The 141,717-nt window shown below is 54.6% G+C and overlaps 1 protein-coding gene and 1 long non-coding RNA gene across 2 annotated transcripts; both read left to right on the top strand.

The window, feature by feature from the left end:
- The first annotated feature begins 41,890 nt into the window (after window positions 1-41,890).
- Window positions 41,891-45,345, top strand: LOC148217978 (uncharacterized). Its single transcript, XR_015800600.1, has 6 exons — window positions 41,891-42,009; window positions 44,028-44,066; window positions 44,178-44,204; window positions 44,923-44,958; window positions 45,075-45,110; window positions 45,280-45,345. It is a non-coding gene; the product is annotated as an uncharacterized LOC148217978 (long non-coding RNA).
- A 104-nt stretch (window positions 45,346-45,449) lies between these two features.
- LOC148217977 (uncharacterized) lies at window positions 45,450-120,440 on the top strand. Its single transcript, XM_088158023.1, has 7 exons — window positions 45,450-45,482; window positions 63,257-63,680; window positions 65,242-65,250; window positions 85,946-86,100; window positions 86,185-86,441; window positions 113,083-113,091; window positions 119,936-120,440. Exons 1-7 carry the CDS (start codon window positions 45,450-45,452, stop codon window positions 120,438-120,440), a joined length of 1,392 nt encoding a protein of 463 aa, XP_088014149.1.
- The last annotated feature ends 21,277 nt before the right edge of the window (window positions 120,441-141,717 follow it).

Here is a 141,717-nt window from a genome sequence, read left to right as displayed (position 1 = left end):
CACAATAGAGTATCCTGTAAATCGTTTCCCTTCTACCACCTTGGAGGACCCATCAATGAGCACATTCTCTCCCTCAGGCCAGGGAATATCTCGTAAATCTTCCCTAGCCCTTGTCTGGAGGTCTATAACTGGATACAATCATGGATTTCTTCCTGGCCCCCCCTTTTCTCTAGGGCCATGTAAATAAGAGGCTGGATTAAAATCTTCTCCACTTTTAAATTCTAAATCCTCCTGTTCCATTAAACAAGATTCATACTGTAATAATCGAGCACTCGTCATCCACTTAGAGGCTCTCTCAGTTAACAAAGCTTTAATCTGATGTGGGACTTTAACAATGAGATCCCCTCCCCTTGTCAGCTTTCGGGCCTCAGCCACCATCAGAGCTGTGGCTGCACAGTTCTGCAGACAATGGGGCCAGCCTCTGGCCACCGGGTCTAACAACTTAGAAAAACAGGCACCAGGCCTCCGTGTTCCCCCATGCTCTTGCACCAAAATTCCTTTAGCATGACCCTATTTGACATCCACATATAGTAGAATTTTTTTTTTCTGCATCTGGAAGAGCTAAGACTGGGGCATTAACCAATTTGTCCCTGGGGCTGCCCATACTTCCTAATTTATTTCAGCATAAGCCTTCTCAGACATTTTACACAAAGATACCACAGTTTCGGACTCCGTGTCACTTTTTTACAATGCTAATTTGCATTCCCATTCTAGCCATCAAATCTCTTCCCAGTAAATTACAATCACAATTAGGAACAAACAAGAATTCATGCAGTTCAAATCTGTCCCCCACATCTATTAACAGTGGTTGAATAAAATGCACTCGCTCATCCTTCCTGCTTACTCCTTGAATAACCAAGGATCTTTTTGACAATTTCCCCCCCTTAGGTATAAAATTTAAGGTGGACCGAGACGCCCCCGTGTCTACCAAAAAACACACCTCCTCTCGATCCGGACCCACCTTAAAAGTTATCAAGGGCTCCTGAGTGATGGGTCTTTGGTATAATAGGAGCCCCTGACACCCCTAACAATCCGTTTCCATTATCCTCTGGACTTCCTCCTCCTGAGGGTCCAGTTGTTTTTGCGGACACTCGTTCTTCCAATGCCCTTCTGCCCTGCAGAGAGCACACTGGTTCTTCCCCAGCCGCTGTTTGGGTCGGCTGTCCCCTGCCGAGGAGGGAATCCCTCTGCCCCTTCCTTGTGGCCGACCCCGTCCCCTCTGTCCCTGGGGACCCCTTGGACCCTGCGGTTTATTCCTCCGGGGCTGCACAAACTCTGCCATCATCCTTGCTTTAGCTTTTGCCTTTTCCTCATCCCTTCTTACATATATCTGCTGTGTTTTTCTAACCAATTCCTCTAGAGGCTTATTTTGCCACTTTTCATCCTTTTGTACTCCTTTCCTTATATCAGGCCAGGCCTTAGTAACAAATTGCACCTTAAGCAATGTGTTGAAGGCTGGGCCTTCAGGATCCATTCCCCCGTGCTTCCTCAAGGCATCCCTAATCCTCTCCAACCAATGAGGGCTTTCCTGTTTCTCCTGTTCTAACGACAGAGCCTTAGCTATGTTGTTAGTTCTGGGAGCCGCTGACTTGATTGCCCTGATCAAATAAGCACGGCAATCACGGTGAGCCAGACTGGCCTGGTTATTTGGGTCCCACTGGGGGTCTGCCTGGGGGATGGCATCACCCACCGTAGGTGCATTGGGTCCAGCCCCCCCTGCTGCTTGTGGGTGTTCATCCTCCCACAGCTGCCGAGCTTTCTGCAAAATCATTCGTTTCTCTGATGACTCAAACAAAATTCCCAAAAGAAAATCCCAATCCTTCCATGTATAATCCGCATTTCCCAAATATTTCTCTATCTTTTCCCCCACCCCTATGGCAACATATAAATATTTTTTTTTTAACCCTCTTATATTCTGGGTAGTGAGTGGTACAATTACAAACCCAAATCCTCCCCCTTGACCCCCCAAAGGAACTTGACAGAGTGGCATCTGGTGTACCCCTGTCTCTTGGGGGGCTTCTGATGCCCTAAACTGAGTTCCTCTTCTAGTTCTGGGGGGTGATACAACATGCTGCTCCCCTCCCCCTACACCATTATCCTTCTCAGGTGAGGCTGCAGGAATAACATTTTCCTGATCCCCTTGCTCTGAAAGTTGAGGATACAGACGACCTGCAGCTGGCCCTGGGTCAGCTGGCAACACTGGAGGACAAGACGGGGGAAGGAGCTGAAAAACATCCCAATCCTCACCACTTTCCTCTTCCTCCTCTTTTTTCTTAACATATACATTTCTCTTGTTTCTTGTCTGACCCATATTAATCCACATTCCCTTTCAATCCATCCTTTCCAATTCTCCTCTAGATACCTTCACAAAATTCAACACAAATGAATTTTATCTGTTCCATAAGGTGGCCATATAAGTCCCCTTGCCAACTTATACTCTGGCCACACAAAATAACAATATTTTACCATTATTTCCATAGTTACTTCTGGGTGAATATACAATCTCTCCCAAGACCTCAGCATTCACCCCAAGGGACTCTCCGGGTATATTATGGGATCGTCATCCCTTTTTCCAGGGCCCCTTCCCGGCTTCACCTTTCCAACCCTCTCTGGGTGCCCCGTTTTACCTGTGCTACCCTCCATGGATGCCCTCTCAGGTTCACCTGTCCTACCCTCCATGGGTGCCCTCCCAGGGTTGCTCCCCGAAGATCCCATTTTACTCACCGGTGAGATTTTCAGTGGTCCTTCCCTGCGGACTCTTCACGGACCCCCCTGGTCCGCCACTCGTCTGTCTCCTGGACAGTCTCGGGAACCCAATGGATCGCCCGGTACCGGCCGGCACCAAGGGGAGCTGATCACCCAAACTGGGTGAGGCGCCTTCAGCTCCACTCGCTGCCCCGGACGGTGGAAAGATCCCGGACGAGCCCCCAAAATTGTCAGGAAAATTAATCCACAAACACCAGAGGTTTATGTCCAAAAAGGAGACAGAGGAGTCCTTTTTGCTTTATTCGAATAAAGGGAGAGGCCATGGCACATTCCCCTGGGATCTCTCCAATTTTTGGAGGACGCAGCCTCCTTTTTATCCTATTTTCCCGGCCGCATTTCCCTCTCTCTTTCCCCATTGGCTGAGGTACTTGAGAGGCACAGACTTCTCGGAACGCCTGATACCTGAAATTCCCCTCTAATGTATAACCCTCCCTTTTCCTTTTTATTTTTTATATAATTCATAGTTTCCCCTCCCCCCTTGCTTCTTTCATCTTTTGATATCCAATTTGATTTATCAGCAGCCTTACAGTTTGTTTGTAAAGGCAAATATCTCTTTCCATTCATCAATCAGTGGAATCCATCCCATTGTTTCTTTTATCTCTCAGTGCTTAACCTTATCTACAGGCAGATCCAGAGCTCATTTGTAAAGACAAATTCAACATTCCTCTCAGCCCAGAGGAGAATCTAGCACAAAATATTCTCCCTGTGTACTGCACGACAAAAAATATTCAGGGGAAAATACAGTGGCATCTGAGGCTTGTGGAACTCCCAGAATACTGAGCCTGCAGAGGAGGCAAACAGCCCTGGCAGTGCCTGAGGGGACTTCTCCTCACAGACTCCTCTCAAAGTGTGTCACTTCAGCAGGGGAAGGCTTTCAAACCTTTGCCTGTCCTTCCTCCTGTGCTAAAATTTAAGGCTCCTCCTGAGAAAATACCGACCTACAAATAGTTCTCCATTCCTCAACAAAGCTACTCAGGTGCTCAACTTAAGAAAGAGCAAAACAAAAGGTATTCAGTAATTTCCCATCAAGGCCTATTTGCAGAGAAACCCCATCATATGGGACCGAATATTTATTAACACCAGTTCACTCAAAAGAAACCCAACCCTGTATTAAGCAGCGTTTTAAACGAACTTGATTTTTTTTTCCTCACATATTAACTGGACTGGTTTGTTCCTTTTTTGTCCTAGAGAGAATATTAGAACGATTTGCTCTTGACAGGACTCCTTGGGTGGCCCCCAGCCCTGGCTCCTCACCACGCCTTGCCTGGGCTGTTAACGCAGCCTGTCAGCACCACCTGACTTTGGCAGCCTGTTCAGACCTCGGGCACGGCTGGTGCCACGATTCCCTCTGGTGCCACGGTCCCCTCTGGTGCCACGGTCCCCTCTGGCTCCTGGCGTGTCCCTGCTGCTGGAGGAGCCCTGCTCGTGCTGCTGCCTGCGTTCAACAACGCCGGTCCTACTGCCCAGCCAAAGAGAGACCAAAATCACTGCTTTGGGCAGCTCGTTTGAACGAGTTGAACACTTACTCATCTCTAACACAGACCCCTTAACACCCACATACCAATACCGGGAAGTCACCTCATCTACAGAGCTGAGGAGCCTGAGAGAACAGAAGGTCGACATTCAAGCACATTGGGGTTTTTAATTTAGTGGAAGCGCTCACTCGTTCACAAGCCTTACTTGTCAAACTGAATTGTGCCATGCAATTGTCTTGCTTGTGTCAGAGAGAAACCAGAGAGAAATTAGCTAAGAAATAAGAACCACACTTGGGGCTCGGGCTTGGCAGACCAAGGGAGCAGGGCGGCACCTGCCCGCTTTGCCCGAGTCCCTGCTCCTGCCGGACAAAGGCGGACGCGGCTCCGTGCGGGGCGAGCCGGGCGCTCCGTGCCGGGGCCGGGGCCGAGCGCTCGGGCGGGCGGCGCTCAGGATGCTCGGGCAGCGCCGCGGGCCGGGCGGGCGCGATGGAGCCGCCTGAGGGCTGGGACCCCTCCGGGCGGCCGGCCCGGCGCACGCAGTGGCTGCTCAGCGCCCTCGCCCACCGCTACGGGCTGGAGCGCGGCGTGGAGAACGAGATGGTCGTGCTGGCCAGCGGCCCGGAGCAGTCCCTGCAGGAGATCTTCCAGCAGCGGGACTGCGCCGGGCCGGGCCGCATCCCCGGCGAGGAGTCCCGCACGCTGTGCCGGGCGCTGGCGCCGGAGGAGGCGACGGAGCCCGAGGAGTGCGCGGGGCTGTGGGACGGGCTCTGGGCCGAGCTCACCTTCCGCCAGCTCCACGCGCGGCTCTGCGGCCACTTCAGCACCGCGGCTGCCGCTGGGCCGGGAGGGCGAGCACATCGAGAGCCACATCCGCCCGCGCAGCCCCCGCCGAGCCCGAGCGGCGGCCGCCGGGGCCCTGCTCCCGAGAGCGCTGCGAGGAGATGGTGGCGCTGGAGCGGGCCGAGGAGCGCATGGCCGAGCTGCAGCAGAAGAAGGGCAGCCTGCGGCAGCTGCTGGAGGACGTGCGGGCCGCCCTGCAGAGCAGCGATGCGCGGTGCCCGGCGCTGCGGCTGAGTCCGGGCCGGCTTCTGCACCGCGCTCCCGGCGGCGCCTCGGGTGGCCCCGAGCGCTTCAGGAGAGATGCTGCTCTCGGAAAGTCAGTGTTTAGAACCCCTCCACCTCCGCACTGAGACCGAAGTTGCTCGTTCATCCTCGGCATTAACTTTCTAGCAAAGTTTAGTTACAAGGGAGGCTTTTAGGAGAAATGTATGGCATCGGTGTGCCATTAAATATGTTTGTGATGAGCACTGTTCAAAGTGTAGGGGAGTTCAGCTTAACAAACCCACGTGTACAATGCTGCTGCTGCTTCTCCTGCACGTGCAGCCAGGATGTGCTGATAGCAGATGCTGGGTATGCACTGCTGCAGGGCTTTTCCTGAAGTAAGAAAGAACTTTGGGATTCTTCCCTGCACAAGCACGTGCCTCAGTCATAAGTGCCTCAGAAATATCAGAAGTGTGTCTTCTTCAGAGTGTGGTCACAAGGGTTCAGAGTTGGAGCCAGTTCTGCGGGCAGGCTGATGAATACTCTGGGGCTCCTCTGCAGAGCCCCATTCATTCTGGGGCTGCTTTCTGCTGGTTCTGCTGGACTGGCTCGAGTGAAACACACACCCAATTAACAGCAGTTAAATTACTCTGGCATGAAACAGTGGGGAACAGGCAGAGCAGTGAAGGGCAGCATGGACCAGTTGTTCTGGCAGGTCTGACGAGGTCTGGTTTGATACAGCACTCACAGAACTCTGCTCCACTTGCAGTAGATGACTGTTCCTCTTCACAATATCCAGCAAGGCAGGTCAAAGACACTTTTACCATTTTCATCTTCAAAAGGGAGAGGAAATCAGCAGCAAACATGAAGTAACCAGTCAGAGCTCCTGGGCAGAAACAAAAGAACAAAGAGTGATGGAAAAAAACAGGTGGAGCAGTGATCCTTATCTCTGTGGGAGATATCCTCTGCTAATGGGCCATCTGGTAAAACCAGGTGGGGCAGTGTTCTTTATCTTTCCCACAACCCATCCTTCCTCCAGGAAGATATCTTCTGTTAATGGGCCATTGAGTCCCACTGCATGACTGATAAAATTCCATCATCCCATTGGGAGATGCTCCAGCCAGGGGGAGGAGCCAAGCCTTTCCTACCTAGATAAAATCTGAGCTTTGGAACACCAAGGCAGCCCTTAGCCACTGGTTTCCAGAGGACAAGAGCTACCAGACCTTTCTACAGCATCACTACTACAACAAGACCACTTCATCGGGACTGCTACCACCACCCTAACTAGCGGGGTGTCAGGTTGTATTCTGATTCTGTCAGTTGTTTTCTTTTGTACTATTGCATGGATTTTTTTCCTCTTATCTTTTTTCCTATAAAATTGTATTTCGGCCTGATTCTCTCACAGGTTTTCCTTTCAAGCGAGCACAATTTTGGAGGGGATTTTGGCTGAAGCTTGATATTTGGGGTGTTTTTGATCCGTGTCTTAAAGTCTGGAGGATTTTGGGTGGGAATCTTGGCGTTTGGGAGATTATTACAGACACAAGATGCTCAATAACTTCCAGAGATGAACTTGGGCAAGGAGGAACACCCAGTTTATGGAGCTCTCTTCTTGTTATTTCCCCCTAAACCCGGATTTTTCATTCCTCAGGTGTGCGCAGATGGAGGAGGCAGAAAAGCCCCAGAGATCTCTCAGGAGGAGGGGCTGCAAACCCAGCCCAGGGAGCTGCGAGGAGGAAAGACCCTCCCTGAGCCGGGAAGGCGGCCGGAGATCCAGGCAGAGCTCAGAGCTGGTGGAGAAGCCTCCTGGAGGGGAGAAGCCCCACAGGTGCTTGGAATGTGGGAAGGGTTTCAGCTACAGGTCCCAGCTGATCCAGCACCGGAGGATCCACACTGGGGAGAAGCCCTACGAGTGTGGGGAATGTGGGAAGAGTTTCAACTACAGCACCAGCCTGATCTGGCACCAGGTGATCCACACAGGGGAACGGCCCTACACCTGCTTGGAATGTGGGAAGAGCTTTGGGTGGATCTCTGCCCTGAGAAGGCACCAGCGCATCCACACTGGAGAGAGGCCCTACGAGTGTCCCAAGTGTGGGAAGAGGTTTCAGACCAGCTCCAATCTCCTCCTACATGAGCGGATTCACACAGAGGAGAGGCCCTTCCGCTGCCCCGACTGCAGGAAGGGATTCAATCGCAACGACACCCTCATCAGGCACCGGCGCATCCACACTGGGGAGAGGCCCTACGAGTGTCCTGAGTGTGGGAAGAGCTTCTCACAGAGCTCTCACTTGACCCAACACCAACGTAGTCTCCACTAAGGGAAGCCCTGTGAGTGTCCCGAGTGTGGGAAGAGCTTCGTGCTCTGCTCCAGCTCCATCCCCCATGGGAGGATCGGTGTTGGATGATCCAAAGAAACCCAAAAACACAAAAACCAAACAAAAACAAACAAACAAAACAAAACCAAAAAACCCAAAAAAACAAAAAAAAAACAAACAAAAAGCAAATAATCCACACACACACACACAAAAAAAAAAACCAAAAAAAACCAAACCCACCAAAATAGTGATACACATAGAAACAATATAAAAGCACCGAAATCAAACAAAAAGAAAAGTCAAATGCGAAATAAAGAAAGGAGAAAAGTCATGAACTAACATTTCTCTCTTTTTAAACTATGGAGAAAAAACTCTTGTTTCCTTTAAAACATGTAAAAATATTTTAATATTTTGAAGTGAGTATGACTGTTCTAACTGTACTTATAAACAAAAGCATTAATATTAAAGCAAACAAATGTTAAAATTGCAGTAATCTCCTAGGTTTAAATAATAAGAAAACCCCTGCTGTCCCCCCCAATAAAACAAAAAGGAAAAAACTCTATTCTCAAAAATAAATTAAGCTTTTGTTTAAAATGTTATAATCCTTAAAGTGTGCCTCATAAATTAATATAGTCCTTAATAAAAGTTATGAGAAAAACTATTAGCCTGAATAAAGGCTTTTTAGATAGTAATCAGATTTCCATTCTCCTGGGAAGCTAATCACTGTAACATCAAAACAAGAAGAATCCGTTTTCTTGTGAAGAAATCTCCATAGACTGAAAAATGTCTCCACTTTCACGTAAATTAGTAAAAAACTATTTTAAAGATGGTAAACTAACTGAGTTGTTTTTGTACGTGTTTAGTGTTAAAAAAAATGTATGGAAGAAAAAAAAGTAGTCTCAAGTTTTATTCTAAGGGATTTTTCTTATCATTTCTAGTAATAAAATTTATCGTTATACCATTTAAAGTAAAGCCTGCTTTTTGTCTTCCTCCTAATCCTATCTCACAAAAAAAAATTCAAATTAATAAACCAAAACTACTACATTTAACCTCAGTGATTCCAGGATTTTGATTTCCTCTTGTCCAAGGGTGTCTTCTGCAGCCAAATGGTGATGGACTGGGGCAAAGACCAAGATTTTGCAGACAGTTGGGGGGAAACTCCTCCAAAAAATGTTCTTCCCTCCCTCCCAAGCACGTTAATCCTCAGCTCGCAGAGACATGGAAATAGTTTTCTTTTGGCCTGGATTTGATTTTCATTTCTCTTCATCCCTTTAAAACATCCAACACTGGGGTAAAAATAAAGACACTGAACTGAGACATGGGTGGGGACATGGGGGGACAATGACATGGGGGACACAGACCTGGAGAGTGACATGGGGACACATGGACATGGAAGGGGACGTGGCCATTCGTGGGGACATGGGGGGACACGGGCGTGGATGGAGATGTGGGGGACAGTGACAGGGATGGAAACATGGTGGGGACACAGCCATGGGTGAGGACATGGTGGGACATGGGCAGTGACATGTGGGGACACGGCCACGGCCGGTGCCATGGGGGGAACTTGCAGGGGCTGTGGGGGATGCTGGCTTGGAGGGAGTTGAGGGTTCCTGGCAGGGACTTGGGGCTCGCTGAGGCCTTTGGGGACCCCAGGCCGAGCGGCTCCGGCTGCGCTGGGAGACCCTGGCGGAGGTTCTGGGGCAGCTGCTCAAGGACCCCCTGCCCTGGAGCCCCAGCCGGGCATTGGGCTCCTGGAAGGGAATGAACGTCCTTGGCCCCAGCACGACAGATTTCTTATTTCTTGCAGGTGCAAATGGTTCTCTTACCAGAATAGCTTGTTGTGTTAATTGTTTTCATGCTTAAGATTGTTTTCACCTGGGAACAAGCAAGTTACTTAGCTGCACATAGAAGAAGTGACAGGCTAGCTATTAATTTAGCAGAGAGCAAGACCTGATTTTATGAGACCTTTCTTTTATAATTTATAATACCTGACTGCAACATCTCACCCTTTTTCATTAATTCAAAGAAGGCTCATATGTTCTGATGATAAAATAGCTCTCTCTTGTGAGGGTGTTATCTCATTAAGGTTATCACTGGTTATCTGTTAGATATGGGATAAGATACACAAAAGACAGATTACAATCAACAAAACTTAGCAAATTCTATCATGTAATTGACCCAGGGTTTCACAGCATGAGAAAACAAAAGAATAATGTCCAGTGTGTCCTAGGGAAATGGAAATAAATGACCATTGTTTTAAAGTCCAAATAGTCCATTAGCTGGAAATGTTGATCTTTTTACACTATGGAATGAGCTCTTGGATCCTGGAACAGGGAATAACTGAGGAAGGTTAGTAGGAATGCTATACCATGATGTTGACACAAGGCTTTTGTTGGCAATTTGCCTGTAAATTTCCAGACACAGCCATGTCTTGGAACTCCTACTTCTGGTTTTGTTCTGGCCACGAAGGCTGCATGGTGATTAGGTTCTTTTTCTTCTCACTGGGCCTCATTTTCTTGGAAGCAACTGATGTTTGGCTGAATGAACAGGTGACTACTTTGAAGTTGTTGATGATAAAAACACGTGCATACCTTCTCCTTAAGTTAATGACTTAATTAGTCTTTGTAAATTCAATTAATGAGGTTTACCTAAAAATATTTTCTTTTTTTTTTAATAAATATTGCATTATTCATATTTCCTTAGGTGTTCATTTCCCCTTCTTTGTTTTAAAAACAGCATGCGTGACTCTTGCCATGAACATGAAGGGAACATCAAAACAAAACAATATATATAGTAAAACCAGACACTTACAGCAATCGGGAATAATTCAGATACAACAATATAAAACATTTCTGATAACAGATATAATTAGTAACACATGTGAAATTACAGGATTACCAATCACTACAACATTGTACCATCATCCCAGCGTCTGCAACAGCTGATAAGCCTCAAATCAGTGAAGAAGTGGATAATCATCACCGGAAAATGATTCGGGACGAAATGAACGCACAGCCACCTGTGGCTGCAGTGCAGAGGCAGCTCCCAAGTCGGGCAGCAGACGGCGGGGGGGAAGCTCCGGGCCCCGCGGGGAGAACGGGAGCCTGAGCCGGCGGCGCTGAGCAGCGGGGGCTGCAGCCACCCGAAAGGAGGGTGGGAAAGCGCCACAGCGGGGAACGGGGGGGCTGTGCTACCCCCTGAGCCGGGGCCTGAATCCTTAAAAACCGGAATAATCACGGACAAAGGCACTGTAACTAATTAAAGTTACAAAGTGGTGTGTTTATTCACCGGCACGGGAGTCACCTCCCAAAGGCGTGACCGCCCCGAACAAGGTTCTTTGCCCTCTATTTATTGCCCAAGATCTTACATACAATACATGTGCATAACCCCAGCACCTCCCATCCCCACCCCATATTAAAATGAGCCCATTCGTCCTTCACGTGTGCGCAGTTCTTCTCTTGAATTGGGTCGGTGGTCTCGAAATGGGTCAGTGGTCTCAAAGGATGAAGTCAGGAGAGTCTTCATCAGGTCTCTGTGACCCCCTGGAACAATCCAAGGCCTTGTGCTTTGTGATTAACAGTTTATTATTTTATGTTCTTCTATACATAAATTCATAATAGCAGATAATTATACCAATTAGCTCTAGCCTAAGCATCTAGTAATTATTAACTTAGCATTTACCTACCTAACTTACATCTTGGTCATGGAAACTACTTTTACCCTTAGCAAAAATCTTAACTTTTTAAAACCATGATTCACCCCTTTCTGTCTCTCTCTCTTTAATTCTCCTTCTATCACAAAACTGAGTTGTTGGCCCTCAATAAAGTGTAATATTTTTTGAGCAAACTGATTTGTCCTTCTGTTGTTGTCTTTTGTAACTCTGAGATCAAAACGAATCATCACGACTCCCGCCTCGATTAACCGCCGATTGGGACACCTTCCCGGCCCTCCCGCTCACCCGAGAGCTCCGCGCCCCCAGCCCGGGGGGCTCCCGGGGGCACCAGTAGGGCCCCAGCTGCCCCACACGCCCCATGGCCAGGGTCTGACACCCCCCCTCCCCAAATTCTCCTGGCGGGGGGCGCTGGGGGCGGGGCGCGGGTGGAGTCCAGGTGAGGAGCTCTGGGCGCTCTGGGACTGCCTGAGGGAATCATCAGCGCCGCGCGCTCTGATTGGCTCAATTATTTTGGTGCCTTCTCTAATTGGCTGAGGAGATACCGGTAGTTGAGAGAAGTAACGGGAGAGATCCCACCCCAAGCACCTGCATGGGAACAACAGACCCAGCCTGGGCACAGCAACGGAATTTATTACAACCAAATCACAGCAGCACAAGGAGAAGTGAAAGAAATATCTCCAAACAACTCCCCCACCCAATGGGGATAACCAGGACCACGGATCACCAGGGTTCTGCCCAACTGGGGATCATCCAACACCCATCGTCCCATGGGAGATGGAGCTGGAGCAGAGCATGAAGCTCTTCCCACGCTCGGGACACTCACAGGGCTTCCCTTAGTGGAGCCTCCGTTGGTGTCGGGTCAAGGCTGAGCTGTGTGAGAAGCTCTTCCCACACTCAGGACACTCGTAGGGCCTCTCCCCAGTGTGGATGCGCCGGTGCCTGATGAGGGTGGAGTTGACATTGAATCCCTTCCCGCAGTCGGGGCAGCGGAAGGGCCTCTCCTCTGTGTGAATCCGCTCATGCATGAGGAGATTGGAGCTGGTCTGAAACCTCTTCCCACACTTGGGACACTCGTAGGGCCTCTCCCCGGTGTGGATGCGCTGGTGGTTTCTCAGGGCAGAGCTCCATCCAAAGCTCATCCCACATTCCAAGCAGGTGTAGGGCCGTTCCCCAGTGTGGATCACCTGGTGCCACATCAGGTGAGAGATCCTTGTGAAGCCCTTCCCACATTTCCCACACTCGTAGGGCTTCTCCCCAGTGTGCATCCTCTGGTGCCGCATCAGATCAGAGCTCCACCTGAAATTCTTCCCACATTCCAAGCACTTGTGGGGCTTCTCCCCTCCAGGAGGTTTCTCCACCAGCTCTGAGCTCTGCCTGGATCTCCGGCCGCCATCCCGGCTCAGGGAGGGTCTTTCCTCCTCGCAGCTCCCTGGGCTGGGTTTGCAGCCCCTCCTCGTGAGAGATCTCCGGGGCTTTTCTGCCTCCTCCATCCCCGCACACCTGAGGAATGAAAATTCCTGGTTTAGGGGGAAATAACAAGAAGACAGCTCCATAAACTGGGTGTTCCTCCTTGCCCAAGTTCATCTCTGGAAGTCATTGAGGATCTTATGTCTGTAATAACCTCCCAAACACCAAGATTCCCACCCAAAATCCTCAAAACATTAAAACACGGATTAAAAACTCCCCAAATATAAATATTCAGCCAAAATCCACTCCAAAATTGTGCTGGGTTGAAAGCAAAACTAGTGAGAGACTCCAAGTCACAAATACAACTTTTAGGAAAAAAAGATTAGAGAAATAAAATACATGCAAAGAAAACAACTGACAGAATCAGAATACAACCTGACACCCCGCTAGTTAGGGTGGTGGTAGCAGTCCCGATGAAGTGGTCTTGTTGTAGTAGTGATGCTGTAGAAAGGTCTGGTAGCTCTTGTCCTCTGGAAACCAGTGGCTAAGGGCTGCCTTGGTGTTCCAAAGCTCAGATTTTATCTAGGTAGGAAAGGCTTGGCTCCTCCCCCTGTCTGGAGCATCTCCCAATGGGATGATGGAATTTTATCAGTCATGCAGTGGGACTCAATGGCCCATTAGCAGAGGATATCTCCCACACAGATAAGGATCACTGCTCTACCTGTTTTTTCCTATACTCTTTGTTCTATTGTTTCTTCCCGGGATATCTGACTGGTTACTTCATGTTTGCTGCTGATTTCCTCTCCCTTTTGCAGATGAAAATGGTAAAAGTGTCTTTGACCTGCCTTGCTGGATATTGTGAAGAGAAACAGTCATCTACTGCAAGTGGAAGTGTCACAGGTGGAGCAGAGTTCTGTGAGTGCTGTATCAAACCAGACCTCGTCAGACCTGCCAGAACAACTGGTCCATGCTGCCCTTCACTGCTCTGCCTGCTCCACACAGCGCCGGGCGCTGCCTGAGCCCAGCACCCCCCGGCAATTGCAGGCCCGGCAGTGGCCCCCGGCCCCCAGGAGGCTGCGGGACGCCCCGGCCGCTGCCCGGCCCCGTGGAGCTGCCGGCCCTGCCCGCCGGGGGGGCCGCGTTTGGACACTGCGGCAGGACAGGCACCGGCTCTGGGATACGGGCTGGCCACGGCAGCCACAGCACAAGGAGCAGCAGGACAAAGGAACAGCTGGGAAATGGGCATTGGACGTGCAAGCATCCAGATTAGCTTTTAAGCATTTTCCTTGGGTCACTGCAGAAAGGAATGATTGAGCAGAAAGCTCAGCAGCTGTCAGAGGATGAGCACCCCCAGGCACTGAGGGGGCTGCAGGAGGGGCAGAAGAAGCCCCTGGAGCAGTTGGTCACAAAGACACAGCAGGGGAATGCAAGAAGGGATGAGGAAAAGGCCAAGGGGAAGGCAAAGGCCATGGCAGAGTTTCTACAGCCCCTGAGGGATGAACCCCAGGGCCAAAGGGGCTGTGTTTTTCCAGGGAAAATCGAAAAGACATGAACGGTCCTTCTGCAGGGATGCACGGAAGTACCAGCCTTATTGGGGCAAGCCTTGCAGAAAATATCACAAGAATTTACCCCACTCCCAGGGACTGGGTTAATGCAGGATGTGGATGACTTGCTGCAATCAGGAGGACAGGAAGTGGCAGAAGAAGTCTTGGTGAAATGGCTGAATGTTCAGGCTAAAAAGCATCTTTGAGTATTTGAAAAAAAAGGAGCAAGTGGAGAAATGCTAAATATTTGGGACATATTTTGACTGAAGGTTTGCAGTGTAATGACCTAGAGAGGGTCTGGAGAATCTCAGAAGTGATCCAGGACTGAAAAGGAGGTGTAAGAATTCTGAGCTTTAATAAGAAATTTCAGGACCTGGATTGAGGATTTTTTCTTCTACCCATAGCATTGTATCACTTTCTAAACCCCAATAGCCTCAATGTTGTGGTATGGACAGAAGAAAAGGAAGAAAATTTGAGAAAATGAAAAATAAAATGATTAGTGCCCCACCTATGGCTCTTCCCGACTGAGAAAATAAATTTATATCCGAGGTGTATTATTAGTACATATTACTGACTTTTTGAAAATATTAAAATGAATGGTCTATGTTGGAAAACTTTGCTGCATGAAGAGTTTAGTTTAGCTTTGCTATTTACAGAACTTATAAATAATAGTGATAAATATATTTTTTTGGACTACAACATTTTGATGCAAAAAGCTTTTGTTCATGTAACTAACTCAGAGAATGGGAAAAAAGATAATCAGGAAGTTCTTCACATTCCTGGATTATGGAACACCAAAACCCCAGGGAAGGAAAAAATAGTGATTTACAGGTTGGAGGGGAATGATTCAGAATAATGCATGAAGGTCTATGAATATGCAACATGTTGCTGCATTTAGGAAGTGTTTTCTGAGTCAGTGTGTGCCCTTGGCTGAAGGCCAAGCATCCGGCCATTATAACCTTTGGCCAGAGCCAGGGCAGATATTCAATTATCTCCCTTGGAATTGATCTTTGCAATTCCTTACCCTGGGAATTCTCCACCTAGTGCGGGCTGGAGATAAGGGATGTATATTTCAAGCAGTCTGTGGCCAGAATCCTGTCTCTTGTGAAATCTCTGCCACAGGAAGCTGGGCTGGCACAGAGCCTGCCTTGGCACTTTGCTGTTCACAGCATCCACCCAGGACTCTGCCTCTCAATTACACTCACACACTGGGCTGACTGCGATTCCATTGCTGGAAAGTATACCAAATTTAAAAATTTTTTATATTCCATGTTACTAGTCAGGCTCTGTTTGCCTTTCTCTCAGGAAAGAAATTTTAAAAGGTTTTTTTTAAGGGATGTTGCACCACTCAACAGAGATGAGTTTAACATCTCAACAGACTGGGAATAGCCCAAAAGATATCCACAAACATAAACAGCAATAAAACATCAAGGAAACATCAGCAAACATCAAGGAACACCCACCCCAGACACTGCCCCGGCATAGATGGAGACACCTGGTCTGGAAAACAGAAGGAAATCCAGGAGTGAGAACTAATTAACATCACAAGAGCAGAAATCCGTGTCTGCTAAGAAACAAAATACTAAGAGCTACACAATTTGGAAGCAATCAACATTAAACCAATTTATTTCTATGGGTATAGACTGTAAAATTTTAGGAAAAATCTAACAAAATTCACATCTCACTGAACGATTTTCTCTGCACATCCGGGCTATGTGTGGATGAAATGATTTCTGCTGCTCACCCTGACCACAATGAAGTAATGCCTTGACTCTCTAACACTAAAGATATTGTTGGGAGAGATTTTGTTTTCCTGCAGTTTCAGTGACAAGATTACACCATGAGAAAAATTCTGCAGAACAATCCTACTTTTATATTGTCAGTTAGGTTTGGACTAGAGGTGTGAGAATCAATTTTTACTCCTAGGAGAAGAACTAGAAAAAACTTGATTGCATTGGAATATTTTGTACATATCTGTGGGCGGCTCTTAATGATGGCAGAATTTCGGAATGGGTTTTTCGATGCTCACCTTTAGGTTGCATTTTGAAAAACTAGAAGAGTATTAATGATGAGGCTTTAACACATAAACAGCTAATATAAAATCGTTTAAAAAAAAGAGAAAAGAAAATGCAGATTGTGGGGGTGCACCTGTGCATCACCTAAGGGCTGCTCTGTAACAGAAGCATCGGTTCCAGGCAGAGCCAGGACAGGAGCTTTAGAAATGCAAATTAACACTGCTAGGACAATGTGTGCACAATGAACCAGGATGATCTTCATGCCAGGGGGAGGAATTGGGCTGATTCTCTCTGCCCCTCACCCCAAGCTCTGCCTGCTTGCACAGATGGAATTTGCACAACTAAAGGCAGAGCCCATAGTGAGGATATCTGACTGCAACAGAAATTGGTTAAGCTGCAAAGGGAAACAGCAAACGGAGAATGTTGGGAAAGCTTTACTAAAAAAAGTGGGGGGGAATCATCCCTCTCCTCACTCCAACCTGTGCTGTCACTGTCCAGGTTATAAAGGGTGTATCAGAGCAGTGTTTGCTTGCCCAGAGAAATCAGTTTGGAATCCAAGTATTTGATGATTTAATTAGAAAAAAGTGGTCAATGGATTGTTCCCCGGCTGGAGGGAGCAACCAAAAAAAGGGAAAAAGATGAAGAGACACCAGAACAAATCCTACAACACCATCGAGTAGCCCTTGGAAACCCTAACGAATTCATATCAAGATATAGAGAATCCATCCATAATTTGAGTGGCATAATTAGGTTAAAAACTGTCCTTGAAATAAAAACAAACCAGACAACTCCACCTCCTGACGTTCCTACCGACCAATCCACTGACATTAGGAACGAGATATTTCACCATGGCATGGGATCAGATTATCTCTTAAAAGAAGGAGGCGGAGTTTGTGGAAAATTAAATCATTCAAATTGCTGTTTGCAAATAGATGATAACCAAAAAGTGGTGAAACAGATAACAAAGGAAATAAGAAATTAGCTCATGTACCAGTCCAAACAGGGAAAGGATGGGAATGGGACACTTTTCCGTGGTTCCTTGGCAGACCATGGCTTAAACGAATGCTGCTCCTCCTCTGACGTGCTGCAGCATCCCTCAGGTTTTTACCATGAACGACTCCTTGCGCCAAATATGATGCAGGAAAAGAGATTGAGTCAATGGAAAATAAAAGTTTGTAAGCGCTGTTCTTGAGAAAATGGGAAAAGGAGGAATTGAAAGCAGTAAGATTAATATCGTAGTGGGGGTGCATATTAAGAAGGACATGCACTAGGCGGATCGGGAAGTCTGAACCTTCCAATTACCTCAGCCAGTGGGGACGGAGATGCAGACGGGAAAATGAGGATAAAAAGGAGGCGGCGCTTTAGAGACCGCATGGCAAATGCCGCATGGCCTCTCTCTTTGTTCACCAATAAAGTCACTTTTACAGGACTCCTCTGTCTCCTTTGGGCATACAAACCTCTGGCCACGGGAATTTTCCCGCACAGCCCCGAGCACAGGGCAGACACCTCTGTGCCACCCACAGCAACCGGGACGAGCCAGCGCTGCTCCGGCACCGGCTCCTGCCGAGGCCCCAGCGGGAAGGAGACCGCGGGCAGCCGCTCCCGCAGCGCCCTCAGCCCAGCGCCAACACGGGCCGGCACCGGCACAACCAACCCGCCAGAGCCCCCTGCCGCCCCCTCGGCCCGCAGCGAGCCCCGAGCCCCCGCACAACCCAGCGCGGCTCCCACCTGCGCTGGGGCCGCCTCCGAGCTCCGCCGCCGCCTCCCCGGGCTCCGGCCGCTGCCGCCGCTGCCGGGCCCGCACAGACGCTGCCACAATGGCGCCTTTGCTGCTCTGCCCAATCAGCGCGCGACAACCAGGAGTGACATTGGCACAATCAGCCAATGGCAGCGAGGGCCGGGCTCTGCACACGGCCCAGCCTCGGCCCGCGCTCTCAGGGCCCCCCGGGCTGTGGGAGGGCAAAGGCGGAGATGAGGAACAGCCCTGGAACGGGCCCGGGCCCGAGCCGCCATTGGCCTGAAAATACAAACAAAGTTCTCCGCAGCTCCCGGCACGCCTTTCCCAGCCCTGCGTGTTCGCTGGCTCCGGCTCAGCGGGAAGCCCTGGAACCTCATTTCTCCTACCCCCTAATTAGGAGCATCAGTGCATGGCTTTGATTTCCCGCACAAAAAGGGAAATCTGCTCCAAAGCCCTGTGGATGAGTGGGAGAGGGGAGAGATTTCTGGCAGAAAACTCCAAAAACTCGGAGCATGAGAAGTAAATGAAGACCCTTCAATCCAGCTTTCCACACGCCTCCCTCCTTCCAGCTGCACCTCCTACCTCGGCAGTGCAGGGTGGGAGAAACGACGCTCACTTTGTAAAATTATAAAGGTTTATTAAACCTTAGCAAAAAAAAAATACACCAAAAGACTGAATTAGGAGAAAAATCAGCGCTGGTAGCACAGGACTAAAGCAGCAGACCCGGGTGTGATTTGGGGGCCCAGCAGGGTCCCCGAGCCGCCCCCGCCCCCCCGATCTCGGCCAACGGGTGCGAGCGGCGCGGCCCCGCTGCTGAGCACTGACCCCGCCCCGGGGGCCGCCGGGACCCTCCCGAAAAAACCCGCACCTGCACCCCCCCTTCAGTCCCTCCGATCTTCCCAGTCCTGGGGGAAAAGGGGGAAAGGGGAGGATCTGGGGCGGGATCACCCGGAGACCCCCGGGGTGAGGAGCAGGAGCGGGGGGGGGGGGGGGGTTGGGCTCGCGCTGAGTGGGGGGTCCCGCGTGAGGATTTCGGGGGGGTTCGCTCGAGGAATTTTGGGGGTCCTCGTGCGAAGGATCCTCGTGCAAAGGGCTCCTCTCGTGCCACCGTCTCCTCGTGTCACCCAGACCAGTTTGGGGAGCTCTTTGTGTCACCCAGAGGAATTTGGGGGCTACTCGTGTCACTGAGAGGAATTTGGGGGCTACTCGTGTCACTGAGAGGAATTTGGGGGCCCCTCGTGTCATTGAGAGCCCTGCGAGTGTCACCAAGAGCTCCTCGAGTGCCACCAGCAGGAACGAGGGGTCTTCTCGTATCACCGAGAGCCCTGCGAGTGACACTGAGAGCCCTGTGTCACCAAGAGCCCCTCAAGTGCCCCCAGCTCCTTCTGCCACCAGGAGCCCCTGGAGTGCCACCAGCTCCTCGTATCACCGAGAGCCCCTCGTGCCACCAGGACCTCGTGCCAGAGAATTTGGGCAGAGTCTCTGTGCCACCCGGAGCCCCTGAGTGTCACCAGCCCCGTGCCAGGGTCCCCAGTGTCACCGGGGTCTCTCTCTGTGTCATACACCAGGAACCGACCCCCGCTCCGAGCACCAGGACCCCCGAATTTAACCGTCCTCGTGCACCGGGACCCCCTCAGGACCCTCGAGTTTCCTCTCTCCCCTCCTCGTGCATCGGCATCACCGGATCGCCCCCCCCTTTCCCGAGGAATCGCCGGAGACCCCCTCCATCAATCACCGGGCACCGGGACCACCAGAGGACCTCCCCCATCAATCAGCACCGTCACCGTGCACCGGGACTCCCCCCTCCCCCCATCGAGCAGTGACACCCCCTCATCGTGCACCGGGACCGCCGGACCCCCCCTCAAACATCGCCAGCCTCGGGCACCGAGATCACCGGAGACCCCTCCATGAGTCACCGGGACCCCCCCGTCATGCACCAGGACCACCGGAGACCTCCCCAGGAATCACCGGACACCCCCTCACGAATCACCGGACACCGGGACGCCCCCTCGGGCACCGGGACTGGACCCCCCCCTCGTGTACCGACCACCCTCCGGTGCACAGGGCCCGGACCCCCCTTTGTGCCCCCCCTGCCCATCCCGGGGATTCCGCCCCTCCCCTTTGACTTCCCCCGGGAACAGGAGCGGGAATGGGGGGGGGCCGTGCGCTGGGGGGGCACCGGGGTGTCCCCAGCACCGGGGGGAGTCCCTTGGGACTTATCCCCCCCTCCTCCGGTTATCACCAGGGACCCCCCCTAATTTACCGGGGCTCCCCCTATTCACTGCCTCCCCTTCACCGACTGCCCCAAAGCGCTGGGACCCCCCCCCTCACTCACCGCCCCTCCCCATCCATGGGACCCCCCCCACTCACCGCTCCCCCCCCCCGTCACCAGGACCCCACAATCCATGGGACTCCCCCCACACTCATCAAGGCTCTCCCCAAATCCATGGGACCCCTCCCTCCCCCCCACTCACCACCCCCTTCTCAGCACTCCCCGGGCCCTCCCCATTGATCGAACGCCCCCATGGCCCCCCCAGCCCCTCGCCCTCGCATTGGGCCCCCCCGGGGCCGAGGCAGAGCCCTCCCTGAGGGACACCCCTCATCCCCGGCCTGCAGCCGCCCATGGAGCCGCTGACCACAACTCCCTGCCTGCGTCCATCCGGCCAATTCCTCTGGCCCCGCACAGCCCAGCCTGCAAAGCCAGGCCTGGCACTGTGGTGTTCGGGGGTTCTGTCCTGGGCCACTGGGCCTCACAGGGCTCTGGGCACAGCAGCGGTGTCACACACTGAAATGTTATGGGGAATGGCTTAAACGCTGCCAGGAAGGAGATTTGCACATTATGGCTGAACTGAATAAAGAGGCTGAGACCACCCCAGCCCAGCCCTCCTTCACCTGACTGCAGCTTTGGCCTGGGACTTGAGCGGCCTAACAGCACCTGAGGTACCATCAAGGTGACACCATTGATCAATTGCCTCTGGTCTAGGGACAAGGACACAAAACTGAGGCAGGAGAATGTATCCAAAGAAAGCCAAAGCCAGCAGCTGTCCTGAAAATCAGCTTGGGCCAGGCTGGGGCTGGGGGAGGCCGTAGCCCACAGGCTCATCTGCTGAGGCCACGTTTGCACACACTGCCCACAGCCAGCCAGGGAGGAGGAGAGTTCTGGGGCTGTGGGGGAACCTCTGCCCACAGGCACTGAACACCCATCCTCCCTCACACAAACTGGCTTCGCTGGAAAATCCCCAGCCCGGGAAGGCCACATCCACGGCACATTGCCGTGAGGGGCAGCTGAGGAGGTGCCAGAATCCATCCAAGAGCCCCAAAGCGCTGCCCAGACTCACTGCTGAGGCCTTGCAGCAGAGCACTGCTCCTGATGCAAAGGGATGCAGCAGAGCCAGAGGCTGCTGCCAGAGCCTGTGTCAGACTTGTCCCTGCCAGGGGAGGAACCTGGGCCTTCCCACCTGCCCCAAGTGTGTATGGACCCCCTGAACTCCGTGTTTGTGGGGGACCCTGAGCACCAAGAAGACAGAGATGTAGAGCATCCACAGGACACTACTGGGATCCATCTCCAAGAGGTCTGTAGATGCTCTCCATCAGAGAGCAGAATTCCATTGGGATCCACAGAGTGGTGCGGTGCTACATATAAACTATGTACATGGCCTGTCTTGTTCTAACTGAAAAATGTAAGCAATATTCTTAACTCTAACTCTATTATGTCTGAAGCCAGGTTCTTGGAGCCTCGGAGGAAACACTAGCATGTCTTTCAACCTTCACTAGAACATGTAGTACTTCTCTGGCGTCTAAGACCTTTTACTCACTAAAAGCACTTAAAACATATTCCATTTACTTACTTATTGTTCCCTCGTGCTACAACCTAAACCTTCACCTCTGCTTTATGTGTGAGAGGCTTAACACATTTCAGTCCATCTCAAGACTTCAATTCAATCCCTGCACTCTGATTTCTCTCTGAAGGATTCAGAGAAACTCTTGACTTAATGACTCCAATACATCCCCACATTGATTTTAGAGGAGTCGTGTGTCCCACACCCAGCCCCGCTGTCATTCTGCCCAAGCACAGCTGCTCCAGTGTTCCCAATAAAGCTTCCCAGTTCACCCGGTCCCGTTTATTGGGGGGCGGGACTGGGGAGGGACCTGGGGGGACCCCACTCCTTACAAACAGAAAATCCTGGATTTGGGTGAAACACTGGCTTGGGGTGTGCTTTCTTTTCCTCCTCCCTTTTGTCAACGTCTGCTGTTTTCTGTCTCTCTGTGAATGCTAATTTTTGCTGTACACTTTCCCTCAGATAATTGAACTGCTTACCATATCAAATGTAACAGTTGTTCTTCACCCAAATTTAACACGAGCAGGTGCTACTTCTCTTTCAGGTAAAGATCAGAGCTTGAATGCAGTGATTTCCAAGTGAATAAATTACCTTTCCCTCTTTCAGTCTGAAATGAGCTACTGCCACCTGCACTTGCCCTTCCCTTCCTCTCCTGAACCACCGAACAGCCCCACTGGGATGGCAGGAGCTGGGCCTGGGAACTGCTGCCTTTGGAGTTGCATCTCCTCCTCCCGTGGCCGCTGCTCAGAGCCCAGAAGTGCTCTGAGAACTTGAAGTTCTGGCAGCTGGGTTAGAGCCTACATGGGAGGAGGAGAAGGTTCACCAGAGCCCTTCTCCTGCCGTGCCAGCTCCAGGGCAAGGAGTGCAATGGAAGCCAGCCAATGTCCAAACCCCATCTGCTCTGCCAGTTCCTGTGGGAATGAGCTGCTGCAGAGGGGAAGATTTGGGTGGGAATGTGGTTCTCTAAGAAGGCCATAACTAAATGCTTGCATGGGGGTTTTGGCTTCTGGAGCAGTGGGGTAAGGCTGTTGTTGGTTCCTACCCCTCCATGCCATGATGATGTAAGGGGTGAGGGATGCCATGTGTGCTGTGAACTGGCAGTGATCCTCAAGAAATCCTTCTAATCCTCTCCTTCGAGCTAGTCAAGCTCCTGGAAATGACAGGACAGAAAAAAAAAAAAAAGGTGCTCAGTTTTGTGCCCTTCTTCCCTTGTGGGTTGAGGGACAGGAGGCAGAGGTCCAGCTTGGTCTCTCTCTGACCTTTCCTTTGAGACAACACTGTCTGCTCCCACCACAAAGGCACAGAGGGTGCTCTTTGCCCCCACCAGTGGGAAGTGGCTCTGCTGACCCCACTAAGAGTGCTGGAAGATGAGTCTGTGAACTAAACAGTTGAATATTGCCTAGAGGGGGGTAGCAGGCAGTAGATGTGCCACCATTCTCTTTCCAGGACCCCACTGGGAGTACTTGAACTATCGACGATGAGAGAGAGACGGGGATGCTGAATGGTGATCAAAATCCAATTTTTACTGAGCACTACATGTGCTTATATACCATTTACAGGAAGGCTGGTAATATTTTACTGCAATCACAGACAAACCTTACATAGACAAACTCTCACATAGACAAACTTTACATTTGGACTTAGTAAAATCTTATTTCCCATAACCCAGACTTGATCCAGTCCTCTTGCAGTCAGGTCTCTGTTTGCTCTTGCCAGGCATCCTCGTTGTCAGGCTGCATTTGCTGATTAAATCTGCAGTACTATCAGTCTCATTTGCATTACCCATATCCACACCTCCCCCGTTTCTTTTAACTAAAAATACACTCTTAAGCGATTTGTCGATTAAATTCTTAACACACTGTAAAATACAAGGAATAACTACTACAATGCATAATATGATGCCTAATACATACAAACCTATTTTCACTAAATTCCTGACCCAGCCAGTGAGTCCCCAGTGCCCTAAGAGCCAGTTCAGCCAGTCGTACCCATTATCTACCCGAAGTTTATTGACACCTTCTTTCAGGGCTTGAATGCTGGCATAGATGGGCTGGGAGTGGTCAGAAAGGTTAAGGCAACACATCCCATCGAATTCCTCAGGCACAGGCGGCGGCGGAGCTCGGAGGCGGCCCCAGCGCAGGTGGGAGCCGCGCTCGGTTGTGCGGGGGCTCGGGGCTCGCTGCGGGCCGAGGGGGCGGCAGGGGGCTCTGGCGGGTTGGTTGTGCCGGTGCCGGCCCGTGTTGGCGCTGGGCTGAGGGCGCTGCGGGAGCGGCTGCCCGCGGTCTCCTTCCCGCTGGGGCCTCGGCAGGAGCCGGTGCCGGAGCAGCGCTGGCTCGTCCCGGTTGCTGTGGGTGGCACAGAGGTGTCTGCCCTGTGCCCGGGGCTGTGCGGGAAAATTCCCGTGGCCAGAGGTTTGTGTGCCCAAAGGAGACAGAGGAGTCCTGTAAAAGTGACTTTATTGGTGAACAAAGAGAGAGGCCATGCGGCATTTGCCATGCGGTCTCTAAAATGCAGCCTCCTTTTTATCCTCATTTTCCAGGCTGCGTCTCCCTCTCCCTTTCCCCACTGGCTGAGATACTTGGAAGGTTCAGAATTCCCGATCCACCTACTCCATGTCCCTCTTAATATTCACCCCTACTACAATATTAATCTTACTGCTTTCAATCCTTCCTTTTCTCATATTCTCAAGAATTGCCTTTACTAACTTTCAATTTCCATTGACTCAATTTCTTTTCCCGCATCCTCTTTGGCGCAAGGTGTCGTGCATGGTAAAAGCTGAGAGTTGCTGCAGCACGTCAGAGGAGGAGCAGCATTCGTTTAAACCATGGTCTGCCAGGGAACCACGAAAATTTGTCCCATTCCCATCCTTTCTCCGGAATACGAGATATTTTCATATTTCCTTTGTTATCTGTTTAACCACTTTTCGGTTATCATCTGTTTGCAAACAGCCGTTTGCGTCATTTAATTTTCCACAAACTCCTCCTTCTTCTGTAAGTAGATAATCTGATTCCATCCCGTGGTGAAATGTCTCGTTCCTCATTTCAGCGGCTTGGTCAGCAGGAAGGTCAGGAGCTGGAGCTGTCTGCTTGGTTATTATTTCAAGGATACTTTTTAACCTAATTATGCCACTCAAATTATGGATGGGTTTTCTGTGTCCTGATATGAATTCGTTAGGGATCCCAGGGGCTGGTCCATGGTGTTGTAGCATTTGTTCTGGTGGCCGTTCATCTTTTTCCCTTTTTTGGGTGCTCCCTCCTGCCACGGCTGCATCAATTGAACACTTTTATCTTATGAAATGATAAAATGTTTGGATTCTCAAGTGATTTCTCTGGACTAGCAAAAACACCTCATTGCTTTGGGGAGAGGGATGATTCCCCCCACACACACACTTTTTTTCATGAAATTTGCTCAATATTCTCCGTTTGCTGTTTCCCTTTGCAGCTTAACCAGTTTCTGTTGCAGTCAGATATCCTCACTATGGGCTCTGCCTTTAGTTGTGCAAATTCCATCTGTGCAAGCAGGCAGAGCTGGGGGTGAGGGGCAGATGGACTCAGGGAAATTCCTCCCCCTGGCAAGAAGGCCCTTGGGCATTGTCCACACTTCTCCAGAGCAATGTTAATTTGCATTTCTAAAACTCCTCTCCTGGCTGCCTGGAACTAGGATTTTCTTACGGAGCAGACTTTAGGTGATTCACACGTCCACCCTCACAATCTGCTTTATTTTTCTTTTCAATTTTTTTTAACGATTTTTTATTAACAGTTTATGCGTTAAAGCCTCACCATTAATACTCTTCTAGGTTTGCAAAATGCGACTTAAAGGTGAGCTTCTAAAGATCCATTCCGAAATTCTGCCGTCAGTAAGAGCCACCACAAATATATAGAAAAATATTCCAATGCAATCAAGTCTTTTCTGCCTCTTCTCCTAGGAGTAAAAATTGCTTGTCACACCCCTGGCCCAAACCTAACTGACAATCTAAAAGTAGGATTATTATGAAAAATTTTTCTCATGGTGTAATCTTGTCACTGAAACTGCAGGGACAATAAAAATCTCTCCAACAATATCTTTAGTGTTAGAGAGTTAAGGCAGTAGTTGATTCTGGTCAGGATGTGCAACAGAAGTAATTTCATCCACACATAGCCCGGGTGTGCAGAGAAAATCATTCCATGACATGAGAGTTTTACTAGATTTTCCCTTAACTTTTTACTGTCCGAACCCATTGAAATCCATTGGTTTAGTGTTCATTGCTTTAAAGTTGTGTAGTTCTTAGTGTTTGGTTTCCTATTGCAAATGGATTTCTCCTCTTTTGATGTTAATTAGATCCACATTCCTGGATTTCCTTCTCAGTCTTTTCCAGACCAGGTGTCTCCATCTGGGCCAGGGTCAGTGTCTGGGGTGGGTGTTCCTTGATGTTTGCTGATGTTTCCTTGATGTTTTGTTGAATGTTGTTATCTTTGTGGGAATCTTTTGGGCTATTCCCAGTCTGTTGAGATGTTAAACTCATCTCTCTTGAGTGGTGCCACATCCCTTAAAAAAACCTTTTAAAATTTCTTTCCTGAGAGAAAGGCAAGCCTGACTAGTAAAATGGAATATAAAAAAACATTAAATTTGGTATACTTTCCAGCAATGGAATCGCAGGTAGTCCAGTGTGTGAGTGTAATTGAGAGGCAGAGTCCTGGGTGGATGTTGTGAACAGCAAAGTGCCAAGGCAGGCTCTGTGCCAGCCCAGCTTCCTGTGGCAGAGATTTCACAAGAGACAGGATTCTGGCCACAGCCTGCTTGAAATATACATCCCTTATCTCCAGCCCGCCCTAGGGGGAGAATTCCCAGGGTAAGAAATTGCAAAGATCAGTTCCAAGGGAGATAATTGAATATCTGCCCTGGCTCTGGCCAAAGGTTATAATGGCCGGATGCTTGGCCTTCAGCCAAGGGCACACACTGACTCAGAAAACACTTCCTAAATGCAGCAACATGTTGCATATTCATAGCCCTTCATGCATTATTCAGAATCATTCTCCCCAACCTGTAAATGATTATTTTTTCCCTCCTTGGGGTTCTGGTGTCTCAGAGTCCAAGAATGTGAAGAATTTCCTGATTATCTTTTTTACCATTCTCTGAGTTAGTTACATGAAGAAAAGCTTTTTACATCAAAATTTTCTAGTCCAAAAACTATATTTATCACTATTATTTATAAGTTCTGTAAATAGCAAAGCTAAAAGAAACTGTGTTCATGCAGCAAAGTTTTCCAACATAGAGCATTCATTTTAATATTTTCAAACAGCCAATAATATAATATGTACTTACAACACACCTACGATTCAAATTTATTTTCTGAGTCGGGAAGAGCCATAGCTGGGGCACCAATCATTTTGTTATTGTTCATTTTCTCAGGTTTTCTTCCTTTCGTCCTGCCATACCACAGCCTTGAGGCTATTGGGGTTTAGAAAGAGATACAATGTTATGGGTAGAAGAAAGAATCCTCAATCCAGGTCCTGCAAATTCCTATTAATGCTCAGAATTCTTGCACTTCCTTTTCAGTCCTGTTTGACTTCTGAGCTTCTCCCTACCCTCTCTGGGTCAATACACCAAAAATCTTCAGCCAAAATATGTCCCAAATATTTTTCCTTTTTCTCCACCATTTCCTCGTTTTTTTTTTCAAATACTCAAAGATGCTTTTTAGCCGGAACATTCAGCCATTTCACAGAGGCTTCTTCTACCACTTCTTGTCCTCCTGACTGCAGCAAGTCATCCACATCCTGCATTAACCCAATTCCCTGGGTGTGGGGTAAATTCTTGTGATATTTTCTGCAAGGCTTGCCCCAATAAGGCTGGTGCTTCCGTGCATCCCTGCAGAAGGACCGTCCATGTCTTTTCCATTTTCCCTTTTACCTCTTGTTCCCACTCAAAGGCAAAATAGAGTTTACCACCCTGTGTGAGTGGGCATCCCCAGAAAGCATCTTTGCCATCAATTCCTGAATGGTGTCAGTGTGAGGAGGGCACCTGGTTGAAGATGGTGTAAGGATGTGAGAGCCCCTGGGTGCTGGGGCCCCCTTGGGCCCTGGGGTTCATCCCTCAGGGGCTGTAGAAACTCTGCCATGGCCTTTGCCTTCCCCTTGGCCTTTTCCTCCTCCCTTCTTGCATTCCCCTGCTGTGCCTTTGTGACCAAGTGCTCCAGGGGCTTCTTCTGCCCCTCCTGCAGCCCCCTCAGTGCCTGGGGGTGCTCATCCTCTGACAGCTGCTGAGCTTTCTGCTAAATCATTCCTTTCTGCAGTGACCCAAGGAAAATGCTTAAAAGCTGATCTCGATGCTTGCACGTCCAATGCCCATTTCCCAGCTGTTCCTTCGTGCTGCTCCTTGTGCTGTGGCTGCCGTGGCCAGCCCGTATCCCAGAGCCGGTGCCTGTCCTGCCGCAGTGTCCAAACGCGGCCCCCCCGGCGGGCAGGGCCGGCAGCTCCACGGGGCCGGGCAGCGGCCGGGGCGTCCCGCAGCCTCCTGGGGGCCGGGGGCCACTGCCGGGCCTGCAATTGCCGGGGGGTGCTGGGCTCAGGCAGCGCCCGGCGCTGAGCCCCGGCTGCCCCACAGCCCCGGCCCGGCCCCGCAGCTCCCCACAGGCCCCCAGCCCGTGCTCCCGGTGCCGCCCCTCTGCGCCCGCTCCTGCCGCTGCCCAGCACAGAGAAACCCCCTGCAATCCTGACCTCCTTGTGTGCCTGTCCTGGCAACCGGGGATACAAAGGATCTGCAGCAGCTGGCAACTTTTGAGGACAGGAGCCTGGTGAAAAACATCCCCATCCTCAGTATTTTCCTCTTCCTCCTCTTTTTCATCACCCTTTTTCTTCCCACATAGATTGCTCCTGCTTCTTCTTTCCTGAACCATATTCCTGCGCACTGCCCTTCACCCAATCCCTTCCCAGCACACCAACACCATCCATCCCCTGTTGTCTAAATCCCTTCTGGACTTCCCTTATTGCCCCCCTGGGTGTCCATATCCTTGATTACCTCTGTGAGAATGTGCAAACTCCCTCAAGATGCTCCCAAGGGACCCTTCAGAGATATTTTGGGATCATCATTCCTTTTTCCGGGAGCCCTTCCTGGCTTTTCCTTTCTACCCTCCATGGGTGCCCTGCCATGTTTAGTCCCCGAAGATCCCACTGTAGTCCCTGCTGAGATTTTCAGTGCTCTCTGGCTGCCGACTCTTCCCAGCCCCCCTGATCTGTCACTCGTCTGTCTCCTGGCCCCAGCGCCCCCCGGCAGGGGAATTTGGGGAGGTGGGAGGGGGGGAGCGCCAAGGCCGGGCCCCCCCGCGCTGTGGTGGCGGCAGCGGCTGCAGTGGGGAGCGAGTGCGGGCGGGAGCGGCCGAGAGCCCAGCGCTGCCCCAGCCCGAGCTGCCCCAGCTCCATCGCTGCCCCTGCGCTGGGATGCTGTGGGTTTGGGGGGAAGAGGGAGCCGGCAGTGGGTGCTGGGCCTGGGGGCAGCAGGAGAAGGGAAGGAGAAGCAGGGTTGAAGAACCAAATGGTCAAACGATGCATATGGGAGGAGAAGGTGGGATTGTGCAGGAAGTAGAGGAATAATAGAAGGAAAAGAAATGTGAGGGAGAGCAGGAACACAGGAGGAGCAGGAGGAGTGGAAACGGGAAGTAGCACAAGATTCCAAACCTCCCTATATCTACAGCGTCCCTCCAGTCCCAGGGCTTTGGTTCCCCCCCCAACATTCAGCAGGTGACCAGAGAGGAGAATCCACGATTTTCAGAGGGGTGAACCTTGTTGTTTCTGAGCTTTATTGGGCAAAGACGTGGTGCTTTGTTTTTTTGCTGGGCCAGAATCTTTATATTTTGCAGGGGGTTTTGTCTGAATCTTGCTTTTTTGGGAGTTTTTGATCTGTGTCTTGATATTTGGAGGATTTTTGCGATTAATCTTGGTGTTTGGGAGGTCCTTACAAACACAGGATGCCTAGTGTCTTCCTCAGCTGCACATCGGTTGGAAGAACCTCTAGCTCAAGGCAGTCCCCTCTTGTTTTTTCCCCAAACCAGGATTCTTCATTCCCATGGGGTGGGCAGATGGCGGAGGAGGAAAATTTCCTGGGATCCCTCAGGAGGAGGGGCTGCAAACCCAGCCTAGTGAGCTGTGAGGAGGAAAGACCCTCCCTGAGCCGGGAAGGCGGCCGGAGATCCAGGCAGAGCTCAGAGCTGGTGGAGAAGTCTCCTGGAAAGCAGAAGCCCCACAAGTGCTTGGAATGTGGGAAGGGTTTCAGCTACAGCTCCCATCTGATCCAGCACCAGATGATCCACACGGGGGAAAAGCCCTATGAGTGTGAGGAATGTGGGAAGGGATTCAGAGACAGCTTCCATCTGATCCGGCACCAGATGATCCACACTGGGGAAAAGCCCTACGAGTGTGGGGAATGTGGGAAGAGCTTCAGAGACATCTCTGGTCTAATGCAGCACCAGGTGATCCACACAGGAGAACGGCCCTACACCTGCTTGGAATGTGGGAAGAGCTTTGGACACATCTCCAACCTGAGAAAACACCAGCGCATCCACACTGGGGAGAGGCTCTACAAGTGTCCCAAGTGTGGGAAGAGGTTTCAGACCAGCTCCAATCTCCTTGTACATGAGCGGATTCACACAGAGGAGAGGCCCTTCCGCTGCCCCGACTGCGGGAAGGGCTTCAGGCACAATTCCCATCTCCTGAGGCACCGGCGCATCCACACTGGGGAGAGGCCCTACGAGTGTCCTGAGTGTGGGAAGAGCTTCTCCAGGAATTCAGCCTTGACCCGACACCAACGGAGTCACCACTAAGGGAAGCCCTGTGAGTGCCCCGAGTGTGGGAAGAGCTTCGTGCTCTGCTCCAGCTCCATCCCCCATGGGAGGATCGGTGTTGGATGATCCCCAGTGACCCCCGTTGGGCAGAGCCCTGGTGATCCGTGGTCCTGGTGATCCCTGTTGGGAAGACACCTGGCTGGGGGGGCTGTCTCCCTGGATGAATGCAGGGACAGGAACGTCCATTGGGATGGAAACCAACATTGGGAATTCCTTGGGAAGAGTGAATTTGTTGATGTTCAACCCCAGAAAATCTTCTGTTTTCAGTCCTAAATTCTGGTGGCTTCAAGGAATACTGAATGGTCTTGGTGGTCTTTTCCATCCTCAGAGATTCCAGGATTTTGATTTTGATTTTTGTGTTTTTGATTGTCCAAGGGTGTTTTCCACAGCAAAATGGTGATGAACTGGGGCAAAGACCAAGATTTTGGAGACAGTGGGGTGGAAACACCTCCAAAAGTATTCTTCCCTCACTCCTTCCCTGTTGTATTCTCAGCCAGCATGGACACAGAAGTCCTTTTATTTTGGGCTGGATTTGCTTTTCATTTCTCTTCATCCCTTTAAAACATCCAACCTTGGGATAAAAATAAAGACACTGAACTGAGACTTGGGTAGGGAGAAAGACATGGTAGTACACAGACATGGAGAGTGACATGGGGACACATGGACATGGACAGTGATGTGGCCATTCGTGGGGACATGGGGGGACACAGGCATGGATGGAGATGTGGGGGACAGTGACAGGGATGGAAACATGGTGGGGACACAGCCATGGGTGAGGACATGGTGGGACATGGCCAGTGACATGTGGGGACACGGCCACGGCCGGTGCCATGGGGGGAACTTGCAGGGGCTGTGGGGGATGCTGGCTTGGAGGGAGTTGAGGGTTCCTGGCAGGGACTTGGGGCTCGCTGAGGCCTTTGGGGACCCCAGGCCGAGCGGCTCCGGCTGCGCTGGGAGACCCTGGCGGAGGTTCTGGGGCAGCTGCTCAAGGACCCCCTGCCCTGGAGCCCCAGCCGGGCATTGGGCTCCTGGAAGGGAATGAACGTCCTTGTCCCCAGCAGGGAAATCCCAGCACCCCCAGGGTGTCAAGGGCAGCTGAGAGGCCACAACAGGGAGTGGAAAGCCAGACAGAGCTGTCCTCCTCCAAAACTTCACTCCAAAAATCCTGTAACTCAGGGACTCCTCTCAGGAAAAAGCTGCCACGAGGTGCCTGAATTGAGAGAAGGGAGGGATGGGACCCCCAGAGGTAGCAGGAGGGGCCTGGAACCCCCAAAACCCGGCATGTGTGGGGATTGGGATGGATGATGGGGAAGTAGTGGAAGAGCAAAAAGGGGTCTGAGACCCCCCAAGGGTGACAGATGACATCAGGTGATTCCCCCAACCTGTCCCCCTAATTCAGACCCTGCCGCAACCCATCAGTGTCACAGAGGCATCGAGAGTGACGGACACATGGGGGTTAAAGGAGGTGACAGTGACAGGGGTGTTCCCGCAGTAGCTGTGATAGGAACACTGGGATGTGAAAGGGAAAACAAGGCGGGGGGGGGGGGGGAGTGGGGCTGCTGGCAGTGCCGTGTGTGGTGGTGTCAGTGCCAAGGGTGCGGTGACAGTGCCAGAGGTGTGGTGGCACTGCCAGGGATGTGGTGGTGACTGTGTCACGGGTACGGTGACACTGCCAGTGGTGTGGTGACAGTGCCAGGGGTGTGGTGACAGTTCCAGGGCTGTGGTGACAGTTCCAGGGGTGTTCCTCTGGGCAGGGCTGGGGCCGAGGGTTGGATGAGGTTGGGCTGAGGGCAGAAGATGGAGATGGGGGAAGAGGGGAACAGAGGGACGTGGCAGGGGGGAGACAGGGAAGAGATCGAGGTGGCAGAGCCATGGTGGAGGGGACAGCAGAGGGGACATGGAGATGAGACAGTGGGGGCAGGGACAAGAGAGGACCCAGACATGGAGTTGGGGACATGGAGAGGACATGGACATGGTGGTGGGGTCATGGGGATGGGGATGGTAGCCAGGAGGAGATGGTCAAGGAGATCTGGAGATTGTGGAGGTGACCTGGACATGGTGGTGGCACATTTGGAGGGGACAGGGAGGAGCTGGAGGAGACAGGAAGATGGAACTGGGGACAGAGATGAGCAGTGAAATGTGGAGAGGTGTTGGGGACATGGGGAGGACATGAGGGGGGATATGGAGATGTTCAAGGTGAACAGGATGTGGTGGTGGGACATGAGGAGGGGACAGGGAGATGGTAGTGGGGGCATGGAGATGGTCAAGAGCACCTGGAGATGGTCGAAGGGACACAGGAAGTGAGAGAGTGGGGACAGGGAAGAGCTGGAGGTGACCTTGGACCGTGAAGGTGACCATGGAGGTGACCCATGGGCAGAGGGCAGGGTTCAGGTGGGACATCAGCTCATGGGAACAGGGGGATTGGGAATGCTGGGACAGGGGCTGTGGGGACATGGTGTGAGCAGTGTCAGGGTGATGGTGTCAAGGGTGTGGGTGATGAAGATGAAGGTGATGATGAAGATGGGGCTGTTGGTGTTGTGGTGATGATGATGGAGGTTGATGGTATTGGGAGATGATGATGGCAGTGTGGGTGATGAAGATGAAGATGATAATGTTGCAGAGGATAAGGCTGATGATGTGGGTGGTTGTGGTGATGAAGATGATGGTGATGGTGATGATGAAGGCCACCCCTGCTCCTTATTGAGGGCATTTCACATCTCGATGGGGACCAGCACTGGCAGCGCCATCGGCTCTGGAGCCTCAAAGATGTCACAGTCCAGAGCCTCAAAGACCTCGCTGTGCTCTGGGAGCTGCATGAAGTGGGGCTGGAGGGGGTCACCAGGGGGTCACTGGGCTGGAACACTTAGGGGACACCTTGGGGACACCCAGGCAGGACTCCTGGGGGCTGGGGAGGCTCCACTGGTGTTGGGACTAAGGAGCAGCAGTTGCCCATCCCAAACACTGTCCCCACAGGGGGATTTTGCCAAGAGACAAGCACAGAATGGAGCTCCCTAAGGTAAGATCCAGGTGGGACAATTGTCCTCAGGCCATCTTGGACCTTGGGGGAGGTAAACAAAGCTGGGGGATCAGAATGGACCCTGGTGGTGGACAAGGAAATCCAACCCAGCACTGGTGCTGGAATCAGCTGTGACTGGGTCAAAGGGAATTCCAGAGGGGCAGATGGTGACCACTGACCCATGGCCACCACCAAGCCCAGAAACCTCCGGCTGAACAGAAGAGTCAGCCTGAGCCTGGAATCATCAGCACCCAAGGCCAGGGAATCGTTAAACCAATGGCATTAGAGAGGGGTGTAGCCCATGAGCACTGATTCCTGAGTTTGCTAAAATGGATAAACAGGGAGAAGTTCAGAATGACCTCAGGACCCTCCACCACCCAAAAGCTCCAGGGGAAGAAGGACCAACAGGACACTGCTGGATCCATGGGTGGTGCTGACCTTCTGATTGATCTCTCTCCCTCCCTCCTCCCTCTCTTCCTGCCCTTCCTCCTTTCTCTCCCTGGCATTTCATTGTTCAGTCAATTCCAGACTATTGACTTTGGTCCCATTTGCCCCTGAATTTGGGCAGAGGCACCTCAAGGATGGGATCTGAACAGCCCAAGATTCTTCAAGTGACCTTAACCCCCTCATTGCCAAGAGCCATGAAGCCACGAGTGCTGATCCTTGGCCAGGGAAGCTCTGTCACTCCCAGACGGAGCAGAGGAGCCAGGGCTCCAGGCTCCTGGCCATGATCCTCTCCTGCCCCGAGCCCAGCCTGTGCTCCCTGGGGATGGGGCTCCCAGAGCCCTGGGCAGAACCTGTTTCCCTCTGTGCCCCAAACCCTGGGGGCTCCAGAGGCTGCTCTGGGTGCCCCTCGTCCCTCCCAGCTCCAGGGGGACATTCCAGGGTGTCCCAGCCTGCCCTGCCCAGGGCACAGAGTGGTGGGGGGGAGACAGAGACCCCTGGGAGCCCCCGGAGTCACTCTGGTCATGGTGGGGGAGGGACTGGAGACTCGCAGGGTTGAGCAAGGGCCACAGAACACACAGGGACAGGAACATGGACATGGGAACACACATGGAGATAACACACAGAGACACAGGAACACACAGGGATGTAGGAACACACACATGGACAGGGGAACACACGCACAGACATGAGAACAGGCACACGTGCATACACAGAGTTGTTTTGCTGAAGGGGTTTATTGATTATTCCAGGGACATTCCCAGGGGATCAGGGGGATTATCCAGAGATGATCATCTCCTCATGCTGCTGGAGGGGGACAGGCCCTGGGTCCAATCACCAGTTCCAGACCTGAAAGGCAGAGCCCAAGTCGTGACACCCGTGTCCACTGGGACACGAGAGGGACCTTGTTCCCACCCCTCTCTTTGCAGGGACCTGCAGCAGGAGAAGGGATTTGGAGCCCCGGATACACCTGGGACTGGACTTGGCTCCTGACATCCATGGGGCTCCCAGAGCCCCTCACCCTGGAATATCCCAAACCCTCCCAGAGCCCTTGCTGCTCCCACAGGGACACTGGGTGTCCCCAGAGCCCCCCAGTGCAAGGAAAGCCTTGGGGACAGCTCTGTCCACCGAACCCCAGCACATGGATCAGGGACAGCCCCCTCCATATCCCTCTGACTTTCCCAAGCTCTGCCCACCCCAGAGGGCTCAGGGATCTGCCCTGGTCCCCGAGGATCTTTTGTGGGGCTGGAATCCCCCAAGATTTCTCACCAGGGCATCCAGAGGGGCAGCCGGGCATCACTCCCGCAGAAGCTCCACCTGCTCAGCCACGAGGGGCTGGGGAGAAAGGGGGGGTTAGAGCCACACTGGGGGATACTGGGGCTGGTTGGGAGATACTGGGGCAGGCTGGGGTGTACTGGGGCACAGTGGGGTGTTCCGGGGTGCACTGGGGGGTGATGACTAGGAGAGGGGAAGCTCTGGGCACAGCAGGACTGCGGGTACCCACCTCAGACCTCTTCACTCGTTGGACGCCGTTCTTCTTCTGCAGAGAGATGGGGAGATGTCACTGGTCACTGGGGTGTCCCCAGTCCCAGCAAGGCACGGGGGGACCCAACTGGCCCCCAGTTCCCACACTGGTGCCCCAATTCCACGACTTACCACAATGCATCCACCTGCAGCTCCTCCTATGACTACCTGCAGATGGAGAGCAAAGGTTTAGTCTGGAATGGCCCCTGTGGGAATTCAAGAGTCACAGGTGTCCCCACGCCCCGTGGCTGTCCCCAGTCTGAGTGGGAAAATCCCTTCTGCTCCCCCCAGTCCCACTCCAGGCAGTTTCACCCAATCCCTGTTCCTGCAGGGACCACGGTGGGGATGGAGACGAGGAGAGCGAGGGGAACTTGGGGCCTCCAAGGAGGAGGGGATGGAGTGGGATGTGAGGGCCCAAAGACACTGAACTGGGGGGAGTTTGGGGCCCCTCGGGATGGGGCTGGGGGAGTTGAAGGGATGGGAATGGGGGAATGCAGGTGGGGAGACAGGAATTCCAGTGGGGGACATGGGGGCTGAAGTGGGAGGTGGGTGGGGACAGGGGAAAGCAGGGGCAGAGGACCAAAATTGTTGGGTTTGGGAGGGGCTTTGGGAGTCCAGGAGGGGGATTTGGGGATACTGTCATGGAGAATGAGAAAGGGAAGGGAGTGGAGGGAAAGAGGAGAGGAAGTGGACTGGGCATGGGGATCTTTGGGGTGCCTGGGGTGCACTGAGATGGGTGGGAATACAATGGGGACCCTGGGGAAGGGGCAGCCTTGGGAAGCTCTGGGATGTACAGGCACGCACTGGGTGCACTGGGATGGCCTGGAGGGTCATGGCCATGAGAGGGGAGGCTCTGGTTCAGCAGAAGAATTCAGGATACTCACATCGCCTACAGCAATGGCACCACCTCGCTGTGGAGAGAGCATGAGATGTCACTGGGGTGTCCCCAGTCCTAGTAAAGATTGGGGGTGACCAAAGTTCCCCCCAGTTCCCACACTGGTGAACCCAGCTCCAGGACTTACCCCAGCACATAGAGCTCCACCACTGCCATCAAAGGTGGCCTGGGCAAGGAGAGCAAAAGGTTGGTCAGGATTGGCCCTTGAGGGGCTGGGGGGACACAGGAGTCCCCAGCCCCCCACCTCCCACCCATGGCTGTCCTCTGCTCTGAGCACGGGGTGCCAGGGGATTTGGGAACATCACTGCAGGGTGAAAGGCAATGAACTGAGGGCAAAGATTCCCCCTGGGAATCATCTGGGGGCTTGAGGGGACCAGGGGCAGAGGGGGAGGCATTTCCCAGTTTGTGCCAGCTCAGCCTGGCTTGGGACTGGAACAGTTCATCCCAGTTTGGCCGAGTTCAGCCTAGTCTGTACTTAAATGAGTTTGGACCTCTTGGTCCCACTTCAGCCTAGTTTGGGACTGGTCTTTGTTCTTGTGTGGGCAACAGAGGAGATGCTGGGGAGATGCCCGAGGGGATCAAGAGGATGGGATGGGAATGGATGGGATGGGATGGGATGGGATGGGATGGGATGGGATGGGGAGGCCCAAAAGGACGGGATTTGGGGATAGCAGCACAGGAAAGCTCTGGGGCCCTCGCAGGGAGGAGCCGGGTCCGAGCATCCGTGGGGAAGCCGGGCTCTGGCAGCGGGAGTTGAATTGCGGCAAGGGGAAGGACAGAGGCAATGGTGGCGAGGAGAAAGCGGCACGGCCCGGGGCCGGGGAGCCCGGCGGAGCCCCTGCATTGGGAAGAGCCCTCAGACCTGAGCCCAGCCCGTGGCTTTGGAGCCTCACCTCGCTCTGTGCCGGGAGGCACAGCAGGATGGAGAAGAGCAGGGCCACGCTGAGCACAGCCACCTTCATCTTCCTCTCGCACTGGGCAGCGCTGGCTGAGGCTGCAGCAGGGCAGGAGCACCTTTATCCCTGCCGGGACTCCTCCCTGCGCCCTCCCTGACAGCCCCCAGGCCAAAGCCCGGCTTGGCACAGCCCCCAGCCCTGGCCACAAGCCCAGCCCTGGCACAGAGTCCATCCCGCCTGTGGCACGGATCCAGCCCCGCTCCCCGCATCCCTGCAGCTTCCTGCACGGGGCAGCTGCCCCTGGAGGGGACCGGGCACCCGGGGGGCCGAGGGGGGCAGGCAGGGATCCAAAGGCAGCTGGGGACCCTGTGGGGACACCCCCACTCCAACACAATCCATCCTCCAACAGCCCCCAGCCCCACACCCCCCATCTCCCGGGACCCCTCCCCTCGCAGAGCGTTCCTTGCAGGACACCCCGGAGCTGAGCCCAGCCCCAAACCTGGAGTGTCAGAGCAGGATTGTCCCTGTTCCCACTGCAGCCCCTGGGCTCATTGGGGTGCACTGACCCCTCTTCCTGGGGCAGCAGCACCCCGGGATCAGGGAGAAGGGGCAGGGGGAGCACAGCGGGGTCAGGGGCCATGGCAGCAGCTGGGGGACCGGGATCTCCAGTCCCTGCAGGTGCCCTGGGGAGCACTGGGCAATGGTGGCACTGGGACACCGGGGCTGGCCTTGTGGCAGTGCTGGGGTGGTGGCAGTGCCCGGCTCCAGCCCATTCCTGTCCCTGCAGCCCCAGACTGCTCCAGGCCCCCAGGGGAAGATCCCCGGGCAGAGCCCCTGGCACAGCCACGGCCACCGTGTCCTGCTGGATCAGCCCAAGCCCGCTGTGCTGAGCTGGCCCAGCCATCGGCTCCCAGGGGCTCTGTGCCCAGCAGGGCTGTGGCTCCAGACCGGGCTGGCACTGGGACACAGCTCCCGCAGCTCCCCTGGCCCCAGGGATGGCCCTGCCCTGTCCTGCCCTGCTCCCAGCGCTGGCCCTGAGCTGGGGCTGACCTTCCCAGCCCAGGGTCCTGCGCTGCTGTCCCAGCTCAGAGGCCCCTGTCAGGGTCACCCCGAGGACACAGATCAGTGACAGTCCCTGCCAGGGCTGCCACGAGCTGCCAGTGCCTCCATTCTCCACTGACATTCCGTGACATTTCCAGGACATGTTCCCTCCTCACGGGACACTGACCTCACAGAAGGGACCTGTTGTGGCACAGGTCAGAAAATCCTTCAGGCACCTGACTTGACTGTTTGCATTGGATTTTCCTGCAGAGCCAGCAGTGACCTGGAAGATTTTCCTTTTGCCTGTTGATGCTTTGTGCCTCCTTTGTTGGAGAATTGAGGAGCATTGATCCTGGAGGGGCACAATGGATGTGAAGCTGCTCAGGAGATGAATTTCCAGCCCCTGGACACCTAAGGGGCCATTCCAGATGACCCCAGCAGGTTGATGGGCTCCTTTTTCCAGATCAGCACTTCAGGGCTCAGGGCTGACTGTGTCTACCAGTACCAAATTCATGGAAAACACCAAGCTGTGTGGCACTGTGGATCTGCTGCTGGGCAGGAGGCTCTGCAGAAGGATCTGGGCAGGCTGGATCGATGGGCTGAGGCCAAAATGTGAGGGTCAATAAGGCCAAGTGTGGGGTCCCACACTGGGGTCACAACAACCCCATGGAATGCTCCAGGCTGGGGCAGACAGGCTGGAAAACTGGAAAAGGTCCTGGGAGTGCTGGTGGCAGTGTGTGAACATGAGCACAGGTGTGCCCAGGTGGGCAGAGGCAAAGGGCACCTGCGCTGTCCCAGCCATGGGGCAGCAGCAGGACCAGGGCAGTGACAATCCCTGTGCTGGCACTGCTGGGGACCCTTGAGGGCTGGGTCCAGGGCTGGCTCCTCATGGCCACAGAGACATTGAGGGGCTGGAGCGTGTCCAGGGGAGGGAACGGAGCTGTGGAAGGTGCTGGAGCACCAGAAGTGTCTGATGGAGCCGGGGGGGCTCAGCCTGGAGAAAAGGAGGCTCAGAGGGAACCTTCTCACTCTGCACAACTCCCTGACAGGAGGGGACTGCCAGGTGAGGGTCGGGCTCTGCTCCCAGGGAACAGGGACAGGGTGGGAGGAAACAGCCTGCAGCTGTGCCAGCTGGACATCAGGAGGAATTCCTTCATGGAAAGGGTGGTCAGGCCTTGAAAGGGGCTGCCAGGGGAGGTGATGGAGTCCCCATCCCAGAGGTGTCCAAGGAAAGCCTGCAAGTGGCACTCAGGGCTCTGGTGGGGATTGGTCACAGGGTGGCTTTGGTGGTCTTGGAGGGCTCTTCCAGCCACAGTGATCCTAGGATTCTGGGATTGTCCTGGAGAAATGCTTTTTGGCTTTTTTCCCATTCCAAGTTCTCTACTCGAGCTTCCAGTCTCCAGGGAGGTTCCCCATCTCACTTCCTTGTGTCCAACCCCCTGATCCACAGACAGAACCATGGGGTGACCCACGGGCTGTGGCACCAGCACCACTCCCTTGAGCAGAAATTCTTCATAGCTGAGACAGTAGGAGCAGGAAAAACATCCTTCCTTAAAAGCTGGAATAACTGTTGGGACATTTTCTCCACAGCTGAGACACATCCCAAGGGAGGCAGGGCCATGCCCAGTTCCTGGAGCTGGGTGGCCTGTCCAGCTCATTGTCCCCACGCTCTTGGTGAACAACATCAGTCAGTTCACTTTGCACAAACTCTCTCTGCATGGACAGCACGTACAGGATTCCATCCAGGTGTTGGGATGGCTGCTTGTTCTCCAGGTTCCTGTAAATTGCCTCCCCCACAGGTGATTCCCTCAGATCCTGGGTACCTCCCTCATCAGGGGCTCACAAGATCTTGCTCAAAGAGATTCCTGTCCTTCCCAGTGAGCAGGAGCTGCTTCTGGAGGCTGAGGATTGCTGCCCCATTCCCAACCCCACTGTCAATGCCCATATCCCCAGCAAGGAATCCCCTCGAATTCCTAACTCTTGGCCCCGGTATCTGGCATTGGAGTAACCAGCTGATGGTTTGCTCTCCCAGAGAGTGGCTGAAATCTTTTTGCATCTCTCCCAAGTCAGTCTCTGTTTCCATGGATCCTTCCTGGCTCCAGGGCAGCCAGGGCAGCCAAGGGCCATGATCTGGTGTTTGTGTGTCTGGAGATCCAGGGCTGCCCTGTTCCCCTCCCTGGATGTGGAGCAGGGGCAGGATGGGCCCAGCTGTGTCACACAGAGCTGGTGCTGGGGTTCCTTCCCTTGGCTTGAACCTCAGGACACTCCCTCCCTCCTGAACTCGCTCAGGTTGAAGTCTCAGACTGTTGGAGGTGACAACCTTCAGAGGGACCTGCCTGTGTTTGCCCACCTTGTCAGCCACGACTGCACTGCTTTGGGACGGGGCAAATCCCTGGGGGTCTCCCTAAAGAGTTGGTGAACCTTAGGAAAACCTGGGAAGCTCTTCTTGGGAAGCACCACCAGGAGGATTGTAGCTTCACAAGGATGTTCAGGACACTGAGGAATTGTTGGAATCAGGGAGAGCACACCTATGACAGAGGCACAGGTGGGGCAGGTGCTATTCTTGTGTGTCCTCTGCTGAAAACATCTTGGAGGACAAAAGGCAAAAAAAGTGAAATTGGGAATTGTCTCCATCCCCAAAGCAGAGGGATGGCCCAGCACAGAGCTCCAATGCCTGACAAAGATCAAGGCCAGGATTTTACAGCACTACCCAGAAAGCCCCCACAGAGCACAGTGACTGCAGCCCAAACCCACCTGTCAGGATTCCAGCAGGGACAGGAGCATGGCACAGCTGGGAAACTGATGGGGAGACCTGGAAAGGCATTGCTATGGCCAGCAACTGCTCACCAGCCAGTTATCCCAGCCAAACCAGTACAACAGCACTGAGACCCCCTGTTCCTGTCCTGTGTCCCCGCCTCTCCCCCACACCACAGCTACTGAGGGAGTCTGGCAAGTGGAGGGCTCTGGGAAATTTGGAAAGGAGATGTAAATATGGGGAGAACAGGCTCCTCTTTTATCCCCTGTGACCACCACAACACCTCCCTGTGGTCCCAGCCTCGGGAGAATGGCCAGGCCAGAAACTGATTTGAAACCTGACTGTGGAAGAAATCCCAAGGACAGGATGACAGGAAAATCAGAAATTTCCCAGGGTGCTCACAGTCCTGCCCAGGGAGAGGAAGGAACCAGTCCAGGACAGATCAGCTGCACCTCAGACCCCCTGATCACTTCTCTAACCCATCTCTCCATCATACACCAAAATGGGAAGTTGGGAATTTTCCATGTTCTAGTGAGCTGCTGATACGGAAACAGGAACACGTAGGTGCAGAGTTCATGAACCCACAGCTGGGAACATCTGGAATGGCCCCTTAGGTGTCCAGGGACTGGAAATGTCCCTGGGCCCCTCCAGGATCAACACTCCTCAACTCTCCAACAAAGGAGGCACAAAGCATCAACAGGCAAAAGGAAAATCTTCCAGGTCACTGCTGGCTCTGCAGGAAAATCCAATGCAAACAGTCAAGTCAGGTGCCTGAAGGATTTTCTGACCTGTGCCACAACAGGTCCCTTCTGTGAGGTCAGTGTCCCGTGAGGAGGGAACATGTCCTGGAAATGTCACGGAATGTCAGTGGAGAATGGAGGCACTGGCAGCTCGTGGCAGCCCTGGCAGGGACTGTCACTGATCTGTGTCCTCGGGGTGACCCTGACAGGGGCCTCTGAGCTGGGACAGCAGCGCAGGACCCTGGGCTGGGAAGGTCAGCCCCAGCTCAGGGCCAGCGCTGGGAGCAGGGCAGGACAGGGCAGGGCCATCCCTGGGGCCAGGGGAGCTGCGGGAGCTGTGTCCCAGTGCCAGCCCGGTCTGGAGCCACAGCCCTGCTGGGCACAGAGCCCCTGGGAGCCGATGGCTGGGCCAGCTCAGCACAGCGGGCTTGGGCTGATCCAGCAGGACACAGTGGCCGTGGCTGTGCCAGGGGCTCTGCCCGGGGATCTTCCCCTGGGGGCCTGGAGCAGTCTGGGGCTGCAGGGACAGGAATGGGCTGGAGCCGGGCACTGCCACCACCCCAGCACTGCCACAAGGCCAGCCCCGGTGTCCCAGTGCCACCATTGCCCAGTGCTCCCCAGGGCACCTGCAGGGACTGGAGATCCCGGTCCCCCAGCTGCTGCTATGGCCCCTGACCCCGCTGTGCTCCCCCTGCCCCTTCTCCCTGATCCCGGGGTGCTGCTGCCCCAGGAAGAGGGGTCAGTGCAGCCCCAATGAGCCCAGGGGCTGCAGTGGGAACAGGGACAATCCTGCTCTGACACTCCAGGTTTGGGGCTGGGCTCAGCTCCGGGGTGTCCTGCAAGGAACGCTCTGGGAGGGGAGGGGTCCCGGGAGATGGGGGGTGTGGGGCTGGGGGCTGTTGGAGGATGGATTGTGTTGGAGTGGGGGTGTCCCCACAGGGTCCCCAGCTGCCTTTGGATCCCTGCCTGCCCCCCTCGGCCCCCCGGGTGCCCGGTCCCCTCCAGGGGCAGCTGCCCCGTGCAGGAAGCTGCAGGGATGCGGGGAGCGGGGCTGGATCCGTGCCACAGGCGGGATGGACTCTGTGCCAGGGCTGGGCTTGTGGCCAGGGCTGGGGGCTGTGCCAAGCCGGGCTTTGGCCTGGGGGCTGTCAGGGAGGGCGCAGGGAGGAGTCCCGGCAGGGATAAAGGTGCTCCTGCCCTGCTGCAGCCTCAGCCAGCGCTGCCCAGTGCGAGAGGAAGATGAAGGTGGCTGTGCTCAGCGTGGCCCTGCTCTTCTCCATCCTGCTGTGCCTCCCGGCACAGAGCGAGGTGAGGCTCCAAAGCCACGGGCTGGGCTCAGGTCTGAGGGCTCTTCCCAATGCAGGGGCTCCGCCGGGCTCCCCGGCCCCGGGCCGTGCCGCTTTCTCCTCGCCACCATTGCCTCTGTCCTTCCCCTTGCCGCAATTCAACTCCCGCTGCCAGAGCCCGGCTTCCCCACGGATGCTCGGACCCGGCTCCTCCCTGCGAGGGCCCCAGAGCTTTCTTGTGCTGCTATCCCCAAATTCCGTCCTTTTGGGCCTCCCCATCCCATCCCATCCCATCCCATCCCATCCCATCCCATCCCATCCCATCCCATCCCATCCCATCCCATCCATTCCCATTCCAATCCCATCCCATCCCATCCCATCCTCTTGATCCCCTCGGGCATCTCCCCAGCATCTCCTCTGTTGCCCACACAAGAACAAAGGCCAATCCCAAACTAGGCTGAAGTGGGACCAAGAGGTCCAAACCCATTTAAGTACAGACTAGGCTGAACTCGGCCAAACTGGGATGAACTGTTCCAGTCCCAAGCCAGGCTGAGCTGGCACAAACTGGGAAATGCCTCCCCCTCTGCCCCTGGTCCCCTCAAACCCCCAGATGATTCCCAGGGTCTTCTTTCCAATCTTTGCCCTCAGTTCATTGCCTTCCACCCTGCAGTGATGTTCCCAAATCCCCTGGCACCCCCTGCTCAGAGCAGAGGACAGCCATGGGTGGGAGGTGGGGGGCTGGGGACTCCTGTGTCCCCCCAGCCCCTCAAGGGCCAATCCTGACCAACCTTTTGCTCTCCTTGCCCAGGCCACCTCTGATGGCAGTGGTGGAGCTCTATGTGCTGGGGTAAGTCCTGGAGCTGGGTTCACCATTGTGGGAATTGGGGGGAAGTTTGGTCACCCCCAATCTTTACTAGGACTGGGGACACCCCAGTGACATCTCATGCTCTCTCCACAGCGAGTTGGTGGCATTGCTTTTGGCAAGGTGAGTACCCCGAGTTCTTCTGCTGAACCAGGCCCTCCCCTCTCATGGCCATGACCCTCCAGGCCATCCCAGTGCACCCCAGTGCGTGCCTGTACATCCCAGAGCTTCCCAAGGCTGCCCCTTCCCCAGGGTCCCCATTGTATTCCCACCCATCTCAGTGCACCCCAGGCACCCCAAAGATCCCCATGCCCAGTCCACTTCCTCTCCTCTTTCCCTCCACTCCCTTCCCTTTCTCATTCTCCATGACAGTATCCCCAAATCCCCCTCCTGGACTCCCAAAGCCCCTCCCAAACCCAACAATTTTGGTCCTCTGCACCTGCTTTCCCCTCCCCCCACCCACCTCCCACTTCAGCCCCCATGTCCCCCCACTGGAATTCCTGCCTCCCCACCTGCATTCCCCCATTCCCATCCCTTCAGCACCCCCAGCCCCATCCCCTGGGTCCCCAAGTTCCCCCAGTTCAGTGTCTTTGGGGCCCTCACATCCCACTCCATCCCCTCCTCCTTGGAGGTCCCAAGTTCCCCTCGCTCTCCTCGTCTCCATCCCCACCGTGGTCCCTGCAGGAACAGGGATCGGGTGAAACTGCCTGGAGTGGGACTGCGGGGAGCAGAAGGGATTTTCCCCCTCAGATTGGGGGCAGCCACAGGGCGTGGGGACACCTGTGACCCGCTGAGTCCCACAGGGGCCATTCCAGACTAAACCTTTGCTCTCCATCTGCAGGTAGTCATAGGAGGAGCTGCAGGTGGATGCATTGTGGTAAGTCCTGGAATTGGGGCACCAGTGTGGGAACTGGGGGCCAGTTGGGTCCCCCCGTGCCCTGCTGGGACTGGGGACACCCCAGTGACCAGTGACATCTCCCCATCTCTCTGCAGAAGAAGAACGGCGTCCAACGAGTGAAGAGGTCTGAGGTGGGTACCCGCAGTTCTGTTGGGCCCAGAGCTTCCCCTGTCCTGGTCATCACCCCCCAGTGCACCCCAGCACACCCCACTGTGCCCCAGTACACCCCAGCCTGCCCCAGTATCTCCCAACCAGCCCCAGTATCCCCCAGTGTGGCTCTAACCCCCCCTTTCTCCCCAGCCCCTCGTGGCTGAGCAGGTGGAGCTTCTGCGGGAGTGATGCCCGGCTGCCCCTCTGGATGCCCTGGTGAGAAATCTTGGGGGTTCTCCAGCCCCACAAAAGATCCTCGGGGACCAGGGCAGAGCCTTGAGCCCTGTGGGGTGGGCAGAGCTTGGGAAAGTCATAGGGACATGGAGGGGGCCGTCCCTGATCCATATGCTGGGGTTCGGTGGACAGAGCTGTCCCCAAGGCTTTCCTTGCACTGGGGGGCTCTAGGGACATCCAGTGTCCCTGTGGGAGCAGCAAGGGCTCTGGGAGGTTTTGGGATATTCCAGGGTGAGGGGCTCTGGGAGCCCCATGGATGTCAGGAGCCAAGTCCAGTCCCAGGTGTATCCGGGGCTCCAAATCCCTTCTCCTGCTGCAGGTCCCTGCAAAGAGAGGGGTGGGAACAAGGTCCCTCCCGTGTCCCAGTGGACACGGGTGTCACGACTTGGGCTTTGCCTTTCAGGTCTGGAACTGGTGATGACACCCAGGGCCTGTCCCCCTCCAGCAGCATGAGGAGATGATCATCTCTGGATAATCCCCCTGATCCCCTGGGAGCCCTGGGAATTTCCCTGGAATAATCAATAAACCCCTTCAGCAAAACAACTCTGTGTATGCACGTGTGCCTGTTCTCATGTCTGTGCGTGTGTTCCCCTGTCCATGTGTGTGTTCCTACATCCCTGTGTGTTCCTGTGTCTCTGTGTGTTATCTCCATGTGTGTTCCCATGTCCGTGTTCCGTGTCCCTGTGTGTTCTGTGGCCCTTGTTCAACCCTGCGAGTCTCCAGTCCCTCCCCCACCATGACCAGAGTGACTCCAGGGGCTCCCAGGGGTCACTGTCTCCCCCCCCCACCACTGTGTGCCCTGGGCAGGGCAGGCTGGGACACCCTGGAATGTCCCCCTGGAGCTGGGAGGGACGAGGGGCACCCAGAGCAGCCTCTGGAGCCCCCAGGGTTTGGGGCACAGAGGGAAACAGGTTCTGCCCAGGGCTCTGGGAGCCCCATCCCCAGGGAGCACAGGCTGGGCTCGGGGCAGGAGAAGATCATGGCCAGGAGCCTGGAGCCCTGGCTCCTCTGCTCCGTCTGGGAGTGACAGAGCTTCCCTGGCCAAGGATCAGCACTCGTGGCTTCATGGCTCTTGGCAATGAGGGGGTTAAGGTCACTTGAAGAATCTTGGGCTGTTCAGATCCCATCCTTGAGGTGCCTCTGCCCAAATTCAGGGGCAAATGGGACCAAAGTCAATAGTCTGGAATTTACTGAACAATAAAATGCCAGGGAGAGAAAGGAGGAAGGGCAGGAAGAGAGGGAGAAGGGAAGGAGAGAGATCAATCAGAAGGTCAGCACCACCCATGGATCCAGCAGTGTCCTGTTGGTCCTTCTTCCCCTGGAGCTTTTGGGTGGTGGGGGGTCCTGAGGTCATTCTGAACTTCTCCCTGTTTATCCATTTTAGCAAACTCAGGAATCAGTGCTCATGGGCTACACCCCTCTCTAATGCCATTGGTTTAACGATTCCCTGGCCTTGGGTGCTGATGATTCCAGGCTCAGGCTGACTCTTCTGTTCAGCTGGAGGTTTCTGGGCTTGGTGGTGGCCATGGATCAGTGGTCACCATCTGCCCCTCTGGAATTCCCTTTGACCCAGTCACAGCTGATTCCAGCACCAGTGCTGGGTTGGATTTCCTTGTCCACCACCAGGGTCCATTCTGATCCCCCAGCTTTGTTTACCTCCCCCAAGGTCCAAGATGGCCTGAGGACAATTGTCCCACCTGGATCTTACCTTAGGGAGCTCCATTCTGTGCTTGTCTCTTGGCAAAATCCCCCTGTGGGGACAGTGTTTGGGATGGGCAACTGCTGCTCCTTAGTCCCAACACCAGTGGAGCCTCCCCAGCCCCCAGGAGTCCTGCCTGGGTGTCCCCAAGGTGTCCCCTAAGTGTTCCAGCCCAGTGACCCCCTGGTGACCCCCTCCAGCCCCACTTCATGCAGCTCCCAGAGCACAGCGAGGTCTTTGAGGCTCTGGACTGTGACATCTTTGAGGCTCCAGAGCCGATGGCGCTGCCAGTGCTGGTCCCCATCGAGATGTGAAATGCCCTCAATAAGGAGCAGGGGTGGCCTTCATCATCACCATCATCTTCATCACCACAACCACCCACATCATCAGCCTTATCCCCTGCAACATCATCATCTTCATCTTCATCACCCACACTGCCATCATCATCTCCCAATACCATCAACCTCCATCATCATCACCACAACACCAACAGCCCCATCTTCATCATCACCTTCATCTTCATCACCCACACCCTTGACACCATCACCTGACACTGCTCACACCATGTCCCCACAGCCCCCTGTCCCAGCATTCCCAATCCCCCTATTCCCATGGGCCCATGTCCCACCTGAACCCTGCCCTCTGCTCATGGGTCACCTCCATGGTCACCTTCACGGTCCAAGGTCACCTCCAGCTCTTCCCTGTCCCCACTCTCCCACTTCCTGTGTACCTTCGACCATCTCCAGGTGCTCTTGACCATCTCCATGCCCCCACTACCATCTCCCTGTCCCCTCCTCATGTTCCACCACCACATCCTGTTCACCTTGAACATCTCCATATCCCCCCTCATGTTCTCCCCATGTCCCCACCACCTCTCCACATTTCACTGCCCATTTCTGCATCTCAAATTCTGTATTCTTTTCTCTTCCACCTCCTCCCTGTCCCCTCCACATGTGCCACCACCATGTCCAGGTCACCTCCACGATCTCCAGGTCTCCTTGACCATCTCCTCCTGGCTACCATCCCCATCCCCATGACCCCACCACCATGTCCATGTCCTCTCCATGTCCCCAACTCCATGTCTGGGTCCTCTCTTGTCTCTGCCCCCACTGTCATCTCCATGTCCCCTCTGCTGTCCCCTCCACCATGGCTCGCCCACCTCGATCTCTTCCCTGTCTCCCCCTCGCAATGTCCCTCTGTTCCCTTTTCCCTCATCTCCATCTTCTGCCCTCAGCCCAACCTCGTCCAACCCCTCAGCCCCAGCCCCGCCCAGAGGAACACCCCTGGCACTGTCACCACACCCCTAGCACTGTCACCACACCCCTGGCACTGTCACCACACCCCTGGCACTGTCATCACACCCCTGGCACTGTCACCCCACACCCCTGGCACTGTCACCACCCCCTCTCCCTCGCCCCCGCCTTGTTTTCCCTTTCACATCCCAGTGTTCCCTCTCACAGCTACTGCGGGAACACCCCTGTCACTGTCACCTCCTGTCACCTCCATGTGTCCATCACCCTCGATGCCTCAGTAGCCCCCCCCATGTGACACTGATGGGATGTGGCAGGGTCTGAATTAGGGGGGGCAGGTTGGAGGAATCATCTGATGTCATCTGGTGTCACCCCAAGTGCCCCCCCCATCCGTGGGGCGCTACTCAAGTGTCCCCAATGCCCTCGCCACGCTCATTTGCTGTCAATAAAGGGAATTTCCCCTCCCCATCCCAAACCGCCTGCGGGTTTTTTGGGGGGTGGGGACCCCCAGGGCAGCCAATCACGGCCCAGGGTGGGGCATTGGGGCGAGGCGGGCCACGCCCCCCCAGGTAAGAACCCCCGAGCCCCAATTCGGGCTTCAGTCGCCTCCAACCCTGGACAGGTCAGTGGGGCGCCCCTCCCCCACCTGGGAGTCTCGGGAAGGGGAGGGGGGAGGGGTGGGTGATGTGGCCACTCCGGACCGGACTTTGGACCCCCCTGAGCTGGGGGGAAGGGGCAGGAGGGGGGAGAGGGACCCACATTTTGGGTGCCTATGGAGGGGCGGGACCCACATTTGATCTCCTTCCTGGACTCCCAGATCCATCCCAGGACCCCAATAACTCCCAACATCCCCCCTGCACCCAAAAATATTTTCCAAAATCCCCTTAGGACCCAAATATCCCCTCCAAGACTCTCCTAGGACCCTCAACCTCCCCCCAGGAGCCGCCCAAAATCCCCTTCCCAGGACGCAATAACCTCCCGACAAGCCCTTCCCAGGACCCCAATATCTCTTCAAGGACCCTCCTGGGACCCTCAACCCCTGCAGCAACCCCTCAACATTCCCCAAATCCTGCAAAGACCAACCCAAATTTCCCCCTCAACGCCTCAAAACCCCTCCAAACCCCCTCAACGCCCAAATATCTCCCTGAAAATCCTTCCTGGATCCCAATACCCTCTCACGGACCTTCTTAGGACGCCAACAACCCATCCCCAAGACCCCAAATCCTTCCCCACGACCCCAAATCCCTCTCCATGACCCCAAATCCCTCCCCAAGATCCCAAATCCCTCCCCACGACCCCAAATCCCCCTCCCGCAGCCCCCAAGCAGCGCCTCTGTCTCTCTGCCCAGGCTCCCCCGGACCATGTCCCGCTCGCCCCGGGCCCGCTCGCCGCCCCCCGCCCGGGGCTGGGCCCCCCCGCCCCCCCCGCACCGCCTGCGCTCCCTGGCGCGCTCCTGGCTGGACGAGGACGCGCCCTGGCCGGACGCGGCGGTGGCGACCGTGGGGGACAGCGCGACCCGAGCGCAGCTGCTCAGCAAGGCCGGGGGGCACTCGGGGGGTGTCCTGGCCGGGGCCCCCTTGGCCGAGGCCGTTTTCGGGGTGTCGGGGTGCCGGGTCACCTGGAGGGTGCCCGAGGGGGCGGCGCTGCCCCCCGGGCGGGTGTTGGTGGCCGAGGTGGAGGGTCCGGCCGCGGGGGTGCTGGCAGCGGAGAGGGTCGCCCTCAATATTTTGGGGCGCTGCAGCGGGGTGGCCTCGATGGCCGCGAGGGCTGTGGGGGTGGCCCGGGCCCAGGGCTGGGCGGGGGTCGTGGGGGGCACCCGAAAAACCACGCCCGGGTTCCGCTTGGCAGAGAAATACGCGCGGGGGTGGGGGGCGCTGACCCCCACCGGGCAGGTTTGGGGGGACTCCTCCTCCTCAAGGACAATCACCGAGCGCTGGCGGCGGCAGCGGGGGGGCTCGAGCAGGTGGGGACGCCGAACTTGGGGGGACAATTGGGAGGGGGCTTGAATTGGGGGGTTCTGGGTGTGGGGGGACTCCAGAATTTGGGCGGTAATGGCGGCAGGATCCCTGGATTTTGGGGAAACTCGGAGACTGGAGGAGCAGCACCCCAGTTTGGGGGGGAGATTGGAGGGGTAACCCTTGAATTGGTGGGTTCTGGGTTGTAGGCGTGACATCCCCAATTCTGGGGGTGTGGGGAATATGAGGTTTGGAGGTAATGGGGGGTTTTGGTGGAGGGGGTTCGCTTTGGGGGGAGTGATAGCTTGGGGTACCCCGAATTTCGAGGGTGGTGGGGAAGCACCAATATTTAAAGGGGGTACCAATTTTGGGACAGACTCTTGGGCTGGGGTATTCTGGGCGTGGACTAATGTGGGAGGACCCGTGAATTGGGGGGGCATGGGTGCGGGGGGGTCCCAATTTGGGAGGGAAACTGGGGGGTCACCCCTGAATTTGGGGAAGATCATGCGTTGAGTAACTCTGAATTTTGGTGTTTGTAGTTGGGAGAAGCCCAGCTTTGGTGGCAGCAGACAACCTTGAATTGGGGGACTCTGGGGGAGAGGACCCAAATTTGGGGATCAATGTGGGGGGGAGGGCAGTGGGGGGGGGCCCAATTTTAAGGGAATGACTGTGGGGGAGCCCCCATTTTACCCTGTCACCTACTGGGGCGTCACTCTGGGGTTCTCCCTGACCCCCCTCTTCCCCAGATGATTTTGGGGGTGCGCCGGGCCGGGGGCTTCACCCGCCGGTTGGGGGTCGAGTGCTCGAGTGCGGACGAGGCGCTGGCGGCTGCTGGGGCTGGGGCTGACATCGTCCTGCTGGACAACCTGAGCCCCCAGGTGAGCCCCCAAATCGGAGGGAGCCAATAGTGGTGGTACCCCAAGTGTGGGCTGGACCCCAAAAATGGGGGTTTGGATTCTAAAAATGGGGATAAATGCCAAAAATGGGCACAGATTTCTGAAAAAAGGTGGGTAATGCCATAGGTTTGACCTCTGCCCCCACCAGGTGAGCTTCCAAAATCTGGCAAGGGCCCCCAAGAATGGGAGGACCCTCCAGGTGTGAGCCTCGACCCCAAAAATGGGGGTCAAGACCTTTTAAAAAGAGAGGCTGACCAGTGAAATGGGTTGAACCAAAAAAAGTGGGGGTAACCACATAGATCCTGGCTCTGTTATCCCCAGCTAAGCCCCCAAAATCGAGGAGAGTGGCAAAAATGGGGGACATCCCAGGGTAAGGCTACACCAGTAAAATGGGAATCTGCTGCAAATGTGGGGCAGCCCCAAAGATACGAGGGGGAATCCCAGTTTCGGGGGAGTCAGAGGGTTGGATAATCCCAGTTCGGGAGGTTTTGGGTGAAGGGACCCTTAACTTGGGGAGTTTAGGTGGGGGGATTGTAATTTGGGGGTCAGGGGTGGGCAAATGCCTGGATTGGAGGCGTTGGATAGGAGGTCACAATTTTGGGGGGTTCTGGGTGGGGGGACAGCCATTTGGATTGGAGAGCCCAAATTTGGGGTTGTTCTGGAGGTCAGTGGTGGGTGGTGCAGTTGGGCAGATGTTGGATGGGAATCTATTTTTATTGAGTTTTTATTGGGTTTAATCAGGATAACCCTTGATTTGGAGGGGTTGGGGGTGGACACCCCAATTTTGGAGCTCAGTGGGTGGAGTGATCCCTGAATTGGGGGTTTCTTGTGGGGAGGCCCACAGTGGGCAGATTTGGGCCACTTTGGGGGGGATTCTGCACTGTGTAGCATCCAGTATACATCCCTATGTCCAGTGTACCCCCAAATTTTGGGGAGGGGGTGCTCCCTGCTAACAGGGTGTCCCCCCAGGAGCTGCACTCGGCTGCGGCGCAGGTCAAGGCTGCACATCCCGGAGTGACGGTGGAGGCCAGCGGGGGCATCGTTTTGGAGACCCTCCCCCAGTTTTTGGGGCCCCACATCGACGTGGTGTCCATGGGGTGTCTGACCCACAGTGCCCCCGCCCTGGACTTTGTGCTGCGGGTGCTGGAACCCTAAAATCCATCCCCCTGACCCTGAAAACCCAGCCTAGGACCCCAAAAATCCATCCTAGGACCCTAAAAACCTACTCTGGATCCCCAAAACTCAACCTGAGATGCCCAAATCCATCCTGGGGAGGGTGAAACCCACTGTGAAACTCCAAAATCCACCCTGGGAATCCTCTAACCCCAAAGGCCTTCCACTAAGGGGTCTGTGAAATCTGGCGCTGGGACCCACAAAATCCATCTTGCACCCCAAAATCTATCTTGGAACTGCCTAAATCAACCCTGGGACCCCAAAATTCCACCCTGAGACCCTCCAGAACCCACGCTCGGACCCCCAAATCGCCCCGGAGACCCCACAAAGCCCACCCTGTGGATCACAAATCTCCATCCTGGGCTACTCCCACTCACCTCCCCCCTCTAAGGTGGACCCAAAAATCCACCCTGAGGTCTCCCCATCCCCGTTTCATCTTTGTACCCCCAAATAAACCCCTACCTCACCTCCCCCACTTGTCCCCCCAGTTTTTTCAGGGGTCCAAACTCCAGGTGGGGGGAGGGTCCAGACCCAGTTTGAGGATTCCAGACCCCAGTTTGAGAGGCCCAGGTGCCAGGGTGGAGAGCTGAGACCTCAGTGTGAGGATCCCAGATCACGCTGGAGGGCTGCAGATCCCAGTTTGGGGGTACCAGATCTCAGTTTAAGACTCCCAGACCCAGTTTAAAGAACCCAGATTACAGTTTGAGGGCCCCTGACCCCAGTTTAGGAGTCCAGTACCTGAACCCCCAATCTGAGGGACCCAAACCCCAGTTTAGGGGTATCAGATCTCAATGTGAGGGTCCCAGACCCACCAGCAGCACACCTGGCAGCACCATAACACTGGGAATTAGGATCAGAGGAGAAGTCCTGCTGTAAATCACAAAATCAGGGTCTAATTCCTGGCCTGATCCCAACCCACCCCATCACACCTGTGTGCCCACCTGCCCACAGGTACCTTTGGGATGTCTTAAAAGAAATTTGAAAAGCAATTATTTAAAACTTAAAAACCTAACTTTATTTACAAAACTATAGTTGGCTTGCCAGCCATAATCCTTAGGACAAAGTGATCTCCAGGCTCAGGGACGCCTGTGTGACCCTTCAGACTTAAAGTGCTGCCCCAGTCTGGGGCTGGGGTTGGATCCAGCCACACCCAGAGCCTTCTCTGAGAAGAACCCTGGGAAGTCAAGGAGTCCTTTCTGCACCTTGTGAATCAGCAGGAGGGTGTCCCTGATCAGTCGAGCCTGAATGTCCCACTCTGGGCACAACAGGCCCCCAGCTCAGCAGTGCCAGCACCACAGAGCTCGCAGGGACTGTCCCGGTGTCCGCTGCTCCTTCGGCTCCTCAGGATCGAGCTGCTCTGAGCTGCCAGACAAGGCGTGAGTTCACACCCATCTTTCTGCAAGGCCTGAAGTTCTGTGACCAAAACAGAGCCGAGATGAGTTCCCGTGTTTGTAGAGACCCCCCCACTCTCCCAGCCCTCACTGCCCACTCCCCACTGAAATCCAGAGCAGGCAGCTCCTCGCTCTGGTCCTGGGGATGTCACACGATGGTCCCTGGGCACAGAGCTCTGTCAGCCCCTGCTGTTCCCCAGCACGATCCCAAACAACCAGGGACCACCAGTAGCCTGGATGTGGCACTGGGCAAGGGCTGCGGGGGACAGGGGCTGCCCAAAGAGGGACCCCGGGCTGGGGCTCATGAACCTGATGGTCCAGTCTTGCACACATTGCTGAGGGTCCCTCAGGTACTGCAGGCTCTGATGAAGGTGCTGCTCAGCCCTGCTGCTGTCCTTTTCCATCTGCAGGGACCATAAAGATGTGGCATTGTCACACATCTTCCAGGTGGCTGGAGCAGCCCCTCCTGGCAGCAGCCCCATTACCAAGAGCCCTCCTCCCTCCCACTGGGTGCAGGAAGGGGAGATGGGACTGGAGGAGAGCCCCTGGGGCTCTGTTCTTGAGCCAGGAGCAAGGATGCAGCTCCAGGCTGTGGGGTCTCTTCCCCAGGCCCAGCTGCAGAGCCCACGGCCCAGCACAGTCCCTGGGGCACATCCTCACCAAGCAGTCAGCCATCCTCCACGTCTGCCCTGTCTTCACCACGTGCTTCAGCTCCTTCCACTTGAGGAGCTCTGCGATAGCAAGGACGGCATTCCTGGAGGCCTGTGGGACAGCAGGAACTGGGAGATGGCTCCAGGGCCTGGGAAAGTTGACCTGGGGTGACTCTGCCTTTAGGGAGCTGCCAAAACATCCGGGAATGGCCCCCAGGTACAGGGATTGAGGCCCAAATGCCTGCTCTCCAACACCTTTGGGGACACACCTGTCCACACCTCGGTGTCTTGGCCTGGTGCTGAGCCCTGCTGGAGTGGGCAGGGCAGGTGCTGGCAATGCCAACTTGGCTCTGCAGGGACCCTTCCCTGGGCTGTGCTTGGGGAATGCTGCCCAAGGCCTGGAGCCCCAGGGGGGGTCAGCCACCCCTCTCCGTGTCAGTGCTCAGCCTTGGCAGCAGTGCCTGGCCCACCCTGGGGGCCTCGTCATTCATGGGGAGGATGAGCAGGGCCAGGACACTGCACGCAGTTCTTCATCCACTTCTTCCCCTTCCCCAGCCCTGCCCTCAGCAGCCTCTGAAGGAGCACATGCAGCGCTCCCACACCCAGCTTTCCTCCTGGAAGGAACGAGGAAAGGTGAGCTTCAGGAGCAGCAGCTCCCTGCCCATAGTGATGTGAAAAACGAGGTTCACTTTCCTGGTAAATTATACAAGGTTTAATTAAAAAAAAAAAAAAAAAGACAAATAGGAGACTAAGACAGTAAAGCAAAGGGTTAATGTGGCTGGGTGCTGGGCATTCAGCCAAGGGCACACACTCAGAAAACACTTCCTTAAATGCATCAATCTGTTGCATATTCATTGACCTTCATTATTCAAAATCATCAACCCCAATCTGCAAATCAACTTTTTTTGTAGCCATCCTGTCCTGCTCCCCATCAATAAATTCCTTTCCTGGAGTTCTGGTTATCTTCATCCATATAGGATAATCTAATGTCTTGGTTTAATTTGAATTTTTGAATTTCCCAGCCAACACACCAAATAATGTTATAGTTTTGAGTTGCCAATTTAAATATACTCATTTTCTGTTGTGAGACAGAACCAGGAGCAAAAGAACAAGTCAGGCCTAAAACTTAAAAGGGTATAAAAAACTTTATGAACTACACAAAGAAAGAAAAGCAAATTCAGAATAAGATCTTCAGACCACTCTTTCCTCCTGCTGGGGGTTGAATTGTTCCCTTTTCTCTCTGTGGAATTTTTCCCATTGTTATGCTGAGTATTTGTGGCTACACCTTAGTAGCAATAGTTTTCTCTTGCAGGGGGGTGGGGGGATGGGGGGAGACCGGAAAAGGAAAAGGTGGGAGAGGGGTCTGGGGGGGGACTCTGCTCTCTCACTTCACCCGTGGAGTGAGAGGAGGATGCCCCGTGCTCGGATCTGGCATCTCCCCTGCCATCCCAGCGCTGAGATCCACGCTCCCTGCCTTTGGACATCGCTCTGCTGCTCTCCCACCTCACCCTGCTACCTCCGGACACTCTGCTGAGCACCACGACCGACACCGTGAGGGGGGAGTCACTCCCCCATCCCTCTCACCCCTGGGCTGCTGCCGCCATCACTCCAGCCCCTCTTCAACTGCGCAGGACCTGCCCTGCCCCCAGCACCGGTAACTGAGCACAGGGAGAGAGGGCTTTGGCCAAAGGGACTGGAACTGAGCTATACTGTTCTGTTCTGTTGTCAGTTTTTATAGCTGTTGTTGTTTCAGCTATTTTGCCTTGTTAGATCTCAGTAAAGAACTGTTATTTCTATCCCCATATCTTCTGCCTGACAGGCTCTGATTTGAAACTAAAATAATTAGAAGGGAGGGGTTGCACTCTGCATCTCAGGAAAGGGGTTCTTCCCTTTCCTTAGAAAATACCTGTCTTTCAAACCAAGACAAGGTGACACTGGCCTGATGCCAGGCACCCACCAGAACCACTCTGACCCTACCCCTCGAGCTGCAAGGGAAGAGAAAGTTTAACCAGTAGCTCCAGGAGCAGATTAAGACAGGACGAGCAAACACACCAAACAGCAAAACGGATGTCACAGACATAGCCTGGGCCCAGCAAGGGAATTTATTACCAACCAAATCGTAGCAATAGAAGGAAAAGAGACAGAAATCTCTCAAACCCCTTCCCCATCACCCAACGGGGATAACCAGGAACACAGATCACCAGGGCTCTGCCCAACGGGGGTCACTGGGGATCATCCAACACTGATCCTCCCATGGGGGATGAAGCTGGAACAGATCACAAAGCTCTTCCCACACTTGGGCACTCACTGGGCTTCCCTCAGTGGTGACTCCGTTGGTGTTTGGTCAAGTGAGAGCTCTGTGAGAAGCTCTTCCCACACTTGGGACACTCGTAGGGCCTCTCCCCAGTGTGGATGCGCCGGTGCCTGATGAGGGTGAAGTTGCGGTTGAATCCCTTCCCGCAGTCGGGGCAGCGGAAGGGCCTCTCCTCTGTGTGAATCCGCTCATGTAGGAGGAGATTGGAGCTGGTGTGAAACCTCTTCCCACACTTGGGACACTCGTAGGGCCTCTCCCCAGTGTGGATGCGCTGGTGTTTTCTCAGGTCAGAGCTCCATCCAAAGCTCTTCCCACATTCCAAGCAGGTGTAGGGCCGTTCCCCTGTGTGGATCACCTGGTGCTGGATCAGGTTGGAGCTGTTCCTGAAGCCCTTCCCACATTCCCCACACTCGTAGGGCTTCTCCCCAGTGTGGATCCTCTGGTGTAGGATCAGCTGGGACCTGTAGTTGAAACCCTTCCCACATTCCAAGCACTTGTGGGGCTTCTCCCCTCCAGGAGGCTTCTCCACCAGCTCTGAGCTCTGCCTGGATCTCCGGCCGCCTTCCCGGCTCAGGGAGGGTCTTTCCTCCTCGCAGCTCCCTGGGCTGGGTTTGCAGCCCCTCCTCGTGCGAGATCTCCAGGGCTTTTCTGCCTCCTCCATCCTCACACACCTGGGGAATGAAAATTCCTGGTTTAGGGGGAAATAACAAGAAGAGAGCTCCATAAACTGGGTGTTCCTCCTTGCCCAAGTTCATCTCTGGAAGTCATTGAGCATCATGTGTCTGTAATAACCTCCCAAACACCAAGATTCCCACCCAAAATCCTCCAAACTTTAACACACGGATCAAAAACACCCCAAATATCAAGATTCAGCCAAAATCGCCTCCAAAATTGTGCTGGTTTGAAAGCAAAACCAGTGAGAGACTCCAAGTCAGAAATACAATTCTATAGGAAAAAAGATAAGAGAAAAATAATACATGAAATAGTAGAAAAGAAAACAACTGACAGAATCAGAATACAACCTGACACCCCGCTAGTTAGGGTGGTGGTAGCAGTCCTGATGAAGTGGTCTTGTTGTAGTAGTGATCCTGTAGAAAGGTCTGGTAGCTCTTGTCCTCTGGAAACCAGTGGGTAAGGGCTGCCTTGGTGTTCTCAATCTCAGATTTTATCTAGGTAGGAAAGCTTGGCTCCTCCCCCTGGCTGGAGCATCTCCCAATGGGATGATGGAATTTTATCAGTCATGCAGTGGCACTCAATGGCCCATTAACAGAAGATATCTTCCTGGAGGAAGGATGGGTTGTGGAAAAGATAAAGAACATTGCCCCACCTGGTTTTAACAGATGGCCCATTAGCAGAGGATATCTCCCACAGAGATAAGGATCACTGCTCTACCTGTTTTTTTCCACCACTCTTTGTTCTTTTGTTTCTTCCCAGGACCTCTGACTGGTTACTTCATGTTTGCTGCTGATTTCCTCTCCCTTTTGAAGATGAAAATGGTAAAAGTGTCTTTGACCTGCCTTGCTGGATATTGTGAAGAGGAACAGTCATCTACTGCAAGTGGAAGTGTCACAGGTGGAGCAGAGTTCTGTGAGTGCTGTATCAAACCAGACCTCGTCAGAGCTGCCAGAACAACTGGTCCATGCTGCCCTTCACTGCTCTGCCTGTTCCCCACTGTTTCATGCCAGAGTAATTTAACTGCTGTTAATTGGGTGTGTGTTTCACTCGAGCCAGTCCAGCAGAACCAGCAGAAAGCAGCCCCAGAATGAATGGGGCTCTGCAGAGGAGCCCCAGACTATTCATCAGCCTGCCCGCAGAACTGGCTCCAACTCTGAACCCTTGTGACCACACTCTGAAGAAGACACACTTCTGATATTTCTGAGGCACTTATGACTGAGGCACTGCACGTGCTTGTGCAGGTAAGAATCCCCAAGTTGTTTCTGTCAGGAAAATGAATCCACAAACACCAGAGGTTTATGTCCAAAAAGGAGACAGAGGAGTCCTTTTTGCTTTATTCGAATAAAGGGAGAGGCCATGGGACATTCCCCTGGCATCTCTCAAATTTTTGGAGAACACAGCCTCCTTTTTATCCTATTTTCCCGGCCGCATTTCCCTCTCTCTTTCCCCATTGGCTTAGGTACTTGAGAGGCACAGACTTCCCGGAACGCCTGATACCTGAAATTCCCCTCTAATGTATAACCCTCCCTTTTCATTTTTAATTCTTATAGAATTCATAGTTTTCCCCCCCGTTGCTTCTTTCATCTTTCGATATCCAATTTCATTTATCAGCAGCCTTACAGTTTGTTTGTAAAGGCAAATATCTCTTTCCATTCATCAATCAGTGGAATCCATCCCATTGTTTCTTTTATCTCTCAGTGCTAGCCTTATCTACAGGCAGATCCAGAGCTCATTTGTAAAGATAAATTCAACATTCCTCTCAGCCCAGAGGAGAATCTAGCACAAAATATTCTCCCTGTGTACTGCACGACAAAAAATATTCAGGGGAAAATACAGTGGCAGCTGAGGCTTGTGGAACTCCCAGAATACTGAGCCTGCAGAGGAGGCAAACAGCCCTGGCAGTGCCTGAGGGGACTTCTCCTCACAGACTCCTCCCAAAGTGTGTCACTTCAGCACGGGAAGGCTTTCAAACCTTTGCCTGTCCTTCCTCCTGTGATAAAATTTAAGGCTCCTCCTGAGAAAATACTGAGTTACGAACAATTCTCCATTCCTCAACAAAGCTACTCAGGTGTTCAACTTAAGAAAGACCAAAACAAAAGGTATTCAGTAATTTCCCATCAAGGCCTATTTGCAGAGAAACTCCATCATATGGGACCGAATATTTATTAACACCAGTTCACTCAAAAGAAACCCAACCTAAGCAGCGTTTTAAACGAACTTGAATTCTTTTTCCTCACATATCAACTGGACTGGTTTGTTCCTTTTTTGTCCTAGAGAGAATATTAGAACGATTTGCTCTTGACAGGACTCCTTGGGTGGCCCCCAGCCCTGGCTCCTCACCACGCCTTGCCTGGGCTGTTAACGCAGCCTGTCAGCACCACCTGACTTTGGCAGCCTGTTCAGACCTCGGGCACGGCTGGTGCCACGGTCCCCTCTGGTGCCACGGTCCCCTCTGGCTCCTGGCGTGTCCCTGCTGCTGGAGGAGCCCTGCTCGTGCTGCTGCCTGCGTTCAACAACCCCGGTCCTGCTCCCCAGGCAAAGAGAGACCAAAATCACTGCTTTGGGCAGCTCGTTTGAACGAGTTGAACACTTACTCATCTCTAGCACAGACCTCTTAACACCCACACACCAACACCTGGAAGTCACCTCATCTACAGAAGTGAGGAAGTCTGAGAGAACAGAAGGTCGACGTTCAAGCACATTTGTGGGGCACATATTGAGAAAGTAAGAAAATTACAGCCTGAATAATATTCCAGGCAGGAGCTTTTCAGCTCTGTTCCCAGCTGATAAGCTGGTCCAGCTCAAGGCTAGGGAGAATTTCTCCCAGGCTGATAATTTGGTCAAAATAAAAAGGAATTAGTAACAAAGATAGAACAGCTGTTGTGATGTGTGACCAGTCCCTGGAAATGGGGTGTCTTCTGTCTGAACCAATCATCTTTTCTCTACTCTGGGAATTACGAGTCATGCTATAAAACCAAGTGTATTTCTGAATAAACTTGTCTCTTTCTTCCTGTCATGAAAGATGACCATGTAGCTGTGCATCTTATTTCCGCCGCACTTAAAGGGTTAAAACCCCATTCCACGGCTACACACATTGGGTTTTTAATTTAGTGGAAGCGCTCACTCGTTCACAAGCCTTACTTGTCAAACTGGATTGTGCGATGCTATTGTCTTGCTTGTGTTAGAGAGAAACCAGGGAGAAATTAGCTAAGAAATAAGAACCACACTTGGGGCTCGGGCTTGGCAGACAAAGGGAGCAGGGCGGCACCTGCCCGCTTTGCCCGAGTCCCTGCTCCTGCCGGACAAAGGCGGACGCGGCTCCGTGCGGGGCGAGCCGGGCGCTCCGTGCCGGGGCCGGGGCCGAGCGCTCGGGCGGGCGGCGCTCAGGATGCTCGGGCAGCGCCGCGGGCCGGGCGGGCGCGATGGAGCCGCCTGAGGGCTGGGACCCCTCCGGGCGGCCGGCCCGGCGCACGCAGTGGCTGCTCAGCGCCCTCGCCCACCGCTACGGGCTGGAGCGCGGCGTGGAGAACGAGATGGTCGTGCTGGCCAGCGGCCCGGAGCAGTCCCTGCACGAGATCTTCCAGCAGCGGGACTGCGCCGGGCCGGGCCGCATCCCCGGCGAGGAGTCCCGCACGCTGTGCCGGGCGCTGGGGCCGGAGGAGGCGGCGGAGCCCGAGGAGTGCGCGGGGCTGTGGGACGGGCTCTGGGCCGAGCTCACCTTCCGCCAGCTCCACGCGCGGCTCTGCGGCCACTTCAGCACCCGCGCGGGGCCGCGGCTGCCGCTGGGCCGGGAGGGCGAGCACATCGAGAGCCACATCCGCCCGCGCAGCCCCCGCCCAGCCCGAGCGGCGGCCGCCGGGGCCCTGCTCCCGAGAGCGCTGCGAGGAGATGGTGGCGCTGGAGCGGGCCGAGGAGCGCATGGCCGAGCTGCAGCAGGAGAAGGGCAGCCTGCGGCAGCTGCTGGAGGACGTGCGGGCCGCCCTGCAGAGCAGCGATGCGCGGTGCCCGGCGCTGCGGCTGAGTCCGGGCCGGCTTCTGCACCGCGCTCCCGGCGGCGCCTCGGGTGGCCCCGAGCGCTTCAGGAGAGATGCTGCTCTCGCAAAGTCAGTGTTTAGAACCCCTCCACCTCCGGACTGAGACCGAAGTTGCTCGTTCATCCTCGGCATTAACTTTCCCGCAAAGTTTAGTTACAAGGGAGGCTTTTAGGAGAAATGTATGGCATCGGTGTGCCATTAAATATGTTTGTGATGAGCACTGTTCAAAGTGTAGGGGAATTCAGCTTAACAAACCCACGTGTACAATGCTGCTGCTGCTTCTCCTGCACGTGCAGCCAGGATGTGCTGATAGCAGATGCTGGGTATGCACTGCTGCAGGGTTTTTCCTGAAGTAAGAAAGAACTTTGGGATTCTTGCCTGCACAAGCACGTGCAGTGCCTCAGTCATAAGTGCCTCAGAAATATCAGAAGTGTGTCTTCTTCAGAGTGTGGTCACAAGGGTTCAGAGTTGGAGCCAGTTCTGCGGGCAGGCTGATGAATAGTCTGGGGCTCCTCTGCAGAGCCCCATTCATTCTGGGGCTGCTTTCTGCTGGTTCTGCTGGACTGGCTCGAGTGAAACACACACCCAATTAACAGCAGTTAAATTACTCTGGCATGAAACAGTGGGGAACAGGCAGAGCAGTGAAGGGCAGCATGGACCAGTTGTTCTGGCAGCTCTGACGAGGTCTGGTTTGATACAGCACTCACAGAACTCTGCTCCACCTGTGACACTCCCACTTGCAGTAGATGACTCTTCCTCTTCACAATATCCAGCAAGGCAGGTCAAAGACACTTTTACCATTTTCATCTTCAAAAGGGAGAAGAAATCAGCAGCAAACATTAAGTAACTAGTCGGAGGTCCTGGGAAGAAACAAAAGAACAAAGAGTGGTGGATAAAAACAGGTGGAGCAGTGATCCTTATCTCTGTGTGGGAGATATCCTCTGCTAATGGGCCATCTGTTAAAACCAGGTGGGGCAGTGTTCTTTATCTTTTCCACAACCCATCCTTCCTCCAGGAAGATATCTTCTGTTAATGGGCCATTGAGTGCCACTGCATGACTGATAAAATTCCATCATCCCATTGGGAGATGCTCCAGCCAGGGGGAGGAGCCAAGCCTTTCCTACCTAGATAAAATCTGAGATTTGGAACACCAAGGCAGCCCTTACCCACTGGTTTCCAAAGGACAAGAGCTACCAGACCTTTCTACAGCATCACTACTACAACAAGACCCCTTCATTGGGACTGCTACCACCACCCTAACTAGCGGGGTGTCAGGTTGTATTCTGATTCTGTCAGTTGTTTTCTTTTCTACTATTTCATGTATTATTTTTCTCTTATCTTTTTTCCTATAGAATTGTATTTCTGACTGATTCTCTCATTGGTTTTGCTTTCAAACCAGCACATGTCTGGAGGGGATTTTGGCTGAAGCTTGTTATTTGGGGAGTTTTTGATCCGTGTGTTAAAGTTTGGAGGATTTGAAGCAGGAATCTTGGTGTTTGGGAGGTTATTACAGACACAAGATGCTCAATGACTACCAGAGATGAACTTGGGCAAGGAGGAACACCCAGTTTATGGAGCTCTCTTCTTGTTATTTCCCCCTAAACCAGGAATTTTCATTCCTCAGGTGTGCAGGGATGGAGGAGGCGGAAAAGCCCTGGATATCTCGCACGAGGAGGGGCTGCAAACCCAGCCCAGGAAGCTGCGAGGAGGAAAGACCCTCCCTGAGCCGGGAAGGCGGCCGGAGATCCAGGCAGAGCTCAGAGCTGGTGGAGAAGCCTCCTGGAGGGGAGAAGCCCCACAAGTGCTTGGAATGTGGGAAGGGTTTCAACTACAGGTCCCAGCTGATCCTACACCAGAGGATCCACACTGGGGAGAAGCCCTATGAGTGTGGGGAATGTGGGAAGGGCTTCAGGAACAGCTCCAACCTGATCCAGCACCAGGTGATCCACACAGGGGAACGGCCCTACACCTGCTTGGAATGTGGGAAGAGCTTTGGATGGAGCTCTGACCTGAGAAAACACCAGCGCATCCACACTGGGGAGAGGCCCTACGAGTGTCCCAAGTGTGGGAAGAGGTTTCACACCAGCTCCAATCTCCTCCTACATGAGCGGATTCACACAGAGGAGAGGCCCTTCCGCTGCCCCGACTGCGGGAAGGGATTCAACCGCAACGACAACCTCATCAGGCACCGGCGCATCCACACTGGGGAGAAGCCCTACGAGTGTCCTGAGTGTGGGAAGAGCTTCTCCAGGATCTCTCACTTGACCCGACACCAACGGAGTCTCCACTAAGGGAAGCCCTGTGAGTGCCCCGAGTATGGGAAGAGCTTTGTGCTCTGCTCCAGCTCCATCCCCAATGGGAGGATTTGTGTTGGATGATCCCCAGTGACCCCCGTTGGGCAGAGCCCTGGTGATCTTTGGTCCTGGTGATCCGTGTTGGGAAGACACCTGGCTGAGGGGTTTCTGCATCATCCTCTCTCCCTGTGGGCACCTGGATGAACACAGGGGCAGGAACGTCCATCAGGGCCCAAACTGACATTGGGAATTCTTTGAGGAGAGCAGATTTGTTGACTTTCAAGCTCAGAAAATATTCTGTGTTCAATCCTATCTCCTGGTGGTATCCAGGAATATCCAGGAATGGTCTTGGAGACCTTTTCCAACCTCACTAATTCCCGGATTTTCATTTCCTATTGCCCAAGGTTGTCTTCCGCAGCCAAATGGTGATGAACTGAGGCAAAGACCAAGATTTTGGAGACAGTGGGATGGAAAGTCCTCCAAAAAATGTTTTTCCCTCCCACTCAAGCACATTGGTCCTCAGCTCACACAGACACTGAAATCTTTTTCTTTTAGCCTAGATTTGCTTTTCATTTCTCTTCATCCTTTTAAAACAACCAACACGGGTGAAAATAAAGACACTGAACTGAGACATGGGTGGGGATATGGAGGGACAAAGACATGGTGGGGCACAGACATGGAGAGTTGAATCATGGTTTTAAAGAGTTAAGATTTTTGCTAAGGGTAGAAGGAGTTTCCATGGCCAAGATGTAAGTTAGGTAGGTAATTACTTGATGCTTAGGCAAGAGCTAATTGGTATAATTATCTGCTATTATGAACTTAGGTATAGAAGAACCTAAATAATAAATAAAATAATAAACCATTAATCATGAAGCACGAGGCCTTGGATAGTGCCAGAGGGTCACAGAGACCTGATGAAGACTCTCCTGACTTCATCCATCGAGACCACTGACCCATTTCGAGACCACCGACCCAATTCAAGAGAAGAACTGTGCACCCGTGAAGGACGAATGGGCTCATTTTAATATGGGATGGGGATGGGAGGTGCTGGGGTTATGCACATGTATTGTATGTAAGATCTTGGGCAATAAATAGAGGGCAAAGAACCTTGTTCGGGGCGGTCACGCCTTTGGGAGGTGACTCCTGTGCCGGTGAATAAACACACCACTTTGTAACTTTAATTAGTTACAGTGCCTTTGTCCGTGATTATTCCGGTTTTTAATGATTCAGGGGGACAAACTGCGGTCACGTGGGGACACTGCAGGGACATCGTAGTGACCCAAAACAGGACAGGCGACCTCAGGGTGGCCCTGATGTCCCCAAGGCAAGGACACCAAGGTCCCCAGTGTCCCTCGGGTTGACAGTACAACCCCGTGTCCCCACCATGTCCCTGCATCCCGGGCTGCCTCCAGCTTTCACATCACCTCCTTGTGTCCCTCCACCGATGTCCCCAAGACCCCCACGATGTCCCCAAGGGCCTGGGCAGCTCTGGGGAACCCCTGTCACCATGTCCCCCACATGCCACCACCATGTCCTGGTTAACAAAGTTCACCAAGGTCCCCAGGTGCCATGTCACCGTGTCCAGCCACCCCGGACATTGCGGTGATCTTGCTGGTGGCCGCAGTGGCCTCAGCACTGGCCCTGGCCATCGCCACCCACTGGGCATGGTCACACAGGCGCTGGGCCACGGCCCAGTGCTCATGGGCGGTGGTGGCCAGGTGTCACCACGATGTCACGGAGGCCTGCAGGATCACCTGGCAGGACACGGCCACCGTGCCCAGGGCCAGAAGCAGGTGACTGTCCTTGGCCACCCCCAGGGCAGAGCGCTCTGAGTCCAGGGACACTGCGGGGACATGGGGACACCGCACAGGTGGCACCAGGGACACAGCAGCAGGGCAACCAGCACAGTGGCACATGAGCAGTGGCACCAGGGACACCCCAGAGCCACCAGCCCAGTGTCCCTAGTTCCATCCCAGTGCCACCAGTTCTATCCCACTGTCACCAACCCAGTGTCACCAACCCAGTGCCACCAAGCCACTCCCACCCCAGTGTCCCCAGTTCTGTCTCAGTGTCACCAGCCCAGTGCTCCCAGTTCCTTCCCAGTGGTCCTAGTGCCAGCCCAGTGTCACTGCCCCATTGCCACCATACCAATATCACCATCCCAGTGCTCCCAGTTCCCTCCCAGTGTCTCCAGTCCCATCCCAATGTCCCCCATCCTGTCCCAGAGTCCCTGTCCCAGTGCTCCTAGTTGTGTCCCAGTGCCACCAGTTGTGTCCCAGTGTCACCATCCCAGTGCTCCCAGTTCAATCCCAGTGTCCCCAGTTCCTTCCCAGTGCCACCACCCCATTGTCCCCATACCAATGTCACCATCTCAATGTCTCCAAACCAGTTCCCTCCCAGTGCTCCCAGTGCCAGCCCAGTGTCCCCCATCCTGTTCCAGTGTTTTTGTCTCTGTGCTCACAGTTATGTCCCAGTGCCACTGCCCCATTGTCACAATACCAGTGTCACCAACCCAGTGCCACCAGTTCTGTCACCACCCAAGTGCCACCAACCTGGTGTCACTAACCCAGTTCCAGCCCAGTGTCCCCAGTCCTATCCCAGTGCCACCAGTCCTGTCCCAGTACCACATCCCCAGGGTCCCCATACCAATGTCATCACCAGCCCAGTGTCCCCCATCCTGTCCCAGTTCTCCCAGTTGTGTCCCCGTGCCAGCCCAGTGCCACCCTGTCATTGACCCATACCAGTGTCACCAGCCCAGTGCCACCAGTCCTGTTCTAGTGCCACTAGTCCAGTGCTCTCAGTGTCACCATCCCAGTGTCCCCAGTTCCATCCCAGTGCCACCAGTTCTGTCCCAGTGTCACCAATCCAGTGTCACTGGTCCTGTCCCAGTGCCCCCAGTGCCATCCCGGTGTCACCACCCCAGTGTCACCTGTCCCTTCCTAATGTCCCCATCCCAACGTCCCCTCCCAGTGTTCCCAGTTCCATCCCAGCGTCCGCAGTGCCATCTCAGCGTCACCAGTTGTCACGATCCGCTATTAATGCAGAGCGGGGGTCGTGATGGTTCTTTTGATCTCAAAGGTGCAAACAGGCAAAATGCAGGGGACAAAATCAGTTTATTCAACAACAGAAAATCAGTTTAATCAACAACAGCAATGCATTTCATCAAATGCCAACAATTCAGTTACGGTAAAGGGGAGAGGTACAGGATAGGGAAAGGGGAAGGAAAGGAAGGGATGGGAGAATAGCTACCAACAGACGAGATGGGCGTCCTCACGGGTCATCCAATAGACAAGTCTTCGTCCGTGGGGAGATCTCAGGGGTCTTCTCCAGGGGGTCTTCATCAGTGGAGAGATCTCAAAGGGTCCTTTCCAGAGGGTCGCTCTTTTATAGTCCTTCTCCAAAGTGAGTGGCCTCTGGCCAAAAGGTGGGAAGATTTATGGACCATTGTGTGGTGCTGCAGGAGACAGGTACGGACAAGCAGTCCTCAGTTGATGCAACACAACCTCTGGTTGGTGCCACGACAGCACGGTCCAGTGAACACAACACACCAGCACACAGTCATGAGCATCCACCTGGCCCGGCCAGTAAACCATTGTCCAGAGTCAGCCTGGGTGGGGTCCTCGAGGTCTCCTTGCGACGGTCGGGAGGCAAAATCGAGGGGAACTTCGGACCGACCCTTACAGACATCGCTCTTGCCATGGTGGCAGCAGCTCTGTGGGTCCCGAGCTCAGTGTCAGGGGAGTCTTGGCCACACAGCACAGTGGCCTGGACAGCTCTGGGGACCCGGGCTGATCACCAGTGCTGCCACTTCCCACTGCTCCTCGCCTGCAGCAGCCAGTGGCCGTGCTCCAGCAGGGCCTCCTTGTCCCTCCTTATCCCTGGCCAAAGCAGCCTGGGCACCTCGGGGCTGTCCCCACCGTCCTGCTGAGGCCAGGCCTCGAGGGCTTCTGCCACGGGCACCAGAGACGCGTCGGGGAAGCGCCAGAGCAGCCGGCTGGCAGGAAGAAGGTGGCTGTCTGGGGGCTGCTTATGGCCTCTGCCACCCAGTTCCTCAGGGCTTCCCACCAACCCATCCACACAAGTCCTCCTGGCCCATCACAGCCTCCCGCCACCCAGCGCCACACGCATCCCCCTCACGCCTTCCCACTGCCTTCTCCGGGCAGGCCTTGGCAGCACCGCAGCCCTTCATGGCCTCCCACTGTCCCGTGCCCTCCACGCCTCCCCCAGGCCTGCCTGGCTGCTGAAGGAGCTCCAGAGGAGCCGCATCAAGAGGCACCTCAGAGCCCTCAGCAATCCAGCCAGCAACACACGGGCAGGACACAGATGGCGCTTCCAGGCTGGCAGAGGGGTGCTGGCCATCTCCAGGGACCGGTCTCTCAGGGATCCCCGCCGCAGCTCCGGCCTCTGCCCGCCCGCTCTGTCAGAAGCCTTAAGGCTTCCACAGAACCACCAAAGGCCAAGGGCCTTTTGGCCACTTTCCCTTCCACTCCGCACGCTTGGCCAACTTGGCAAGCACAAGCACCCTTTTTGCCCTCTTCCCCATTGGCCTGAAGACTCTGGGCACCAAAAGAAAGCTCCTGGACCTCTGTGTATGACAACAGCAATTTACTAATCCTACGGTGGGGAGAAACAAAGTGCTTGTAGAGCAGAGGTGTTCCCTGCAGGCTCAGGTGGCCCCAGCAGATGCAGCCTCCCGGATCAGTTCTCCACAGTGCTCACGCAGGACAACCAGCCCCTGCGACACAGGGAAGGCCGTGACTTCCAGAGGCGGCGGAATCCATCTCGCATCTGCTGGAGTCGGGAGGAGGGAATGCTCTGTACAACTCTGTTGATGTACAGAGTCTGAAGAGCCAGGCATGAGATGGCAGGGCTGGTGTCATCTGTCATGTCCTGAAGAGCTGGAAGAGAGACGAACAGAGCCACAGTCAGAGCCTGCATCTGCAGGGACCTGGGGAGACCCTCCTGCCCCATCCCTCCCACACGGCAGCTCTTGCCATGGCCTGGAGGAAGCAGGAGACAGCAAGGATCAGCTGGAAGGCGCTGGCCACGAATGTCCCTCCCGCAGGCCCCTGGAAGGTCTCTGTGCTCTGCCCACGCCGCCCCTCGTGCGCGCAGGGAGCAGAGCCCTCCCAGCCGGGGCAGGGAACGCAGCTGCCAGCGCCAGCCCCCGCTGACAGCCCGCTGGCCTCACTCACCCCTGCACATGAGCTGCAACTCTCGCTGCTGCTCTCTCAGGAACCGCCCGGCCATCCCTGCCAACACAGAGCCTGTCACGGCCCCAGCCGCACAGCTGCCCCGCAGCGGCGCTGCCAGCCCTGCGGCCACAGCAGCGCCTTCCCCTGCAGGGCTCAGGCCGGGCCCTCGCCGCATCCTGACGCCCAAGGACACGGCTGCGAGAGGGCGGCAGCGGCGCCGAGGGCAGGCGGGGCTCCAGAGCCCTGGCCCGGATGGCGCTGCCGGGGCAGCAGGCGGGGCTGGGGCCGAGCTGCGGCGGGGCGGGGAGGGAGCCGGGCTTGTGGCTCACCAAGAAACCTGAGGGCCGCCTCTCGCAGGGGCTCCTGTGGGCTCCGCAGGTACGGCAGCGCCTGGCGCAGCAGCTCGGCCGCTCGGCTCCTGTCCTGTGCCAGCTGGAGAGAGCGGCAGGGCACGGAGGGAAGGGTTGGCGCGGGCTCTGTCCCTTGGCCCCGGCCTGCCCTGCCCGCACAGCCCTGAGCGGGGCAGAGGGCCCGGCAAGGCGCGTGCTTGATGGAGCTCGGGGCTCCATCAGCTCCGGCCCTGGGGCCAGAGGAGCCTGGAGAAGAGCCCGCGTGGGCAGCCCAGGGAAGGGAGCAGCGTTCTTACCAAGCACTCGCCAAACCTCCACATCTGATCCGCCATCAGCAGCTGCTCAAGATCTCTCCTCTTCAGGAAGGTTAGTGCTGAAAGCAGCGTTTCACAAGAGGCCTGCAGAGCAGCAGAGACCCAGAGATGGCACCGCAGCCCAGGGCACAGGACCTGCCTCCCTGTGCCAAGGCCAGGAGGAGGCTGGAGCCCATGAGGTGCCCGGGTGCAGGGAGACAGCTGAGCCCCCTGCCAGGAGGACAGCAGCGCCCAGGAGTCCTCACCTCTGCCACACGCATGTTCTCATCGTGGCAGTTGAAGAAGAGTGGCAGCAGGCTCTTGCTCACAAGCATCTTGAGGGGCTTTTTACCCTTGGCCGCTACCAACCTCATCACCTCTTGGAAGAGGCGAATGGAGAGCAGCTGCACATGGCGGTTGTCCTGTTGGAAAGGAAGCAAAAGCCCTCCTCATCAGCTGCTCCAGACCCCTCTGTGCACAGGCCCAAAAATCCACGGGGCACCACACTTGGGGGCAGCACCCAGTGGCCGTGGCTGGGGGCACAGAGCCTTACGTTGTCCAGCAGTGGCCAGAGCGCGCCAGCCAGCCGCAGGGCGATGGGGCTGGGTATTGCGAGGTGTCTGTGCGAGAGCAGAAAGCTGAGCACCGCGACGGTCATCTCAACGATGTCTTCATCTGCATCCCGCAACAGGTCCACAAGGCTTTCTGTCAGGCTGTACATTCTAATGCTCTGCATGGAAGACAAGGCAGGGCAAGCCCACGCTGCTGCTGCTGCCGTGGAGCCCAGGGGCCGAAAGCCTGTCCTGAAGCACTCGGGCAGCTGAACAGCAACGCAGGAGAGCTGGGAGCAGCTGCCACAGCTCCCAAAGCCCAGCCAAGCCCAAGGGGCTGCTTTCCCCAGCCCCACGCTGCCAGCACAGCTTCAGCCGCTGCTGTCTTCTCACCATCGAGGGGTCCTTGCTGAGCTGCACGAGGCCTCTGAGCACCAGGCGACGCATCTCCCTGGACGTGCTCTGCAGGCGCCTTGCCATGATCTCCAGGAGGCTGTCACCCCATTCTTTGATGTCCAGGAGGTCCAGGACCTGAAAGGCACAAAGCAGTGACCGGGGTGCCCAGCTGGCAGGAGCTCAGAACTGCACAGGCCTGAGCCAAGGCAGCAGCACAGGGCACGGGCACCGTCCCAGGCAGCTGCGGCTGTGAGAGGGCAGAGAGGTGGGAGGCAGCTCAGCTGTGCTGCCCATGGGGCTCACCTCCACAAGGAATGCCATGGCGGGCAGCTGCCAGTCTGAAATGTCTTGGCTGAGGAGCTCCAAGAGGCAGGAGATGAAGCTGCAACACCAGATCATGGAGACACAGCGCATCTCCCTGGTGGGGGGGAAAAGGCATCATTGCCCCTGAGCCGGGAGGGCAAAGCTCTCCCAGGAGTGACCCACGGAGCTCTGGTCTTTTCCCAAGCACCCCGTGGGCGCTTTGGGAGGCGGCTGTTCCCGGGCACCCTCCTCTGCCAGCCTTTTCCAGTCTGCTCGTCCATCTCTTTGTGACAAAGCCCTCTCACCCATGCCCATGGGAACTGTGTGGGGCACCCTGGGCACAAGTGCCGGGGGCAGCAGGGAGAAGGGGGTCTCACCTGGCCAGGAGTCCCACTGCATAGTGGTGGGTGTCAGTACAGAGCAGCGTGTCCCAGCCAGCCTTGCCTTCCATGGCTACCACAACACGCTCACACTGCACTCGGCAGAGCAGGACCTTCAGGGTCTGCACTGCAAACCTGTGTGCAGAGCAAAGCCCAGGTCATGCTGGCAGCCCTGGCTCCTGCCTTGGAAGGGATGGGGAGACTGGGAGGACTGGGATGGAGCACCTTTGGGGGTTGGTGGCAAGGCCCAGTTGCTCCTGGCACCCCTTCCAGAAGGTATCAACCTCCTCTGGCGTATCCAGTGCGCTGATGTAAACTTGGAAGAGCAGACACAGAAAGAGACGGGGAAAATACTCCAACACTATAGGTGGGCACCAGGTCAGGTTGAAGACACTCCACAGGGTCACGGTTGCCTGCAAAAAATGAACCACCCAGAGACAACACTCAGTGCCAAGAAATCCGTGTGGCAGGGCCCGAGCATGCCAGGGAGAGGCCGGGGGAGACACTGTGGGGTCACCAAGCCTGGTGCCCCTGAACCTTGCCCCTAAGGCAGGTTTCATTGCAGTGCCTGAGGCAGAGAGATGCAGCTGGGGGGAGGACAGAGAGCTAGCTGCTGGAGAGGTGGCCTAGGGGCAAGCCAAGGTCAGTTGCAGGAACTCACAGCCAGGGCAAAGACTCCTGTGCTGTCCCCATCGGAGGTGTACACACTGTCCACTGGCCAGGCGTTCAGCACATTGAGGAGTATCTGCAGCGCCGGCTCCGCAGTCCCAGTGGAGGACATGATCACTCCCCACATGGCCGTAGCAGCTCTGTGGGGTCAGAGCTCTGTGTCAGGGGGGTCTGGGCCACAGCACTGTGGCCTGGGCTGCTGCAGGGGCCCGCGCTGGCCGTCAGCCCTGCCTCTGCCCACCGGCCCTCGCTGGCAGCACCCAGCCAGCCCACGGGGGTGCAGGCATCTTGAGGGGCAGGGAGGGAGCGTGGCAGCACGCTCAGGGGCTGACATGGCAGCACTGGCAAACGGAGGAGCCAGAGGCTCCTGGAACTGTCCCCCTGTCTGGCAGTCACCAGGGACAGGCTCTACAGGGTAACGGGCCGGGGAACCCTAAACCCTCAAGGCAGGTGGGGCTGCCGTACCTGTCGCCCGATGGGGCCCAGCGCAAGAGAGTCATCAGCACATCGCAGGGGTATTCCCTGGTCAGCTCCAGAAGGGCCTTGTCCAGCCTGTGCCCAGCAGACTCATTGGCCGTGAGCCACTTGTGGATGTACCTCACCATGGCTGGCACCTGCAGAAGGCCCAGGGAGACTTGGACACCTGCCCGAGCAGCAGGTTCCCCAGCTTCCCCTGAGAAGTGCTGCCCTTCCCACCCTATTGGGCTGGGCCTCAAAGACTGAAGGAACCCAGCAGAGCTGGCTTGAGGCGCCAGACAATTCCTGGCCACAGGCTGCTTACTTGCTTTGGATTGGAGACACCCTTCTCCACAAGCAAATCCAGCATGGCAGCCCCGGTCTCAGCAGTGAAGAGGGGAAAGTTTGCCAAGAGCCCAGTGCCCACACCGGTGGTCTCTTCCCGCCAAATGCACATGATGAATTCATAGATCATCTGCAGGAGAAGGGCAGGAAGAGAGGGAGAATCCATGGAGTGCTCCAAGCACGGTGCTGGGCTGAGCAGTGACAGCAGGCCCAGCCCAGGTGGGGATGGCTGCAGTACCTGCGCTGTTCTGCGGAAGCGGCCACGGGCAGGGTCCTGCTCTTGTGTCGGGTCCATGGCGGCACCTGGCAAAGAGCAAGCGCAGCCAGGGCTGAGGGGCTGTGGGAGAGGCCGGAGAACACAGGCCAGCCCTGCTTTCCCAGGCAGGGACAGCCCTGGGATGCTCCAGGGATGGGGTGTGGCTGCCAGGGGGTTCAGCCCCAGCCCCTCTTCTGTCCTATCCATGGGCATGTTGGATGGGATGGGATGGGATGGGATGGGATGGGATGGGATGGGATGGGATGGGATGGGATGGGATGTGGCTAAGCTGGCTGCAGGCACCAGCCCTGTGACCCAGCTCTCCTACTCACCCTCCTGCAGCAGCTGGATCTGCTCCAGCTCTTCAGGCTGCTGTGCTGAGGGAGCTGCAGCCTCCTCCTCCTCCTTCACCCAGGCCAGCTTGGGCACTCTGGGTGGTGTCTGCTCCATGTCACTGTTTGGAGTTGGGACTGCTTGCAGGAGAGATGTCTTGGAAAAGCTCCAGATGGGCAAGTGCTGCAGTTGTGCCTTGTAGGCAGCTGCAACAGAGAAGCCTTGGGAAGGCTACAGGACACCGTGTCCTGCAGTCTGTCCTCGAGGCCACCTGCAGAGGAAACGCTTTGGAAAAGCTTCGGGTCAGTAAGGAACAAGCTGGCTGTGTGGGGGCTCCTCACAGCACCGCTCTCTCCGTCCTGTCCCGACGAGTGCACCGAGCACTGTGGTGTGGCCGTGTCACCGCCAGCACCTATGTCACGACGTGTCACAAAGGGTCACCCTTGTACGCTCTGTCCCTTTCCTATTGCACGGTGACCACGGTGCACTGTGTCACAAAGAGCCCTAGGACACACCTCCACGTGCCCTGGGGACACCCCCACCCCCCCCCAAAGTGGCCCAGCTTGCAAGGAAGACGTTCCCCCAAGGTTCGAGGACAGCCCAACAGGAATTTTAGGAATGGCTCAAACAACAAGCAGATGCTCCTCTGCTCTGCCTGCTCAGGGCAGCAGAAGGAGCCCCCACGGTTGCCGATGCAGCTGCAGCAGGAAGGGCATCGGGGCCTTCCACAGCAGCTGCCAGGGCCTCTTTGGGACAAGACCCGGTGCTGGGTGGCCGTCACACACACAGGAGTGTGACACAGACACGGGACGTATGGCCCAGGGCACGAATGCTGCTCTGAGCCCTGGGAGCAGTGAAATCAGCAGGTGTGGCAGAGTCCCTGCCAAAGGAGACCTGCCGCCCCCAAGGCCTGCCAATGCTGGTGCCTGCTCCTGCCACAGAGACCTGTGTCCCCTGGGGACTTCTCTGCCAGAGGACAGCCAAAGCCCACGTGCATTGGTGTGTGTGCTCCTTTCTGCAGGCGGCTGTTGGCAGGAGCACCTGGTGGCAACACTTGGTCTCTGTCAGAAGCTGTTACTCCTTCCTGGAATGATTTTTGCTTGGAAGTGATTATGTGCAGTGTGCACGCATCTCCCCAGCCCATCACGGCCTCACAGACGAGGTGACCACCAAGCCACTCTCCGGCCATCTGAGCCGCAGCTGAGCCCTTCCCAGAGTGCCCGCACCCGCAGGGAGCGCAGGGCTGGATTTGGCCGCCAGAGAGTTGGTGACCCTCGTGAGATCCTCGGTGCATTTAGTTCCTACAGGAGTGTGGGCACCGCTGGGAAATGATCTGCATGCCTTGTTAATGGGATGTTCTTCCACCGCTAGCCTGGGGCAGGATCTCTCCCGGTCCTCCTCTCAACTCCCGGGCCTCTCCTCAGCCAATCAGAGAAGGCACCAAAATAATTGAGCCAATCAGAGCGCGCGGCGCTGATGACTCCTCAGGCAGTCCCAGAGCGCCCAGAGCTCCTCACCTGGACTCCACCCGCGCCCCGCCCCCAGCGCCCCCCGACAGGAGAATTTGGGGAGGGGGGTATCGAGTTTTATCTTCTATTTGTTTTTCTAGAGTCGAGATTAAATGCTCGAGAGACGGAATTTCGTGTTCGGACTCAGATGTTTATTAATTCTTCTCGATATTACAGTGAGTTCTACAGCACTTACAGCTAACAGGCTAAAAATGGAGACGTATCTCTCTCTACAAGGCCTTTTAAGGGCCAATCTTTCCAATTAAAAAAAGACACCATAATAGCCCAAGAACCAATGACCCGTGACCTGCAATGTGGAATTTTCTAATTACAAAAGTACCACCTATACCCGTGAAGAAGGTGAAAAAGAAAGAAAACTCCACCCTGAAACCTCCATCTTGCTTTACATGTATTAATATATTCTAAAACCACAAATTCTAAATTTTACACGATGGGACATTACACACTTCTATTCAAACTACACACCAGTGATCCCAGTTCTATCACACAATTCTGGAAAGCTTCTTCATGGCCTCTGGTAAAAAGCAGCATTTTCCTGGGGGTCAATGCCTGTCAGCAGAGAAAGCCCAAACCCCTCAGTTTCCAGGGTTCCAACAGGGGGAGGTGTCAGACCCTGCCCGGCGCTGGCCATGGGGCGTGTGGCGGGGGCCCGGAGCCCTTGGCTACTGTGGGCTGCTGGGGGGCTGCTGGGGGGACACCCCCGGACCTGTGTCCTGCACACACAGCGCTGTTCCAGGAGATGGTTTAGTCCGAGTGTCACTTCATTCACGGCACCGACCGGCTGAGGTTCGTGGAGAGGAACATCTCCAAGCGGGAGCAGTTCCTGCACTTGGGCAGCGATGTGGGGCTGCACGTGGGGACACCTCCTTTGGGGACAAGGCTGCCAGGCACTGGAACAGCGACCCGCAATGGATGGAGTACAGACGGGCTGCGGTGGACAGGCACTGCCGGCACAACTACGAGTTGTCCAGCCCGTTCCTCGTGGAGCGCAGAGGTGAGCGTGGGGCAGAGCGTGTCCCCTCGGGCCCTGCCCTGGGAATGACCCTGGAGCCCCTCAAAACTTCCTTGGGAATCACCCGAGACACGTCAGCCCTTCTTGTGCCCACCCCGGGGCCTCCTGCCCCTCACCCCAAGTGACTCCAGTGGCTCTCCCAGTCCATCCCAGTCTCTCCCAGTGTCCTCACGGTCCCTCCCAGTGTCACCAGAGTCCCTCCCAATTCCTCTCAGTCCCCAGCCATTCCATTCCCAGTCCACTCCCAGACCTCCACCCTCTCTCCCATTGCCCCAATCCAATCCACTCTCTCCCAGTGTTCCCCCACTCTCTCCAATTTCATTCCCAGTCCCTCTCAGTGCCACACCAGCCCTCTCCTGTTGGGGACCTGGTCCTGGTGGCCACCACATGCCCTGAGAGCTCCTGCTGGCCCTGGAACCACCTCACTTGGATCTCAGCAGGGTAGAAATCCATGGAGCAGAGCAGGGAGGTGGGGCCGGGCTGGGAGCTCGAGGGCCACAGTGAGATGGACACACTGGAGGGCACTGGGAGAGAGTGGGGACACATTGGGATCAGCTGGGGGGAACAGGGAGGGATTTGAGTCAGCCTGGAGGGGTTGGAGAAAGATGTGGAGCTGGAAAGCAAAGGTTGGAATGAGATTGGCTGTGATGGGAAGAGACTGGGAGGAGTCCTGGTGAGTCCTGGTGAGACCGGTCAGGGACTGGGAAAGGGTTTGGGGGCCCTGGGCTGGTGGGGGACAACTGGGAGGGGGTTATGGTATCGTGAGAGGGACAGGAGGAGCGTTGGTGGGTCCTGGGGAGACCGGGAAGAGATTGGGAGGAGGATTCAAGAAGTCCTGGGGGGGCTAGAGGTGACTGGGAGGGTGATTGGAGTAGCTTGGGGTGTCAGTGAGAGATTTTGGGAGGTCTTAACGCCTGTGGACCCCCAGAGATGCCGCCAGACACCGCCCGCAGCAAGGTGCTGATGGGGATCGGGGACTCCGTGTTGGGTTTCGTCTTCCTGGAGCTGGGGCTCGGCTTCTACCTGTGCAAGAAGGGTGAGGGGAGGGTCCCGGGGGTCGTGTTCCGACCCCGGAGCGTGTGCGCTCCCCATGGGGCCCCCAGTCAGGTGCTACCCCCTTTTCTCTGCCCACAGAGCTCCTGACCCAGCAGCTGCTGCAGCCCCTCCCCATGGCCTCGGGTGCGGCCGGGACCCCCCCGCTCCGTCCCCACGCTGATTTTGGGGGGGTCGTGTGTTCCCCCCAGACCTACTGTCACTCTGCCCCAGCCTGGCTGCTCCCAGTGTTCCCAGTAAAGTTTCCCAGTTCGCCCCGTCCCGTTTATTGTGGGGCGGGACTGGGAAAGGACTTGGGGGACCCCGCGGGGGGATCGTGACTGGGCGGGGAGGGTGGGGCCCAGGTGGGGAACACTGGGTGCTGCGGGTCTGCCCGGCAAGCGGTGAGTCATCACAGCTGCTCTCTCTGATTGGCTGAATCTTCTTCATCGCATTCTCTCATTGGCTGAGGAGAGGCCCGGGAGTTGAGAGAAGGAACAGGAGAGATCCCGGCCCGAGCACCGGCACGGGAACAACAGAGCCAGCCTGGGCACAGCGAGGGAATTTATTACCAACCAAATCACAGCGGGACAAGGAGAAGAGAGAGAAATCTCTCCAACACCTTTCCCACACCCCACGGAGATCACCAGGACCACGGATCACCAGGGCTCTGCCCAACGGGGGTCACTGGGGATCATCCAACACCGATCCTCCCATGGGAGATGGAGCTGGAGCAGAGCACGAAGCTCTTCCCACACTCGGGACACTCACAGAGCTTCCCTTAGTGGAGCCTCCGTTGGTGTTGGGTCAAGTGAGAGCTCCTGGCGAAGCTCTTCCCACACTCAGGACACTCGTAGGGCCTCTCCCCAGTGTGGATGCGCTGGTGAAGAGTGAGGTTGCCATTTTGCTTGAAGCCCTTCCAGCAGTCGGGGCAGCGGAAGGGCCTCTCCTCTGTGTGAATCCGCTCATGTAGGAGAAGATTGGAGCTGGTCTGAAACCTCTTCCCACACTTGGGACACTCGTAGGGCCTCTCCCCGGTGTGGATGCGCTGGTGTTTTTTCAGGTCAGAGCTCCATCCAAAGCTCTTCCCACATTCCAAGCAGGAGTAGGGCCGTTCCCCTGTGTGGACCACCTGGTGCCGGAGCAGGTCAGAGATCTCACTGAAGCCCTTCCCACATTTCCCACAGTCGTAGGGCTTCTCCCCAGTGTGGATCCTCTGGTGTTGGATCAGCCTGCACCTGTAGCTGAAACCCTTCCCACATTCCAAGCACTTGTGGGGCTTCTCCCCTCCAGGAGGCTTCTCCACCAGCTCTGAGCTCTGCCTGCATCTCCGGCCGCCTTCCCGGCTCAGGGAGGGTCTTTCCTCCTCGCAGCTCCCTGGGCTGGGTTTGCAGCCCCTCCTCGTGAGAGATCTCCGGGGCTTTTCTGCCTCCTCCATCCCCGCACACCTGGGGAATGAAAATTCCTGGTTTAGGGGGAAATAAGAAGAATAGAGCTCCATAAACTGGGTGTTCCTCCTCGCCCAAGTTCATCTCTGGCAGTCATTGAGCATCTTGTGTCTCTAATAACCTCCCAAACACCAAGATTCCCACCCCAAATCCCCCAAACTTTAAGACACGGATCAAAACCTCCCAAATATCAAGATTCAGCCAAAATCCCCTCCAAATTTGTGCTCGCTTGAAAGCAAAACCAGTGAGAGACTCCAAGTCAGAAATAGAATTTCATAAGAAAAACATAAGAGAAATAAAATACATGCAATAGTACAAAAGAAAACAACTGACAGAATCAGAATACAACCTGACACCCCGCTAGTTAGGGTGGTGGTAGCAGTCCCAATGAAGTGGTCTTGTTGAAGCAGTGATCCTGTAGAAAGGTCTGGTAGCTCTTGTCCTCTGGAAACCAGTGGGTAAGGGCTGCCTTGGTGTTCCCAATCTCATATTTTATCTAGGTAGGAAAGGCTTGGCTCCTCCCCCTGGCTGGAGCATTTCCCAATGGGATGATGGAATTTTATCAGTCATGCAGTGGGACTCAATGGCCCATGAACAGAAGATATCTTCCTGGAGGAAGGATGGGTTGTGGAAAAGATAAAGAACACTGCCCTACCTGGTTTTAACAGATGGCCCATTAGCAGAGGATATCTCCCACACAGATAAGGATCACTGCTCCATCTGTTTTTATCCACCACTCTTTGTTCTTTTGTTTCTTCCCAGGACCTCTGACTGGTTACTTCATGTTTGCTGCTGATTTCTTCTCCCTTTTGAAGATGAAAATGGTAAAAGTGTCTTTGACCTGCCTTGGTGGATATTGTGAAGAGGAACAGTCATCTACTTCAAGTGGAAGTGTCACAGGTGGAGCAGAGTTCTGTGAGTGCTGTATCAAACCAGACCTCGTCAGAGCTGCCAGAACAACTGGTCCATGCTGCCCTTCACTGCTCTGCCTGTTCCCCACTGTTTCATGCCAGAGTAATTTAACTGCTGTTAATTGGGTGTGTGTTTCACTCGAGCCAGTCCAGCAGAACCAGCAGAAAGCAGCCCCAGAATGAATGGGGCTCTGCAGAGGAGCCCCAGACTATTCATCAGCCTGCCCGCAGAACTGGCTCCAACTCTGAACCCTTGTGACCACACTCTGAAGAAGACACACTTCTGATATTTCTGAGGCACTTATGACTGAGGCACTGCACGTGCTTGTGCAGGTAAGAATCCCAAAGTTCTTTCTGCCAGGAAAATTAATCCACAAACACCAGAGGTTTATGTCCAAACAGGAGACAGAGGAATCCTTTTTGCTTCATTCAAATAAAGGGAGAGGCCATTGGACATTCCCCTGGGATCTCTCAAATTTTTGGAGGACGCAGCCTCCTTTTTATCCTATTTTCCCGGCCGCATTTCCCTCTCTCTTTCCCCGTTGGCTGAGGTACTTGAGAGGCAGAGAATTCCCGGAACGCCTGATACCTGAAATTCCCCTCTAATGTATAACCCTCCCTTTTAATTTTTAATTCTTACAGAATTCATAGTTTTCCCCCGTTGCTTCTTTCATCTTTCAGTATCCAATTTCATTTATCAGCAGCCCTACAGTTTGTTTGTAAAGGCAAATATCTCTTCCCATTCATCAGTCAGTGGAATCCATCCCATTGTTTCTTTTATCTCTCAGTGCTAGCCTTATCTACAGGCAGATCCAGAGCTCATTTGTAAAGACAAATTCAACATTCCTCTCAATCAAAATCCAATTTTTACTGAGCACTACATGTGCTTATATACCATTTACAGGAAGGCTGGTAATATTTTACTGCAATCACATAGAGAAACCTTACACAGACAAACTCTCACATAGACAAACTTTACATTTGGACTTAGTAAAATCTTATTTCCCATAACCCAGACTTGATCCAGTCCTCTTGCAGTCAGGTCTCTGTTTGCTCTTGCCAGGCATCCTCGTTGTCAGGCTGCATTTGCTGATTCAATCTGCAGTACTATCAGTCTCATTTGCATTACCCATATCCACACCTCCCCCGTTTCTTTTAACTAAAAATTCACTCTTCAGCGATTTGTCGATTAAATTCTTAACACACTGTAAAATACAAGGAATAACTACTACAATGCATAATATGATGCCTAATACATACAAACCTATTTTAACTAAATTCCTGACCCAGCCAGTGAGTCCCCAGTGCCCTAAGAGCCAGTTCAGCCAGTCGTACCCATTATCTACCCGAAGTTTATTCACACCTTCTTTCAGGGCTTGAATACTGGCATAGATGGGCTGGGACTGGTCAGAAAGGTTAAGGCAACACATCCCATCGAATTCCTCAGCCACAGGCGGCGGCGGAGCTCGGAGGCGGCCCCAGCGCAGGTGGGAGCCGCGCTCGGTTGTGCGGGGGCTCGGGGCTCGCTGCGGGCCTCGGGGGCGGCAGGGGGCTCTGGCGGGTTGGTTGTGCCGGTGCCGGCCCGTGTTGGCGCTGGGCTGAGGGCGCTGCGGGAGCGGCTGCCCGCGGTCTCCTTCCCGCTGGGGCCTCGGCAGGAGCCGGTGCCGGAGCAGCGCTGGCTCGTCCCGGTTGCTGTGGGTGGCACAGAGGTGTCTGCCCTGTGCCCGGGGCTGTGCGGGAAAATTCCCGTGGCCAGAGGTTTGTGTGCCCAAAGGAGACGGAGGAGTCCTGTAAAAGTGACTTTATTGATGAACAAAGGGAGACGCCATGCGGCATTTGCCATGCGGTCTCTAAAACGCCGCCTCCTTTTTATCCTCATTTTTCCGTCTGCATCTCCCTCTCCCATTCCCCTCTGGCTGACGTTTTTTGAAGGTTCAGACTTCCCGATCCACCTACTGCATGTCCTCGTTAATATGCACTCCTACTCCGATATTAATCTTGCTGCTTGCAATCCCTCCTTTTCTCATTTTCTCAGGAATTGCCTTTATAAACTTTTAATTTCCATTGACTCAATGTCTTTTCCTGCATCCTCTTTGGCGCAAGGTGTCGTGCATGGTAAAAAGCTGAGAGTTGCTGCAGCACGTCAGAGGAGGAGCAGCATTCGTTTAAGCCATGGTCTGCCAGGGAACCACGAAAACGTGTCCCATTCCCATCGTTTCCTTATTTGGACTGGTACATGATCTACTTTCTCACTTCCTTTGTTATCTGTTTCACCACTTTTCCTTTGTGATCTGTTTGCAAACAGCAGTTTGAGTCATTTAATTTTCCACAAACTCCTCCACTTTCTGTTAATAGATCATCTGATTCCATTCCATCGGGAAACGTTGCATTCCTCATCTGAGTGGATTGGTCGGGAAGAAGGTGAAGAGCTGGAGCTGTCTGGTTGGGTGTTATTTTGAGGACATTGTGTAATCTAATTATGCCATTGAAATGATAAATGACTTCTCTGTCTCCTGATATGAATTCGTTAGGGCTCCTAGGGGCTGGTCCATGGTGGTGTAGGATTTGTTCTGGTGTCTGTTCATCTTTTTTCCAGTTTTGGGGTGCTCCCTGCAGCCAGGGCTGCATCAATTGACCACGTTAATCTTATGAAATCATCAAATACTTGGATCCCCAACTGGTTTCTCTGGATTAGCAAAAACACCCCAGTGCTCTGGAGAGAGGGATGATTCCCCCCCCACACACACTATTTTTCATGAAGGTTGCACAAAATTCTGCGTTTGCTGTTTCCCTTTGCAGCTTAACCAATTTCTGTTGCAGTCAGATATCCTCACTATGGGCTCTGTCTTTAGTTGTGCAAATTCCATCTGTGCAGGGCGGCAGAGCTTGGAGTGGGGGACAGAGGAAATCTGCAAAATTCCTCCCCCAGGCAAGAATAGTTTGGTAAATTGTCCATACATTTCTTCAGCAGAGTTAATTTGCATTTCTAAAGCTGCTCTCCAGACTCTGCCTGGAATGAATCTTATAAAAGTAGGATTATTAAGAAAAAACCTTCTAATGGTGTAGTCTTGTCACCAAAACTGCGGGAAGAACTAAAACTCTTCAACACCATTTCTACTGTTAGAGAATCAACGAATTGCTTGATTCTGGCCAGGATGTGTAGCAGAAATCATTTCATCCACAAATAGCCCGGGTGTGCAGAGAAAATCATTCCATGATATGTGAGTTTTACTAGATTTTCCCTTAACTTTTTACAGTTTGAACCCATAGAAATCCATTGGTTTAATGTTCATTGCTTCCAAGTTGTGTAGTTGTTACTATATAATTTCCTATCGGACCCAAATTTCTTCCCCTCTATATTAATTAGGTCCGCACTCCTGGATTTCCTTCTCAGCCTTTTGCAGACCAGGCATCTCCAACTATGCCAGGGGCAGTGTCTGGGGTGGGTGTTCCTTGATGTTTCCTGATGGGCCTTAATGGTCGTTATCTTTGTATCTTTTGGGCTATTCCCAGTCTATTGAGATGTTAAACTCATCTCTGTTGAGTGGAGGAACATTCCTTAGAAATCTCTTTCAAATTCGTTTCACCAATGCAAAGGCACATGAAGCCTGAGTAGAGAAATAGATTTTTAAAATTACACTCGTTATATTTTCCGACCATGGAATCCCCGTCAGCCCAGTGTGTGAGTGTAACTGAGGGGCAGAGTGGAATTGTGCCGTTGTCTTCCCCAGCAGCTGTGGCAGTGCAGGCACAGAAAGCAGCGAAGCTCCAGCAGTGGCAGCAAGGATTGGCCCCAGTGTGTGGAGATGCCAAAGGAGGGTGCCCAGGCAGAGGATTTCAGCAGAGGATCTGTGGGCAGGCCCAGGGGCTTGGCCCGATGTGGAGCCCTGGCTGCTGCTGCGTTGCCTTCAGTGCAGGGTCAGTGGTGCCCTCCCATGCTGCTCCTGCAGCCGGGAAGTCCAAATTCCTTTGGCATGGCCCTGTTTAACATCCACATCCCATTCCAATTTCTTTTCTGAGTCTGGTAGAGCCATGGCTGTGGCGTCAATCACTTTGTTTTTTCATTTTGTCAAGTTTTGTTCTTTTTCTTATGTCCATACCATAATACTAGGGCTGTCTGGGGTTAAAAAGTCGTACAATATTCGGGCTGGAACAGAGAATCCTCAATGCAGGTTCTGCAAATCCCTGTTAATCCTCAGAATTGTCCCAGCTGTTTTTTAGTGCTGGGTAATATTGCTTCTGAGATTCCCTGGTCCCTCTCTGGGTTAATACACCACAAACCTTGAGTAAAAATATGTCCGAAATATTTTATTTTTTCTCCACCATTTGCGCTGTTTTTTCAAATAATCAAAAATATTTTTTAGCCTGAACATTCAGCCATTTCACAGAGGCTTCTTCTACCACTTCTTGTCCTCCTGATTGCAGCAAGTCATCCACATCCTGCATTAACCCAATCCCTGCGGGTGGGGTAAATTCTTGTGATACTTTCTGCAAAGCTTGCTCGAATAAGGCTGTTCCTTCCCTGCATCCCTGCAGAAGGACCGTCCATGTCTTTTCCATTTTTCCTTCTACCTCTTGTTCCCACTCAAAGGCAAAATCCAGTTTACCATCCTGTGTCAGTGGGCATCCCCAGAAAGCATCTTTGCCATCAAGGACTGAATGGTGTCAGTGTGAGGAGGGCACCTGGTTGAAGATGGTGTAAGGATGTGAGAGCCCCTGGGTGCTGGAGCCCCCTTGGGCCCTGGGGTTCATCCCTCAGGGGCTGTAGAAACTCTGCCATGGCCTTTGCCTTCCCCTTGGCCTTTTCCTCATCCCTTCTTGCATTCCCCTGCTGTGCCTTTGTGACCAAGTGCTCCAGGGGCTTCTTCTGCCCCTCCTGCAGCCCCCTCAGCGCCTGGGGGTGCTCATCCTCTGACAGCTGCTGAGCTTTCTGCTAAATCATTCCTTTCTGCAGTGACCCAAGGAAAACGCTTAAAAGCTAATCTGGATGCTTGCACGTCCAATCGCCATTTCCCAGCTGTTCCTTTGTCCTGCTGCTCCTTGTGCTGTGGCTGCCGTGGCCAGCCCGTATCCCAGAGCCGGTGCCTGTCCTGCCGCAGTGTCCAAACGCGGCCCCCCCGGCGGGCAGGGCCGGCAGCTCCACGGGGCCGGGCAGCGGCCGGGGCGTCCCGCAGCCTCCTGGGGGCCGGGGGCCACTGCCGGGCCTGCAATTGCCGGGGGGTGCTGGGCTCAGGCAGCGCCCGGCGCTGAGCCCCGGCTGCCCCACAGCCCCGGCCCGGCCCCGCAGCTCCCCACAGGCCCCCAGCCCGTGCTCCCGGTGCCGCCCCTCTGCGCCCGCTCCTGCCGCTGCCCAGCACAGAGAAACCCCCTGCAATCCTGACCTCCTTGTGTGCCTGTCCTGGCAACCGGGGATAGAAAAGATGTGAGTCAGCTGGCAACTTTCCTTCTTCTTGCCTGAACCATATTCCTGCACACTGCCCTTCACCCAGTCCCTTTCTAGCACACCAATAGCATCCATACCCTGTTGTGTAAATCCCTTCTGGACTTCTCTTCATGCCTCCCTGGGTGTCCCTGACCTTGATTACGTCTGGGAGAATGTGCAAACTCTCTCAACATGCTCCCAAGGGCCCCTTGAGAGATATTTTGGGATCATCAAACCTTTGGTCAGGAGCCCTTCCTGGCTTTCACTTTCTACCCTCCATGGGTGCCCTGCCATATTTAGTCCCCGAAGATGCCACTGTAGTCACTGCTGAGATTTTCAGTGCTCTCTGGCTGCCGACTCTTCCCGGCCCCCCCCCCCCCCCCCCCCGACCTGTCACTCGTCTGTCTCCTGGCCCCAGCGCCCCCCGGCAGGGGAATTTGGGGAGGTGGGAGGGGGGGAGCGCCAAGGCCGGGCCCCCCCGCGCTGTGGTGGCGGCAGCGGCTGCAGTGGGGAGCGAGTGCGGGCGGGAGCGGCCGAGAGCCCAGCGCTGCCCCAGCCCGAGCTGCCCCAGCTCCATCGCTGCCCCTGCGCTGGGATGCTGTGGGTTTGGGGGGAAGAGGGAGCCGGCAGTGGGTGCTGGGCCTGGAGGCAGCAGGAGAAGGGAAGGAGAAGCAGGGTTGAACAAATTGGTCAAATGCTGCATGTGGGAGGAGCAGGTGGGATTGTGCAGGAGAAAGAGGACTAATGGGAGGAAGAGGAGTGTGAGGAAGAGTAGGGACACCAGAGGAGGAGCAGAAATGGGAAGCGGCACAATGTTCCACTCCTCCCTGTATCTGCTGCCTCTCCCACAGCCCCAGGAGCGTTGCTCCCCCCACCTGCAGCAAGTGACTGAAGATGATGATCCATGATTTTCACAGGCGTGAAACTTGGTGTTTGTGAGTTCTATAGGGCTAAATGTTGGTGCTTTTGTTTTTGCAGGGGCTGAATCTTTATATTTTAGAGGAGATTTGGGCTGAAACTTGCTTTTTGGGGAGGTTTTGATCTGTGTCTTGATGTTTGGATAGTTTTTTTGCTGAATCATTGTGTTTTGGAGGTTCTTATAGACACAAGATGACCAATGACTTCCTGAGATGAACTTTGGAAGGAGGAACCCCCACCCCAATGTGCTCTCTTGTGTTTTCCCCCAAACCGGGATTTGTCATTCCAAAGGCGTGGGTGGATGGAGGAGGAAGAAAAGCCTCGGAGATCTCTCACAAGGAGGGGCTGCAAACCCAGCACAGGGGGCTGCAAGGAGGAAAGACCCTCCCTGAGCCGGGAAGGCGGCCGGAGATCCAGGCAGAGCTCAGAGCTGGTGGAGAAGCCTCATGGAGGGGAGAAGCCCCAAAAGTGCTCAGAATGTGGGAAGGGTTTCAGCTGGAGGTCTGAGCTGATCCGACACCAGAGGATCCACACTGGGGAAAAGCCCTACGAGTGTGGGAAATGCGGGAAGAGTTTCAGCACTATTTCTTATCTGATGCATCACCAGGTGATCCACACAGAGGAACGGCCCTACACCTGCTTGGAATGTGGGATGAGCTTTGGGTGGAGCTCTGCCCTGAAATACCACCAGCGCATCCACACTGGGGAGAGGCCCTACGAGTGTCCCAAGTGTGGGAAGAGGTTTCACACCAGCTCCAATCGCCTCAAACATGAGCGGATTCACACAGAGGAGAGGCCCTTCCGCTGCCCCGACTGCGGGAAGGGCTTCAAGCACAAGTCCACCCTCATCAGGCACAGGCGCATCCACACTGGGGAGAGGCCCTACGAGTGTCCTGAGTGTGGGAAGAGCTTCTCACAGAGTTCAGCCTTGACCAAACACCAACAGAGGCACCACTAAGGGAAGCCCTGTGAGTGTCCCGAGTGTGGGAAGAGCTTCGTGCTCTGTTCCAGCTCCATCCCCCATGGGAAGATTTGTGTTGGATGATTCCCCAGTGACCCCCATTGGGCAGAGCCCTGGTGAATCGTGGTCCTGGTTATCCCCGTTTGGTGGTGGAAGTGGCTGGAGAGATTTCTTTCCCTTCTCTTGGTGCTGCTGTGATTTGGTTGGTAATAAATTCCCTCGCTGTGCCCAGGCTGGCTCTGTTGTTCCCGTGCTGGTGCACGAGGCCCCGGGGATGGGCACAAGAAGGGCTGACGTGTCTCGGGTGATTCCCAGGGAGGTTTTGAGGGGCTCCAGGGTCATTCCCAGGGCAGGGCCCGAGGGGGGGACACGCTCTGCCCCACGCTCACCTCTGCGCTCCACGAGGAACGGGCTGGACAACTCGTAGTTGTGCGGGCAGTGCCTGTCCACCGCAGCCCGTCTGTACTCCATCCATTGCGGGTCGCTGTTCCAGTGCCTGGCAGCCTTGTCCCCAAAGGAGGTGTCCCCACGTGCAGCCCCACATCGCTGCCCAAGTGCAGGAACTGCTCCCAGTTGGAGATGTTCCTCTCCACGAACCTCAGCCGGTCGGTGCCGTGAATGAAGTGACACTCGGACTAAACCATCTCCTGGAACAGCTCTGTGTGTGCAGGACACAGGTCCAGGGCCCCCCCCCAGCAGCCCACAGTAGCCAAGAGCTCCGGGGCAACCCCGACCTTGCACCCCCAGTGCCCCACGGCCGCCATGGGACCCTTCTTCCCGCTGTCCCAGTTCCTCTTTTCCACCCTTCTCTGTATTTTCCTCCCCCTTTCCCAACATTCCCCAGTCACCAGCCCCCCCCCAACATCTGTTTGGGGGTCCCACCTCCCCATTTCCCTTTCTCTCCCCACCGTTCCCACCACTTCCCTTCCCGCCCCTCCCGCTCACCCGAGAGCTCCGCTCCCCCAGCCCGGGGGGCTCCCAGTGGCACCAGTAGGGCCCCAGCTGCCCCACACGCCCCATGGCCAGCGCCGGGCAGGGTCTGACACCTCCCCCCTGCTGGAACCCTGGAAACTGAGGGGTTTGGGCTTTCTCTGCTGACAGGCATTGAACCCCAGGAAAACACTGCTTTTGACCTGAGGCCGTGAAAAAGGCTTCCAAAATTGAGTGATAGAACTGGGATCACTGGTGTGTAGTTTGAATAGAAGTGTGTAATGTCCCATGGTGGAAAATTTAGGGCTTGGGGTTTTAGAATATATTAATATATATATATATAAAGCAAGATAGAGATTTCAGGGTGGCGGATTCTTTCTTCTTCACGGGTCTAGGTGGTACTTTTGTAATTGGATAGATAATTCCCCATTTCAGGTCACAGGTGATTGATTGTTGGGTTAATAGTAAAAAGAATTTAGGTGTCTGTTCTTAATTGGACAGATTGGCCCTTAAAAGGCCTTGGAGAGAGAGAGAGAGAGATACGTGTCCATTTTTAGCCTGTTAGCTGTAAGTGCTGTAGAACTCACTGTAATATAGATAAGAATTAATAAACATCTGAGTCCGAACACGAAATTCCATCTCTCGAGCATTTAATCCTCACTCTGGAACAACAAAAAAGAAGATAATACACGATATCCCCCCTCCCCAAATTCTCCTGGCGCGGGGCGCTGGGGGCGGGGCGCGGGTGGAGTCCAGGTGAGGAGCTCTGGGCGCTCTGGGACTGCCTGAGGAGTCATCAGCGCCGCGCGCTCTGATTGGCTCAATTATTTTGGTGCCTTCTCTGATTGGCTGAGGAGAGGCCCGGGAGTTGAGAGGAGGACCGGGAGAGATCCTGCCCCAGGCTAGCGGTGGAAGAACATCCAATTAACAAGGCATGCAGATCATTTCCCAGCGGTGCCCACACTCCTGTAGGAACTAAATGCACCGAGGATCTCACGAGGGTCACCAACTCTCTGGCGGCCAAATCCAGCCCTGCGCTCCCTGCGGGTGCGGGCACTCTGGGAAGGGCTCAGCTGCGGGTCAGATGGCCGGAGAGTGGCTTGGTGGTCACCTCGTGTGTGAGGCAGTGATGGGCTGGGGAGATGCGTGGACACCACATGATCAGAGAGCTGACTGGGTAAAGGGACACGGCAACAGCGACACCGCAGTGACAGGCAGCCAATGTGGGCTTGTTTCAGTAAAGTTTGGGTTAAGTTTGGGTTAAGTTTCGAGTATAAAAAGGCTCGGTTGTTTCCAATAAACGATCTTCTTCGGAGCAAGCAATCAAGTCCGTGTGTCTTTGTTCCTCATTGCTACACATGACCATGAGATGGCCATGACGATGACTCAGCTGTGATCCTGACATGACCATCATATGATTGTGGCCATGAGCTGACCACAAGACGAGCACAAGATGAGCATGACCATGAGATCACCATGACTTGGGGGTTGGCTTTCTCCTTTCATCTCTGCCTATGGATTTTTTTTCCCATAGACATGCCAACAAGCACTGATGGCTAGGTTTCAGCAGTGATGGTTAGTGACAGGGGGAGGCAGAGCCTTCTTGGTATTTTGGGGGTTTCTCTTGGAGTGCCAGGGGAGACAGGGGGGAAGGAAAGGGGGAACACTGTGGAATTAGAAGCAGGTAAAGGAGGGTGGGGGGCAGTTGCTGGCTCTCGCTCGCTTTTGGCTCTCGGAGCAGAAAGGTCATTGCTACCCCCCCACCATCCCAACGCCGGGAGCTGCCTCTCTGTTTTGGACCCCGCAGCCCTGCTTGGACGCCCTCGTGCTTCAGCTTGCTGTTTTCCCAGCATCCTGCCTCTCCTCCATCCCTTCCCATCTGGGACACAGCTGCCATCACCCCAGTGCCCCTGCAGCCGCACGGGGATCGTCGCACCTGCCCATCAGGAGCCTGCCAGAGCTCACTGCCAGCTGTGACAGCAACTGCACCAAAGGGGAAAGTGCCCGTGGCCCAGAGACTGGAACTGGGCTCCTGTTCTGTTTGTTGTTAATTTCATAGTTGCTGTTATTCCTATTTCCATATCATTGCCTGAGAGCCCCTTAATTTCAAAATTATACAGAGTGTTTATGACCCTCTAAAACTGGTGGAAAGCAGCAGGATCTTCCCTAATATCGGCTTCTGTGCTAGTTTCACCTGGGGAGAAGAAACTCAAGAGAGAAATTCTCTCTGTGAGAACTCCCTCTGGGAGTTGATGGGACCAATTGGAGGCTGGTTTGGTTACTGACAGCCTGAACAACCAACTGGAGAAAGTTAGTTCGCTCGGTGAGCACACCTTTTGAAGGCGGTAACCCAGGAAAAAAACTCTCATTTATTTCCGGTGGCTGAGCAGGTAACAACGGCCCAGCCCGGGCTCCCTCCCATGTGGGGGGAGCTCGGGAAGCCGCTGGGCCCCGTTTGCAAACCAGGGAACCCGATGGCCGGGGGGAGGAAAGGCTCATTGATGAGACCTTAGCCCGGCTTCCTCCCCTACGAGCCCGCGGCTCTGGGGGGGCCCGGTTCCTGCTGCTGGCCCGGAGCAGCTTTGGAGGGGCCGAGCCCGCCCAGCCCCCGCACGGCCTGGGGGAGGCAGCCGGGCCCTGTCTGGAAGCAGGGGTGGCCATGGGCAGTGCGGGGCTGCAGCAAGCTCCAGAAAAGCTGATTAACATCTCAGCCGCCCCCACACCCAGCGCCGTGACTTCTGTGGGAAACTTTAACTCTTTAGTGCTCAGGTAAGATTTTGCAGACCTCCGGCTTTCCTTTGAATATGAGAGGGTGAAAAGGAGATGCTCCAAAGTCAATGAAGCAAGAGCTAAGTTTCTTTAGAGGGAAGGAGAATGAGGAGATGCTGTGAAGATGGCTGAAAATTCCTTTTGTAAGATTGTAGGGATGAAGTGATGTACTGAATATTCCTATAAACCATGGAGAAAGACATGGGGGGTTGGAGATGTTCCATTTGATAGGTTGTTAATCAAAGGCATCTGTGTTGAGAATCCTTCACCCCGAGGAGAAAAGGGGATCTCTTTTTCTGGAGATGAAACATGAACAGAGAGAAAGAGAGATAAAGAGAATTTTAGTTTGGAACAGTTAATTCTTAAAACTAAATACCTCATGGGTTTAACATGGCCCATAAGCACAGCTTTGGGAAAGCTGTGAAGATGGGAGGAACTTCACGACTTTGCAAGTTTTTTCCCGGGCGGATGCAAATCCTGAAAGTGAAACCACGAGAGGACTGGTTTTTTCCCTTCTTGTGGTGAAGTCCCTATGGCCTGACAAGAGGAAACTTCTCTCTCCAAAGTGAACTGAAAAGGACTATTTACCTTGGGAACTGGCTGAAGTAGTTTTTTGTATGTTTGTTTTGTTGTTATGAAGGTTGGGAGAGGGAAGGAAGGAGTGGTCTGAAGATATTCTGAATTTGCTTTTCTTTCTCTTTCTTTGTGTAGTTAATAAAGTTTTTTATACCCTTTTTAAGTTTTAGTCCTGCCTTGCTCTTTTGCTCCTGGTTCTGTCTCACAACAGAAAAATGAGTATATTTAAATTGGCAAGTCAAAACTATAACAATGGAGCAGAGTGTCAGCAGCTGCAGCTAAGGGCTCGTGTCCCATCAGAGTCTCTAACGATGGCACCAACGCTGCTGCCTCGGGACAGCCGACTCTGGAAGGCGAGTGTGCCCTCGAGCAGAGCCGCTGAGGTCAGTCAGGGGGACAGGCTGCAGCTGAAGCTGCCAAGCGTTGCTGTGATTCTGGCAAGTCAAGAGAAAACCATGGTGACCACTTTCCCTTACACCCTTTGCCAAGCCACAAAAAATTGTGCCCATAGCATCCCCTCTTTTGGCATCCTGTCTGGTGTGCATGTCTTCCTGAGGAGGTACAAGCCTTCTGGGTGCTGCTGTTCCTGTGCACACTCTGGTCATTTTTCTCTGGTGTCCAGAGCCACGTTGACAGCAGCAGCTCCACAGGCCAGCTCCAGGAGACATCGTTCTTGCCATGGTGGCAGCAGCTCTGTGGGTCCCGAGCTCAGTGTCAGGGGAGTCTTGGCCACACAGCACAGTGGCCTGGACAGCTCTGGGGACCCGGGCTGATCGCCAGCGCTGCCACTTCCCACTGCTCCTCGCCTGCAGCAGCCAGTGGCCGTGCTCCAGCAGGGCCTCCTTGTCCCTCCTTGTCCCTCCTTGTCCCTGGCCAAAGCAGCTTGGGCACCTCGGGGCTGTCCCCACCGTCCTGCTGAGGCCAGGCCTCGAGGGCTTCTGCCGCGGGCACCAGAGACGCGTCGGGGAAGCGCCAGAGCAGCCGGCTGGCAGGAAGAAGGTGGCTGTCTGGGGGCTGCTTATGGCCTCTGCCACCCAGTTCCTCAGGGCTTCCCACCAACCCATCCACACAAGTCCTCCTGGCCCATCACAGCCTCCCGCCACCCAGCGCCACACGCATCCCCCTCACGCCTTCCCACTGCCTTCTCCGGGCAGGCCTTGGCAGCACCGCAGCCCTTCATGGCCTCCCACTGTCCCGTGCCCTCCACGCCTCCCCCAGGCCTGCCTGGCTGCTGAAGGAGCTCCAGAGGAGCCGCATCAAGAGGCACCTCAGAGCCCTCAGCAATCCAGCCAGCAACACACGGGCAGGACACAGATGGCGCTTCCAGGCTGCCAGAGGGGTGCTGGCCATCTCCAGGGACCGGTCTCTCAGGGATCCCTGCCGCAGCTCCGGCCTCTGCCCGCCCGCTCTGTCGGAAGCCTTAAGGCTTCCACAGAACCACCAAAGGCCAAGGGCCTTTTGGCCACTTTCCCTTCCACTCCGCACGCTTGGCCAACTTGCCGAGCACAAGCACCCTTTTTGCCCTCTTCCCCATGGGCCTGAAGACTCTGGGCACCAAAAGAAAGCTCTTGCACCTCTGTGTATGACAACAGCAATTTACTAATCCTACAGTGGGGTGAAACAAAGTGCTTGCAGAGCAGAGGTGTTCCCTGCAGACTCAGGTGGCCCCAGCAGACGCAGCCTCCCGGATCAGTTCTCCACACTGCTCACGCAGGACAACCAGCCCCTGCGACACAGGGAAGGCCGCGACTTCCAGAGCCGGCGGAATCCATCTCGCATCTGCTGGAGTCGGGAGGAGGGAATGCTCTGTACAGCTCTGTTGATGTACAGAGTCTGAAGAGCCAGGCATGAGATGGCAGGGCTGGTGTCATCTGTCATGTCCTGAAGGGCTGGAAGAGAGAGGAACAGAGCCACAGTCAGAGCCTGCATCTGCAGGGACCTGGGGAGACCCGCCTGCCCCATCCCTCCCACACGGCAGCTCTTGCCATGGCCTGAAGGAAGCAGGAGACAGCAAGGATCAGCTGGAAGGCGCTGGCCACGAATGTCCCTCCCGCAGGCCCCTGGAAGGTCTCTGTGCTCTGCCCACGCCGCCCCTCGTGCGCGCAGGGAGCAGAGCCCTCCCAGCCGGGGCAGGGAACGCAGCTGCCAGCGCCAGCCCCCGCTGACAGCCCGCTGGCCTCACTCACCCCTGCACATGAGCTGCAACTCTCGCTGCTGCTCTCTCAGGAACCGCCCGGCCATCCCTGCCAACACAGAGCCTGTCACGGCCCCAGCCGCACAGCTGCCCCGCAGCGGCGCTGCCAGCCCTGCGGCCACAGCAGCGCCTTCCCCTGCAGGGCTCAGGCCCGGCCCTCGCCGCATCCTGACGCCCAAGGACACGGCTGCGAGAGGGCGGCAGCGGCGCCGAGGGCAGGCGGGGCTCCAGAGCCCCGGCCCGGATGGCGCTGCCGGGGCAGCAGGCGGGGCTGGGGCCGAGCTGCGGCGGGGCGGGGAGGGAGCCGGGCTTGTGGCTCACCAAGAAACCTGACGGCCGCCTCTCGCAGGGGCTCCTGTGGGCTCCGCAGGTACGGCAGCGCCTGGCGCAGCAGCTCGGCCGCTCGGCTCCTGTCCTGTGCCAGCTGGAGAGAGCGGCAGGGCACGGAGGGAAGGGTTGGCGCGGGCTCTGTCCCTTGGCCCCGGCCTGCCCTGACTGCACAGCCCTGAGAGGGGCAGAGGGCCCGGCAAGGCGCGGGCTTGATGGAGCTCGGGGCTCCATCAGCTCCTGGCCTGGGGCCAGAGGAGCCTGGAGAAGAGCCCGCGTGGGCAGCCCAGGGAAGGGGGAGCAGCGTTCTTACCAAGCACTCGCCAAACCTCCACATCTGATCCGCCATCAGCAGGTGCTCAAGATCTCTCCTCTTCACCAAGCTTAGTGCAGAAAGCAGCGTTTCACAAGAGGCCTGCAGAGCAGCAGAGACCCAGAGATGGCACTGCAGCCCAGGGCACAGGACCTGCCTCCCTGTGCCAAGGCCAGGAGTAGGCTGGAGCCCATGAGGTGCCCGGGTGCAGGGAGACAGCTGAGCCCCCTGCCAGGAGGACAGCAGCGCCCAGGAGTCCTCACCTCTGCCACACGCATGTTCTCATCGTGGCAGTTGAAGAAGAGTGGCAGCAGGCTCTTGCTCACAAGCATCTTGAGGGGCTTTTTACCCTTGGCCGCTACCAACCTCATCACCTCTTGGAAGAGGCGAATGGAGAGCAGCTGCACATGGCGGTTGTCCTGTTGGAAAGGAAGCAAAAGCCCTCCTCATCAGCTGCTCCAGACCCCTCTGTGCACAGGCCCAAAAATCCACGGGGCTCCACACTTGGGGCAGCACCCAGTGGCCGTGGCTGGGGGCACAGAGCCTTACGTTGTCCAGCAGTGGCCAGAGCGCGCCAGCCAGCCGCAGGGCGATGGGGCTGGGTATTGCGAGGTGTCTGTGCGAGAGCAGAAAGCTGAGCACCGCGACGGTCATCTCAACGATGTCTTCATCTGCATCCCGCAACAGGTCCGCAAGGCTTTCTGTCAGGCTGTACATTCTAATGTTCTGCATGGAAGACAAGGCAGGGCAAGCCCACGCTGCTGCTGCTGCTGCCGTGGAGCCCAGGGGCCGAAGGCCTGTCCTGAAGCACTCAGGCAGCTGAACAGCAACGCAGGAGAGCTGGGAGCAGCTGCCACAGCTCCCAAAGCCCAGCCAAGCCCAAGGGGCTGCTTTCCCCAGCCCCACGCTGCCAGCACAGCTTCAGCCGCTGCTGTCTTCTCACCATCGAGGGGTCCTTGCTGAGCTGCACGAGGCCTCTGAGCACCAGGCGACACATCTCCCTGGACGTGCTCTGCAGGCGCCTTGCCATGATCTCCAGGACGCTGTCACCCCATTCTTTGATGTCCAGGAGGTCCAGGACCTGAAAGGCACAAAGCAGTGACCGGGGTGCCCAGCTGGCAGGAGCTCAGAACTGCACAGGGCTGAGCCAAGGCAGCAGCACAGGGCACGGGCACCGTCCCAGGCAGCTGCGGCTGTGAGAGGGCAGAGAGGTGGGAGGCAGCTCAGCTGTGCTGCCCATGGGGCTCACCTCCACAAGGAACGCCATGGCGGGCAGCTGCCAGTCTGAAATGTCTTGGCTGAGGAGCTCCAAGAGGCAGGAGATGAAGCTGCAACACCAGATCATGGAGACACAGCGCATCTCCCTGGTGGGGGGGAAAAGGCATCATTGCCCCTGAGCCGAGAGGGCAAAGCTCTCCCAGGAGTGACCCACGGAGCTCTGGTCTTTTCCCAAGCCCCCCGTGGGCGCTTTGGGAGGCGGCTGTTCCCGGGCACCCTCCTGTGCCAGCCTTTTCCAGTCTGCTCGTCCGTCTCTTTGTGACAAAGCCCTCTCACCCATGCCCATGGGAACTGTGTGGGGCACCCTGGGCACAAGTGCCGGGGGCAGCAGGGAGAAGGGGGTCTCACCTGGCCAGGAGTCCCACTGCATAGTGGTGGGTGTCAGTACAGAGCAGCGTGTCCCAGCCAGCCTTGCCTTCCATGGCTACCACAACACGCTCACACTGCACTCGGCAGAGCAGGACCTTCAGGGTCTGCACTGCAAACCTGTGTGCAGAGCAAAGCCCAGGTCATGCTGGCAGCCCTGGCTCCTGCCTTGGAAGGGATGGGGAGACTGGGAGGACTGGGATGGAGCACCTTTGGGGGTTGGTGGCAAGGCCCAGTTGCTCCTGGCACCCCTTCCAGAAGGTATCAACCTCCTCTGGCGTATCCAGTGCGCTGATGTAAACTTGGAAGAGCAGACACAGAAAGAGACGGGGAAAATACTCCAACACTATAGGTGGGCACCAGGTCAGGTTGAAGACCCTCCACAGTGTCACGGTTGCCTGGAAAGAATGAACCACCCAGAGACAACACTCAGTGCCAAGACATCCGTGTGGCAGGGCCCGAGCATGCCAGGGAGAGGCCGGGGGAGACACCTCGGGGGCACCCAGCCTGGTGCCCCTGAACCTTGCCCCTAAGGCAGGTTTCAGCGCAGTGCCTGAGGCAGAGAGATGCAGCTGGGGGGAGGACAGAGAGCTAGCTGCTGGAGAGGTGGCCTAGGGGCAAGCCAAGGTCAGTTGCAGGAACTCACAGCCAGGGCAAAGACTCCTGTGCTGTCCCCATCGGAGGTGTACACACTGTCCACTGGCCAGGCGTTCAGCACATTGAGGAGTATCTGCAGCGCCGGCTCCGCAGTCCCAGTGGAGGACATGATCACTCCCCACATGGCCGTAGCAGCTCTGTGGGGTCAGAGCTCTGTGTCAGGGGGGTCTGGGCCACAGCACTGTGGCCTGGGCTGCTGCAGGGGCCCCCGCTGGCCGTCAGCCCTGCCTCTGCCCACCGGCCCTCGCTGGCAGCACCCAGCCAGCCCACGGGGGTGCAGGCATCTTGAGGGGCAGGGAGGGAGCGTGGCAGCATGCTCAGGGGCTGACATGGCAGCACTGGCAAACGGAGGAGCCAGAGGCTCCTGGAACTGTCCCCCTGTCTGGCAGTCACCAGGGACAGGCTCTAGAGGGTAATGGGCCGGGGAACCCTAAATCCTTAAGGCAGGTGGGGCTGCCGTACCTGTCACCCGATGGGGCCCAGCGCAAGAGAGTCATCAGCACATCGCAGGGGTATTCCCTGGTCAGCTCCAGAAGGGCCTTGTCCAGCCTGTGCCCAGCAGACTCATTGGCCGTGAGCCACTTGTGGATGTACCTCACCATGGCTGGCACCTGCAGAAGGCCTGGGGAGACTTGGATACCTGCCCGAGCAGCAGGTTCCCCAGCTTCCCCTGAGAAGTGCTGCCCTTCCTACCCTATTGGTCTGGGCCTCAAAGACTGAAGGAACCCAGCAGAGCTGGCTTGAGGCGCCACACAATTCCTGGCCAGAGGCTGCTTACTTGCTTTGGATTGGAGACACCCTTCTCCACAAGCAAATCCAGCATGGCAGCCCCGGTCTCAGCAGTGAAGAGGGGAAAGTTTGCCAAGAGCCCAGTGCCCACACCGGTGGTCTCTTCCCGCCAAATGCACATGATGAATTCATAGATCATCTGCAGGAGAAGGGCAGGAAGAGAGGGAGAATCCATGGAGTGCTCCAAGCACGGTGCTGGGCTGAGCAGTGACAGCAGGCCCAGCCCAGGTGGGGATGGCTGCAGTACCTGCGCTGTTCTGCGGAAGCGGCCACGGGCAGGGTCCTGCTCTTGTGTCGGGTCCATGGCGGCACCTGGCAAAGAGCAAGCGCAGCCAGGGCTGAGGGGCTGTGGGAGAGGCCGGAGAACACAGGCCAGCCCTGCATTCCCAGGCAGGGACAGCCCTGGGATGCTCCAGGGATGGGGTGTGGCTGCCAGGGGGTTCAGCCCCAGCCCCTCTTCTGTCCTATCATTGGGCATGTTGGGATGGGATGGGATGGGATGGGACGGGACGGGACGGGACGGGACGGGACGGGATGGGATGGGATGGGATGGGATGGGATGGGATGGGATGGGGCTAAGCTGGCCGCAGGCACCAGCTCTGTGGCCCAGCTCTGCTACTCACCCTCTTGCAGCAGCTGGATCTGCTCCAGCTCTTCAGGCTGCTGTGCTGAGGGAGCTGCAGCCTCCTCCTCCTCCTTCACCCAGGCCAGCTTGGGCACTCTGGGTGGTGTCTGCTCCATGTCAGTGTATGGAGTTGGGACTGCTTGCAGGAGAGATGTCTTGGAAAAGCTCCAGATGAGCAAGTGCTGCAGTTGTGCCTTGTAGGCACCTGCAAGAGAGAAGCTTTGGGAAGGCTACAGGACACCGTGTCCTGCAGTCTGTCTTCGAGGTCACCTGCAGAGGAAAAGCTTTGGAAAAGCTCCGGGTCAGTAGGGAACAAGCTGGCTGTGTGGGGGCTCCTCACAGCACCGCTCTCTCCGTCCTGTCCCGACGAGTGCACCGAGCACTGTGGTGTGGCCGTGTCACCGCCAGCACCTATGTCACGACGTGTCACAAAGGGTCACCCTTGTACGCTCTGTCCCTTTCCTATTGCACGGTGACCACGGTGCACTGTGTCACAAAGAGCCCTAGGACACACCTCCACGTGCCCTGGGGACACCCCCACCCCACCCCACCCCCCCCCAAAGTGGCCCAGCTTGCAAGGAAGACGTTCCCCCAAGGTTCGAGGAGAGCCCAACAGGAATTTTAGGAATGGCTCAAACAACAAGCAGATGCTCCTCTGCTCTGCCTGCTCAGGGCAGCAGAAGGAGCCCCCACGGTTGCCGATGCAGCTGCAGCAGGAAGGGCATCGGGGCCTTCCACAGCAGCTGCCAGGGCCGCTCTGGGACAAGACCCGGTGCTGGGTGGCCGTCACACACACAGGAGTGTGACACAGACACGGGACATATGGCCCAGGGCACGAATGCTGCTCTGAGTCCTGGGAGCAGTGAAATCAGCAGGTGTGGCAGAGTCCCTGCCAAAGGAGACCTGCCGCCCCCAAGGCCTGCCAATGCTGGTGCCTGCTCCTGCCACAGAGACCTGTGTCCCCTGGGGACTTCTCTGCCAGAGGACAGCCAAAGCCCACGTGCATTGGTGTGTGTGCTCCTTTCTGCAGGCGGCTGTTGGCAGGAGCACCTGGTGGCAACACTTGGTCTCTGTCAGAAGCTGTTACTCCTTCCTGGAATGATTTTTGCTTGGAAGTGATGATCTGCAGTGTCCACGCATCTCCCCAGCCCATCACTGCCTCACACACGAGGTGACCACCAAGCCACTCTCCGGCCATCTGACCCGCAGTTGAGCCCTTCCCAGAGTGCCCGCACCCGCAGGGAGCGCAGGGCTGGATTTGGCCGCCAGAGAGTTGGTGACCCTCGTGAGATCCTCGGTGCATTTAGTTCCTACAGGAGTGTGGGCACCACTGGGAAATGATCTGCATGCCTTGTTAATTGGATGTTCTTCCACCGCTAGCCTGGGGCAGGATCTCTCCCGGTCCTCCTCTCAACTCCCGGGCCTCTCCTCAGCCAATCAGAGAAGGCACCAAAATAATTGAGCCAATCAGAGCGCGCGGCGCTGATGACTCCTCAGGCAGTCCCAGAGCGCCCAGAGCTCCTCACCTGGACTCCACCCGCGCCCCGCCCCCAGCGCCCCCCGACAGGAGAATTTGGGGAGGGGGGTATCGCGTTTAATCTTCTTTTGTGTTTTTCTAGAGTCAGGATTAAATGCTCGAGAGACGGAATTTCGTGTTTGGACTCAGATATTTTATTCTTATCTATATTACAGTGAGTTCTACAGCACTTCTAGCTAACAGGTCAAAAATGGACACGTATCTCTCTCTACAAGGCCTTTTAAGGGCCAATCTGTCCACTTAAGAACACACAGCTAAATTCTTTTTACTTTTAACCCAACAACCAATCACCTGTGACCTGCACGGTGGAATTTTCTATCCAATTACAAAAGTACCAGCAAGACCCATGAAGAAGGTGAAAAAGAAAGAAAACTCCACCCTAAAACCTCCATCTTGTTTTATATATATATATATATATATATATATATATATATATATTAATATAGTCTAAAACCACAAATTCTAAATTTTCCACCATGGGACATTACACACGTCTATTCAAACTACACACCAGTCATCCAGTTCTATCACAATTCTGGAAAGCTTCTTCACAGCCTCAGGTCAAAAGCAGTGTTTTCCTGGGGGTCAATGCCTGTCAGCACAGAAAGCCCAAACCCCTCAGTTTCCAGGGTTCCAGCAGGGGGGAGGTGTCAGACCCTGCCCGGCGCTGGCCATGGGGCGTGTGGCGGGGGCCCGGAGCCCTTGGCTACTGTGGGCTGCTGGGGGGCTGCTGGGGGGACACCCCCGGACCTGTGTCCTGCACACACAGCGCTGTTCCAGGAGATGGTTTAGTCCGAGTGTCACTTCATTCACGGCACCGACCGGCTGAGGTTCGTGGAGAGGAACATCTCCAAGCGGGAGCAGTTCCTGCACTTGGGCAGCGATGTGGGGCTGCACGTGGGGACACCTCCTTTGGGGACAAGGCTGCCAGGCACTGGAACAGCGACCCGCAATGGATGGAGTACAGACGGGCTGCGGTGGACAGGCACTGCCGGCACAACTACGAGTTGTCCAGCCCGTTCCTCGTGGAGCGCAGAGGTGAGCGTGGGGCAGAGCGTGTCCCCTCGGGCCCTGCCCTGGGAATGACCCTGGAGCCCCTCAAAACCTTCTTGGGAATCACCTGAGACACATCAGCCCTTCTTGTTCCCACCCTCGGGCCTCCTGCCCCTCACCCCAAGTGACTCCGGTTGCTCTCCCAGTTCATCCCAGTCTCTCCTGCTGTCCTTACAATCCGTGTCACCAGAGTATCTCCCATTTCCTCTCAGTCCACAGCCATTCCATTCCCTGTCCACTCCCCGAGCAGAAAAATCTCTCCAACCCCTTCCTCCCACCCAATGGGGATCACCAGGACCACGGATCACCAGGACTCTGGCCAACGAGGGTCACTGGGGATCATCCAACACCGATCCTCCCATGGGGGATGGAGCTGGAGCAGAGCACGAAGCTCTTCCCACACTCGGGGCTCTCACAGGGCTTCCCTTAGTGGAGCCTCCGTTGGTGATGGGTCAAGTTAGAGCTCTGTGAGAAGCTCTTCCCACACTCAGGACACTCGTAGGGCCTCTCCCCAGTGTGGATGCGCCGGTGGTCAGTGAGATGGGAGTTGCGGTTGAATCCCTTCCCGCAGTCGGGGCAGCGGAAGGGCCTCTCCTCTGTGTGAATCCGCTCATGTAGGAGGAGATTGGAGCTTCTCTGAAACCTTTTCCCACACTTGGGACACTCGTAGGGCCTCTCCCCAGTGTGGATGTGCTGGTGTTGTCTCAAGTCGCACCTCCACCCAAAACTCTTCCCACATTCCAAGCAGGTGTAGGGCCGTTCCCCAGTGTGGCTCACCTTGTGCCGCATCAGGCTGGAGCGCTGGCGGAAGCTCTTCCCGCATTCCCCACATTCATAGGGCTTTTCCCCAGTGTGGACCAGCACATGCTGCATCAGATTAGAGATCGTCATGAATCCCTTCTCACATTCCCCACATCTGTAAGGCCGTTCCCCAGTGTGGATCCTCTGGTGCCGGATCAGCTCGGAGCTCCAGCTGAAACCCTTCCCACATTCCAAGCACATGTGGGGCTTCTCTCCTCCAGGAGACTTCTCCACCAGCTCTGAGCTCCGCCTGCATCTCCAGCCTCCTTCCTGGCTCGAGGAGGGTCTTTGCTCCTCACAGCTCACTAGGCTGGGTTTGCAGCCCCTCGTCCCACGGGATCTCCGGGGCTTTTCTTCCTCCTTCATCTGTTCACACCTTGGGAACGTAAAATTCTGGTTTGGGGAAAAAAACAAGAGGGGAGTGCCTTGAGTTGCGGGTCCCTCCTTGCCCAAATGTAAACCAGGAAATTATTGGGCATATGATGCCTGCAAGAACCTACAAAATACCAAGATTCAGCCTAAAAATCCTCCAAAACATCATGACACAGATAAGAAACTCCGCATAACAGCAAGATTTACCCAAAACCTCCTCCAAAATATAAGCATTCAGCCCCTGCAAAAAATCCAAAGCACCAACATTTAACCCAGTAATGCCCAGAAACACCAAGATGCACCCCTGTGGAAATCGTGGATCCCCCTCCCCGGTCGCTTGCTGAATGTGGCGAGGGCAATGCTCCTGGGGCTGGGGGTTCCTCCTTTCAAAGTGCAACTCAGGAAGTCATTGGGCATCTTGTGTCTGTAAGAACCTCCAAAACACAACGATTCAGCACAAAAATTATCCAAACATCAAGACACAGATCAAAAACTCCCCAAAAAGCAAGTTTCAGCCCAAATCCCTTCCAAAATATAAAGATTCAGCCCCTGCAAAAAATCAAAGCACCAGCATTTAGCCCAATAAAGCTCAGAAACACCAAGATTCAGCCCTGTGAAAATCATGGATGGTCCTCTTCAGTCACCTGCTGCATGTGGGGGGAGCAACGCTCCTGGGGCTGGGGCAGAGGCTGCAGATACAGGGAGGAGTGGAACATTGTGCTGCTTCCCGTTTCTGCTCCTCCTCTGGTATCCCTACTCTTCCTCACAGGCCTCTTCCTCCCATTATTCATCTTTCTCCTGCACAATCCCACCTGCTCCTTCCACAGGCATCCTTTGACCATTTTGTTCTTCAACCCTGCTTCTCCTTCCCTTCTCCTGCTGCCCCCAGGCCCAGCACCCACTGCCGGCTCCCTCTTCCCCCCAAACCCACAGCATCCCAGCGCAGGGGCAGCGATGGAGCTGGGGCAGCTCGGGCTGGGGCAGCGCTGGGCTCTCGGCCGCTCCCGCCCGCACTCGCTCCCCACTGCAGCCGCTGCCGCCACCACAGCGCGGGGGGGCCCGGCCTTGGCGCTCCCCCCCTCCCACCTCCCCAAATTCCCCTGCCGGGGGGCGCTGGGACCAGGAGACAGACGAGTGACAGATCAGGGGGGCTGGGAAGAGTCGGCAGCCAGAGAGCACTGAAAATCTCAGCAGTGACTACAGTGGCATCTTCGGGGACTAAACATGGCAGGGCACCCATGGAGGGTAGAAAGGGAAAGCCAGGAAAGGCTCCTGGCTAAAGGGATGATGATCCCAAAATATCTCTGAAGGGTCCCAGGGGAGCATCTTGAGGAAGTTTGCACATTCTCCCAGAGGTAATCAAGGACATGGACACCCAGGGGGGGCAATAAGGGAATTCGAGAAGGGATTTAGACAACAGGGGATGGAGGTGTTGGTGTGCTGGGAAGGGACTGGGTGAAGGGGAGTGTGCAGGAATATGGTTCAGGCAAGAAGAAGCAGCAGGAGTCTATGTGGGAAGAAAAAGGATGATGACAAAGACAAAGAAGAGAAAAATACTGAGGATGGGGATGTTTTTCAGCAGGATTTTATCCTCTAAAGGTGGCAGCTGCTGCAGATCCTTTGTATCCCCGGTTGCCAGGACAGGCACACAAGGAGGTCAGGATTGCAGGGGGTTTCTCTGTGCTGGGCAGCGGCAGGAGCGGGCGCAGAGGGGCGGCACCGGGAGCACGGGCTGGGGGCCTGTGGGGAGCTGCGGGGCCGGGCCGGGGCTGTGGGGCAGCCGGGGCTCAGCGCCGGGCGCTGCCTGAGCCCAGCACCCCCCGGCAATTGCAGGCCCGGCAGTGGCCCCCGGCCCCCAGGAGGCTGCGGGACGCCCCGGCCGCTGCCCGGCCCCGTGGAGCTGCCGGCCCTGCCCGCCGGGGGGGCCGCGTTTGGACACTGCGGCAGGACAGGCACCGGCTCTGGGATACGGGCTGGCCACGGCAGCCACAGCACAAGGAGCAGCAGGACAAAGGAACAGCTGGGAAATGGCGATTGGACGTGCAAGCATCCAGATTAGCTTTTAAGCGTTTTCCTTGGGTCACTGCAGAAAGGAATGATTTAGCAGAAAGCTCAGCAGCTGTCAGAGGATGAGCACCCCCAGGCACTGAGGGGGCTGCAGGAGGGGCAGAAGAAGCCCCTGGAGCACTTGGTCACAAAGACACAGCAGGGGAATGCAAGAAGGGATGAGGAAAAGGCCAATGGGAATGCAAAGGTCATGGCAGAGTTTCTACAGCCCCTGAGGGATGAACCCCAGGGCCCAAGGGGGCCCCAGCACCCAGGGGCTCTCACATCCTTACACCATCTTCAACCAGGTGCCCTCCTCACACTGACACCATTCAGTCCTTGATGGCAAAGATGCTTTCTGGGGATGCCCACTTACACAGGATGGTAAACTGGATTTTGCCTTTGAGTGGGAACAAGAGGTAGAAGGGAAAATGGAAAAGACATGGACGGTCCTTCTGCAGGGATGCACGGAAGCACCAGCCTTACTGGGGCAAGCCTTGTAGAAAATATCACAAGAATTTACCCCACCCGCAGGGATTGGGTTAATGCAGGATGTGGATGACTTGCTGCAGTCAGGAGGACAGGAAGTGGTAGAAGAAGCCTCTGTGAAATCGCTGAATGTTCAGGCTAAAAAACGTCTTTGAGTATATGAAAAAAAGGAGCAAATGTTGGAGTAAAAGGTAAAATATTTGGGACATATTTTGACTAAAGATTTGTGGTGTATTGACCCGGAGAGGGTCCGGAGACGCTCAGAAGTCATCCAGGACTGAAAAGGAGGTGTAAGAATTCTGAGCATTATTAGGAAATTGCAGGACCTGGATTGAGGATTCTTTCTTCTACCCATAACATTGTATCACTTTCTAAACCCCAATAGCCTCAAGGCTGTGGTATGGCAGGACGAAAGGAAGAAAACCTGAAAAAATGAACGATAACAAAATGATTGGTGCCCCACCTATGGCTCTTCCCGACTCAGAAAATAAATTTGAATCCTAGGTGTCTTATGAGTACATATTAAATTATTGGCTTTTTGAAAATATTAAAATGAATGCTCTATGTTGAAAAACTTTCCTGTATGAACATAGTTTCTTTTAGCTTTGCTATTAACAGAACTTATAAACAATAGTGATAAATATATTTTTTTGGACTACAACATTTTGATGTAAAAAGCTTTTGTTCATTTAACTAACTCAGAGAATGGTAAAAAAGATAATCAGGAAATTCTTCACATTCTTGGACTCTGGGACACCAGAGCCCTAGGGAGGGAAAAATTAATGATTTACAGGTTGGGGAGAATGATTGTGAATAATGCATGAAGGTCTATGAATATGCAACATGTTGCTGCATTTAGGAAGTGTTTTCTGAGTCAGTGTGTGCCCTTGGCTGAAGGCCAAGCATCCGGCCATTATAACCTTTGGCCAGAGCCAGGGCAGATATTCAATTCTCTCCCTTGGAATGGATCTTTGCAATTCCTTACCCTGGGAATTCTCCACCTAGTGCGGGCTGGAGATAAGGGATGTATATTTCAAGCAGTCTGTGGCCAGAATCCTGTCTCTTGTGAAATCTCTGCCACAGGAAGCTGGGCTGGCACAGAGCCTGCCTTGGCACTTTGCTGTTCACAGCATCCACCCAGGACTCTGCCTCTCAATTACACTCACACACTGGGCTGCCTGCGATTCCACTGTTGGAAAATATACCAACTTTAAATTTTTTTACATTCCATTTTACTAGTCAGGCTCGGTTTGCCTTTCTCTCAGGAAAGAAATTTTAAAAGGTTTTTTTTAAGGGATGTTGCACCACTCAACAGAGATGAGTTTAACATCTCAACAGACTGGGAATAGCCCAAAAGATTCCCACAAAGATAACAACATTCAACAAAACATCAATGAAACATCAGCAAACATCAAGGAACACCCACCCCAGACACTGCCCCAACATAGATGGAGACACCTGGTCTGGAAAAGGCTGAGAAGGAAATCCAGGAATGTGGATCTAATTAACATCAGAAGAGGAGAAATCTGAGTGCAATAGGAAACCAAACACTAAAAACTACACAACCTGGAAGCAATAAACACTAAACCAATGGATTTCAATGGGTTCAGACTGTAAAATTTCAGGAAAAATCTAATAAAATTTACATCTCATGGAATGATTTTCTCTGCACACCCGGGCTATGTGTGGATGAAATTATTTCTGTTGCACATCCTGACCAGAATCAAGTAATGTCTTAACTCTCTAACACTAAAGATATTGCTGGAGTGTTTTTTATTGTCCCTGCAGTTTCAGTGACAAGATTAACAATGAGAAAAATTTTTCACATTAATCCTACTTTTAGATTGTCAGTTAGGTTTGGGCCAGGGGTGTGACAAGCAATTTTTACTCCTAGGAGAAGAGGCAGAAAAGACTTGATTGCATTGGAATATTTTTCTATATATTTGTGGTGGCTCTTAATGACGGCAGAATTTCAGAATGGATCTTTAGAAGCTCACCTTTAAGTTGCATTTTGCAAACCTAGAAGAGTATTAATGGTGAGGCTTTAACGCATAAACTGTTAATAAAAAATCGTTAAAAAAAATAAAAAAGAAAAATAAAGCAGATTGTGAGGGTGGACGTGAGAATCACCTAAAGGCTGCTCTGGAAGAAAATCCTAGTTCCAGGCAGCCAGGAGAGGAGTTTTAGAAATGCAAATTAACATTGCTCTGGAAAAGTGTGGACAATGCCCCAGGGCCTTCTTGCCAGGGGGAGGAATTTCCCTGAGTCCATCTGCCCCTCACCCCCAGCTCTGCCTGCTTGCACAGATGGAATTTGCACAACTAAAGGCAGAGCCCATAGTGAGGATATCTGACTGCAACAGAAATTGGTTAAGCTGCAAAGGGAATCAGCAAACGGAGAATGTTGGGAAAACTTCATGAAAAAAAAGTGTGGGGGGAAATCATCCCTCTCCCCAAAGCAATGAGGTGTTTTTGCTAGTCCAGAGAAATGAGTTGGGAATCCAAACATTTTATCATTTCATAAGATAAAAGTGGTCAATTGATGCAGCTGTGGCAGGAGGGAGCACCCCAAAAAGGGAAAAAGATGAACGGCCACCAGAACAAATCCTACAACACCATGGACCAGCCCCTGGGAACCCTAACGAATTCATATCAGGACACAGAAAATCCATCCATAATTTGAGTGGCATAATTAGGTTAAAAAGTGTCCTTGAAATAACAACCAACCAGACAGCTCCAGCTCCTGACCTTCCTGCTGACCAAGCCGCTGAAATGAGGAACGAGACATTTCACCATGGGATGGAATCAGATTATCTACTTACAGAAGAAGGAGGAGTTTGTGGAAAATTAAATCATTCAAATTGCTGTTTGCAAATAGATGATAACCGAAAAGTGGTGAAACAGATAACAAAGGAAATATGAAAATATCTCGTATTCCGGAGAAAGGATGGGAATGGGACACGTTTTCGGGGTTCCCTGGCAGATCATGGCTTAAACGAATGCGGCTCCTCCTCTGACGTGCTGCAGAAACTCTCAGCTTTTTACCATGCACGACACCTTGCGCCAAAGAGGATGCAGGAAAGGAGATTGAGTCAATGGAAATTAAAAGTTTGTAAAGGCAATTCTTGAGAATATGAGAAAAGGAGGGATTGCAAGCAGTAAGATTAATATCGTAGTAGAAGTGTATATTAAGAGGGACATGCAGTAGGTGGATCGGGAAGTCTGAACTTTCTGAAAACGTCAGCCAGAGGGGAATGGGAGAGGGAGATGCAGACGGAAAAATGAGGATAAAAAGGAGGCTGCGTTTTAGAGACCGCATGGCAAATGCCGCATCGCCTCTCTCTTTGTTCATCAATAAAGTCACTTTTACAGGACTCCTCTGTCTCCTGCGGGCACACAAACCTCTGGCCACGGGAATTTTCCCGCACAGCCCCGGGCACAGGGCAGACACCTCTGTGCCACCCACAGCAACCGGGACGAGCCAGCGCTGCTCCGGCACCGGCTCCTGCCGAGGCCCCAGCGGGAAGGAGACCGCGGGCAGCCGCTCCCGCAGCGCCCTCAGCCCAGCGCCAACACGGGCCGGCACCGGCACAACCAACCCGCCAGAGCCCCCTGCCGCCCCCTCGGCCCGCAGCGAGCCCCGAGCCCCCGCACAACCGAGCGCGGCTCCCACCTGCGCTGGGGCCGCCTCCGAGCTCCGCCGCCGCCTGTGGCTGAGGAATTCGATGGGATGTGTTGCCTTAACCTTTCTGACCACTCCCAGCCCATCTATGCCAGCATTCAAGCCCTGAAAGAAGGTGGGAATAAACTTCGGGTAGATAATGGGTACGACTGGCTGAACTGGCTCTTAGGGCACTGGGGACTCACTGGCTGGGTTAGGAATTTAGTTAAAATAGGTTTGTATGTATTAGGCATCATATTATGCATTGTAGTAGTTATTCCTTGTATTTTACAGTGTGTTAAGAATTTAATAGACAAATCGCTTAAGAGTGTATTTTCAGTTAAAAGAAACGGGGGAGGTGTGGATATGGGTAATGCAAATGAGACTGATAGTACTGCAGATTTAATCAGCAAATGCAGCCTGACAACGAGGATGCCTGGCAAGAGCAAACAGAGATCTGACTGCAAGAGGACTGGATCAAGTCTGGGTTATGGGAAATAAAATTTTACTAAGTCCACATGTAAAGTTTGTCTATGTGAGAGTTTGTCTATGTAAGGTTTGTCTATGTGATTGCAGGAAAATATTACCAGCCTTCCTGTAAATGGTATATAAGCACATATAGTGCTCAGTAAAAATTGGATTTTGATCACCATTCAGTGTCCCCGTCTCTCTCTCATCATCGATAGTTCAAGTACTCCCAGTGGGGTCCTGGAAAGAGAATGGTGGCACATCTACTGCCTGCTACCCCCCTCTAGGCAATATTCAACTGTTTCGTTCACAGACTCATCTTCCAGCACTCTTAGTGGGGTCAGCAGAGCCACTTCCCACTGGTGGGGGCAAAGAGCACCCTCTGTGCCTTTGTGGTGGGAGCAGACAGTGTTGTCTCAAAGGAAAGGTCAGAGAGAGACCAAGCTGGACCTCTGCCTCCTGCCCCTCACCCCACAAGGGTAGGAGGGCACAAAACTGAGCACCTTTTTTTTTTTTTTCTGTCCTGTCATTTCCAGGAGCTTGACTAGCTCGAAGGAGAGGATTAGAAGGATTTCTTGAGGATCACTGCCAGGGCACAGCACACATGGCATCCCTCACCCCTTACATCATCATGGCATGGAGGGGTAGGAACCAACCACAGCCCTACCCCACTGCTCCAGAAGCCAAAACCCCCATGCAAGCATTTAGTTATGGCCTTCTTAGAGAACCACATTCCCACCCAAATCTTCCCCTCTGCAGCAGCTCATTCCCACAGGAACTGGCAGATTAGATGGGCTTTGGACATTGGCTGACTTCCATTGCAGTCCTTGCCCTGGAGCTGGCACGGCAGGAGAAGGGCTCTGGTGAACCTTCTCCTCCTCCCATGTAGGCTCTAACCCAGCTGCCACAACTTCAAGTTCTCAGAGCACTTCTGGGCTCTGAGCAGCGGCCACGGGAGGAGGAGATGCAACTCCAAAGGCAGCAGTTCCCAGGCCCAGCTCCTGCCATCCCAGTGGGGCTGTTCGGTGGTTCAGGAGAGGAAGGGAAGGGCAAGTGCAGGTGGCAGTAGCTCATTTCAGACTGAAAGAGGGAAAGGTAATTTATTCACTTTGAAATCCCTGCATTCAAGCTCTGATTTTAACCTGAAAGAGAAGTAGCACCTGTTCGTGTTTAATTTGGGTGAAGAACAACTGTTACATTTGATATGGTAAGCAGTTAAATTATCTGAGGGAAAATGTACAGCAAAGATTAGCATTCACAAAGAGACAGAAAACAGCAGGAGTTGGCAAAAAAGGAAGAGGAAAAGAAAGCAAACCCCAAGCGAGTGTTTCACCCAAATCCAGGATTTTCTGTTTGTAAGAGTGGGGTCCCCCCAGGTCCCTCCCCAGTCCCGTCCCCCAATAAACGGGACCTGGGTGAACTGGGAAGCTTTATTGGGAACACTGGAGCAGCTGTGCTTGGGCAGAATGACAGCGGGGCTGGGTGTGGGACACACGACTCCTCTAAAATCAGTGTGGGGATGTGTTGGAGTGAGTAAGTCAAGAGTTTCTCTGAATCCTTCAGAGAGAGATCAGAGTGCAGGGATCGAATTAAAGTCTTGAGATGGATTGAAATATGTTAAGCCTCTCACACATAAAGCAGAGGTGAAGGTTTAGGTTGTAGCACGAGGGAGCAATAAGTAAATGGAATAAGTTTTAAGTGCTTTTAGTGAGTAAAAGGTCTTAGACGCCAGAGAAGTAGTACATGTTCTAGTGAAGGTTGAAAGACATGCTAGTGTTTCCCTCGAGGCTCCAAGAACCTCACTTCAGACATAATAGAGTTAGAGTTCAGAATATTGCTTACATTTTTCAGTTAGAACAAGATAGGTCATGTACATAGTTTATATGTAGCCTGGCGTGCTAAGAGACTAGAATTCTAATAGGTTAAGAAGCAGTGGTCTGAGTTTGTGTCTTAGCTAGCTGGAAAGTCTCTATAAAAGAACATGCTTTAGGGAGAGCTGGTGCTCTGTGCCATGGCTTTATGCCATTGCATTTTGCCACTTGCATTTTGCCATTGCCACTTGCTTTATGCCATTGCTTTTGCCATTGCTTTTAATGCCATGTGCTTTTTGCCATTGCTTTGCTTTGTTTTTGCCTTTGAGACTGATGTGCTTCTGCAAGAAACAACTTGATAGTAACGATTAGCTGCTTGGCACATGAAAGAAAATAACCCGACAGTTGGGTGCCTGAGAGCACCTGGAGGTTCAAAACCTCACAGTCCTCGAGTTCTGTGAGGACTAAGAAGAGAGAGAGCGCAGATGGGCAGGTCTGTCAGCAGGCGGGTTCCCCGGGGCTGCCCCTCGCCAGGCCTGGGTTGAGCCGGGAGCAGCTGAGCCGAGCTCCCCAGGCCCGTGCTGTGCCTGCCCTGCCCGTGTGGAAGCGCCTGCACCCATCAATAACCATCGATCCCGGCTGCGGCGGGCACTGCGGGCGCTGCGCCGCCTCTGCCGCTGCCCCTGCCTGGCTCCACTGCCCCAGCAGGAGGGCTGGAAAAGGAGTGAGAACAAGAAAAAAAGAAACTGAAAGAAAAAGAATAATAATAAGATTTAGAATAGGAATAGGAAAAAGAATAGGAATTAAGAATAAGGAGAAAAACCCAAAAGTAATAAGACTGTAAGAGTAAGAACAAGACTATAAAAATATAAGAATAAGAAATAGATGTAGAAATAGAAGAAGAAATAGAAGAAGCCCATAAGAAGAAATAGTTATAGTAAGAATTATAATAGGAAGAAGAATAATAAAAATCCTAAGTTGAAGAAGAAATAGTGGTAGAAGTAAATGTAATAATCATTATAAGTATAGACAGAAGAAAAAGAAGAAAAAGAGGAGGAATGGGAAGAAGAAGAAAGAGAGGAGGAGGAGGAGGAGGAAGTAATAGATGTAGTATTAAATAATAGAAGTTGTAGTAAATAGTTATAATAAAAATAAATTATGATGATAATAATGATTTCTATTAGTGTTATCAAGTTAAAATACATATCCAACATCTTCTAGAGTCAAAGCATAGTTTGGGTTGGGAAGGACCTCAGAAATCCTCTACTGAATAAAGAGGCTGAGACCACCCCAGCCCAGCCCAGCCCAGCCCTCCTTCACCTGACTGCAGCTTTGGCCTGGGACTTGAGCGGCCTAACAGCACCTGAGGTACCATCAAGGTGACACCATTGATCAATTGCCTCTGGTCTAGGGACAAGGACACGAGACTGAGGCAGGAGAATGTATCCAAAGCAAGGCAAAGCCAGCAGCTGTCCTGAAAATCAGCTTGGGCCAGGCTGGGGCTGGGGGAGGCCGTAGCCCACAGGCTCATCTGCTGAGGCCACGTTTGCACACACTGCCCACAGCCAGCCAGGGAGGAGGAGAGTTCTGGGGCTGTGGGGGAACCTCTGCCCACAGGCACTGAACACCCATCCTCCCTCACACAAACTGGCTCCGCTGGAAAATCCCCAGCCCGGGAAGGCCACATCCACGGCACATTGCCGTGAGGGGCAGCTGAGGAGGTGCCAGAATCCATCCAAGAGCCCCAAAGCGCTGCCCAGACTCACTGCTGAGGCCTTGCAGCAGAGCACTGCTCCTGATGCAAAGGGATGCAGCAGAGCCAGAGGCTGCTGCCAGAGCCTGTGTCAGACTTGTCCCTGCCAGGGGAGGAACCTGGGCCTTCCCACCTGCCCCCAGTGTGTATGGACCCCCTGAACTCCGTGTTTGTGGGGAACCCTGAGCACCAAGAAGACAGAGATGTAGAGCATCCACAGGACACTACTGGGATCCATCTCCAAGGGGTCTGTAGATGCTCTCCATCAGAGAGCAGAATTCCATTGGGATCCACAGAGTGGTGCGGTGCTACATATAAACTATGTACATGGCCTGTCTTGTTCTAACTGAAAAATGTAAGCAATATTCTTAACTCTAACTCTATTATGTCTGAAGCCAGGTTCTTGGAGCCCCGAAGGAAACACTAGCATGTCTTTCAACCTTCACTAGAACATGTACTACTTCTCTGGCGTCTAAGACCTTTTACTCACTAAAAGCACTTAAAACTTTTTCCATTTACTTACTTATTGCTCCCTCGTGCTACAACCTAAACCTTCACCTCTGCTTTATGTGTGAGAGGCTTAACATATTTCAATCCATTTAAAGACTTTAATTCAATCCCTGCACTCTGATTTCTCTCTGGAGGATTCAGAGAAACTCTTGACTTACTGACTCCAACACATCCCCACACTGATTTTAGAGGAGTCGTGTGTCCCACACCCAGCCCCGCTGTCATTCTGCCCAAGCACAGCTGCTCCAGTGTTCCCAGTAAAGCTTCCCAGTTCACACCGCTGCCGTTTATTGGAGGGCGGGACGGGGGGGGGACCTGGGGGGACCCCACTCCTTACAAACAGAAAATCCTGGATTTGGGTGAAACACTGACTTGGGGTGTGCTTTCTTGTCCTCCTCCCTTTTGCCAACTCCTGCTGTTTTCTGTCTCTCTGTGAATGCTAATTTTTGCTTTACATTTTCCCTCAGATAATTGAACTGCTTACCATATCAAGTGTAACAGTTGTTCTTCACCCAAATTTAACACGAGCAGGCGCTACTTCTCTTTCAGTTTAGGATCAGAGCCTGAATGCCATGATTTCAAAGTGAATAAATTACCTTTCTCTCTTTCAGTCGGAAATGAGCTACTGCCACCTGCACTTGCCCTTCCCTTCCTCTCCTGAACTTCTGAACAGCCCCACTGGGATGGCAGGAGCTGGGTCTGGGAACTGCTGCCTTTGGAGTTGCATCTCCTCCTCCCGTGGCCGCTGCTCAGAGCCCAGAAGTGCTCTGAGAACTTGAAGTTGTGGCAGCTGGGTTAGAGCCTACATGGGAGGAGGAGAAGGTTCACCAGAGCCCTTCTCCTGCCGTGCCAGCTCCAGGGCAAGGAGTGCAATGGAAGCCAGCCAATGTCCAAAGCGCATCTGCTCTGCCAGTTCCTGTGGGAATGAGCTGCTGCAGAGGGGAAGATTTGGGTGGGAATGTGGTTCTCTAAGAAGGCCATAACTAAATGCTTGCATGGGGATTTTGGCTTCTGGAGCAGTGGGGTAGGGCTGTTGTTGGTTCCTACCCCTCCATGCCATGATGATGTAAGGGGTGAGGGATGCCATGTGTGCTGTGCACTGGCAGTGATCCTCAAGAAATCCTTCTAATCCTCTCCTTCACACTAGTCAAGCTCCTGGAAATGACAGGACAGAAAAAAAAATAAAAAGGTGCTCAGTTTTGTGCCCTTCTTCCCTTGTGGGGTGAGGGGCAGGAGGCAGAGGTCCAGCTTGGTCTCTCTCTGACCTTTCCTTTGAGACAACACTGTCTGCTCCCACCACAAAGGCACAGAGGGTGCTCTTTGCCCCCACCAGTGGGAAGTGGCTCTGCTGAGCCCACTGAGAGTGCTGGAAGATGAGTCTGTGAACGAAACAGTTGAATATTGCCTAGAGGGGGTAGCAGGCAGTAGATGTGCCACCATTCTCTTTCCAGGACCCCACTGGGAGTACTTGAACTATCGACGATGAGAGAGAGATGGGGACACTGAATGGTGATCAAAATCCAGTTTTTACTGAGCACTACATGTGCTTATATACCATTTAAAGGAAGGCTGGTAATATTTTCCTGCAATCACATAGACAAACCTTACATAGACAAACTTTACATTTGGACTCAGTAAAATCTTATTTCCCATAACCCAGACTTGATCCAGTCCTCTTGCAGTCAGATCTCTGTTTGCTCTTGCCAGGCATCCTCGTTGTCAGGCTGCATTTGCTGATTCAATCTGCAGTACTATCAGTCTCATTTGCATTACCCATATCCACACCTCCCCCGTTTCTTTTAACTAAAAATACACTCTTAAGCGATTTGTCTATTAAATTCTTAACACACTGTAAAATACAAGGAATAACTACTTCAATGCATAATATGATGCCTAATACATACAAATCTATTTTAACTAAATTCCTGATCCAGCCAGTGAGTCCGCAGTGCCCTAAGAGCCAGTTCAGCCAGTCGTACCCATTATCTACACGAAGTTTATTCACACCTTCTTTCAGGGCTTGAATGCTGGCATAGATGGGCTGGGAGTGGTCAGAAAGGTTAAGGCAACACATCCCATCGAATTCCTCAGCCACAGGCGGCGGCGGAGCTCGGAGGCGGCCCCAGCGCAGGTGGGAGCCGCGCTCGGTTGTGCGGGGGCTCGGGGCTCGCTGCGGGCCGAGGGGGCGGCAGGGGGCTCTGGCGGGTTGGTTGTGCCGGTGCCGGCCCGTGTTGGCGCTGGGCTGAGGGCGCTGCGGGAGCGGCTGCCCGCGGTCTCCTTCCCGCTGGGGCCTCGGCAGGAGCCGGTGCCGGAGCAGCGCTGGCTCGTCCCGGTTGCTGTGGGTGGCACAGAGGTGTCTGCCCTGTGCCCGGGGCTGTGCGGGAAAATTCCCGTGGCCAGAGGTTTGTGTGCCCGCAGGAGACAGAGGAGTCCTGTAAAAGTGACTTTATTGATGAACAAAGAGAGAGGCCATGCGGCATTTGCCATGCGGTCTCTAAAACGCAGCCTCCTTTTTATCCTCGTTTTCCCGTCTGCGTCTCCCTCTCCCATTCCCCTCTGGCTGAGATACTTGGAAGGTTCAGACTTCCCGATCCACCTACTGCATGTCCCTCTTAATATTCACCCCTACTACGATATTAATCTTACTGCTTTCAATCCTTCCTTTTCTCATATTCTCAAGAATTGCCTTTACTAACTTTTAATTTCCATTGACTCAATCTCTTTTCCTGCATCCTCTTTGGTGCAAGGTGTCGTGCATGGTAAAAAGCTGAGAGTTGCTGCAGCACGTCAGAGGAGCAGCAGCATTCGTTTAAGCCGTGGTCAGACAGAGAAACACGAAAATTTGTCCCATTCCCATCCTTTCTCCGGAATACGAGATATTTTCTTATTTCCTTTGTTATCTGTTTCACCACTTTTCGGTTATCATGTGTTTGCAAACAGCCGTTTGTGTCACTTAATTTTCCACAAACTCCTCCTTCTTCTGTAAGTAGATAATCTGATCCCATCCCATGGTGAAATGTCTCGTTCCTCATTTCAGCGGCTTGGTCAGCAGGAAGGTCAGGAGCTGGAGCTGTCTCCTTGGTTATTATTTCAAGGATACTTTTTAACCTAATTATGCCACTCAAATTATGAATGGGTTTTCTGTGTCCTGATATGAATTCGTTAGGGATCCCAGGGGCTGGTCCATGGTGTTGTAGCATTTGTTCTGGTGGCCGTTCATCATTTTCCCTTTTTGGGGTGCTCCCTCCAGCCAGGTCTGCATCAATTGAACACTTTTATCTTATGAAATGATAAAATGTTTGGATTCTCAAGTGATTTCTCTGGACTAGCAAAAACACCTCATTGCTTTGGGGAGAGGGATGATCCCCCCCACACTTTTTTTCATGAAATTTGCTCAATATTCTCCGTTTGCTGTTTCCCTTTGCAGCTTAACCAATTTGTGTTGCAGTCAGATATCCTCACTATGGGCTCTGCCTTTAGTTGTGCAAATTCCATCTGTGCAAGCAGGCAGAGCTGGGGGTGAGGGGCAGATGGACTCAGGGAAATTCCTCCCCCTGGCAAGAAGGCCCTTGGGCATTGTCCACACTTCTCCAGAGCAATGTTAATTTGCATTTCTAAAACTCCTCTCCTGGCTGCCTGGAACTAGGATTTTCTTCCAGAGCAGCCTTTAGGTGATTCTCACGTCCACCCTCACAACCTGCTTTATTTTTCTTTATTATTTTTTTTAACGATTTTTTATTAACAGTTTATGCGTTAAAGCCTCACCATTTGTGCTCTTCTAGGTTTGCAAAATGCAACTTAAAGGTGAGCTTCTAAAGATCCATTCTGAAATTCTGCCGTCATTAAGAGCCACCACAAATATATAGAAAAATATTCCAATGCAATCAAGTCTTTTCTGCCTCTTCTCCTAGGAGTAAAAATTGCTTGTCACACCCCTGGCCCAAACCTAACTGACAATATAAAAGTAGGATTAATGTGAAAAATTTTTCTCATGGTGTAATCTTGTCACTGAAACTGCAGGGACAATAAAAAACTCTTCAGCAATATCTTTAGTGTTAGAGAGTTAAGGCATTGCTTGATTCTGGTCAGGATGTGCAACAGAAATAATTTCATCCACACATAGCCCGGGTGTGCAGAGAAAATCATTCCATGAGATGTAAATTTTATTAGATTTTTCCTGAAATTTTACAGTCTGAACCCATTGAAATCCATTGGTTTAGTGTTTATTGCTTCCAGGTTGTGTAGTTTTTAGTGTTTGGTTTCCTATTGCACTCAGATTTCTCCTCTTCTGATGTTAATTAGATCCGCATTCCTGGATTTCCTTCTCAGCCTTTTCCAGACCAGGTGTCTCCATCTGGGCCAGGGGCAGTGTCTGGGGTGGGTATTCCTTGATGTTTGCTGATATTTCCTTGATGTTTTGTTGAATGTTGTTATCTTTGTGGGAATCTTTTGGGCTATTCCCAGTCAGTTGAGATGTTAAACTCATCTCTGTTGAGTGGTGCAACATCCCTTAAAAAAAACCTTTTAAAATTTCTTTCCTGAGAGAAAGGCAAACCGAGCCTGACTAGTAAAATGAAATGTGAAAAAAATTTAAATTTGGTATACTTTCCAACAGTGGAATCGCAGGCAGCCCAGTGTGTGAGTGTAATTGAGAGGCAGAGTCCTGGGTGGATGCTGTGAACAGCAAAGTGCCAAGGCAGGCTCTGTGCCAGCCCAGCTTCCTGTGGCAGAGATTTCACAAGAGACAGGATTCTGGCCACAGACTGCTTGAAATATACATCCCTTATCTCCAGCCCGCACTAGGTGGAGAATTCCCAGGGTAAGGAATTGCAAAGATCAATTCCAAGGGAGATAATTGAATATCTGCCCTGGCTCTGGCCAAAGGTTATAATGGCCGGATGCTTGGCCTTCAGCCAAGGGCACACACTGACTCAGAAAACACTTCCTAAATGCAGCAACATGTTGCATATTCATAGACCTTCATGCATTATTCAGAATCATTCTCCCCAACCTGTAAATCACTATTTTTGCCTTCCCTGGAGTTCTGGTGTCCCATAATCCAAGAATGTGAAGAATTTCCTGATTATCTTTTTTACCATTCTCTGAGTTATTTATATGAACAAAAGCTTTTTACAACAAAATGTTGTACTTCAAAAAAATATATTTTCCACTACTATTTCTAAGTTCTGTTAATCGCAGAGCTAAAATAAACTGTGTTCATACAGAAAAGTTTTCCAACATATAGCATCCATTGTAATATTTGCAAAAAGTCAATAATATAATATGTACTTATAACACAACTAGGATTCAATTTTTTTTCTGAATATGGAAGAGCCATAGCTGTGGCACCAATCATTTTGTTACATTTCATTTTCATTTTATTTGTTGCTTTTCTTCTGTCCATACCACAACATTGAGGCTATTGGGGTTCAGAAAGTGATACAATGTTATGGGTAGAACAGAGAATTCTCAATTCAGGTCCTGCAATTTCCTATTAATGCTCACAATTCTTACACCTCCTTTTCAGTCCTGGATTACTTCTGAGATTCTCCAGACCCTCTCTGGGTCAATACACCACAAACCTTCAGACAAAATATGTCTAACTATTTTCTCCACCATTTGCTCTTATATTTCAAATACTCAAAGATGCTTTTTAGCCTGAACATTCAGCCATTTCACAGAGGCTTCTTCTGCCACTTCTTGTCCTCCTGATTGCAGCAAGTAATCCACATCCTGCATTAACCCAATCCCTGGGGGTGGGGTAAATTCCTGTGATATTTTCTGCAAGGCTTGCCCCAATAAGGCTGGTGCTTCCGTGCATCCCTGCAGAAGGACCGTCCATGTCTTTTCCATTTTCCCTTCTACCTCTTGTTCCCACTCAAAGGCAAAATCCAGTTTACCATCCTGTGTCAGTGGGCATCCCCAGAAAGCATCTTTGCCATCAAGGACTGAATGGTGTCAGTGTGAGGAGGGCACCTGGTTGAAGATGGTGTAAGGATGTGAGAGCCCCTGGGTGCTGGGGCCCCCTTGGGCCCTGGGGTTCATCCCTCAGGGGCTGTAGAAACTCTGCCATGGCCTTTGCCTTCCCCTTGGCCTTTTCCTCATCCCTTCTTGCATTCCCCTGCTGTGCCTTTGTGACCAAGTGCTCCAGGGGCTTCTTCTGCCCCTCCTGCAGCCCCCTCAGTGCCTGGGGGTGCTCATCCTCTGACAGCTGCTGAGCTTTCTGCTAAATCATTCCTTTCTGCACTGACCCAAGGGAAATGATTAAAAGCTGATCTCGATGTTTGCCCGTCCAATCGCCATTTCCCAGCTGTTCCTTTGTCGTGCTGCTCCTTGTGCTGTGGCTGCCGTGGCCAGCCCGTATCCCAGAGCCGGTGCCTGTCCTGCCGCAGTGTCCAAACGCGGCCCCCCCGGCGGGCAGGGCCGGCAGCTCCACGGGGCCGGGCAGCGGCCGGGGCGTCCCGCAGCCTCCTGGGGGCCGGGGGCCACTGCCGGGCCTGCAATTGCCGGGGGGTGCTGGGCTCAGGCAGCGCCCGGCGCTGAGCCCCGGCTGCCCCACAGCCCCGGCCCGGCCCCGCAGCTCCCCACAGGCCCCCAGCCCGTGCTCCCGGTGCCGCCCCTCTGCGCCCGCTCCTGCCGCTGCCCAGCACAGAGAAACCCCCTGCAATCCTGACCTCCTTGTGTGCCTGTCCTGGCAACCGGGGATACAAAGGATATGCATCAGCTGGGAAATTCTGAGGATAAGAGCCTGCTGGAAAACATCCCCATCCTCACTATTTTTCTCTTCCTCCTCTTTTCCATCCTTCATTTTTTTCCCACATAGATTGCTCCTGCTGCATCTTCCCTGAACCATATTCCTGCCCACTGCCCTTCACCCAAGCCCTTCCCAGCACACCAACAGCATCCATCCCCTGTTGTCTAAATCTCTTCTGGACTTCCCTTAATGCCCCTGTGGGTGTCCATGTCCTTGACTACCTCTGGGAGAATGTGCAGACTCCCTCAAGATGCTCCCCTGGGACCCTTCAGGGATATTTTGGGATCATCATCCCTTTTGCTGGTCGCCCTTCCTGGCTTTCCCTTCCTACCCTCCATGGGTGCCCTGCCATGTTTAGTCCCCGAAGATGCCACTGTAGTCCCTGCTGAGATTTTCAGTGCTCTCTGGCTGCCGACTCTTCCCAGCCCCCCTGATCTGTCACTCGTCTGTCTCCTGGCCCCAGCGCCCCCCTGGATGGGAATTTGGGGAGGTGGGAGGGGGGAGCGCCAAGGCCGGGCCCCCCCGCGCTGTGGTGGCGGCAGCGGCTGCAGTGGGGAGCGAGTGCGGGCGGGAGCGGCCGAGAGCCCAGCGCTGCCCCAGCCCGAGCTGCCCCAGCTCCATCGCTGCCCCTGCGCTGGGATGCTGTGGGTTTGGGGGGAAGAGGGAGCCGGCAGTGGGTGCTGGGCCTGGGGGCAGCAGGAGAAGGGAAGGAGAAGCAGGGTTGAAGAACAAAATGATCACACGATGCATATCGGAGGAGAAGGTGGGATTGTGGAGGAGAAGGAGGAATAGTAGGAGGAAGAGGAATGTGAGGAAAAGCAGAGACACAGGAGGATCAGAAATGGGAAGCAGCACAAGATTCCAAACCTACAGCGTCCCTCCAGTCCCAGCGTGTTGGCCCCCCCCTCCACATTCAGCAGGTGACTGGAGAGGGGGATCCACCATTTTCAGAGGGGTGAACCTTGTTGTTTCTGAGCTTTATTGGGCTAAGACGTGGTGTTTGTTTTTTTGCTGAATCTTTATATTTTGCAGGGGGTTTTGGCTGAATCTTGCTTTTTGGGGAGTTTTTGATCTGTGTCTTGATATTTGGAGGATTTTTGTCATCAGTCTGGGTGTTTGGGAGGTCCTTACAAACACAGGATGCCCAGTGTCTTCCTCTGCTGCACATCGGTTGGAAGAACCTCTAGCTCAAGGCAGTCCCCTCTTGTTTTTTCCCCAAACCAGGATTCTTCATTCCCATGGGGTGGGCAGATGGCGGAGGAGGAAAATTCCCGGCGATCCCTCTGGAGGAGGGGCTGCAAACCCAGCCCAGTGAGCTGTGAGGAGGAAAGACCTTCCCTGAGCCGGGAAGGCGGCCGGAGATCCAGGCAGAGCTCAGAGCTGGTGGAGAAGTCTCCTGGAAGGCAGAAGCCCCACAAGTGCTTGGAATGTGGGAAGGGTTTCAGCTACAGCTCTCATCTGATTCGACACCAGATGATCCACACTGGGGAAAAGCCCTACGAGTGTGGGAAATGTGGGAAGAGCTTCAGAGACATCTCTGGTCTAATGCAGCACCAGGTGATCCACACAGGAGAACGGCCCTACACCTGCTTGGAATGTAGGAAGAGCTTTGGACACATCTCCAACCTGAGATACCACCAGCGCATCCACACCGGGGAGAGGCCCTACGAGTGTCCCAAGTGTGGGAAGAGGTTTCAGAGAAGCTCCAATCTCCTTGTACATGAGCGGATTCACACAGAGGAGAGGCCCTTCCGCTGCCCCGACTGCAGGAAGGGCTTCAGGCACAACTCCCATCTCATGAGGCACCGGCGCATCCACACTGGGGAGAGGCCCTACGAGTGTCCTGAGTGTGGGAAGAGCTTCTCCAGGAGCTCCGACTTGACCCAACACCAACGGAGGCTCCACTAAGGGAAGCCCTGTGAGTGCCCCGAGTGTGGGAAGAGCTTCGTGCTCTGCTCCAGCTCCATCCCCCATGGGAGGATCGGTGTTGGATGATCCCCAGTGACCCCCGTTGGGCAGGGCCCTGGTGATCCGTGTTGGGAAGACACCTGGCTGGGGGGGCTCTGCATCATCCTGTCTCCCTGGATGAATGCAGGGACAGGAACGTCCATTGGGATGGAAACCAACATTGGGAATTCCTTGGGGAGAGTGAATTTGTTGATGTTCAACCCCAGAAAATCTTCTGTTTTCAGTCCTATCTTCTGGTGGCTTCAAGGAATACTGAATGGTCTTGGTGGTCTTTTCCATCCTCATAGATTCCAGGATTTTGATTTTGATTTTTGATTTTTTGATTGTCCAAGGGTGTTTTCCACAGAAAAATGGTGATGAACTGGGGCAAAGACCAAGATTTTGGAGACAGTGGGGTGGAAACACCTCCAAAAGTATTCTTCCCTCACTCCTTCCTTGCTGGATTCTCAGCCAACATGGACACAGAAATCCTTTTATTTTGGGCTGGATTTGCTTTTCATTTCTCTTCATCTCTTTAAAACATCCAATCTTGGGATAAAAATAAAGACACTGAACTGAGACTTGGGTAGGGAGAAAGACATGGTAGTACACAGACATGGAGAGTGACATGGGGACACATGGACATGGATGGTGACGTGGCCATTCGTGGGGACATGGGGGGACACGGGCATGGATGGAGATGTGGGGGACAGTGACAGGGATGGAAACATGGTGGGGACACAGCCATGGGTGAGGACATGGTGGGACATGGCCAGTGACATGTGGGGACACGGCCACGGCCGGTGCCATGGGGGGAACTTGCAGGGGCTGTGGGGGATGCTGGCTTGGAGGGAGTTGAGGGTTCCTGGCAGGGACTTGGGGCTCGCTGAGGCCTTTGGGGACCCCAGGCCGAGCGGCTCCGGCTGCGCTGGGAGACCCTGGCGGAGGTTCTGGGGCAGCTGCTCAAGGACCCCCTGCCCTGGAGCCCCAGCCGGGCATTGGGCTCCTGGAAGGGAATCAACATCCTTGACCCCAGCAGGGAAATCCCAGCACCCCACGTGTTAGTGGCAGCTGAGAGGCCACAACAGGGAGAGGAAAGCCAGACAGAGCTGTCCTTCTCCAAAACTGCACACTATAAATCGCAATACTTTGGGACTCCACCAGAAAGAAGATTTCAAGAGGTGCCTGAATTGAAGGAAAGGGGGATGGGACTCCCAGAGATAGCAGGAGGGGCCTGGAAGCCTCAAAAAGAAGCATGAGGTCGGGGTGGTTGAGTGGGGGGCAGTGTAAAAGGGCTGGAAGAGCATGGGAAAAGAGGCGGCTGGTACCCCTAAAGAATTGGTCAGGGCCCTGGGACCACCAAATTGCACTGAGAGATGTCCCACTCCTCCTCCTTTCTAGTCCTGCCTCCTCTCCAGTCCTTCTCCTGCTCCTTCCTCAGCCCCCCTCCATCCCTTTTCTTGCTCCCCCTGGGCCCAGCACCCACCCTTCACCCCCCGGTTTTCCCAACACCATCACATCCTGTGGTAGGAGCTGGGATGGAGCCAGGGCAGGTCGGGTTGGGGCAGCGCTGGGCTCTTGGGCCAGCCTGGGCACCCCCCATGCACCCCCACCCCAAATTCCCCTGTTTGTTTATTGGGGTCCTGGCACCTTTGGGTTTGGCACGGTGTCGTGTTGGGGTTCAGGGTCTTCCCAAGGCCCCCTAGAGCAGGGTGAGAATGGGGGGACACGACCATTCCTGGGGGTCCCCATTCCTGATGCATGCTGGGGCCAGTTCTGCGACCCCCCCCAATCATGGCTCCCCCTGCGGGGTCCCTCCAAGTCCTACCCCACTGGCCCCCAATAAACAGGACCAGGCAAACTGGGAAGCTTTATTGGGAATACTGGGAGCAGCCGTTCGGGGGCAGAGTGACACCGGGCTGGGGGTCCCCGGGGGGAGCACACACGTTCACCCGAGTCCCGCTGGCCCCAGACAGGTGAGCTCCCAGCAGCACCAGTAGCACCAGTAGGGCCCCAGCTCCCCCGACACGCCCCATGCCCAGCGCCGGGCGGTGCCGCCAGCCCCAAAGCAGCCGCGCTGTGCCCTGGGGGGGTCCCCGCGGCCCCGCCCCACGCGGCACTGGGAGCACCAGTCCGGACCAGTTGGAAGCGTGGGCGGGCGGCACCAGAACCCACGGAAATGAGTCCACCACAAGGCGTTTAGAACCCCCCAAATTGGCGGAAAGCATCAACACCAAAATAGGGGTCACACCTGCCCATAAACTAACCGGGAAATCCCCCAAAGCGTTTATGACCCTCTAAAACTGGTGGAAAGCAGCAGGATCTTCCCTAATATCAACTTCTATGCTAGTTGCACCTGGGGAGAAGAAACTCAAGAGAGAAATTCTCTCTGTGAGAACTCCCTCTGGGAGTTGATGGGACCAATTGGAGGCTGGTTTGGTTATTGACAGCCTGAACAACCAACTGGAGAAAGTTAGTTCGCTCGGCGAGCACACATTTTGAAGGCCGTAACGCGGGAAAAAACTCTCATTTATTTCCGGTGGCTGAGCAGGTAACAACGGCCCAGCCCGGGCTCCCTCCCATGTGGGGGGAGCTCGGGAGGCCGCTGGGCCCCGTTTGCAAACCAGGGAACCCGATGGCCGGGGGGAGGAAAGGCTCATTGATGAGACCTTAGCCCGGCTTCCTCCCCTACGAGCCCGCGGCTCTGGGGGGGCCCGGCTCCTGCTGCTGGCTCGGAGCAGCTTTGGAGGGGCCGAGCCCGCCCAGCCCCCGCACGGCCTGGGGGAGGCAGCCGGGCCCTGTCTGGAAGCAGGGGTGGCCATGGGCAGTGCGGGGCTGCAGCAAGCTCCAGAAAAGCTGATTAACATCTCAGCCGCCCCCACACCCAGCGCCGTGACTTCTGTGTGAAACTTTAACTCTTTAGTGCTCAGGTAAGATTTTGCAGACCTCCGGCTTTCCTTTGAATATGAGAGGGGAAAAAGGAGATGCTCCAAAGTCAGTGAAGCAAGAGCTAAGTTTCTTTAGATGGAAGGAGAATGAGGAGATGCTGTGAAGATGGCTGAAAAATCCTTTTGTAAGATTGTAGGGATGAACTGATGTACTGAATATTCCTATAAACCATGGAGAAAGACATGGGGAGGTTGGAGATGTTCCATTTGATCGATTGTTAATCAAAATGCATCTGTGTTGAGAATCCTTCACCCCGAGGAGAAAAGGGGATCTCTTTTTCTGGAGATAGAGCATGAACAGAGAGAAAGAGAGATAAAGAAAATGTTTGGTTTGGAACAGTTAATTCTTAAAACTAAATACCCCATGAGTTTAATGGCCCATAAGCACAGCTTTGGGAAACGACTTTGCAAGTTTTTTCCAGGGCAGATGCAAATCATGAAAGTGAAGCGATGAGAGGACTTTTTTTTTCCCTTCTTTTGGTGAAGTCCCTATGGCCTGACAAGAGGAAACTTCTCTCTCCAAAGTGAACTGAAAAGGACTATTTAAGCTGGGAACTGACTGAAGTAGTTTTTTGTATGTTTGTTTTGTTGTTATGAAGGTTGGGAGAGGGAAGGAAGGAGTGCTCTAGAGATCTTATTATGAATTTGCTTTTCATTCTCTTTCTTTGTGTAGTTAATAAAGGTTTTTATACCCTTTTTAAGTTTCAGTCCTGCCTTGCTCTTTTGCTCCTGGTTGTGTCTCACAACCGAAAAATGAGTATATTTAAATTGGCAAGTCAAAACTATAACAATGGAGGAGAGTGTCAGCAGCTGCAGCTAAGGGCTCGTGTCCCATCAGAGTCTCTAACGATGGCACCAACGCTGCTGCCTTGGGACAGTCGACTCTGGAAGGCGAGTGTGCCCTCGAGCAGAGCCGCTGAGGTCAGTCAGGGGGACAGGCTGCAGCTGAAGCTGCCAAGCGTTGCTGTGATTCTGGCAAGTCAAGAGAAAACCATGGTGACCACTTTGCCTTACACCCTTTGCCAAGCCACGAAAAATTGTGCAGATAGCATCCCCTCTTTTGGCATCTTGTCTGGTGTGCAGGTCTTCCTGAGGAGGTACAAGCCTTCTGGGTGCTGCTGTTCCTGTGCACATTCTGGTCATTTTTCTCTGGTGTCCAGAGCCACGTTGACAGCTGGAGCTCCACAGGCCAGCTCCAGGAGACATCGTTCTTGCCATGGTGGCAGCAGTTCTGTGGGTCCCGAGCTCAGTGTCAGGGGAGTCTTGGCCACACAGCACAGTGGCCTGGACAGCTCTGGGGACCCGGGCTGATCGCCAGCGCTGCCACTTCCCACTGCTCCTCGCATGCAGCAGCCAGTGGTCGTGCTCCAGCAGGGCCTGCTTGGGGTCCTTGTCCCTCCTTGTCCCTGGCAAAAGCAGCTTGGGCACCTCGGGGCTGTCCCCACCGTCCTGCTGAGGCCAGGCCTCGAGGGCTTCTGCCACGGGCACCAGAGACGCGTCGGGGAAGCGCCAGAGCAGCCGGCTGGCAGGAAGAAGGTGGCTGTCTGGGGGCTGCTTATGGCCTCTGCCACCCAGTTCCTCAGGGCTTCCCACCAACCCATCCACACAAGTCCTCCTGGCCCATCACAGCCTCCCGCCACCCAGCGCCACACGCATCCCCCTCACGCCTTCCCACTGCCTTCTCCGGGCAGGCCTTGGCAGCACCGCAGCCCTTCATGGCCTCCCACTGTCCCGTGCCCTCCACGCCTCCCCCAGGCCTGCCTGGCTGCTGAAGGAGCTCCAGAGGAGCCGCATCAAGAGGCACCTCAGAGCCCTCAGCAATCCAGCCAGCAACACACGGGCAGGACACAGATGGCGCTTCCAGGCTGGCAGAGGGGTGCTGGCCATCTCCAGGGACCGGTCTCTCAGGGATCCCCGCCGCAGCTGCGGCCTCTGCCCGCCCGCTCTGTCAGAAGCCTTAAGGCTTCCACAGAACCCCCAAAGGCCAAGGGCCTTTTGGCCACTTTCCCTTCCACTCCGCACGCTTGGCCAACTTGGCGAGCACACGAACCCTTTTTGCCCTCTTCCCCATTGGCCTGAAGACTCTGGGCACCAAAAGAAAGCTCCTGGACCTCTGTGTATGACAACAGCAATTTACTAATCCTACAATGGGGTGAAAGAACGTCCTTGAAGTGCAGATGTGTTCCCTGCAGGCTCAGGTGGCCCCAGCAGACGCAGCCTCCCGCATCAGTTCTCCACAGTGCTCACACAGGACAACCAGCCCCTGCGACACAGGGAAGGCCGTGACTTCCAGAGGCGGCGGAATCCATCTCGCATCTGCTGGAGTCGGGAGGAGGGAATGCTCTGTACAACTCTGTTGATGTACAGAGTCTGAAGAGCCAGGCATGAGATGGCAGGGCTGGTGTCATCTGTCATGTCCTGAAGGGCTGGAAGAGAGAGGAACAGAGCCACAGTCAGAGCCTGCATCTGCAGGGACCTGGGGAGACCCTCCTGCTCCATCCATCCCACACGGCAGCTCTTGCCATAGCCTGAAGGAAGCAGGAGACAGCAAGGATCAGCTGGAAGGCGCTGGCCACGAATGTCCCTCCCGCAGGCCCCTGGAAGGTCTCTGTGCTCTGCCCACGCCGCCCCTCGTGCGCGCAGGGAGCAGAGCCCTCCCAGCCGGGGCAGGGAACGCAGCTGCCAGCGCCAGCCCCCGCTGACAGCCCGCTGGCCTCACTCACCCCTGCACATGAGCTGCAACTCTCGCTGCTGCTCTCTCAGGAACCGCCCGGCCATCCCTGCCAACACAGAGCCTGTCACGGCCCCAGCCGCACAGCTGCCCCGCAGCGGCGCTGCCAGCCCTGCGGCCACAGCAGCGCCTTCCCCTGCAGGGCTCAGGCCCGGCCCTCGCCGCATCCTGACGCCCAAGGACACGGCTGCGAGAGGGCGGCAGCGGCGCCGAGGGCAGGCGGGGCTCCAGAGCCCCGGCCCGGATGGCGCTGCCGGGGCAGCAGGCGGGGCTGGGGCCGAGCTGCGGCGGGGCGGGGAGGGAGCCGGGCTTGTGGCTCACCAAGAAACCTGAGGGCCGCCTCTCGCAGGGGCTCCTGTGGGCTCCGCAGGTACGGCAGCGCCTGGCGCAGCAGCTCGGCCGCTCGGCTCCTGTCCTGTGCCAGCTGGAGAGAGCGGCAGGGCACGGAGGGAAGGGTTGGCGCGGGCTCTGTCCCTTGGCCCCGGCCTGCCCTGTCCGCACAGCCCTGAGCGGGGCAGAGGGCCCGGCAAGGCGCGGGCTTGATGGAGCTCGGGGCTCCATCAGCTCCGGCCCTGGGGCCAGAGGAGCCTGGAGAAGAGCCCGCGTGGGCAGCCCAGGGAAGGGAGCAGCGTTCTTACCAAGCACTCGCCAAACCTCCACATCTGATCCGCCATCAGCAGCCGCCTAAGATCTCTCCTCTTCAGGAAGCTTAGCGCTGAAAGCAGCGTTTCACAAGAGGCCTGCAGAGCAGCAGAGACCCAGAGATGGCACCGCAGCCCAGGGCACAGGAGCTGCCTCCCTGTGCCAAGGCCAGGAGGAGGCTGGAGCCCATGAGGTGCCCGGGTGCAGGGAGACAGCTGAGCCCCCTGCCAGGAGGACAGCAGCGCCCAGGAGTCCTCACCTCTGCCACACGCATGTTCTCATCGTGGCAGTTGAAGAAGAGTGGCAGCAGGCTCTTGCTCACAAGCATCTTGAGGGGCTTTTTACCCTTGGCCGCTACCAACCTCATCACCTCTTGGAAGAGGCGAATGGAGAGCAGCTGCACATGGCGGTTGTCCTGTTGGAAAGGAAGCAAAAGCCCTCCACATCAGCTGCTCCAGACCCCTCTGTGCACAGGCCCAAAAATCCACGGGGCGCCACACTTGGGGACAGCACCCAGTGGCCGTGGCTGGGGGCACAGAGCCTTACGTTGTCCAGCAGTGGCCAGAGCGCGCCAGCCAGCCGCAGGGCGATGGGGCTGGGTATTGTGAGGTGTCTGTGCGAGAGCAGAAAGCTGAGCACCGCGACGGTCATCTCAACGATGTCTTCATCTGCATCCCACAACAGGTCCACAAGGCTTTCTGTCAGGCTGTACATTCTAATGCTCTGCATGGAAGACAAGGCAGGGGAAGCCCACGCTGCTGCTGCTGCTGCTGCCGTGGAGCCCAGGGCCGAAGGGCTGTCCTGAAGCACTCGGGCAGCTGAACAGCAACGCAGGAGAGCTGGGAGCAGCTGCCACAGCTCCCAAAGCCCAGCCAAGCCCAAGGGGCTGCTTTCCCCAGCCCCACGCTGCCAGCACAGCTTCAGCCGCTGCTGTCTTCTCACCATCGAGGGGTCCTTGCTGAGCTGCACGAGGCCTCTGAGCACCAGGCGAAGCATCTCCCTGGACGTGCTCTGCAGGCGCCTTGCCATGATCTCCAGGAGGCTGTCACCCCATTCTTTGATGTCCAGGAGGTCCAGGACCTGAAAGGCACAAAGCAGTGACCGGGGTGCCCAGCTGGCAGGAGCTCAGAACTGCACAGGCCTGAGCCAAGGCAGCAGCACAGGACACGGGCACCGTCCCAGGCAGCTGCGGCTGTGAGAGGGCAGAGAGGTGGGAGGCAGCTCAGCTGTGCTGCCCATGGGGCTCACCTCCACAAGGAACGCCATGGCAGGCAGCTGCCAGTCTGAAATGTCTTGGCTGAGGAGCTCCAAGAGGCAGGAGATGAAGCTGCAACACCAGATCATGGAGACACAGCGCATCTCCCTGGTGGGGGGGAAAGGCATCATTGCCCCTGAGCCGAGAGGGCAAAGCTCTCCCAGGAGTGACCCACGGAGCTCTGGTCTTTTCCCAAGCACCCCGTGGGCGCTTTGGGAGGCGGCTGTTCCCGGGCACCCTCCTGTGCCAGCCTTTTCCAGTCTGCTCGTCCGTCTCTTTGTGACAAAGCCCTCTCACCCATGCCCATGGGAACTGTGTGGGGCACCCTGGGCACAAGTGCCGGGGGCAGCAGGGAGAAGGGGGTCTCACCTGGCCAGGAGTCCCACTGCATAGTGGTGGGTGTCAGTACAGAGCAGCGTGTCCCAGCCAGCCTTGCCTTCCATGGCTACCACAACACGCTCACAGTGCACTCGGCAGAGCAGGACCTTCAGGGTCTGCACTGCAAACCTGTGTGCAGAGCAAAGCCCAGGTCATGCTGGCAGCCCTGGCTCCTGCCTTGGAAGGGATGGGGAGACTGGGAGGACTGGGATGGAGCACCTTTGGGGGTTGGTGGCAAGGCCCAGTTGCTCCTGGCACCCCTTCCAGAAGGTATCAACCTCCTCTGGCGTATCCAGTGCGCTGATGTAAACTTGGAAGAGCAGACACAGAAAGAGACGGGGAAAATACTCCAACACTATAGGTGGGCACCAGGTCAGGTTGAAGACCCTCCACAGTGTCACGGTTGCCTGCAAAAAATGAACCACCCAGAGACAACACTCAGTGCTAAGACATCCGTGTGGCAGGGCCCGAGCATGCCAGGGAGAGGCCGGGGGAGACACTGCGGGGTCACCCAGCCTGGTGCCCCTGAACCTTGCCCCTAAGGCAGGTTTCAGCCCAGTGCCTGAGGCAGAGAGATGCAGCTGGGGGGAGGACAGAGAGCTAGCTGCTGGAGAGGTGGCCTAGGGGCAAGCCAAGGTCAGTTGCAGGAACTCACAGCCAGGGCAAAGACTCCTGTGCTGTCCCCATCGGAGGTGTACACACTGTCCACTGGCCAGGCGTTCAGCACATTGAGGAGTATCTGCAGCACCGGCTCCGCAGTCCCAGTGGAGGACATGATCACTCCCCACATGGCCGTAGCAGCTCTGTGGGGTCAGAGCTCTGTGTCAGGGGGTTCTGGGCCACAGCACTGTGGCCTGGGCTGCTGCAGGGGCCCGCGCTGGCCGTCAGCCCTGCCTCTGCCCACCGGCCCTCGCTGGCAGCACCCAGCCAGCCCACGGGGGTGCAGGCATCTTGAGGGGCAGGGAGGGAGCGTGGCAGCACGCTCAGGGGCTGACATGGCAGCACTGGCAAACGGAGGAGCCAGAGGCTCCTGGAACTGTCCCCCTGTCTGGCAGTCACCAGGGACAGGCTCTACAGGGTAACGGGCCAGGGAACCCTAAACCCTCAAGGCAGGTGGGGCTGCCGTACCTGTCTCCCGATGGGGCCCAGCGCAAGAGAGTCATCAGCACATCGCAGGGGTATTCCCTGGTCAGCTCCAGAAGGGCCTTGTCCAGCCTGTGCCCAGCAGACTCATTGGCCGTGAGCCACTTGTGGATGTACCTCACCATAGCTGGCACCTGCAGAAGGCCCGGGGAGACTTGGACACCTGCCCGAGCAGCAGGTTCCCCAGCTTCCCTTGAGAAGTGCTGCCCTTCCTACCCTATTGGTCTGGGCCTCAAAGACTGAAGGAACCCAGCAGAGCTGGCTTGAGGCACCACACAATTCCTGGCCAGAGGCTGCTTACTTGCTTTGGATTGGAGACACCCTTCTCCACAAGCAAATCCAGCATGGCAGCACTGGTCTCACCATTGAAGAGGGGAAAGTTTGCCAAGAGCCCAGTGCCCACACCGGTGGTCTCTTCCTGCCAAATGCACATGATGAATTCATAGATCATCTGCAGGAGAAGGGCAGGAAGAGAGGGAGAATCCATGGAGTGCTCCAAGCACGGTGCTGGGCTGAGCAGTGACAGCAGGCCCAGCCCAGGTGGGGATGGCTGCAGTACCTGCGCTGTTCTGCGGAAGCGGCCACGGGCAGGGTCCTGCTCTTGTGTCGGGTCCATGGCGGCACCTGGCAAAGAGCGAGCGCAGCCAGGGCTGAGGGGCTGTGGGAGAGGCCGGAGAACACAGGCCAGCCCTGCAATCCCAGGCAGGGACAGCCCTGGGATGCTCCAGGGATGGGGTGTGGCTGCCGGGGTGTTCAGCCCCAGCTCCACTTCTGTCCTATCCATGGGCATGTTGGATGGGATGGGATGGGATGGGATGGGATGGGATGGGATGGGATGGGATGGGATGGGATGGGATGGGATGGGATGGGGCTAAGCTGGCTGCAGGCACCAGCCCTGTGGCCAAGCTCTGCTACTCACCCTCCTGCAGCAGCTGGATCTGCTCCAGCTCTTCAGGCTGCTGTGCTGAGGGAGCTGCAGCCTCCTCCTCCTCCTCCTTCACCCAGGCCAGCTTGGGCACTCTGGGTGGTGTCTGCTCCATGTCACTGTTTGGAATTGGGACTGCTTGCAGGAGAGATGTCTCGGAAAAGCTCCAGATGAGCAAGTGCTGCAGTTGTGCCTTGTAGGCAGCTGCAACAGAGAAGCCTTGGGAAGGCTACAGGACACCGTGTCCTGCAGTCTGTCCTCGAGGTCACCTGCAGAGGAAACGCTTTGGAAAAGCTCCGGGTCAGTAGGGAACAAGCTGGCTGTGTGGGGGCTCCTCACAGCACCGCTCTCTCCGTCCTGTCCCGACGAGTGCACCGAGCACTGTGGTGTGGCCGTGTCACCGCCAGCACCTATGTCACGACGTGTCACAAAGGGTCACCCTTGTACGGTCTGTCCCTTTCCTATTGCACGGTGACCACGGTGCACTGTGTCACAAAGAGCCCTAGGACACACCTCCACGTGCCCTGAGGACACCCCCACCCCACCCCCACCCCCAAAGTGGCCCAGCTTGCAAGGAAGACGTTCCCCCAAGGTTCGAGGACAGCCCAACAAGAATTTTAGGAATGGCTCAAACAACAAGCAGATGCTCCTCTGCTCTGCCTGCTCAGGGCAGCAGAAGGAGCCCCCTCGGTTGCCGATGCAGCTGCAGCAGCAAGGGCATCGGGGCCTTCCACAGCAGCTGCCAGGGCCTCTTTGGGACAAGACCCGGTGCTGGGTGGCCGTCACACACACAGGAGTGTGACACAGACACGGGACGTATGGCCCAGGGCACGAATGCTGCTCTGAGTCCTGGGAGCAGTGAAATCAGCAGGTGTGGCAGAGTCCCTGCCAAAGGAGACCTGCCGCCCCCAAGGCCTGCCAATGCTGGTGCCTGCTCCTGCCACAGAGACCTGTGTCCCCTGGGGACTTCTCTGCCAGAGGACAGCCCAAAGCCCACGTGCGTTGGTGTGTGTGCTCCTTTCTGCAGGCGGCTGTTGGCAGGAGCACCTGGTGGCAACACTTGGTCTCTGTCAGAAGCTGTTACTCCTTCCTGGAATGATTTTTGCATGGAAGTGATTATGTGCAGTGTCCACGCATCTCCCCAGCCCATCACTGCCTCACACACGAGGTGACCACCAAGCCACTCTCCGGCCATCTGACCCGCAGCTGAGCCCTTCCCAGAGTGCCCGCACCCGCAGGGAGCACAGGGCTGGATTTGGCCGCCAGAGAGTTGGTGACCCTCGTGAGATCCTCGGTGCATTTAGTTCCTACAGGAGTGTGGGCACCGCTGGGAAATGATCTGCGTGTCTTGTTAATTGGATGTTCTTCCACCGCTAGCCTGGGGCAGGATCTCTCCCGGTCCTCCTCTCAACTCCCGGGCCTCTCCTCAGCCAATCAGAGAAGGCACCAAAATAATTGAGCCAATCAGAGCGCGCGGCGCTGATGACTCCTCAGGCAGTCCCAGAGCGCCCAGAGCTCCTCACCTGGACTCCACCCGCGCCCCGCCCCCAGCGCCCCCCGCCAGGAGAATTTGGGGAGGGGGGTATCGCGTTTTATCTTCTTTTTTGTTTTTCTAGAGTCGAGATTAAATGCTCTAGACACGGAATTTCGTGTTCGGACTCAGATGTTTATTAATTCTTATCTATATTACAGTGAGTTCTACAGCACTTACAGCTAACAGGCTAAAAATGGCGACGTACCTCTCTCTACAAGGCCTTTTAAGGGCCAATGAGTCCAATTAAAAAAAGACACCATAATAGCCCAAGAACCAATCACCCGTGACCTGCAATGTGGAATTTTCTAATTACAAAAGTACCACCTATACCCGTGAAGAAGGTGAAAAAGAAAGGAAACTCCACCCTAAAACCTCCATCTTGTTTTATATGTATTAATATAGTTTAAACCAAGAAATTCTAAATTTTCCACCATGGGACATAACACACTTCTATTCAAACTACACACCAGCGATCCCAGTTCTATCACTCAGTTCTGGAAAGCTTCTTCACGGCCTCTGGTAAAAAGCAGTGTTTTCCTGGGGGTCAATGCCTGTCAGCACAGAAAGCCCAAACCCCTCAGTTTCCAGGGTTCCAACAGGGGGAGGTGTCAGACCCTGCCCGGCGCTGGCCATGGGGCGTGTGGCGGGGACCCCGGAGCTCTTGGCTACTGTGGGCTGCTGGGGGGCTGCTGGGGGGACACCCCCGGACCTGTGTCCTGCACACACAGCGCTGTTCCAGGAGATGGTTCAGTCCGAGTGTCACTTCATTCACGGCACCGACCGGCTGAGGTTCGTGGAGAGGAACATCTCCAACCGGGAGCAGTTCCTGCACTTGGGCAGCGATGTGGGGCTGCACGTGGGGACACCTCCTTTGGGGACAAGGCTGCCAGGCACTGGAACAGCGACCCGCAATGGATGGAGTACAGACGGGCTGCGGTGGACAGGCACTGCCGGCACAACTACGAGTTGTCCAGCCCGTTCCTCGTGGAGCGCAGAGGTGAGCGTGGGGCAGAGCGTGTCCCCTCGGGCCCTGCCCTGGGAATGACCCTGGAGCCCCTCAAAACCTCCCTGGGAATCACCCGAGACACGTCAGCCCTTCTTGTGCCCATCCCCGGGGCCTCCTGACCCCTCAGCCCAAGTGACTCCGGTGGTTCTCCCAGTCCATCCCAGTCTGTCTCGGCGTCCTCATGGTCCCTCTCATTGTCACCAGAGTCCCTCCGAATTCCTCTCAGTCCACAGCCATTCCATTCCCACTCCCAGTCCTTCTAACTCCACTCCCAAACCTCCACCCTCTCTCCCATTGCCTCAGTCCAATCCACTCTCTCCCAGTGTTCCTCCACTCTCTCCAATTTCATTCCCAGTCCCTCTCAGGGCCACACCAGCCCTCTCCTGCTGGCGACCTGGTCCTGGTGGGCACCACATGCCCTGAGAGCTCCTGCTGGCCCTGGAAGAACCTCACTTGGATCTCAGCAGGGTAGAAATCCATGGAGCAGAGCAGGCAGCGGGGGCCGGGCTGGGAGCTCGAGGGCCACAGTGAGATGGACACACTGGAGGGCACTGGGAGAGAGTGGGGACACAGTGGGATCAGCTGGGGGGAACAGAGAGGGATTTGAGAGAGCCTGGAGGGGTTGGAGAAAGATGTGGAGCTGGAAAGCAAAGGTTGGAATGAGATTGGCTGTGATGGGAAGAGACTGTGAGGAGTCCTGGTGAGTCCTGGTGACACCGGGCAGGGACTGGGAAAGGGTTTGGGGGTCCTGGGGTGGTGGGGGGCAACTGGGAGGGGGTTATGGGATCGTGAGAGGGACAGGAGGAGCGTTGGTGGGTCCTGGGGAGACCGGGAAGAGATTGGGAGGACGATTCAAGAAGTCCTGGGGGGGTAGAGGTGACTGGGAGGGTGATTGGAGTAGCTTGGGGTGTCAGTGAGAGATTTTGGGAGGTCTTAACGCCTGTGGACGCCCAGAGATGCCGCCAGACACCGCCCGCAGCAAGGTGCTGATGGGGATCGGGGGCTCCGTGTTGGGTTTCGTCTTCCTGGAGCTGGGGCTCGGCTTCTACCTGTGCAAGAAGGGTGAGGGGAGGGTCCCGGGGGTCGTGTTCCGACCCCGGAGCGTGTGCGCTCCCCATGGGGACCCAGTCAGGTGCTACCCCCTTTTCTCGGCCCACAGAGCTCCTGACCCAGCAGCTGCTGCAGTCCCTCCCCATGGCCTCGGGTGCGGCCGGGACCCCCCCGCTCCGTCCCCACGCTGATTTTGGGGGGGTCATGTGTTCCCCCCAGCCCTGCTGTCACTCTGCCCCAGCCCGGCTGCTCCCAGTGTTCCCAGTAAAGTTTCCCAGTTCGCCCCGTCCCGTTTATTGTGGGGCGGGACAGGGAAAGGACTTGGGGGGACCCCGCGGGGGGATCGTGACTGGGCGGGGAGGGCGGGTCCAGGTGGGGAACACTGGGTGCTGCGGGTCTGCCCGGCAACCGGTGAGTCATCACAGCTGCTCTCTCTGATTGGCTGAATCTTCTTCATCGCATTCTCTGATTGGCTGAGGAGAGGCCCGGGAGTTGAGAGAAGGAACAGGAGAGATCCCGCCCCGAGCACCGGCACGGGAACAACAGAGCCAGCCTGGGCACAGCGAGGGAATTTATTACCAACCAAATCACAGCAGCACATGGAGAAGGGAAAGAAATCTCTTCAACCCCTTCCCCCCACCCAACCGGAATCACCAGGATCACGGATCACCAGGGCTCTGCCCAACGGGCGTCACTGGGGATCATCCAACACCGATCCTCCCAAGGGGGATGGAGCTGGAGCAGAGCAAGAAGCTCTTCCCACGCTCGGGGCATTCCTAGGGCCTCTCCCCAGAGTGAATCTTGAGGTCCTTGATGCTGTGGGGGCTCTTGCTGAAGCTCTTCCCGCCTTCCAAGCACCAGCAGGGATATTTCTTAGTTTGGATTTCCTGGTGCCGAATCAAGTGGGAGCTCAGGGTGGAGCTCATTCCATGTTCTAAGCTCTTGTAGGGTGTCACAGTTTGAGTTGTGATTTTCAAGAGGACACTCTGGAGTGAGTATCATCTCCTCTACAGGGTTCCAATAATCCCTTTCCACAAATACGAAATTAATATTAATAGATGAAAGTGGAAAAAACTCCATCACTTTATTAACAAACAGTAAGCCCACAAGGCAAGGAAAAAAATGAAAATAATTGCTAGATATTAAATTGTCCGATCTTATCCCACACAAACACCTGGGACAAAAGACCCAAAATGCCAGAGAAATCCCCGCTCATGACACACGGTACAGCCGCCGACTTCTTCCCCAGGGGGAAAACCAACCAGGGGCTGTCCCGAAGGAGATGAAAGCCCGGGGCTCGCCTGCCCTTGAACTCCTCCCCAGCCGGGCTCCGCGGGCACGGTCCCGGCAGGCGAAGCAGCGGGGCTGAAGCCTCGGGCTGTTTTCTCTCCCGGCTCGGCCCGGCTCGCAGCGGCTTTGGGCTGCAGCGGCGCCGCTCCGCTCCTGCCGGCGCGGAGCCCCCGGGCTGCGACACAGCAGCTGCTCAGTTCGCCTCCAGGCACGGCAAGGCTGCCCCTGCAGCCTCTCCGAGCCAAGAAAAGGGGAAAAATCCTGTTTCCTGGGCCAAAACCGCTTTTCAGCCAAACAGAAACCCACGGTGCACAGAGAGAGCCGCGGAAAACCCGAGCAGCGAGGCTTCAAAACGCCCGCGGAATGAACAAGGAGCCTCTCCCCGCCCCGGCCCCGCACACATCCCCTCCCGGGCTGCCGGGGTTTAGATACAATAACCATTATTTGGGCACAAAGCAGAGGATCATGGAATTACCATCACCGTAACTCACTGCAAGAGAATCGTGTATAAAATAATCACATGTATCTATCTGTAAAAGCACGTACTGAACTCTGGATCCAGCAAAGTGCTCTAGGACAGGAGCAGAGAGGATGAACGGACACCAGGGGAGATGGGGAATGTACGGACACAGCAAACCCTCCAAGGGCTTTAACCTCATTCCCAGCTTTTCCGTGCTTCCAGGGCTTTGACTGCTGGATTTGAATGAACTGAGATGTCACTGTGAAAAGCAGAGCAGTCTGGAACCAGAACTGGAGTCTGGAACTGCTGCTGGAGTTAAAGTCTGGACTTATCACATCTCAGATTTGAAAATATATTGAATAAAAAACTCCAGTACCCACAACCTTTCCCAGCACATACCTCTTCGCACATTACAAAATACAACGGAATTATTTCTATAGGGTAAAAAATAAAGTAAAATGGATATTGAAAATGTTCCTGATAAAAAGTCATGTTGAGAAAACAGAAAATAACGAAGTGTGTTTAAAAATGCCGGCTGTGATTTCTCAGGTATTGGGCTCAGGGTCAGCTCCGAGCCGGGCTCTGTCTCCCAGGTGCCCAAGTGCCCGGGCCAGCTCTGAGCAGCCTCTCCCGGCTCTCCAGCCCGGCTTTGCCCCGGCTCTGCCCCGGGCAGGCACTCGGTGTTTCCGTGGTGCCCCTGCCCCGCTCAGCTCCCCGTGCCCTGCAAAGGCGCCGAGGCTGCGCTCGGTGCCCCTGGGTGTCACTGAGCGAGGCACTGACGAGCCCCGGTGCCCGGGCACAGCCCTGAGGGACACCCCTCGTCCCCGGCCTCCCGCGGGACACGGAGCCACTGCCCACAAGGCCCTGGCACGTCCGGCCCGGCCAATTCCTCCTGCCCCGGCCAGCCCGGGCTGCAGCCCCAGGGCTCTGCAGGCCGGGGCTGGGGCTGCCGGCTCCCACCGTGGCCAAAGCCTCCCAGGGCTCTGGCCACGCCAGGGGCTACAAGGCCACGAGGCCGGGGCTGCTCCGGGCCGCTTCCAGGCTGTCCCTCTGCTCTTGGGTGCCGGGGGTGGCCCTTTGTGACACGGGCGTGTGTCAGGGCCCTCGGTGATGCGGGACATTGTGGTCCAGGCAACCAAAACAGAAATTAACTGAGAACTCCCTAGGGGAGTGTGGGTGGGTGTGTGCTGTATTTAGGTGCATGGGACAAAAGAGAGTGCTGGCAAGAATTAAAAGGAACATGGACTAAAAACTTAACAACTCTGAGCAGCACTTTAACTTCTACCTTAATTTGTAACTTTAACTTATACTTTAGGCCCAACAATTCAACGGAGGAACAACAGTGAACTTATACCTAACTTAACTTATAACTTAACTTTAGCAATCCAACAGAGCAATAACACACAGCATTTAACCTAACTTATAGCTATATCTTCCAAGTTGTACTTAGCAACTTAACACAAAGACAACACTTAGCTTATAACTTACATTCAACAAATTAGCAAAAGAACAACATCTAGCAGCATATAAATAAGTTCATAACTATAACTAAACCTTGCTTACAGGCCTAACTTAGATATCCAAGGTACTTCCACATCTAGGAAAGCTGTATTTCTCCCAGATTTGCTATAGCATATGTGCAGGGGCACACACACGGACAGGAACAGTCAGTGCAGGCAATTCCCCCGAGAGCTCAGTGAAATCCTCCCTTCAGATGTTTTTGCATCTCCCACTGGCCGAAGGATGGGGCCTTGAGCAGTGAGGGTATGGGCCCAGGACACGTCGTGTTTCAGCGATCCTCCAGGCACAGCAAAGCCGAGGGTTTGCTGGCTCTGAGAGGCCCCTCAGAGGGAGACTGCTGGTCACAGCACACGGTGGCCCAGGAGAGCTCAAAGGTCTCCTTTTGGATTTCTGCTGACAGGGTCACAAGAGAGTGGGCTCCAGTCATAACCATGTTTCATCCTGGCCTCAGTTTGGGTCAGCACTTTCTCTAGGAGTGGGGGAATGCATCACCACACTGGGGTCTCAGGGGTGCCCATGGCCTGGGTGACGCTGGCCCGATGGCAGGCACCCACCGAAGCCACTCTGACCCTGCCCCTCCACCTGCAACAGTGGGGAGAAAGTTTAACCCAGAGTTCCTGGGATGGTGTAAAAAGGGGAAACATCCCATACCAAACAGCAAAATGTGCATCACAGACCCAGCCTGGGCATGGAGAGGAAATTTATTACCAACCAAATCACAGCAGGACAAGAAGAAGGGAAAGAAATCTCTCCAACCCCTTCCCCCTCACCCAATGGGGGTCACTGGGGATCATCCAACACCGAACCTCCCATGGGGGATGGAGCTGGAGCAGAGCATGAAGCTCTTCCCACACTTGGGGCATTCACAGGGATTCCCTTAGTGGTGGCTCCGTTGGTGTTTGGTCAAGTTAGAGCTCTGTGAGAAGCTCTTCCCACACTCAGGACACTCGTAGGGCCTCTCCCCAGTGTGGATGCGCCGGTGGGCAGTGAGATGGGAGTTGTGCTTGAATCCCTTCCCGCAGTCGGGGCAGCGGAAGGGCCTCTCCTCTGTGTGAATCCGCTCATGTTTGAGGCAATCGGAGCTGGTGTGAAACCTCTTCCCACACTTGGGACACTGGTAGGGCCTTTCCCCAGTGTGGATACGTCGGTGTTTTCTCAGGTTGGAGCTCCACTGAAAGCTCTTTCCACATTCCAAGCAGGTGTAGGGCCGTTCCCCAGTGTGGATCACCTGGTGCTTCATCAGATAAGAAATAGTGCTGAAGTTTTTCCTGCATTTCCCACACTCGTAGGGCTTCTCCCCAGTATGGACCCTCTGGTGTCGGATCAGCTGGGACCTGTAGTTGAAACCCTTCCCACATTCCAAGCACTTGTGGGGCTTCTCCCCTCCAGGAGGCTTCTCCACCAGCTCTGAGCTCCGCCTGGATCTCTGGCTGCCTTCCCGGCTCAGGGAGGGTCTTTCCTCCTCGCAGCTCCCTGGGCTGGGTTTGCAGCCCCTCCTCGTGAGGGATCTCCGGGTCTTTTCTGCCTCCTCCATCCCTGCACACCTGGGGAATGAAAATTCCTGGTTTAGGGGGAAATAACAAGAAAAGAGCTCCATAAACTGGGTGTTCCTCCTTGCCCAAGTTCATCTCTGGAAGTCATTGAGCATCTTGTGTCTGTAATAACCTCCCAAACACCAAGATTCCCACCCAAAATCCTCCAGACTTTAAGACACAGATCAAAAACTCCCCAAATATCAAGATTCAGCCAAAATCCCCCCCAAAATTGTGCTGATTCGAAAGCAAAGCCAGTGAAAGACTCCAAGTCAGAAATACAATTTCATAGGAAAAGAGATAAATTCATGCAATAGTACAAAAGAAAACAACTGACAGAATCAGAATACAACCTGACACCCCGCTAGTTAGGGTGGTGGTAGCAGTCCCGATGAAGTGGTCTTGTTGTAGTAGTGATGCTGTAGAAAGGTCTGGTAGCTCTTGCCCTCTGGAAACCAGTGGGGAAGGGCTGCCTTGGTGCTCCAAAGCTCAGATTTTATCTAGGTAGGAAAGGCTTGGCTCGTCCCCCTGGCTGGAACATCTCCCAATGGGATGATGGAATTTTATCAGTCATGCAGTGGCACTCAATGGCCCATTAACAGAAGATATCTTCCTGGAGGAAGGATGGGTTGTGGAAAAGATAAAGAACACTGCCCCACCTGGTTTTAACAGATGGCCCATTAGCAGAGGATATCTCCCACAGAGATAAGGATCACTGTTCCACCTGTTTTTTTCCACTACTCTTTGTTCTTTTGTTTCTTCCTGGGACCTCTGACTGGTTACTTCATGTTTGCTGCTGATTTCTTCTCCCTTTTGAAGATGAAAATGGTAAAAGTGTCTTTGACCTGCCTTGCTGGATATTGTGAAGAGGAACAGTCATCTACTGCAAGTGGAAGTGTCACAGGTGGAGCAGAGTTCTGTGAGTGCTGTATCAAACCAGACCTCGTCAGACCTGCCAGAACAACTGGTCCATGCTGCCCTTCACTGCTCTGCCTGTTCCCCACTGTTTCATGCCAGAGTAATTTAACTGCTGTTAATTGGGTGTGTATTTCACTCGAGCCAGTCCAGCAGAACCAGCAGAAAGCAGCCCCAGAATGAATGGGGCTCTGCAGAGGAGCCCCAGACTATTCATCAGCCTGCCCGCAGAACTGGCTCCAACTCTGAACCCTTGTGACCACACTCTGAAGAAGAAAAACTTCTGATATTTCTGAGGCACTTATGACTGAGGCACTGCATGTGCTTGTGCAGGTAAGAATCCCAAAGTTCTTTCTGTCAGGAAAATTAATCCACAAACACCAGAGGTTTATGTCCAAAAAGGAGACAGAGGAGTCCTTATTGCTTTATTTGAATAAAGGGAGAGGCCATGGGACATTCCCCTGGCATCTCTCAAATTTTTGGAGGACGCAGCCTCCTTTTTATCCTATTTTCCCGGCCGCATTTCCCTCTCTCTTTCCCCATTGGCTGAGGTACTTGAGAGGCACAGATTTCCCGGAACGCCTGATACCTGAAATTCCCCTCTAATGTATAACCCTCCCTTTTAATTTTTAATTATTACAGAATTCATAGTTTTCCCCCCGTTGCTTCTTTCATCTTTCGATATCCAATTTCATTTATCAGCAGCCTTACAGTTTGTTTGTAAAGGCAAATATCTCTTTCCATTCATCAATCAGTGGAATCCATCCCATTGTTTCTTTTATCTCTCAGTGCTAGCCTTATCTACAGGCTGATCCACAGCTCATTTGTAAAGACAAATTCAACATTCCTCTCAATCCCTCCTCTTTTATTTTTTAATAATTGTCTTTACAAACTTTAGCTATCATTGACTTAATTTCTTGTTCCTGAGTCTTTTTTGGTTTTGTAATTATTTGGAGTGACATCAGTTTCTGTCCTTTTGTAACCATCTCTGGATCAGTGGGCGTGGCTATTACCTGCATCCCTTTGATCACATGTTGAATAAGTTGTACTAAGCAAGGGATCATGCATGGTAAAAATATTAGAGTTGCTACAGCACATAAGAGGAAAAAAAGCAGTTGTTTAACCCATAGTCCACCAGGTAGCCAAGAAAACATGTCCCATTCCCATCGTTTCCATGTTTGGACTGGCACATGAGCTAATTTTCTTAATTCCTTTTGCTATTTGTTTCACCACCTTTCCATTGTCATCTATTTGCAAACAGCAGTTTGAGTCATTAAATTTGCCACACACTCCCCCTTCTTCTGCTAATAAATAGTCTAATACCATCCAGTGTTGAAATATTGCAGTTCTCATCTGAATAGACTGGTCAGCAAGAAGGTCAAGAGCTGTAGCTGTCTGGTTACTTACTATTTCAAAGACAGCTTGTAACCTAATTATCCGATTTAGATTATAAATGGGTTCTCTGGCACCTGATATGAATTCATTAGGATTCCAAGTGGCTGGTCCGTAGTGTTGTATGATTCGTTCAGGTGGCCATTCATCTTCACCCCATCTTTGGGTGCTCCCTCCAGCCAGGGATACATCAATTGACCGCTTTTCTCTAATTAGATCATCATATACCTTGATTCCTAAGTGATTTCCCTGAATATGTGGTAGCAGAAAGAGCAGTGTCTGATATACCCCACACAACATATTCCTGACCCCAGTTTGGGGGTAACCTGCGATGTGCATGTTGGCCACAAATCCAGTAATGCCCCTTTAAAGCCCAGGTCCCATTGGCAAAGGGACCTTCCCAATTTTCATGGTCAATTGGAGAGTCAAAATACAGCTTACTCCCTGGGCCCAGTGGTCCCCCAACAATGGTTGCCCCACCATAAGAATCACAGTAGTTGCATTTCCAAGCTCCCA

Source organism: Sturnus vulgaris, unplaced genomic scaffold (assembly GCF_052056855.1).
Source record: "Sturnus vulgaris isolate bStuVul1 unplaced genomic scaffold, bStuVul1.hap1 Scaffold_195, whole genome shotgun sequence".
NCBI lineage: Eukaryota > Metazoa > Chordata > Aves > Passeriformes > Sturnidae > Sturnus > Sturnus vulgaris.
The sequence above is the reverse complement of the archived record's forward strand: the minus strand, read 5'-3'. Positions and strand labels throughout refer to the sequence as shown.

Excerpts from the sequence above, each read along its gene's own strand:
- LOC148217977 (XM_088158023.1), top strand. The coding sequence starts at position 45,450 with ATGGAGGGGGCCGTCCCTGATCCATATGCTGGG. Across the intron at positions 45,483-63,256 it reads TCCCTGATCCATATGCTGGG|AGGATCCACACTGGGGAGAA; the intron begins GTTCGGTGGACA and ends ATCCTACACCAG. Across the intron at positions 86,101-86,184 it reads CTTATCTGATGCATCACCAG|CGCATCCACACTGGGGAGAG; the intron begins GTGATCCACACA and ends AAATACCACCAG.